Source organism: Rissa tridactyla, chromosome 1 (assembly GCF_028500815.1).
Source record: "Rissa tridactyla isolate bRisTri1 chromosome 1, bRisTri1.patW.cur.20221130, whole genome shotgun sequence".
Lineage (NCBI taxonomy): Eukaryota > Metazoa > Chordata > Aves > Charadriiformes > Laridae > Rissa > Rissa tridactyla.
Window position 1 is genome coordinate 31,478,503 of NC_071466.1, and position 128,589 is coordinate 31,607,091.

Here is a 128,589-nt window from a genome sequence, read left to right on the forward strand (position 1 = left end):
TGAAGGGCATGCTGTCTTCTGCATACACAGGCCTCTTGCTGCATAGGTCCAATAGGCATTAATGATCCCAGTGTTGACAACTATTTGCCATAGACCTAATCTGAAACAATAATTCTTACAATGCCCTTGAATAGTTTCAGCTGATTCACACCAGAGCTCATTCTTTCCTTTCAATTACTAATCTTTTTTTCCCCAGTTAATATTATGCTTTGCAGAAAGATGGTGTGCCTAATTTGTGTTATTACTACAAGTATTTTTGAAAATGGTGTTTTAATGAGATCAAGGCACAGTGGGTCAGGTCCCCATCTCCAAGGACAGGGCTGCAAAGCACAGTAATGTCTGTTTTACTAATCAAAATCCAAGCTAGCGAGATGAGCTGGCAGCATTGTACATGGGCATGAGATATTTTCTTCCTCTTATCTTGTCTTTTCCAAAAGAAAAGTAAACCCAGCAGGCTTTTCTAACTAGTTGAAAGAATACGGAAGTTGTTCTATAGAGGGGCACATCAATGGGCAGTATATTTCACTCAGGGACAGCAAAGTATTCGGCTTCATTACACCATGATCAGTGGAGAGGACTAAATCTTTTTATCTACTTGGAAGCACAGTTTTCATCTGTCTTAGCCAACAGATTAAATGGAAGCAAAGGAGCAGCACCTGCAGTGATTTACAGACTGCTGATGATATCAAACGCGATTGCTCAGAGCAAGAAGGTAACTGTGGCTGGGCTGCACTTTCCTGTTATGATACCTCCGGCAGAACCCTCCGGGTCTCGTTCCCTGGCCACCACCCTCTTACCCAGTCTATGGAGACTCCTCAGCCTACTAAGTGAGCATGTCCCTTGCTGCTCCAAGTGGAAAGTTTGCAAGCACAGTTCTCTTATCTGTGCTCTCTGGTAACATCTACCCTCACACAGGCATTGCCAACAGAGAGAGAGAGCCAACAGAGACCACACAAAGCTGTGTGGAATAGTGTGTACAGTTGCACGAACATCTTGTAGCCCAGCATTCCCATGCCTTCAGGCCTATGCAAAATACCTGTAGCATGGACAAGACACGATCATGGTGTAGCTACATCCTGAATACTGCAGCATATTTTTGCCCTTCCATCTCAAAAAGTATACAGCAGAATCGGAAAGGGTAGAGTGAATGTCTGATATACAGGCAAAAAAACCCAAGCAACTTCTGTATAAACAATAGCCAAGGAGACAAGAACACTTCAGTCCAGAAGAACAGGGATGGAGGGGGAATATGTCATCCTATATAATGACTTGTATCAAATCCTGAATGGTATGGAGAAAGCAGGGAACTTTTCTTCATTTTTCCTCTCGTATGCAAAGAACTATGGAGCATTTTATGGAATTAGCAGATGGCAGATTAAAAAAAAAAAAACACAAAGAGAAACACTACATATACACACAGAGTTCAGCTGTGCTCCTCACAACTCACTACTGTGGATGCTAAGCAGTTTAAAAAGCAACAGAACAAGTTCACAAAACTTGTGAAAACTTTGAGAGCTTAGGAAAAAGAAATGATCTATTGACAGCTACTAAGTACAAGGCGACTTCCTACCCTCCCAGCCGAGGAAGTGCCTCGGCAGATAGCTGTGGAAGTCGGGAAAACCTTCCCATCGAAGTGTGCACTTGTCCTTTGTATCCTCATCCTTAGGTGCCCACTCTGAGCCTGCTGGGGAGAACTGCCCGCCTTCCTTTGGTCTTACCCCTACAGACCCTTTTAGAGTGTTTCTCATGAGACACAACTGTCTGGTGTCAGACCCTTAGTCAGCTCCTCAGACCATGCCACGGCAGCCCATCATCTATGGGAGTCACATAGCCCTGCAAGAAATCCCATACCCTCTTCTTCATCTGGAAGAGATAAACATAGGATTGCAGTTTTGAGAAGGCCCTTTACAGCCACTGTGGGGTTGCAGAGAGGTTACCCATGTGTCACAGTGGGTACAGAGGGAAGAGGGAACTGTGCTAGATAAAAGGAAATGCTGAAGGGCACTTATTACGGGGCAAAAATCCACACAGCACACCACCACAGACAAGCAGGATCCCAGCCCCTGAGCTGCATCAGGAAATAACATATATATATATATTTATAAAATCTAATAGGAGGAATTACCCGTCACAAGCAGCATGATCCTACACCCACCCAGGTCCTCTGATGACTCAGCAGACATCACCAGAGCAGCTGCCATGGGGACTCAGAAGGTGTCTATCAGAGCCATCCACGCCAGGAGGGAGAGGAGAGAAGAGGCACTGGGGCAGCCTTTAGGAACACCTTAACCAGGGCAGTGCACATGTGGCCATTGTTTCTCTGATTACAGATCAAGCATGTTGACAGGCATGTTCTGAAGTTCCCCATTTATGTCCTAGTTGTCTTGATGTGTAAACCTTATATTTTACCTTACATATAAGACTTAGTTTGCGCCTGCTTGCAAAGCTTGTTTCCATTAGAGGTTGTTTCACCATAGCTAAGAATAAAGGACCTCAGAAGACAAGGTGCTGAGCTCCATCCACTTCAATTCACTTAGAAGGGGTTGAGCTGTGATTCACAATAAGCTGGAGGTGATGGCAAGTGCATAAACATCGGAAGAGTGTGTTTTCTTTCCAGCACAAATCACTTCACTTGACTAGGTCTCTGTCAGCCTCATTTACAGAGGTGAAAATATTTACCCTCTTTGGAAATCTACAAACACAAAAGTATGAGAAAAGTGCTAAGTATTAGCTGAGGGATTGTAACGCTTCACAGAGACATCGCCACCATGCTGGAACTTCCTTTAGCAATGAGGAAAAGACATTGCCGTCAGGAGAGGAGGAAAACATAACTCCTCCTCATTCACTCACTGAAAGCATAATTGTAAATTACCCTTGACCAGATGACATGAGAGGAAGAAATGCTGCTTCTAAAGTTATTTAGAAATCAGTGTCACAAGCACTAAATGCTCCAAACAGTTGTTTTTAAACTGGGGACAGTAAAATTACAGTCCTTGCCATGCACATCAGCAATGACAGATACTGTAACTAAACAGTTTCTATTACACTCCTGCAAATTAAATGCAAGTGTTCTCAAAGGGATGGGTTTGTATTCAATCAATGAACAGCCGCAGGGCAATTAATTACTGAACGTAGACAGTAGAAAAATTGCCTTTCTCTGCAGGCAGATGGTTTAAACTATAGACCCTGCACTGCTACTTGAAGGTGTACATCCTAAGACCTGTGGCGTTCTGTCAGTTTATGCCAATGGAAAGTCTATCCAATTATAATCAATGTGAATATCATTGTTCGAGTCTCTGTAAAACGCAAACACGCATACCACAGGTTGGAGGAAATTACAAGAGAGCCATTACAATGATTAAGTAACCGAGCAACCTTTTGATAAGTTCCAAGTAATTTAGTTTTCCCTGGAGCCACGCTGTTGAGTCCATACAGCGAGCAGCGGAGGCAAGGCAGCGAGGGGCTGGCTGGGAGGCCAGCCATCCTGCAGCTCTGCTCCTGCATGCAAACAGCGTTTCTGGAACATTCACCTCCTTAACCACACTTCCACTGAGCTCACTTTTTAAAGCTACAATTATGTTACACGGTCCTGCCAAAAAAGCAGCTGACACATGATGAAATCTTAAAGAATTCTATTTGCGCTCTGACTACAGCACTTGTCCTGCCCCATGTTACTTCTCTTGGCAACTCTATAGAAAGTCAATTTTTTTTTGGCTAGTTCCTGTAAATAGGGTTTTGGGGAGTGAGCACCTGGCTCAACCCCACGTCTGCCAAACTTTCTTCTTTTAAAGAGCTACTTTTCAAGAAACAGGGAGCATTCTGCTGAGATGAAGAGTGACATCAACTGCCTTCTTTCTATTGAGACTTCTTGGTCCTGTTTTGTAGATTAAGCAACCAAGCCTTAAAGATGGGCTGCAATTTAGCTAGGAGCAACCCTGCAGGAGAGGCACATGGAAATGAGCATCCGGAAAAACCTGAATTAGCATCTGGAAGTGCCTACACTGCCACGTTCCTCTGACACAAACCCCTAAAGTGCCAGTGCCCAAGCAGCACTACTCTGTGTGCACAGAAATAACAGCATAGGACATACGCACAGACCTATTAGACAATTTCAAATGTCTCTCACAACATAGAGAAGGACCAAAAAGGCTAGAAGGAAGAAAATGGGTATCCAAGCACAAGAGGTTTCCCTTCTCCATGAAATCACATCCCTGGAAACATCATCTCCAACACCCAAGTGCACCTTCAGGTGCTAGATACTTCCGCAACTCCAATCCAAAATGAACTTCAGTCCCTGGGGTTGACATCTTCACAAGTGCTGTCATCACCTTCAGCTGCAAAATAATCAAGTTCTACTCACCCTTTTTTAAGGGTCATGTGTTCTCCTTAAAAATGTCTCTTAACTTGCAGGAATATAGCAGCATCCCTGTAATTTGCCTCATATTACATGCAGACGTAGCAATGAGATAGCAAAGCCTTCTGGCTTTAACCACAGCCCGCCAATAAATGTTGCGTAGGCAAATGTAGTTCAGAAGCAAATGAAGTTTTAACCAAAGGTTATAAGTGCCACTGGGTCATTTTTCTAAATGGGAGAGAAGCAAACACCATAATTTGAATCTAATGTAGTTTTCCATGTTTTTCATGACAGAAACCAAATATTTGGCTATGAAAGTAGATCTGCTCTTTCCAAAAAGACCTGAGTGGCATTTTTTTTGCAAAATTAATGCTGGCCCATCACCACCAGCACCGAAGTCAAAGACATGGGGAGACTGCAGGTGATTTCAGTAGAGCGGGGTTAAGCTACCTGCCCAGCCCAGAAGGTCCTCCACATGCACAGGTTGTGCAAAATCAGGGCCCAAATAGCAGAACTTTGAAGTGGGAAGGAAGTAGGTGAAGAAGAGACAGCGGAGTCCTGACAAAAGGGGAAGTATCAGTCTGTATAGAAGCTACTAATAGAATTACTGAGGGATCCTTGGCCCCATCTTCTTTAATGTTTTTGCAAGTGATCTTGATATATAAAGCGAGTGGGCTGCTGATATTTCTCATACCATAAAGGAGACAGGTCCCATTTTTCTAGGGGAGGCTTGCAAAGCCAAGAGCTGGAGGAGCAAGGTAAATGGAGACACAAAAATGGGATGAAATTCAAAGCTACTTAACACAAGATCATATATTCATGGAGTAATAGTGAGAACTGCTACCATAAGCTGAGAGCTCATTAACTGGGGATGACTGAGAAGGAGAAGAAGCAGGGAGCATTAGTTAATTATAGGATGACTTAAGCTACCAAGTGATGCAACTATGAGAAAAAGCAAATGTGATCTTAGGATATGTCAGTCAAGGTATTTCCAGAGGAGACAGGTAATTGTTGTCATGGCATAAAGCAGTGGTGCAACATGGAATGGTAATAATGTACAAATGGCCATGCTAGCTCAGACCAGGGTCTTCCTAGCCCATTACCCTTTCTTCAGCTGTGGCCAGAGTAAGAACAGGAAGAATAAGAATAGGACAAGCACATGTAAGACTTCCCCCTGATACTCTCACAGCCTCGAAACATTTTCAGCTCAGGGGATTTCCTTTGCTAGCTGTGGTTTGACTATTAAGCAACCCACAATGGATTTTTCTTCCAAATGATTCTCAACCTGCCCTTGAGCCAGTGTAAATTCCTTGAATCCACTGTGTCCTTCAGCAAGCACTTCCTCACGTTTACTGCTTATCACATGAAGAATCACCCCCTTTTTTTTGTTTTGAATCTAGTTCCTAGTAATTTCATCGTGTGGCCCCTAATTCTTGTGCGGGATGAAACAAGGAACAGTCAATCCGCATCAATCCCTTCCCAAATTTTGTAAATGTCTATCATATCTTCCCAAGTGGCCTCTCTTCCAGGCTGAACAGGCCCCATGTATTCAGTCTGTCCATATCCCTGATCATCCCAGCTGCCCTATTCTCAGTTTCAATACATCCTTTTTAAGCTAAGGAGCAAGGGACTGCACTGAGCGTTCAAGGCATGGTCAAGTCACAGGTTTAAACAGTGGCATAAAGATGTTATCTTCTCTATTCCGCTCCTAGTAGTTCCTACATTTGATGTGGATGGGGATTTTTTTGTTTTCTGATGAGTATAAAACTGATGTTTGCACATCTAACACGGTCATCCGTGCCCAAGAAACATTAACTTGACCTCGAAGAGGTACTGAAGTACAAAATCAGGCTAAGATAATGGAAGACATGAAGAGTTGAATTTAGAAGAAAAGTTATTTTTCCTCTCTGTACATATCCCTGAAAGCACCATGCAAGGAACAGAGTTATTGAGGGTGAAAGGCATTGTTAGGACGAAGATGTAGATTGGGTTTCAGTGTAATTCAGGCTTGGATATATTCAAACTGGTGATTATAAGAAAGCCGGAGACTGGGAGACTCTGGAACAGCCTCTCAACAGAAAGGGGATAAAACATGAAATTAGTTCTAAGATGGGGCACAGTCAGTTTGTGAAAGGACAGTTGCCTGCAGTACCGGGAGATTCGTAACACAGGAAGGCCCCACCTAGGTATGCATTTAATAACATATGAGGTGCTTCACACCAGTTCCTTCGCGGCTCCATTTAGGCCTTCCCAAGGGCGATGCTGCTTGATTTCCTTTTAGGATGGAGTACGTTCCTTTGCACATAGACATCCAGAGACTTACTGAAAGCATCCACAAGGAAGTGAAGGCAGAGGAAGGCTGTAAAGCTTGCTGCTGGTTAAGGCTATGAGCCTTTACCAGGTGAAGAATTAGCTTGGGCACGTACATGGGAGTAAGAAACCTACATTAAACCTTCTACCACAGAGCAAAGCGGTGGGAGGAGCAGGTTACATAATCCCTAACCATTTAAATAATTCAATACTTATTAAATACTTAAATCATTTAAGCAATTATTTATGAATTGACTAATCCCCTCATTTATTGCTCCTTGTGTAGACAATCTCAGAGTAACCATTACTGCAAATACCTGAGCTTATAGTAGGACAGATAACAGGAGTGTGGAACTAGGCACTGGATGGACAAAGAAACTGTTTTGGTTTAGGAGAAGGGGCTTTTTGGTAGGGCTGTTTTTTTTCACCAGCCTCAGCATTTATAAAACCTCAGACTACCACCACGTTAAAAAGAAAAAAAAAAACAAACACAAAACCTCCGCAAGTCTTCAGGCTCACTGTTTTCCTTATCACTCAGTATATCACCAAAACACTAGAGGATACTTGTTGGTGAGTTAACTAATCAAAGGTATTACTGAATATACTGCCATAACGCAGGCACATTTCAGAGAAATGTAAGGTAAGTTTAAGGCATTTCTTTTCTCTTGGGAGGTCAGAAAACTGGGAGGAGACATTTCCGTGTGCTCAAAGAGATCCTGTCTTACAGGCAGGAACAGTTAAACTCTTCCTTACTAAATCGCCAGTAAAGATGCCAACTCTGATTCAAAAGAGACCAGTCCTGTAAATCTCTGCCTGTAAATCTCTCTTTACCTTGGATGTGAAACAGTCTCTTTAATGTCACTGACAATCTCAGAAGATTCAGCCTAGTGACACTGGTTAAAGCTGTGCTTTAGTGCCAAAGTCATCCAACCAATATCCAGTGTCCACAGGGGCAAAGATTTAGAGCTGACTAGAGGTAGATCTTGTTAAATAATCTTAAAACATGAAAATATGAAATATGAAAAAGTAATGTATTTTCTACAAGGTGCATGGAAAAAATGCATATCAAGATTTTTTAAAATTATTTATTCGATTACTTGGTGTATATGGGCAGTGCACAAATACATTCTTTTCTCAACAAAAATATATTTTGCCTGTCACAGAAACACACAAATGTATTTTTCTTTCAACAGTAGAGGGATGGCTCACAACAGCAGCTGCAGTACCACCCAGCTATAGACACCTCACAAAGAAGAACCAGCTTCCACATCAATGAAGAGAGATCAGCAGAGAGCAACGCAGCCTCCCCAAAACACAGTCGCAGTAAATTAAAATTCCTGAAATCTTGTTTGGGGGGAAAAAAAAAAAAAGAACAAAAAAACACTGATGATTTCTTTTCTATTTCCACTGGGACCGTGTCATCTCATCATCTAGAATAACAATAAAATCAATTCATTATGTTCCATTGAAAGCAGCCTCAGGAGAGAGATCAAAGAATGAGAGGAAATGAAAGCTGACCGACTTTATCACCTTTGGAGTCAGTCCCAAAGATCTCAAATTAATTTAGATTGGTGGGGCAGTCCATAAAAGCTGGCAAGCCCTTTACCAGTGCAGAGCCTCTACACAAACCAGTGAAGTGCTGTTGTCTCCGGGGTTTTTCAATAAGCCAAACATTTTTGCAAGCGCCAAGTACTCCTTCCTTTGGCCATTTGATGTTTATTATTGGAGGCGGGAGGGAATACTTTCACGTTTTCCTCTTGAATTCTGCAGGGAGCCATCTCTCTCTCCTGAAAGACCCAGCGGTGACATTTCTGTGTGAAAACTCTTCCCCCGTGGGAGGCTGCCGGCCATCGGCCCTTCCCGTTGCTGGCACCAGCCCTCACCGGCTAGCCGCTCCGGGACGGCATCCCGAGCCAGCAACGGCGCCCGCGGGAATCGGGGGCTGCCTGCAGTGAATCTTCCTCTCTGCTCAAGAGGGCAAAGCAATTCCCCAAAGCTGTGAGTCATGGAGGGTTTGCCAGGGTTGCTGGAGCACAGAAACTGTCTGGGAAGGGGCTGCGATCCAAGGGGGATGCTCACATGGGGAGAGGGGATGACTCCACAACTGGCTGCAGCGGGCAGCTCAAAACCTGACCCCAGCCTCCCTTCCCTCATCCACACCAGGGCCGCAACAGCTCTCATAGCTCCCTCACCCTGCTCTTTATTTTTGTCCCTTTCCTAGGAATTTGATTTCAGATATTTGAGAACAGTCCTCTGAGCTCTAGTTTCCCCTCCAGTCTTTCCTTGCAATGCCTTATCGTGTTTTGTTTTCAAACCAGATCACCATTTCCTTTCCAGTCTTTGTTTTAATACCCAAGCCCCGGACTGCCAGACACGAGACGGGCTCTGTGCAACTGCCCTGCCTTATCCCGGGCCAAATTCCACAGCATCTGCGGGGAGCTCGCGACAGACACCTTCCCTTCCCTCACCTCCTTGGTAAGTGGCTGCTTACTGGAAACACCCAATTAGTCAGTGGATCCCATTAGCCCTGGTGATTCAAAGCTGTGTCATCCGCAGCTGCAGACGGGCACTGCGTTTTTCCCCTCCGCTGCGTGCGACTGTCCAAATGGCGTGAAGCTATTAAGCATCTCTGGCCTGATTTCTTAGCAGCCAGCTAAGAAAGAGCCCAAAAGGTTTAGCAATATCCACCAAAATGAGACACGTTTGATACCTTAACACCTTCTCCATGAGCCACAGGTTGCTTTGAACTGTGTGTTTCAGAGAGGAGACAGGCTTTAAAGAGGCTGCCAGGTAGCCGGGCGATCCTCACCCTGTGATCAAGTCCCCGCCACCAAACCCAGGGCCCTATGAAAGGGCTCTCTTTTCAGCTACTTACTGAAAATCCAACAAAAAATGAATTCCCTCGTTCAGCCCCAGTTCTACATTCAGTAGGAGGCAAAAACCTCATGAAAAAATTATATTTTATGGAACAGTTCCTGATCTTCCAACTTAACTTACCACCCGAGGACTCCCACAGGGAGTCCCACAGAGACCGTACAAAGTACTGTATCAGCCAATTTTGAAGTCTGAGCTCTGAAAGAAAGCTGCTCTGAAGAACTAAGAAAAGACGCATTTATCGCCATCAAAAATCTGTACTCTTCACAAGCAGTTTGAAAACCACCACTTTTTTTCGCTAGCCCCCTCACTGTGTTGCCTCATTGGGAGGGCAGCTAATATTTGCGGAGGGTCTCCTTGCCTGCTATTCCCAAAGCACGGTGGAAATAGATTGTGAATAAACCTAGGCGTGAACTGTGTGCTCCAAAAAAAGCAGCTCTGTCCCCCAGTCCATCTCTTGATCCACAAGCGTTCAAATTTGAGTGCAAATAAAAAACAAGAGAAAAAGTTGTGATTTTTTTTTTCTTTTTAACCATCTGACAGCTGTTCCTGGACTTGAATGCGAGGAGTCGTTTGTCTCAGCGTAGCTCTTGATGGATAGATCCACGTGATCGAAACCGCTTTCAAAAGTAAAGTGTAGCCAGGCTGCTGGCAAGCTCAGAGGACAGAAGGGAAGAGAGACAGAAGGACTTTTCAGCTGCTTTTCCTGGTGGTCAGTTCAGCTGAGTGTCAAAGTACAGCGATAGCCTAAAGAAGAGATGCTGTCACTGGTGCACGCCAGCCTCGCCTGTAAATAAATAAAAGGCATCATTTTCCTCTGCTATGAATCTGGCACTTTTCACCAACACTAAATTGATTTAAAACCTTCCAAAGGAAAAGCCTCAATGTTTAATTTCTCTGGCTAGCCTTAGATTCTTGGCCCTACTTTTATTTTCCATAACATCCAGTTTATTTCTTTTGACGCTTGTTATCCTTCAAAAATGCTATTGTAATTAGATCGTGACACTCTACAACTATATCCAAACTTAAATATTCCCTTTCATTTAAGACAGTTTATGTGTAAATTTCATAAGATTTTGAACAATGTTATCTTGAAAGTACACAGTGTTCAGAGCCAGGGTAGAAGGAAAATAAACTCATAGAAAACAAAAAGTAATTCAAACTTCTGCCCAAAAACTTAAATTAAATTCTTTTGATCCTCCAGAAAAACTTGCTTGATTTTATTTATTTTCCCATTCTTCTGTGCTTCCACTGCTCAGACCAGGAGGGAAATACTGAAATACCGCGTGAAAAAAGTATTTTTTACCGTATTTTCAGCTCAGCAAGGACTGTAAAATTAAAAAGAAAGCAGTGTGACCTGAAAGTAATCTCAGTTCATTCACCTCAGGACAGTTGAAAGTTGTCTGATTAAGGACCGCTGTGTAATATATTATCTGAAATATGTATCTGTCCGTTTCAAACTGGTGCGATGCCACAGACTCGCCAAGGATCACCTGCTGGTATGGCCAAATTTGTTGCTCCCCAAATTCCTTTGATTTCAGCCTCAAATAGTTCACCATCAAATAGTTTGCTCTCCCCTATTTTTTTCCACAGTGGCTGTGGCCTAAAGGCAGAAGATTTTGCTTTCTTTTCCCAAATCAATTCATCTGCTGAGGAAACCTCTCCAAAAGCAAGCAAACTAAATAGCGGCCAGCTTTTAAAGGCAAAAGGTTCATGCTCAACCTCTGTTCATCCCCATGTACACGGGATTGCTTGGGAGTTTGGTTGGCACCTCTCTCTAACTGCTGGCTGCCAGCCTTGAGGGCCCCTTTCCCTACCAGCATCCAGGGATGCATCCATAAGCTTCCCCCGGAGCTTCTGTATGGGCCAGAGACAGGTCCTGGACTTTGCTAGGCAAAGCTGCATGACCAGTCACATAAACACACCTTCAAGACATTGGCTACAGGAGCAAATGATTGCAGAGGGACGCATCTCTGAGCTGCTCTCAAACAAAATCACAAGAAGTGGTGCCAGAAAAAAAGAAAAGAAAAAAAAAAACATGCAAGAAAATATATTGGAACCCATAATAAGGAACCAATAATAAGACATTGGAACCAATAAGGTCCAACAATGTTCCCACTACCTTTGCGTACTACAGGCACCAAACTTCTGCAAACCAGTGCCCCCTCCAAACCAGAGAACAATGTTATGGATAGGGTTATACAGAGGTCCCAAGGCAGCAAAACAAGCCACAAAGTCACACAGGTGGTTCCTTTTACTACAGACATGTTATGGGGTCCAACTACAATCACCTGCAGACTATCTGACCTACCCCATCCTGCTGCCACACAACAGCCCACTGAGCTGGACAGGACTCAGATTTTATGTCTGCATTCTGGGTATATAACCTCTACCTAATCTGCTCAAACTGCCGTCTACATCACAGGCTTGCAGTGTAGGCTTGGTTTCCCTGAAGTTCCAGACTTTCTCAGGCTCCCAGCTCTCCCATCCCCACATCTCAACAACCCCACCCCATAACAAGGCATCTGGAAGACAACATTGCTGGAGTCTAGAAGGACACCAAGGATGTTTCTTAACATGCTATGGAGCGAAGAGGCCTTTCTTTACCATTGGTGTGCCCAACTTTTAGGAGCCCAAACCAAGCTCCTGAGACTATTAAAACTGCAGAGAGTTTAAAGCACTTGACTTTAGACCAGCCGCCACAGAAATCTGTTGATTTGGTGATTTGTTCTGTGTTGATTGGTAGGTTTCAAAGCAGATAAAGAAAAGTCTCCTTTTTGGCACATTTTGTAGGTGAAAAGCAGCTTTCTTAGGCCTGCCTATGAAATTGTCCTTCCCCCTTCAAAGCAGACTGCCTTTAACAGCCGATGTCTGGGGCTCTTTCCCCAAACCGTGAGCTGTTCCCTTGAAATCATTTCCTTTGTCCAAGTCTCTGTATTCCCTCAGTCCAACAGGCATGTTCCGGAGAACAGTCCTGGAGGTAATGAAAGCCCAGGAAGATTCACATGATCAGCTTGACCTCACCTAACCTCCCTGCCGTCAAACACCTACAGTGTCCCAGTGCTCCATACAGTGGTCTCCAGTGGTTCTCACACAACAGCATGAAGAGCAACCAAGTCCATTCCTTGTTATCAGACACACTACATAACACTCATGTACTGCATTTCTTAAACTCATGGGAAATGTTGATTCAGCCTATACCTCATGTAAGAACTCCTTAGAGGGAAAAAAAATATTAATAAAATCCACAAACATTTTAATCTAGCATTAGGAAAAACCAGCAGCTCTCTTTCAGGCAACTTTGGAGCCCTTTTCTGTGAGATCTTGGTTGCCCCAGAACTAGCTGGCTTCAGAAATGATGGATCAGTTCAGGATTTTTAGGATAAAGGTGTCGCTGAAATACGCAGACATTTTACCCGAAGCGTCAAAAGGAGTGACCGTTACAAGGCTCTTCTGAAGGTCTCCCCCTCTAAGCCCTCTTTATCTTAGGCCAGCCTAGTCTCTGGGAGCAAACACATGGTAATAGCATTAATCCCATTCTCTGTTGAATGGGTTTGTTTCCTTCCTCCACTGATACCCAGTACAACTCCCAACACCAATGCACCACGAGTAGGAAAGGTTGTGAATGAGCAGTAGTGCCAGAGGCTTCATTTCTTCTCAGCTTTTGGGACAATGGAGTACTCCTCAAAATACTGGTCCTACACCTCCCAGGTTGAGTACCCATCAGAGGAAATTCTAGCGCCTCTCTTAGTTTTCCTTTTCTGGAAAACCAGTTCATACTGGGAGGAAACTCATCCAGGCTTAACTCTGCCAGTAGAAAACTTGGAAACACTTCTGGGTATTTTATGAGCAGGTCAGAGGGACTAAATAGGTGCCCTGTACAGTTCAACTAAGTACAATTCAAATTTTAAAAATGTGTAAAAACAACAGAAGTGCAAAGTTCCCAGGAATTAAACTGACCTCTTTCTTCTACTGTTAGAGGAGTTAAAGGGGATGCTCTTTTCAATTAACGATGGTATACACCCAGTATGTCCCAGGGTCAAAATGCTCCTTCAGTTCCCGCAAGAACAAGATGGAAAGAATTTCACAAGACATTATCAGAAAGAATTCACAGTGAGATAAACACTTACTTCTTCCATTTGTTTTCATTCAGACTTGACTTGTCACTAATAATTATGACAGAGGATGTGATAAATGTCCGCTCAACATTTGTAAGAACAATATGCTTTACCCAAACATAAGAACACACAGGAAAAAAGGCTAATCATAAACTAATTATTTCTTTCACTAATCATTACTGCTCTGAGTCACTGTTTCTATGAATTGCCTTACTTTTTTTCCTTCAGGAGTGAAGCAAGGGAATATTTCAACCTTGTTTTGTTTCTTACTGTGCATCTTTTTCTTTTCATGTTCTTATGTATTTTATTTCTCCTTGTCAAGAGTATGTTGATGTTCCAAAATCCTATGTTGAATTTTCCAGCCTTCATAAATTTATTTAATGGCTAAGAGCAGCTAAAATACCAAAATGCTAAACCTGACTGTGTTTTCATTCACACAAAATGTAGCTCCTTGGCAGTTATTTTCATGGAGTTGGATGAAGCTTGAACGACAACACAGACCCATGCTTTACTCCTCTTTTACCTGTGACTTTTCCAGGGGGTGGAAAAGCTCTTGTGCCACAGAGATAAGAACTGTTCTTATTTTGGGCCTCTGCTTTCCTTCGTACCTCAGCAATGGGTGAAACATCTTGAGCAGACCACCTTCTTACCATTCCCGAATGAAAAATAAGTATGATAGTTTCAAAGTCTTGACACTCCCTCCTGCCAGGAGAATGAAAGTCACATCAACAGCCCTGGAGAGCAGCCACCCCAGGTAGGAGAAAGGTGGTGAAGAAAACGACACAGGCTCTGTTGGAAGATTACAATTGTGGAACCAAATACAACGTTTCACTGAGTATAACATTTCCATCATGAACTGTCAAGATTCTTTCATCAACGGGACTGTGTAAAACAGCAAAACTGAACAAACACTTTGGACTGTTGTAATTACCAAGGGAGTTTCACAGACACAGGATACCTGTGCTTCTTCTGGGTATGTTCCGTAGAGCAACGTGGACTCTGAAATCCACCTCCATGCCATCCAGAAAAGGGACCGTGTATCATGCTGGACACCTTTGGGTTTTCAAGGTGGCAAGTAGGGTTTCTGCATATCTTAGGATTTCATGTTAAAAGACAAATTCTAGATCCTGCAACTAACTATGTAACTCCTATGGTATTGAGTGCTCTTACACGCTCTCGGCTTCTTAAAAAGAGTAGGATTCTCAGTGCTTTGCAGTAGCAACCTGCAAGATTTAGCCCTTGATAGGAATATACTGTTTCTTAGGTAGGAAACTCAGGTCTGTCATTTAGTTAACATTCAAGAGATGTGAGAAGTTCTGGGTATTGCACGATCTCCAAGGAAAAGAAAAAACCACTAACGACCAACAAATGAGCAGGAGCAAAATTAACAAATTGCTCTTTAGAAGCTGCACACTCTGACAGTTAGATAGCAATTTGGAGTTATTGTCAACAACCCTATCTCCTTGGAGACTGGCTGACACTGCAGAGAAATATTAGATGGGAAATTAAGGTTAACAAAGGGTTTCCTACTGTTGTTCCTAGTAATATAAGCACTTTACACATCAGTTCTAATTCTGTTGAACTGAGAAAGAGGAAATGGAAGAAGAAAATTTAAACAGGGACCCTCATTCTACAGCAAAATTAGCTAGCAGAAACCCCCCATTAAAATTAAAGGTACCCCATCCTCCCTAGACTCACGTTCCCACCAGCAAATCACTGGTGCAGCCTTACCTTGCCTTGGCTGGCTTGTTCAGAAGCAATCTTTTTATTCTAATTGCTTTCGAGTTCCATTGTTTTGCCATTAACCCAAGTACAATAGCTGTTTTTTCGGCAAGGTCTTGTTTCTGTTCAGGTAGAAACGTGACATGGTAATGCCCTCAAAGACAGGACAAATTGTTTATCCAAAAGCTGTCTCGAGGCAGTGGGCAAGCCTGACAAGCGGTACCACTAATGCAATGCTTGCTCAGCACTGCTCACCCCCATGTACGTCAAATGTTTCAAGTTAATATCAACTCAAGTCTCTTGATAACACCTGTGTTGTGTTCTGCTTTCCAGCCAGGCTCTGTCATGAATAAAAGTGAAAGACAAAAATCCACGTTTCTCTTATATAGATGTGTCAGCAGTAAAAGAAAATATGACAAGAGGTCTAGGAGTTCACTTCCATTCAGAGTCTGCCTTTTCCACTGTTTTCCCAAAGTACTGCACCATTGCCATCTTGCACTGAGAAACCCTCAGGTGTTCAGAGATCATAATGCCAAATCCACATTACCATGAGTGGTTATGGTTCTCCAGGTTCTCACATGCTTGGGAAAGAAGGTGGCTATTTTGAAGTAGAAGCAGCACAGTGTTCCTGCTTAGTGGATCTTTCACCAGGACCCTGAGAAGGAGCTAACATTTCCTTCCTATCTGAAGAGAAAAGGCTCTCGCCCTTCTCCTCGTTCACATAGAGAAGAACGCATCCAACCTTGGGCACTGAACATTTCTATCACACCTGGGACAAACGGACCTCCAACATCAAGTTTTACGTTCTGCTCCAACTTGAAGACTCATAGCCATCCTGTCAGTGCTCTTTGCTGCTTCCAGCTCTGCCTCACTGGCATAAACAGGTTCACAGAAACTCAGTAGGGAGAGAAAAAAATTTGGTTGTCTCTTTATGGGTAGAAAATAGACTTGGCCTGTGAAACCTCTGCCAACACCATGTGTGTAGCCAGTGCTGCTGTGTACTTTCCTGCTTCTTTTTCTTGCATTAGCCTCTCACTTCATCTTGGATTTGGACTGAAAAAAAAATCTGGAGATGGACCCATCTATCTGCACAGTATACTATATGCTGGGTAGAGAATTACACACCATAAGCTTTCAGATAACATCATTATCATTTAGAATTCAAGATTTAGGAAGTCTGAAATTTTGTAGAACTTTTTTTTCTTTTGAACAGTATAAGCCTGGTTTAAAAGAATGTTGATAGAGTAGAAACGATGCAGACTGGATAGCACAAAAATGACCTGCCAGTAGCAACACAGCTGATAAAAATCAGGAATTCTAGATTTGAAGGGAGTGTGACTATATTGGCCAATTTCCTCCAAGCCCCTCCAAAACGCTTCTGTCCCAGTCTCTCTTCCTTACCCCTTGGTCAAGCTACCTCATGCTCATCTACCCAGTTCATGCCAGTGGTCCTGGTCTATATTCCAGACTATCACCTCCCTCCCTTCACTGTTTCCTGTTCTCTTTGTTCAGTCAGTCCCAGTGTCTCCTTTTCTTTAGCCGCATATCTGCCCCCAGCTGCCTTTCCACCTACCTCCCACTTTGCTAGTTCCCATTTCCACCTAAACTGAATTTCCCTCCATTCAACCTCCCAACACTGTTTCTCTCCTGTCTTGTCACCTTTACCAACTGAGGTCCGTATTTTACCCCCCTATATTTGGCTAAGACAGCTTTCTCCTCCATACTACTGGGGCACCAGGAAAAGATGATGGACAGGACAGCTGTTCTGCATTCCATTCTCACTTCCAACAGCTGCTCCCAGCTCAGCCCACAGCAGTTCAAGACACAGCCACAGGAGATGCTTTCCAACCCGCCATAGACTTAAATGTTCTGCAGGGATGGAGCGTGCGTATGAGGACATCGCCACGGCTGGAAGATGGCCAGCGAGGAAGGTATCTTCAGGAGATTTGAACTCTAAGGAGACCTGCAAATTTCTACCTCAAATTTGTCCAAAATGCAGATTTCACATGGCTTATAACTTGATCAAGCCTGAAGAGATTTTCACAGGGATGAATAAGAGCCATCTTTGATAGAAAAGCAACAATTTCCTACTGTATTTTGAATCTCTGCCACAAAACGGAGGGAAGCATGGAAAGAAGAACATTAAAAAAAAATTAATAAAATGATAATAACATTTTAAAATTTTTTTACTTTATCTTGAATTCTCTTTTGGGGAAGAGAAGAAAAAAAAAAGGCCATTCTGGTCTCATTTGCCTATTATACTTACCTTATGGCAGCACACCGCGTTGAAAATTTCAGCCTACATAGTTGAGCCTTGAGAACGTGAGTAGTAATTAAAAACAGAGTACTGAACTGCCAGGTATCACATGACTTTAGTGATAATCAAAGCTACTAGCCCCACCTATAATCACATCTTTAAAAGAATAGAAATGAACCAGCCATTTCCAATCTCTTTATGTTCATTATTGCTACACCTTTTATTTTTTTTTCCCCATCGGCCACTCTTCCCCAGCTCCTCCCATCCCTGCCGGAGTACGTTGTGGAAAGACCAGTCACAGCCTGGGGGTTATGATTGTTTTCTAGGACATGTACACAGAAGATTTCACTACAGCTGGCAGTTTAATGCTACGACACGTTGTACAACAACAGAGTGATATTTTCAAGCAACTGTGTAATGCTCTATTCTTTCTGAATCAGCCAAGAGTTTCATTATCTAAATCCGTGTGAGAACACAGGAAGCTGTGTTTCCCCAACTCCTGAAATATCTGCCTCAGGAAGGAAGGTATATTGTCTTTTTGATGCCTCTGTTTTGCTTGTGAGGTGGTTCTGTGCGCCTGTTTTGCAACAGCGCTACAAAAGCAAACCAATTCAAATCTCCTATGGAAATGCCATGTTTGCTAGACACAGTTTGCATCCTTTTAACTCAAGGGTGACTGGATCTCGAGCATATCTTTAACATTATCAAAACCTCTATGTTCTGGGGAGCTCCAGAACGCGATCTGTTTGAGCTGCAGTGGGAAACGAACAATATGAAAATGATTCCTTGCATTTCAATCACCCCATGTTTTTGTTTTGGGAAAGGGAAATATACTTCCTGAAAGTCTTTCACTAAGTCCAAGACAAAAAAAGAAAACCTACTCTAATCTTTCCTTTTAGTGTGTGAAAAATAATATCTGCAGTGAGGGATGATTTTTATGACCTCTGAAGGCACGAAAGCAGAGCTGAAATAATAATGATTACCCAGACTTCAATCTTCCTTGTTCTTTGCCTACATAAATCCTACTCCAGGCACCAGGAATTTGATCTGACTAATAAAACCTAAAGATACAGAGATTCAGCACAGTTAGGAAAGGAATACTAAGCAAGTCACTGACATGATAAATCTCAATCCTCAAGTGTAAATCATCAAAATACCTCTGTGAAGTTTAACTTCTTGGATTTACAAGGTGGCTAGTTTTATAATGTGTCAAAATAGTTTCTTAAAATTATTTTATTATTATTATTTTTTCTACTCTCTGCTCTTCCTCCCCTACCAACAAAAGACAGTTCAGAGAAGCACTTACACGTGCATATACAATGACCACACCATCGAGTCCCATTGACATCAACTGGGAAGTGAATTTGAATTTGCACCGATCAAAACTACCCCTTGGACTGCTTCTCTTGCAGGGTCCCATCGTTACTGACTTCCAGGAACCTTCCTCTGATATGTCCATGTCCTGTCCCTGGGACCTGACCCATCATGCCCGTGCTTCAGTTTAGCTGCAGGAAAAGCCCCGCTGGCTCACAGGCTTGCTCCTGGCTGCAGTAGGCTTTGGGTTAAAGCTGGGAAGATTGCTACTATAAATTACCACAAATGCCAGCAGAGACAAGCAAGCTTTGAGAGAGCTGTCAGAAAAGGCTGGGCATTGATTCGGTCGCTAGGGGAACAGCAAGAGGGACAGACAAGTGCCCAAGGAGCAGGTAACTGAGTCCCCCAAGAAGACATCCCATGTGACTCTTTTCCAAAGAGGGATGTGATCAGAAAAAAGTCAATAGTCAGAAACAATCTTTATCGATGGAGAAGGAGCACTGGGTGTCCTGAGCCATGCTCCAGCCTGCCATGCAGACTGGCGTTTATTCCTGTGGTGAGAGCACAAGGCAGCTGTAAGCAACAGCTCAGCCTTGTGCTCATCAGTAATTCAGGAAATTTTACCCTCACCACATCTACTGTTCTCATATTTATTGGTCTGGGAGAGGTGGCATGTTCTAGCAAGGCTAGAGGGAAAGGATAATACCTGAAAAAGGTGACAAAGGGAGTTTTCTTCTTGAGCTCATAAATGAATGTTTTTAGAATGGCAAGATGTTCCTTAAGTTTACAGGATACCTTCTCCCCCTACTACTTTTTAGACTGGATAAACATTTCACAGCAACAAAATAAAGCCTAGAAATAGCCGTAGTGGGCTCTGGTAGTCCATACCGCTTGTTACTCTCTCTCTCAGCTTACAAAGGTAACTTGAATTTTTTTTAAATTTCACTTACCCATTTTTATACATAGTCAACGTTGGCCTACTGGTATAAAATAGAAAAAAATTCTGAAAGGTTAAACATAGTGCTTTTGGGCCATGTATATTATCAGCTCAGAAATCTTCCCCACAACAATCTATGCTAAGAAACGAAGAACAAAAAAAAATGCTCTTAGAAGGCTGCAGAATAAGGGAGATAGAACACTCGTTCAGGACTCCTTAATGTGTTTTTTATATTCTCCCCTGGATACATTTGTACTTTACAATTCAGTTTCTCCACTGTTCAATTATCTACAGACAATTTAGTCTTGGGTGGATTATAATAGGTTCTGCTTCAGTTCAGCCAAGGCAGAATCATAGATGGTTGGTACAAGGCCAGCAGCAAAGGAGTGGCAGATTGCTGAAGTATTTTCAGGGTCACTTCTTATTCCGAGCTTCCTACAGGGTGTTCAAGCATATTGTAATCTTAGCTTTTTGTGTTCAGCATATACCCCGGTCTGAGGTAGAAGCTTTTACTTCCATGCTTATTTCAAACATCTTTGAGATATGAACAATTACCAGCTCACCTCTTGCGTTAAGTCCAGAAATAGTCTACCTTCCTACTCTCTGTCCTCCTAACACCACTGTTTCTCTCATTTTTTCAAGACCAGCAGCTAAAAACAATGCTCTTTGCTGACCAACTTATCTGATGTGCAGTCAAGCATAAGAGCTTGGTTTTGATTGTTTTATTTTAACCTTTTCACTTAGGAGGACCGAAACTTGGGGGAAATTTCTCTTTAAGTGCTTTGTAAATGACAAGTCTACACTCCACAGTTCACCCAGTGTGATACTGCATGTGCCTGGGAATATACTGCAAGAGGGATAAACTGAATGTGTTGAGAGCTCAGTTATTACAGTGCATTAATACCACAGACCCTAACTTCTCTGTGATTCTCACATGCAGCTTCCTGTAATATTATAAAGTCCCTATTGTCTTGTACAGAACAGAGTCTGGTACTTTCCTCCTTTTTAAATGCACTTGACATTTATAATGCCATCAAAAGCTTTGAGGTTTTTTGACAAAAGCTCTCAAAACCTTGCTTCCTGTTCTGATCTACAGGCAGACATAAAATTCACAGCAGAGCAGCAAGTGCACCAGCAAGCCCTCCGCCTCTAAAGGGTTTGTGTGTTTTAGGGTTTTTTTCCCATTTTTCCTCTCCCAACATGCACTATTAGCTGCTACTCTGTTTGAAAATCAGCATCAAGGTGATCTTAAGCCCCACTTTGAGTGAAGGTAGGCTTTCAAAGTATTAGCTGCCAGACACCAACATGCTCTTCAAAGCAGATTTCTGGAACCCTTGAATGACCCTTTCTATTGTCTGGTTTGCTTTTTCCATCATCTCTCCATCAGAGCTGAAATCTGCTGCTTTGGGATGTCGATGTGGCAATCAACACTGTACATCGTGAGCTAGAAGTGATCCAGGTGGTGTGAGTCCTCATCCCAAACCAGTAGGCTCTCCCTGCTAGCCCTCGATCTTTCTGCGGAACTGTGGGAATGGTCCACTTGATTCACACACACAACACAGGTCCAACTTCAGTGGCTTTCCTCCAGACTTGGAGTCCCCAGCTGGCAAGAGCAGCCTGCTGCGTAGGTGTGCAGGGTGACATGAGCTTCGGATCCTGCCAGCAGAGACACGCCTGGAGCCTCCCACAGAGAGCACCCAAACTGTTCACAAACAACTATCCTGGAGAGCAAATATTCTGTTCCCTCTACAGGTTTCTCGACATTTCTGAACTTCCTATTGTTCCCAGAGAAACAGCTCCTGGATTATAACTCTGCTTGGTGGAGTACCTCTCCCTAAAGCTAGGAACATGTTGATTCTGTTAATAATGGAAGGACCTCGGCAATAGCTTCCACCGGATAATATCCATTTCCTCCCACTAAACAACTCCGTTTCCATCAAAAAATATCCTTAGAAGGATATTTTTCATTTAGATGTGCTGCCTCCAAGATCAACCAGTCAGACAGGTCTATAGGTTTATTCCTTTGTCTCAAATCTTTTTAGCCTGAGACACCCTTAGAACCCAAAGGCACAACTAAAAAGCCAATATTCACAACATCATTAAATCGTTTGCGAAGGATTTAACTTCAAGACAATAAACTAATGTAGTCAGTGGGCTAACATAAGCTAGGTTGGCTTTCACTATTTAGCCTCTGGTAGTGACTCTGCCAAGTTTATCGGGACTGTTTACATTGTAGATAGCCTCTTAATTACATCTCCAAAATCTAGCAGTATATCTTGGTCCACACCCTTTTTTTAGAGCAAACAGCAATGTCTTTCAGTGCGTTTAAGGGACTGCTCTATGATAATTAGGCCTGTTTTGCAGAAGTCTCTGGGCTGCAAACAGCTAAGGACACTCAACTGATTCCTCTCAAGAGCTCATCCCCAGGTCCTAGGACAACACACCTAGTTCCCGGGCTGGTTTTGCCCATGGACCATTTCAGAGCCATGAGGAGTGTAGTAGCAGAGCCCATCATATCTGGTGGTCTGAGAGGTACGTCAGAGAAGAAAGTAGTGTGCTGTGATCCCTTGCACAATGGGAGATTGTGCCACAGAGTGAAGGGTCAGCGTTCAAAGGGGCTGAACAAGGTGGGCTACTCCCAGCACGCACATCAGCATCATAGCAACTTCTTCCCCATAGAAGACAAAACATCACATTGCAGCTGGCAAATCTGATGTGCCAATGAAATACAAAGCGTACTTATCATGGCCTCATTACGATCATTAGGATCCACAAACTACAATTTCAGAACCACTAACTTAGGCTTTAATTATACAGGCAGTCCATACATGGCTTAAATTTTGGTCAAAGCTATTCACCTTTATGGATCTGCAGACAAACAACTTTTCTTGAAATCACTACTCCCATGCTAACGCCTAGTTTTCAAGCTTCCCACCAAACATTTTCATGTTACCAGAGGAAGAAAACGCTTAACACTACAACTCTTAAGCAACAATGGTGTTTGTGGAGTAAGATAATCAAAACAGTCTAAATGGTTATTTCTGACTCCTTCATGCCATAAGTTCTGAGACTCCACTCAGAATATTAGTGCTGTACTAGGCAAGTTGAAGACAGAGGTGCATCAGGACTTGGAACCCCCTCAACGCTCAAGGGTGGAAGAAAACTGGAAAAAGAGGAAGAGCATGGACAAATTGTAATGTCATATTAGTACCCCAGGCTAAAGGGTAAATAAATAGGTCAACCCCATTCTATCAGTCTGATACTGACCCTAGTAAAAGAACGAAGTGATTGACAAAAGGATTGAGAATGATGCAGAACTATATATAGTTAATGATAATCAACATGGATTTACGGAAAATAAATCCTATCAAATTAAATAAATGACAGAGGTTTTCATAGTGGTACTAGGGGTGGTAGAACTGCTTAACTTTATATAAAGTATTTTGATGGTCACTAACATTTGGACCAGGAAGACAGAAGATGAAGAAATCAATAAAATGCATGATAAGTTTAATCAAAACCAGTATTGTCAAAATGTCAATGGCAATAATCATCAAGCAACTGTCTTAAGGGATGCTCCATAAGCAGAGAATCCCCTCAGGCATCCATGACTCTTACAGATCATGGGTCATGATTTGATGTCAAACTTGCAGTGCTGCACTTTGACCAAAACACAAATGCAATCTTTGGATGCGTGAACAGACCTGTACTAAATCCATAGTGGGAATCATATGACTGCTGCTGGTTCAGTGTACCCAACTCTGATGTCAAGGGGAACACTGGAAATCAGAGGAACTTGAAGAATAACTAAAGGGTTTAAAAGATGTGCCTTATGAAGATTCCAGCCAATCACTCCAATTTGTTCCTCAAAGAAGATTAAGAGAGAAAAACCACAGCACTTTACGAGGGAACAGAAATTCATCCACTCTATCAGAAAATATGAGGACAAAATTCAAAGGCTGAAGGCAGAGGTTAGGCAACTGGTGCAGCATCTTCATCAGGGTTGGTTACTTCAGGCTCCCTTTATAGTCAAGAGACAAAAAAAGGATCTTAAAGGATGCAGTTCATCTACACCCACTTTAGATGTCTAACTTTGGATGAGATACATCATACCCCAAAAGCGCCTATATGTCTTCATTGACCAGAGTGAGAATCTGGGGTGAAGGGAAACAAGCTTGCGTCTAGATATCCCTTTTGTAGAGATCTGAAGTTGGGAGGGAGAGAACCCACCTAGCCTAACAGGGAGTCACATTCACTTTTGACAGTACTGGGACAATGTACCAAGAGGCAGAAGTAGATTTGCCTTCAGCAATGGCATCTAAATCAGTATCAGAAGGTGTATTGCTGTTGTGACAAGTCCCACGGCCTGCGTTACGCAGGTGGTCAGGCAGCACTGTTGCAGTGCTTCCTTCTGGCCTTCCATCATTCTACGCTTGGCTAAACTTCTTGCAAAGCAGCCTGAATTCTTCACATGAGCAATTTCATTTATTTACACCATCCGTCATTGGTCACTGCCTCTTGTCATGTAACAATGGCTATGCTATGCAGGCTTAAATATACGTTGTATATGTGCTTGTGTACACATATGCGTGTAACAGGTGTATGTGTATAACACGTGTGTGTACGTATACACACACACAGTTTTTACATTTATGCCTGGCTCTTGGTCAGCAATGAGCAAGATAGAGAGACCTGTATACTTGGATCTAGGTTGCTGGTGTCTTTCTTCACCAAGCAGCCCCTTGCTCTAGAACAGTAGCAGTTTCCACCTAGACACTTGCAGTGGTGAAGAGTCACCAACACACAGTATAAGAAAAAAAGGTAAGGTTTGTTGATACTGTTTTTGATCCCCTGTGAAGCAGCAAACTTTTCCCTCAACCCAGAGAGGCAGGAGCAAAAGCAGAAACATATCAAAAAAGACCATTAAAATTGTTTTGCAAGCACCAACAGTTTAAGCTCAGTAACTAGACATAAGGTCTTGCCAGCTTTTCTTCGTGGTTTGTCCACGCTCCTAGTAAAAAAATGAGATTTTTAAAGAAGATACCTACAAAGGCCAGCCTAGCATCTCTAATAACAACATTCGCACCAGTTGCTTGTTTTTCTGCTCTTCAGGTTCCGCCTTGGCGCGAAGCAGAGGCTGAATGAAAAGCAGGAGTTAGCTAGGGCAGTTCGAGTCTTGTGTTGCAACCTTGCGGGAGGGATTGCTTGCTCTCGCTATTGTAAATTAGGGAGAATAATTCCCTCATCTCTGGCTGGGGTGGAGCTGCCACAGAATTGCACACCTTTGCTTTCTGAAACCCAGCCAAGGGCTATTACAGTTCCATGTGTGACCAAGAAGCAAACAATCAGCTCAACCTGTCCATGCTAGCTCAGGTGTGGGACTCTCACTGTGCTGGCAGGCCTAGGAAAAAAAGATAATAAAGCGATGGGAAAAGAAATAGAAAGCGACGTGGCTATTTTCAAACGACCAAGTGAAATCTGTTCTTCAATACAGCACATAGCTCAGATTAGTTGGGTCACTGTTATACCAAATCAGAACAGCTGCCAAACAAGAATCCAATCCACTAACAAATGGACGAGCCACCACAGGGGGAGAGGGTAGTGTTACTAAGAAAAGTTGCTCAGAACAGAGGACGTCCGGTTGCTTTCTGTATTTTGCCAATAAAATACTGTATTGCAAGCTGAGGAGTGTTTCGGCCACTTTTTTTTTCCCCTTGTGTTTGCTCTGAGCCCAAAACTTGAAGTTAGCTCAAACACCTATTGCGTTTATCAACGCAGTTCCTTGGAAATATCAGGGAATGGCCAAAGGGCTCCTTCAGTTCTCCTGTGCAAGGTGCTTGTACACACAGACCTCCTCTCTACTGTGTGCACCAAGCTGGGAGGGAAGCTCTAGCTTAAGTGGCCTCTGTAGGAACAACATATAGGCATATATATGTGTTTTCATCTTGAGAACTCAAAGCATTCAGAAACTATCATTAACTAAGCTCTTAAAATCTCCTGTGAAATAGGTATGTACCCCCATGGCTTTGGGGACATGGTATAGAAGATCTGGAGTCATTTGTTTGGGTTTTTTTTCCCTTTTACCAGCCCATTTCAGTTTGAGAGTGAGCTGGCTGGAAGCTAAACAAACGCTGAAGCTGAGACATTAAAACTGGAACACATTTGTGGATTTAGCAGCTTAAATTTTCCAACAAATGCAGTTTTATAGCATGAAGTCTCCGAAGCCGAACATCTCAGCCCTAAAGACATTGGGCTTAACCTATGCTCAAAGGTCCCTCAGCACCTGATAGACTTCACAGCTGCTGAGTTTTATTGTTAGAACCAGACAGTTCAAACTGAGGACATCAGCCAGTTTAATAAAAGCACAGCAAAATATCCCAACAGTGACCTATTCCAAGTATCATGTGTTATGGGCATTCTCATGCCTTATCACAAAGTCATGTTTGGACAGGTCGTTAGACTGGAAACAGCAGCTTGCTACACCTGGTTGTGGAGTGCTTGACCATTGCAAGGAGAAGCTGAACTCTCTGAAAGTTAAATCCACTGCACACCGACCACAGGCTCCAAAAAAGTAACACTCCACAGTCAAAAGATTGGATGGAGAAGAAACAGGAGGAGGAAAAAGCCTGAGTCTTCTACTCCAAACAGATGTTTTTCTCCAAGATAATTGTGAGGAGCTGGGAGTAAATTTGAGGATCGGACTATGTACAGATAGTCTTGTTTTGCAAAGATCCATCCATGTCTAAAAGTAACAGACCTCCTAGAAACCCTTCTGTGCTGCAAAGTATGCATCTGTCGGTTTCTACTAATTTCTCTAGGGGCTTTAACTGTGGACTACACCCACCAGAAGGTGAGAGGGTGGGTGGAGAGGGCATGTCAATTGTCATGAATTTTCTCAAACAAATGGGAATGTGGTGGCTAGCACCATAATCGAGGTTAGACTTCTCAGACCAGTACTGGAAGAACAAGCACTGGGAAGTTTCCATGGCAGGAGTAAGTTTAGACCCCAAGTCAGGCAGGGCTGACTGCATTCACTAGAAAATTTAAGATGCTAAAGTCACAACTGTGTTCCAGTTTTAAGGTCTCAGCTTCAGCGTTTTTTTAGCTTCCAGCCAGCTCACTTTCAACTAAAATAGGTTGGTAAAAGGATAAAACAACAAATGACTCCAAAGCTTCTGCACCAGGAGCACTGTTTGGAGTTACCTTAATCAACTGGATCTGGCTTTGCAGAGGAAAAAAATGTAGCGGGCATGGGCGAAGTAATACTTAAAGCACGGTCCTTCTGGGTTCTCACAAAAGTGAAAGCTGCCTCGTTTGGCCAGTGCTTTCTCTCACTTGTGTTCACGAACGCAGACACTGGTGTAGGTCTCAGCACCTGCCTTTTAGGCTGGATGGTAATGCCTGGGTTTTCCTGTGCCTTGCTTTGGAGGAAGTGCTGACCCAGCACAGCTCCATCTCTCAGCCACAGCTGCTCTTCTCCAGCTCCTTAATGCCCAGGACCGCTTTTCTGGCAAGTTATTTTTTGGCTGAATCAGCTCCCTGAGCCGGTTCCCTGAGCAGCTGCCCTGCGTGGTCAGCAAAAGGGCCAGGACGAGTAGCCGGAGTCTCTCATGCTCTGCAGTCACTAACGCCGTGGAGCCACAGATGGCGTTGGGTTTGGCTGGAGCTGAAAGGTGTGTCTCAGCTGTTTGTTTCTGCAGGCGAGTGCCAGTTTGCACAGACCACTAATAGCCCCATCCCAAAGCTCAGCTATGCAAATCCCAGTTCCAGTTTCCATGAAGACTGGCAGAAGACCGGCAGAAGACCAGCCCCACACAGCCTTGACAACAGGTCTTTGAGGGTGCCGGCACCCACCATTTTCTTGAGACTGTCTCCCTAGATACCACAAACTCATCTGCTTCACTGATGTTGTGAACAAATAGGTGATAGATTAGATGCTGATATAGCAAGCAAAGATGTATTTAGCAAAATCTGAGAACAGATTTGATGTCTTGGATACAAAACCCAAGATTTATCCCCACTTGTAGCCCGAGGGATTTAGGCAACATTTTGTCTTTCAAACACTGCTTTCAGTTCTGACTAATCTCCATTTCCATTGCCATCTGCCTCATTTCGATTCCACTGGTACCACACTTGCACAGAGAATGGCTCTACCTGGTGTCAGACTCTTCCAGTAACTGACAATGTGTTCGTGTTCATGGTTCACACCTGATCAGCCACCCAGATATCGCTAAGGACTCCTCCAGGAACTGGGAGTCCATGGTTCCCAGCAGCCTGGTGGCCAAACGCTCTCCATACATAGTCTGGACTATTCATTTTATAGAGGACTGTTAACACACTCCATGATATTATACAGTTATTCATTCAGGTATGAAAACCTCCATTAAGCTCATTGTTTTGGCATAAAAAGCATACACTGCCACGTGGGACACAGCGGCCGAGAAGCTGCTTTGCCTGGAGGAGTCCTTAGCGATTTTTGCTGGCTCTCTGCGCCACGGTCACTCTCAGACCAGGGACGTCTTGCCCAGCCACTGGTTTGAATGCTTGGTAACTCTCCCCAGCTCTCTCTGTTCTGCACTGACCAGCAACTGAGTTTGCTTTTACACATTTCTTTCTCCACCTGGCCCTCATCTCTCCTCTCCAATCCCATCTCATTTACCTCCATTCCTTTCTGCAACTCATATCCTTTTGGTTTTCTTTCCCGTTAGCTTCTCTCTTGCTAAACACATCAAAATCAAGTATGAAAGAGTGAGACCATAACACTGGTTGGCCACATGCTACTCAATCCATTTCTTTGTTTTCCCTTTTCCCACCCTGCTTCCCTTTTCACAACAAAGACCATAAAGGCTGCAAATCAGAGATGACTTCCTAGAGTAGGTTTTTCCATCAACCAGCCCAGTGGGGCCCCATTCTGCCAAATACAATGTTGATAAGTAGCAGTATAAATCTCTTCCAAAAGGGAAGGACCGTAGGAACATGGATAAAAACAGGTACCCAGAAGCCTAGCACCCCTTGATTTCCATCATCTGCCAAGGACTGTGATCATATCCATGTTCCACATTATTGGATTTCTTTCAGACTGTGTCATACTAAAGGCAAGTTGACTATTTCTCTGTGCAAATCTAGTAACTAAGATGTGCCTCGTTCAAACACATAGCTAAAATGCGTCTCAGAATTGTCTGTACTCCAAAAGAGCATGCAGGTATACAGATATTTTTTTTTCATTTAAATTCACTGATCAGAGACATGTTTTTGTCTTGTCTTGAGAAAAATAAGTCAAAACTCCTCCCCCTCCTCATTAAACGCAGTCCTATCAATATATTAGAATCCATTCGCATCTGAGCAATAAGCAAAGAATTTTCAAACAGGGTTCATGCATCTTGACCTTAAAAATCACACTTTGAAAGTTTTAAAACAACACTCCCCTGAAAAAATGAGAGTCCCCTGGAGAAGTGGGTCATTTTTTTCAACAGGTAGAGCGCACCCTGAGTAAACACGGCTGCTGTCTTCCTGTGCCACTGAAGTTAGAGGCTGCTCTCGCAGTTGCTGAGCATGATTTATTATATCTGCACCACCAGAGTCCCTGAGAACCCGAACATGCAGAATCAGAGACCATCCTGCCTATTGCCTTTGGGAAGTGTTTTCCAACTGAGTGGACTAAATCCTTACAAAGAAAACAGAAAATCAACGCCATCGTGTGCCCTGCGAGGACCGTTCCCTTCGTGCAGCCATCAGCAGGGAGGGCTCGGGGATCTTGGTGGGCAGCTCACGAGCGCTTGCGTTGGAGGAGCAACCCACCTAAGCCTTCGGAGATGGGGGTGGCCAAGGCTTTGGCAGTGGGTTAGGCAAGCCTTCGTTTGCCAGGGTTCGTGCTCTTCCCCTGGCGCCGTGGGTAGGAGCCACGTTCCAGCAATTAGCAGCGCAGCACCAGAAACGCAGAGCGAGCAGGGCTGCCTGACTGGGACCCCGCGCCGGCAGATCTGCCAGCTGGATTTCATCCCCTTGGCTGCCAGAAACAGCTTTGTATCATCACTCAGTTAACTAATGCGCAAAAGGTAACTGTAACATTGGTATGCAATTGCCTCTTAAACGAGGGAATTATGAGGCCTTCCTCTGGATGCACAGAAATGCGGTGAATAAGGGAGCTGTCACCGCCAGCTGGGTTGTGGGTTCACTTTACGTGGCCAAAGGTGCAAGAAGTCGTAACTTCTGCTTCAATAGGAGTTACCACTTCTCCACAGAGCCGCAGTAACTGACTGTGTAAATACCACCAGACCATTGCACGTGAGGGGAAAAAAAAAAAAAAAAAGAAAAAAAAAAGACACAAACCACCTCCAAATTAAGTGTATTCAGAGGGAGTAGGCTCACATGTTTCCCGGTGTCCCTGCGCGTGGCAGGGGGGTTGGAACAAGATGATCTTTAAGGTCCCTACCAACCCAAACCATTCTATGATTCTATGTTTCCCTTTGCATTTGCAATAGCCTCAGAGTATTTTGCACAGCTTCCTGAAGCTCTCATAATGACCTCAACACATCTTGACGTTGCTAATGGGTAATGCAGCCAAAACAGGGTTCAGGACAAACTAAGAACTTTGAGGAGCGGCATAGCTGCCTTCAAAACCAGTCATACAAAACCATTGCTTACTACAAATGGTCAGTTGCAAGCTTTTTCAGAACAGGAATGTTTTCCTCATGTTTGGAAGCGTGCTTCACACCTTGCAAACGCTACTAATAAAAGCAAGCAAAAGAGAAGCTGCTAAATAATAACAGATGCCAATATAAACAGGAAGGAGCTCCAGATGCCCAGTCTCTGACATTGGACCCATGATTTGGGTGTCACTGAGCCATCGCCAAACCTATCGCCAAGGAGAAGGTGGGTGAGAAAAGACAGGGAAGAAGGAATGGATCTGCTTGACAATAAAAGCCCAACCAGTGCTTTATAAAACACACAGTTCTCTATTATTCAATTTGAAATACATTAAAAAGTCCAGGTTTCAGTCAGTTGAGGTGCCAAACATTAAGTTAATTTAAACAACTTACAAGTTGCATTTATGGAGGTTTAGATTTCTCCATTTTCTTTTAATGGTGGAAATTTAGAGAAAATAACCACTTGCTCTTGAAGGGCAACATACAGAGGTGACAGCTTTCTTCTTAAAAATTCTTTTTGAATGTTTTGAGAAGAGTCAGCATTGATGAGACTTCACATTTCAAAGCTTAGCAGGGGAAGCAGCTTTGGACACAGATCTAAGGAAAGAGAGCAACGTTTGCAATGCATATGGTAGTCCATTAGCATTATATTTTCAACACTTGAGTGAAGTCTGTGATTTCCTGCATGTTGACTGGTGAGCTGCAGCATAAATTCACTCTCACCCAGTATTTATAGCTGCTGGCATTCAAGGCTCAGTTGCGATGTCTACTCAGTGTCTCTTCACATGAAGGTCTATAATGGGCTGTCTCAGCTACAGGCAGGATAACAAGCCTTACCTTTCCTTGCATCTTTGGGTCAGCATTTCTTAATCAGTTACAGTCAGTTAACAAGCCTGCTGTCATTCTGTTAACACACAAAGGAAAGAGCTCAAACTATGGATCTGGCAAGAAAATGCTGTTCTGTCCTCCGCTAGAACTCCATTCTACATCATTAAAATATTTAGAAAGAGATAAAACTGCATATTTCACATACATTTCTCTTCTGGCTGACCTCAGCTGTCAGCACTGGAGAAGCTGCCACCATTACACAATGACACACCATTACTTCTAGACCGATTGTGCTAGGCTCACTGTCCAGTGTCCCTGTTGACTACCTTTGAAAAGCTTTCACACGGCCATACAAATGACTTTAACCCCTTACCTGCCCACAAAAGCAGAAAAAGAGTAGTGCTTCAGTCGTGGGTGTGGAAGGGAGGCTGCGGTTTGTAAGACACTGACTTATCCCTGCGCTGAGCACAGCCTCCATAGAGCTGCTAGGGAAGAATTGAGATTATGTTTTGCTCTGTCTTCCTTGTGCGCTTTTTTCTGCCCTAAAAGCTTACAAACCTAACCAAGTATTTTGCATGTTACATTGCAGCTTATTACAGTGAGAACATAACCTCAGTTGATATCTCCCAGTGAAAGGTACCAAGTAAGACTCTCAACACAGAGACAGCCAGTCCATGACCACTACCAGAGACCTGGAAAGGGACAGATGGATGTCTGAAACCTCCTCACAGAAGGGTGTTGGGCAGCTGATTCTGGCTGTACCTATTCCCAGCACAACTAAGAATTTGAAGATACCCTTGTTAAGGTCAGATCAAAGGTCCGCTTACGCCAGTGTCTGGTCCCTGATAGCGGCCGGCAGCGGATGCGTAGGAGAAAAAAGCATAAGGAACGGGTCACAGATTGAGTAATCCCTTCCCTGGTACATGCTCCAAGCTTCCAGCAACTGGCCACTTAGAGACTTCCTGAGCTAGAGGCTGCATCCGGACCATTGTATTTAATAGCCACTGATGGACCTATCTTCTATTAATTTTTATAATCCTTTTTTGAATCCATTTATATTTTTGGCCTCCACAACATCCCATGGCAATTATGTACTGTGTGAAAAAGTACTACTTCTTGTTTGTTTTAAACCTGCTGCCTGATCATTTCATTGGGTGCCCACAATTGTGTCATGAGAAATACTGATTAAGCATTTGCTATTCATCTTCTCCACAACATCCACAACTTCACAAACCTCTATCACCTCACTCATCTATACCCACCCTCACTCATCCCTTCTTCTATTTAGTGTGTGCTCCTGGCTCTTTGTAGCCCTGCAATACCCTCTTTGAAAGCCAAACAGCACACAATATTTTCTATATGGGTGTATTTTGCATGTAAGCAGTAACACAACAGAGGTTTTCCATTCTCTTCTCTTACTCTTATTTCTACTGTGTATTTTTGTCAGCTAATTGTGAGCTGAGACTTGCAAGAAATCCTTCCAATGACTGAAAGATCTTTCTCATGGTGGTAGCACCTCATGCAGGGTTCATTATGCATGCATATGCACTAGACTCACTTTTCCCTTCTCCCCTGCGCATTGTTCCACATTTATCAACACTTAATCATATCTGCTGGTTTATCAGCTAGTCACAAAATAGCCTGAAACCCTTCCGCAGCTCTTCGCACAGCCTGACATTTAACCATCCTGTATAATGACGCACTCAGCAATTTAGGTCATCAACCACTTCTGCTGACCATTGTTCAAACTCATCGAACAGCACAGGTCCTTGAGGGAAGGCAGTGGCAGCTTCCCTAGTTTGGAAACGCCAAGTACTACTCGCACTCGGATGGACAACCCTTTAAAGCAGCGTAGGCACTGAGAGGACCTCCATTACATCCCAGTTGTCTCAGGAACTTCAGTGAGGAAAATTTCTGAAGCCACTGAAAACCCAAACAGGTTACACTGGTCACTCGTGTCCCCACGCTTGCTGGCTTAGCCACATTGGTGAAGCACAGCTCCCTCCAGCAGACACTCTTTCCTCCCATCATTCCACGCGTTACACATTCTGTGAAGTTACCCCATGTGGAAGTTAAACCCAGCTCCTCTGATTGTGCTAGGACTTCTTGCAAAGACCAGCATCACCATTTCTTTAACTTAATTTATCTGCCAACAAGCGCTATTTAAGCAACGGGTCCCCTAGCAGTTATGTTGGAGTCCAGCATATTCAATATTCAGTGTTATTTTTGGAGTCAATACTAGCCCCATCTGCCTGGCATGCTGCTGTCACCAGCAGGCACTTGGCTGTCTACACCTACCACACCAGGACCACTGAGATGAAGCCAGCCAGCTGCTCAAGGAGTCTGTAGGAAGGAGGGCTGCACTTCTTATTTTATGCTGAAAATAAACTTCCAGACACGTGGGCTTACACCAGCAGAGTTTGCCTGCAGCAGAATGAGACATCTGGGCTGCAGAAAATGCAGAAACCCCTGAGGGCTGCACAGAAAACCCTCTTGTGAAAACCCTGCCTTGCTGAGCAACAAGGCTCAGTGCAAGGACACCAAGGCAGGGTGGGACACCAGGCCAGTGGTGGAGCAGTTGCATGTCCCTAAAACGCCCCTTCCCCAGGATTTCCCTTGCAGCCTCCAGGCTATTTTCAATTTAGAAGCCCCCCAGCAGGAAAACCAAAGGCCAATGAGACTTCCCACCTCAAAGGGCTCCCGGAGTCACCCATGATGTGAATCAGCTTTGGCTTTGGGGCTCATTTGGGCATTGAGAGGTCTGTTGTATGGGCTGAAGGAGGAGGAGGAGGCAAAGAACTTCCTTATCACAGCTCCACCATAGCTGCTGGGGCTGAAAGGACACAAGGCCTTGCCTAGCCCAACTCCTCTGAGCATGGTGGAAAGATTAAAAAAAACCACAACCCAAGCAGTAACAGTCCCCTCAAGTGCTGTAAATTGATGGGGTGAGGGGGGAAGAAAGGGAGGAGCAGGAAGTGGTTACTTATTTGGACTCCCGAAATGAGACTCCAGCTCTCTCAGAGTTTCACAGCTCATCACTTGTTTTCACCTGGTCAAAAAGTCCCACACAACAAATCAGCCCAAGATGTTGTGCCATCTGTGTCTGCTACTGGACACAACTTCGAAATCCAACAGAAACGAAGCCCTTTTCTTGCGACATTGAGCCCTTACCCCAGAGAAATCCAGCCTCCTTTGCCCTTTGAAGAAACCATCACCCTGCTTCATCATCCCAGAAAATGGCTCATTACACCTGCAGAATTTCTCTTCCCCCCTCCTATCCTATGCATATGCATGCACTTCTATAATGGTTTTTTCCATGAACTTCTCTGACTTCAGCAAAATTGGAGTTGATTGAATATTTCAGAAACAATTTATACATTCCTGCCAAACTCCACAGTTCCCTGGAAACCCAGCAAAGCTCTTGTGCAAGCTCTGTGCAGTTGCCTGCTCAGGTAGTGTCACTCCAGGGCACTGAGAAGGAAGCGCAACCACTTGGAAAGGCCTCTTCATTTAAGGATGGCATGAGCAACTGTAGATGAGCACACAGCAAGGATGTAAAGTGTTGAGGTTCCAAGTTACGAACAAGCTCCTTGTCAGATTCTTCACTCTACAGCCCTATTATACCCATCAGAAGCTCCTTGCACTGCTCCTCCAGTTGTACTGCACAAAGCCCTCAACCCTTTTCCCATCCTCTCAGTGATAAACACCCACGGAAGAAGTTTACTCGCAAAAAATACATGCAAAATTTCTGAATGCCCCAGGGTCCAACAGCAAGTAGAAAAACATAAAATAAAATAAGATGGGGCGCTGTCCCTGCCTCCTCATTTTAGCTATCATTTTGGCACATGCCAGAACATTACCCCAGGCAAAACATCACCAGGTAATGAACAGGGATTTGCATGCAATTCCAGCAGTGGGCATGACCACAGGCACTGATCAGTGCAAGCTCTTCCTTCTCATGGTCTCCACAAAACTCATCTTTGTACACCAGCTGCACAATAAATGGCCGCAATATTTAATGCTATTTGTATTTTCAATTGGATTATCAATTGACGTGACATAATAGCTGATGTTTCTGCACAAAAACATGTTATTAGATTGATGCAGAACTGACTCAGAGCACAAGGATGCTTTGAGGTTTCTGTGCTTGATCAGCAGATTCAAATCCCTTGTTGCCACGTTGGCATAAATTGCTAGCCGGTCCCTTCCCAGGAGACAAGATTTGACCGTCTCTCCCGACAGCGGTAACTAGTCATGTACCAATTAGATGCGCATCCTTTCCAACAACGGCTTCGCGAACACCCAGAGAAAGTATCTTTGAATCTTACAACCCTCCCATTCCAGAAGTCAGGCTTTTCCAAACGTCCGTGAAGATATCCTCAACTTCCCCTAACGTGCAAAAACCCTTCCAAAACATACACTGAAGAAAAAAAGGACAAAGCTAAAAAAAAGATGGAACTGAAAAGTACGAGGGAAAATTATTTCTCAAATGTCTTTAAATATTCTTGGGTTTATGTGCAAAGATACTCTTGCGTTCTTTCATGCTCTTTAGGTCTACCTCTGCTCACTTTAAGATCAAACTGGCATTTTTGCCAGCAATTCATTAAAAGCCTGCTCTCTGCCACCCCTCTCCCTCCCCACCTGCAGGCAAGCAGGGATCTGGGCCTCACAAGACTACTGTGGCGTGGGTGTTATTGGCTGTCTGTTTTGGCAGCCTCTCCTCCTTTCTTCCAGCTCTGTTTTGAAACACAATCTAAATTTAAAAAAAAAAAAAAAAATAAAAAAAAAAATCGGCATTCCTGCTCTCTCTACTCACATCGGCGCTCCTGCCGCCGCGGCGTAAAGCACGGCTGCGAAAGGAGCAGCACCGTGCAGGTTGGCCTATATATAGCCCAAATGTTCGGCAAAGAACGAACTCTTAACTCGAGAAAAGGGGCAGAGGACGGCAAGAGGCGAAAAACAAGGGGAAAGAGGGGCCAAGAGAAGGCTTTGTGAACCGTCTCGCTTTAACAGGGGGAGCGGAGGGAAGAGAAAAATGTCTCTCCAGAGCCGGCTCTCTCCCACATTTAATAGCATTAGGAGCTAACATGTAATTTGGACTAAAAGACTAACTCTTTCCTGCGGTTTGATGGATGTTAGCGTCCCTTTTTTTTTTTCCTTCTTTAACAATGTATTACATAACATTCTGATACACTAATTACCATCTCATGTCATAGCAATTTTATTAAGAGCTTATACTTACAAATACCCATTCTGAAAGGATTTCAGGACCTTTTTTTCCTGTAATTTACTCTGAGCTAGGCTTGTTGAAGCACTGGCAACACGGTCTGATGCTGCCTAATGCAGGTTCCAGTAACAAAGCGTCTCTACACAAAGATCTCTCGCAAGCCCCAAGCGTCAGGCATGGATTCTTCTTGCGTTTAGTCTCAAAGACTTGTAAACAAGTTACTTTTAGCACACTATGTTGTGATAAAACACTGGTAACACAGCCCTATTAGGTTCCTGTACCTGCTACAGTTCCAATTCCAGAAGCAACGCCAAGAGAGAGAAATTCCTTTATACCAAGTAATGGAAAATTTGTTAACTATTCTGCAGTTAGTGTTTGCGCGTTAATATGGTATCACCTTGCCAGGCAAGACGTGGTACCATGAGGTATTTTTCTGTATAAAATTGCTAATGCCATCAGGATTGTCCAAATGGGATCATCATCATTAAAAAGATTACGCGGTAAGGAAAGTGATTACGACAACGTCTGAGTAGAAGGATTACTAATCACAAGTAGAATCCTGGTACAAATCTCATTCTCCGTATACAAGAAAGGACACAAAACCTTTTAAACATAATTTATATACATTTATGGCTTTATACAACAAACTGTCAGGGATTGTTCTCGTGTGTCTGTAGAAGTACATCAGGCACTTTTTCTGAAAATATCCACGTACGAATTTTAATTCTGCAATGTGACTAAGTCAGAGCAGTGAAGCGTTGAAGAGCTGTCACACCACTCGCAAGTAGAACTAGCAGTATGTACATGCCAATCTCTCACGATATTGCTGGTTTGTGGAACACCCTCAAAAAGGAGGCCAGGTTTAATGCCGAGTAATTTGCCTTTTGCCTGCATAAACCATGCTGCATCTTACATTATGATTACCAAAATAATAACAATAATAATGAGAATACCTTATTTAAAATCAGTCATAAATTAAGGATCCTAGCAATTTCATCACGAAAATAGGAATTTCAAATCAGTAAAAAAATAAAAAAGTACTAACATACATCCAGTGGTTTAACAAGTGCAAATTTTATACTGTTTTATAATTGGTCCAATTTTAACTTCTCTTTTTAGGGATGCTCTGTTGACTTAAGCCAATAATAAGCAATATGACTTTTGCTTATAAGTGTAGGCAAATTGTCAGTTTATCAAAGCAGAGCTTTCCAATTAATGCATCTACTACCTAAACATATATCATATAGCTATATTATGGAAACAATACATCTTTATATTTAAAATATCTGAACAGCTCTATAATACAATAAACTTTTAATAACAGTACAAACCAGAGAAAAGTCAAAAACAAGGCTGCATAGGTAAGATCATCTGCACAATTCACAAACCAATCATTTACAACAATTCTGACAAACTAAGTTACTCCAGAAACTTGGTACTTTTACTGAAAAAGGATTTATTACTAGAGGTCACATAATGTTTGTTTTCAAGGCAGACAACATGCCCCTTCACCAGACTTCACAGTATTCCAGAACTACGATTGCAAAACACTAGGATGGCATCACAAAAAAAAAAAAAAAAAAAAAAAAAAAAATTTGACCACACAGCCCAAACCTCTGATTATCTACAACTGCTTTCTCACAATAATTAAAAGGGGTTTCCTACAGACTGTCATAATTAAGGAACGGCTACATTTATGTTATTCATAGTTATAACAGGAAATAAGGAAAATATCTGTATGCAGGAAGTTATACAGTAGCAGTAAATAATAAACAGGAGGTATATAGTTAAATGTAGCATGTTCAGCTGCAACCCCACGGAGCGTAGCACTAAGTACTGCTTTCTTTGCACGCAGAGGTGACTTTTACGACTACTTTGGCCTATGCATATCAGTGCCCGTTTGGGAGCAAACCTTTTTGCACACACAGCAGAAAGAAGGACTGTCAGAAACCCACACGTGAGCCCTCTGCTTGGCTCCACTGCCAGGATCTACCATCATGTTTCAGAGAGACCGTGAATGTGACGGTGAAGATGCTACTGGAGAGATTTGCCTGTAAAAGCAGGCGGCTTCATTGAGGCTTCGGCACTAAGAACGTTTCGTTTTGCTCAACAGAAGTTCAAAGACCGATTTCACGCTGGGGGAGAGACCCCGTATCACAGGACAGCTTAACATCAGCCTCTGGAACTGCTGACAACCATAACAGGATATCTAAAAAAGTAGGACCCGCTGTAATTAGTAGTGATTTAAGCCCAACAGGGAGCTAAATGCTAGCACATCAATAAATACATTGCAGAGCCTCAGGAAAGTCGTAACAGGATCGTTAAATGTATGTCTTGTTACTAAACTTCGTTTTCTTGGCACATCCCATTTCTTTCTCCACCACACGCCATCACTACAGGGAAGACAGGTTTCAATTAGAACATTTTCCAGTTGTGGGCTATGCAGATAAAACAAAAATCGGGGGAAAAATATTTATTTCTCCCCTTCTTCACAACAACCAGCCCTAGCACAAAACCTGTTCATCCTGCCAGCGCATAAAAAAGCTCCGAGGATTTCTATAGCACAAACGATGCGTAGCAACCAGTGAAAAGACAGGTAAGGCCCGTTATCCACACATCCATGAAAACTGCATCGTGCGATTACAAAAAAAGCAGGAATTATTTATCCAAGACCCAATCCTGAAAACGCTCAGGTAGTTGTCAGTGTGCCTACTCCAACAAGAGCAGGTTTTTCCACAGGAACAAGGCCTCTATCATTAAAGCTCTCCCCTACCCTAAAGCTCATGTATTTGTATAACTTTGACACTTACTTTATCTTTCTTATTTAAAAAAAAAAAAAAAAAAAGTAATGTTTTGCCCTGTAATAGGGGGTCGCAAAAGTTCTAGCCTCCCACTGGAAAGTAGCACTTTCACCTCTTCAAACACACTGAATTACAACAGAAACACTGACAGACCCTAAACCTAGTGCTAATTAAGACGAATGACAGTTTTGTCATTAATTTTTTCTAAAATGATGGATTTTCTGCAAAAGGTCCTGCTCTTGACTGCACAAACATTATGAGACCTCCATGAAATAAATATAAATGTGAAGCATTGTACAAGCGTCTAACAATGAATACTTAACACTTTGTGGTAGTCAGAGTTAAAATGATAGGAGAAGCAGATGACATTTCTAAAAATGCATATATAAAACTGATTAAATATCTCCTAAACATAAAGTTGTCTATATTTATACATCACACAACAAAAAAAGGGACAGAAATGTTTTGTATTCAAGCTACTTATTAAGCTTTTCCTTTATTAGCACTCCCAAGTGCTAGGGAAATTTATAAAAACATGTACTTAATCCAGTTAAAATACTGTACAAAATGAAGAGGTTATGAATGCTGCCAGATCTCAGATTTATTTTTTTTTTTTTTTAAAGTTGCCTATGTAACAAAAGTAGACTTTAATTATAAGAAAAATAGCTTGGAAAGTATTCCAAAAATTATCTTAAGTCCAACAATAAAGTCATTAGTCTGACAATGAAATCCAGATATATTCTTGCATAAATTTACATGAATACAGGTAACTTATCAAATGGCATTTAACCTACTGTTTACTCTGAATAGTCAATGAGTTTAGTAGGATCATATTTAACAGGCTATTCTGTTCCCATATGAAATGTGTGGCAAATTTGAGTAAAATAATGCAGTTCATACTGCTGCAAGGCAAGTCCACATTTATCTCAATTCATCAGAACACAGGTAACACCAACGAAGGTTAAACTTACTTAGGGCATGAGATCATCACAGTATTCTTACAAAAGTTTATAAACTTTTCTTGGACCAAAACAGATAGTCTTAAAAAACAATTCTTCTTCTACAGATCATACTGTACAAAACCGAAAGCACAACATGATGTAAGTGAGAGTCTTTGCTGTGATTATATGGTGTAGTGAATTTGGCACTTCAGAGTAATGAAACTTCCAATGGCACAGTTCTTATCTACAGCAGCACATAACCTGCAAACCTTGGGCAAACATCCTGTACAGGAAAATACTCTGTCTGCTGCCAACTCTGACGAAAGGAAGAAAAAGAGAAAAAAAAAAGACCCAAAAAAAAAGCTAGTGCATGCGCACAGCTTTGTCAAGAAAATTAAAAAGGAAGGTGAAGGACATCTTTGTACTGCTTTTCTCAGTTCCTGCTGTCAGACAAGTCTGGAGAATTTAACCGTAGCCTATGAAGAAAAAAAAACAACAAAAAGAACAAATTAACATCACACCAAAATATTAAATCTATTAAAATATGCTCAAATTAGCTTTAAATTAACTTAAATAGGAAAAAAAAATAATTCCTTAATTTCTAGTTACCAGCAAGCTTTTTGTGTAAAATATTAATGGCAAAAACATTAATGCTCCACATGAAGTAACAGAAGTTGGTACACGGCAATCCTAATGCACCGGTGCAAACTTGATTTGCAAACAAATAAAGCCCTGGAAAGTGACTGAGTGTAACAGAGGCACTTCACATGCTAACACAGAAGACCACCCAAATTTTAAGCATTTTGAGATCCCTTTTTCCCTTTAGTTGTTTTTCAGATTTATTATAAAAAGCACAGCTTACCTCCTACTACATCCTAGCCTGACACCCAACTGTGTGTGGTTGTCTTTACGCTGTGCTGAAAACTTTGGTTAGGCAATACACTGTCAAAGTTAAAATCTAACGTTTCTCCATCCATAAGGTCATTACGGATAATTGACTCCATGTCACAGTCCAACCGTTCAATTAACATGTCATCTAAGTCACTGGGAAGCTTCTCCTGGTGGAGGGAAACAATTCCCACCCTTCCGTAGCCATTGCAACTGTTAACAGGGGCGTACGGGTTCATAGCATTCATCTGCATCGGGTGACTCATAGGCACTTGTAACGAAGTCTTCACTGTCGACAAGCGATTTAGACCTGAAGTATGGGACATGGTGTTCACTGTGTGTGACAAGGCACGACCATTAACTGCAGGTGTTGGCTGGTTATGTCCTTGGTGAGGGCGGGCGTTAGGGTTCATCATTTTGTTGTGGGGTGGCTGACTGCCATAAGTTGGCATCACCGAGTTAGCGACCATCAGCACACTTTGGCCCAGTGCCCTGCCACCAGCCTGGGAAACACCAGTGTCCACTGATGCCAAGATATCATTGTGCGGCGGAGAATCAGAAGTCAGTAACTCCTTCAGAAGTCCTGCAGGACAGTTATATTGGCTCATCGATCCAAAGCTTGATTTACTGTCTTGGAGAGTCTGCATAGGAATCTGGGGCAAAGAGTTCATGCTAGCTTGAGCATACGTAAATTTCCTGTAGTCTGGATTTGGTGAACCTATACTCGTGGTCGAGGATGCAAACGAGTAACCTGGTGTTTGCTGCATCAGGGTAGCCGATGAAGACTGGGTTGACACAGTCATTGACGTATTGGGTGACAAAAGATTAAGGTTATCCAAAAGATTTTCCATGTTCTCAGAATTACTCATCTCTGAAAGGCTGGGTAGAGTAGAAGTCATTTTGGTGGCTGATGATGGGTATACCATGGAGTGCACATCCCCATCTCCAAGATCATCTTGCTCTGGCAAAATAGGAGAAAGCCTTCCACTAATCGTACTAGCATTAGAGCTAGTTCTAGGTCGAAATGTACTCCAGTTATCAAAGTCATCATTACTGTGAGAGCTGGGGCTTGCAGGCCACTTCGAGAACTGCGATCCGGGGCTGTCACCATTTCCCTCTTGACCAGACTGAAGGGACGCTTTTTTCTTGGCAGCTCTGCCTCTGCTTTTGGCAAACTTGCTGTTGTTATCCATGGACGCTGCTCGCCTCCTAGGAGATTTGCCACTCTTTCCTCCCTCCGGATTGAGCATCCACCAGGAACTCTTCCCTGTTCCCTCATTCTGCACTCTGATGAACTTGCTGTGCAGAGACAGGTTATGACGGATTGAATTCTGAAAAACAAAATAAGGTGTAAGAAATGGAGAAAACATGCTTGTTTCATGGTGTACTAATATTTGTCTTTGCAAATGTACTCTCTTTTTGTTAGAAAACATGGGGTAATCAAGAAATGGGAAAACATGCCAGTCTGGAAACATCTGTTATCAGCTCACCACTCAAAACTGGCTGAAATGAGCTTGCAGAGAGTTGCCATGTCAATTTATCTGTCATATGGCCCAATCACATCTGACGTTATAAAAAGTTAAATTAAATACCAAAGGAGCTGTTCTGAAATACACATTCCTCATAAAGGAGACAAAATATACCAGAAGACCAAGAAGACAACTGAAGATCTTATTACCAGCTTCACTCTAATGAGTTGAACCTGATTGCAATTAGGAATTATTTTTATTATTATTATTATTATTATTATTTTACACAAAGTTCAGGAATGATAGATCCTGTTCTATGGTCCTTATAATGGCATCTCATCATGCACAGCCCTAAACCCTGCAAACGTGCCAGCCTGTGAGTATTGCCACTGAATATCAGTGAGGTTTATATTACTTGCATTACGTGAGAAAACACATATACAAAACCAGTTGAAGACTAAGTTCTAGTCTTTATAAATAAACATCACAAATTGCCTAAGAAAACATAAGAGAGAAAGGAATGCAAATAGCATAGACAAAATTGCATTTAAAGCCTCAGTCTTAAAACCATCTTTCTCTTTCAAAATCAACATTTTAATATGCAAAACTGACTCTTCTAATACCAGAGGGCACAAGATTATCTTGTGCCAAGACTGACCAGAGGTACTGAAGCTTTTCGTTATTCGTCAGTCACAAATAACGTTTCACGTTTTGTTCTTAAATAAGAAAAAAATATCCCAAAATCCAAAATCCAAGCATAATTGCTAACAAAATGCCACAAGTTCAGAGTGCTGAAATAAGCAGCCTACATGGGGACCTCCAGCCTGCACTAGGACTGCAATTCATGCCGAACAAGTAGGAGGGAACCGCAAAACATCATATGAAATGGGTAAACCTGAAATTAGACCTCAATGGCAGAGAAATCAATGATGCAGTAGCTGCCTTCCATTCATAGCCACTTTTCATAGGTTGTCTAAAGAAAAATTTGGGTAAGCAAATATGGAAAGACTGTTTCTAGAAAGCAGTAGTAAGGCTAATCTTGACCAGCAGGCCACTAGGCCAATTATCTCAAAACACTAAATAGATGCCAGAACTACAAAAACCCTGTTTTGTCTTTCCTGTTTTCCGACCTTTTTCCTCCCACCTACCTTCTCTTAAGTTGTTATACTGACCCACCAAGACCCACTACAGCACCAAACCAAGAGGACGATACAGCTCATGGACCTTTGCGTGCCTTGTGAGGCAAACCAGAGGATGAGAGACACAGCCACTGCTCTCGTCTCTGGCCGCTTCTGCTGTATTTCCCGGCCCAGAGTGCTGCCTGTGACAGCAGCATCTCCAGACGTGTCTTCCTTCACCTTCTTAACTGTCCCGTACATCTGTTTTCTCAAAGATGCTGCCAACACATGCATCTTGACTCATTGCCTACACATCCAGCTGACAGAAGAAAAGGAGCAAAGACCATGAGGAGGCATGCCAAGTGAAAACAGCCATCTCGTGAGGCCTGGCTCAAATCAGAGACAACACGCTCAAATTCCCTGCAAGGGTCATGACATGTTGTGGACCACCAAAAGCCAACTGGCCAAAGCAGACCTAGCCACCTGCAGAGCCCAACAGGAATGGTTACTCTGGGATCGAAGAGGAGACCTTCAGCAGATGAAGGCAGCAAGGAGGTGTTCAAGTCCCGTAACACCTTATAGGCAGCAGTGTCCTGAGACTATCCTCACAGGAGTGCAGCTTCACCCCAAAGAGGGGCACAAGGTGCTCTTTGACAGCAGAAGATGGCAGAACGTGGCCTCGTGGCAGCTCGCTGTTCAACCAGCGCAGCAAGGAGTCAAACCACGTGCCTAACCTCAGAAGTCTTTCCAGCCTCTCCTTCCCTTCCAAAGAAGCATCTTTAACAAATCATTCCAGTTAAATAAACACGAATGACAATTTGAGCGTTTCCTCATTCAATTTTGAAAGCAAGCCAATCTTTCTCGTATTAACGAATTAACGTAGGACTGCATCTCTTCACTGCAGGTAACCCTGCAATCAAAACCTCATTCTCCATCCAGCTACAGGGTGTTAGGGAAGGCCTTGAAATTCTATTTTCACCAGCTGCAGCTAACATGTCGGGAGGGTAAGCCTGAAAAATCCCTCTTTGGACTTGCCCCTGGCCCCAAAGGCCGACCGAGAAGCCTCATGAGGCCGCACGCCGCAGCCCGTTGTTTTCACTCAAAGGCCAGAGCTGAATCCCCGGCTGACACAAGTCCAGCTCTAGAAATGTCGCAAGAAAGTGGTTCTGCACGTCTGTTGATTAAAAAACCTCCTGCGCTAGTCCATTTTTTTTTTATTAGTATTATTATTATTGTATTTTGTAAACATACCCAGTTGGCTCAGGCTTACTGTTTACTATCAAAATAGGCATATCAAACACACAAAACATCAGGCAGAGAAAATACCGTGCTAAGGCTCAGTTCCCTCTTCTCTGCACCAGAAGTGTTAAATATTTAAGAAATCACTGCTATTCCTTAGTCATCAAAAATGTTATAATCTGGTATTATTGTACTGAGGACATCTGAGGTCGCTCTTTGAGTAACAGAGCTGTCTCCTAACTCTGCCAGCAAGGAAAAAAAAATTTTCCTAACAGGAAAAGGTTTGCGGCCCAGAGCTTGTTACATAAATTCCTGTTTTTCAGGCAGCCAGCAGGACATTAAAGAAGCTATGATTTACTAACTTGGAAAAAAGTGTTGAAGAGGTAAATCTTGTGAAAATATGCACTGCTGTTAATGATGTTGTGTCTACAAATCTTTGCCAGACGCAAACATGACCTGATAAAAAAGTATAGTTTCGGCAGTGGATCTTGGCAGGCGGAGGGAGAAGCGACGGGGCTGTCAGCGGCCCGGGCGCTCGGTGGCACCGCCGGCCCCAGCACGGTGTGAGATGCCTCCAGCTGTGGCTTTCGGCAGGGCTCGGAAGAAATGCCACCCAAAATGGCCTGAATGACGAGAAAAGCAAGCAGCCACAGTTCCAGGCGGGTTTCCACACAGCGGCGACGCACGTGCCAGATCGCCCAGCGAGCATCCGCGCTGGAATTTTATCAAAACCTTGTCAGGACGGCAGCAGGGCTGCTGGCACCTGTGGGGTGTTTCCTGGGATTGAGTTTCCGTCTTTTGAGATAAAGCGCCGAGAGCCTCCGCTCCTGATCAGTCTGCAAACCAACTTCATGCCATACTTCGGCATACGGACCAGGAACTGTGGATACGCTTATCGCTACTCGCCAATTTAAGAGCCAAAATAGGCAAAACCAGTATCTGCGAAATGCAATGTGATGAGCACTTGCCAGCCAATAAAACTCGTGAAACCAAGCAAGCGATTCCTTTGAATCTACACGTTTATATCGTTCAGCTGTATTTCCAATCTCTCCGACAGCGGAACCGCACTGCTGCGAGGACACCCGCCTTGCTGCTTTTCTAAGCAACCAAAAAAACCCCAAGCTGCTTTACGTTTTAGAAGAAGTAAAGAAATAAATATTTCAGCCATTTAATCCCTGGGTGCAAGTAGCTCTGCTGATATCTAATACTGCATTTAAACCCAAGAGATAATCTTAATTTAAGTTTAACCTGACTAACTGCTGAAAAAAAATCACATCCCTATTACAATTAAAGTTGAGGTATTTACTTATTTTTTCAGTAAATTGTTTTGGTGTTTTACAAAAGAGAAAAACCTGTAAACACAGTTGATTTGTTAAACCTGACAATACTGTAGGCCTGTACTTTCTGGAGAGAGACCACACGGTCACGTCGGCCATCTTTCCTCCACCCCGGTTCTTGGAGCAGGCAAGGCAGAGGGAAGCAGAGAAGACCTCCTGCTGCAGACCCCCTGCTTAACCCTATTGGAAACCTCTCCAAGCAGGATCTAACTGTGGATCTATGAGTGTCCACGGAGCTGCAAGACCCAAAAGACCTTGTAAAAGCCCCTACGAGTGCCCATGGTCTCTCCCACCCTCATACCCTCACACACGGGCACAGGCAGCACCCATTCAGCTACAGTACTGCGCCAGCCACCAACAGGGAGAGCGGGGAATGGATGCGACATGTGAATGTCGATACATTTCACAAAAGTTCTTGGAGCTCTCAAAAAACTATCTAGAATGGCTTTGGAAGCAGGAGAGAAATTTTCAGGGACTACAACACTCAAGCCTGCTTCTGCCGCGACCCTCACAATTCAAAAAAAAAAAAAAAAAAAGAGAGAGAAAAAAAAGAGAAGGGGAAGATTGTTTGTTTATTTATTTATTTTGACTGATAGTAGTGAGAACGTTGCAGTAGGAATACGCTTAGCAAGAAGGTCAGGTTGAGGACCGGTAGGAGAGAAGTTCAGAGTAACATCATCACCGTTAAGCGGTGTCTGCTGTGGGCAGTGGTGGCTGGCACATGAGCCCGCTGTATTAGCACGTCCTATTACTGACAGCTTAGAGCAGGATTCGGAACCAGTAGAGTCCCTCCGTGGAGACAACACCAAAGCAAAAGCTTTTCAGCAGAGAAGGGAAGACCCTAGGATTTCCATATGCTGTTACAGAGGACATCAGACCTGTCTGTCAAGGTCTGTGTATGGGGACTTTACAGCAGGTCCAGATGTTCAAATCACCTTCCTTGGAGCCTCAGTGGTAAGCACCACGCTAAAAAGAAGTTATAAAAAAACCTCTTAGGAAAGTATGCAAAAGACAGGAAGTTCACCATCACACACGCTCAGGGTTCCTTCAGCATCAACAACCAGACAGCAGCAGCAGGAGCTAACCATGGCGAGTGGCACCACATAACATCTATCCAAGGCTAGACTTGTTGAAACAGGCAGGTCTGCTTGGAATAGTTACACTGCCTGCACCCGCTTTGCTGTGGTTTCCAACCATCCTGCCAAGTTTGCAGGGGCAGGGTGAGGAGGCTAAGGAGGAAAGAGAACACTGATAACTCCAGAGGTACCAGAATTTCCTGGTACAACAGTCTGGTGTAAGGCAATCCTGTTTGTCTTATGACTATGAGATAATGAAAAGTTCAGATACAGATGCTGCACATGGAGCTTGGGTTTGCCTCAGAGCTAGTGTTGGACACCCAAAAACATTCACTCAACAGATAGCACACTTGTTCATAAAAGAGCCTTAGCCGCATTTCTCTCTCAAAAGCGTTCCTGATACTACAATGTTCACCAACACAACCGCACATGTGGCTGCATTGTCAGAGGCTTCAAATGCTAATGAAATAGCTATCTTTGCCACCCAACTGCAGCATTCTTTGATTACAGCTCAGAAACCTTCCCTGTCGTCAGATAAGAGCATGGACAGAAAGCATGCCACTTAGCCTCAGGTCAAAGAGTCGTATTTAGAAGATGCTGGCAATTTGCCACCTGCAGCTGCATGAAGGTGGAAGGGCAGGATTTCCTCCTAAAGAAGTCATGCTTTTTTGGGTCCTTTGTTCTTGTGGGGGGGTGTGCTTTTGTTTGACTTCATTTTTGTCCTGCGCTGTTATACGGTTAAGAAGCATCAGCTGGAAAAAGTGCAGAAACACTTCAATCCTACTAGAGGGACTTTGCACTATTTCTCTGGATTTTTCATTAGAGATGGTGGCATAGCGGGAGTCTTTCCCAGACCACACGGAGAAGTGGTCGGGGACTCCATGTGAAATACCACATGGAGATACTTTCATAGACTGTTTCATTTGATAGGATTTCAGCAATGCATCCCTTGTTCCCTGCATGAATGTACAAAAATGGGAAAGACTCTGTGTTATTACTATATGGTCGCTATAGATGACTCTCCTGTACAGAGGGGGCTCTCCTGTGAGCATTATCTGTGGTAATTATCCAAACTGCACATTCTGCAGTCAAGTCCACATATTTATATTCTCCTATGCTTCGTTCTCATAGCTGTAGAAGACTCAAAAACTTTGGACACCAAAAGGACTGGAGGACACCCTCCAGGTTGCACACCACTGCCACACACGGCAGGAGGGACTGGATGGGATTTCGCATCCTCTGGAACACAGTATGTGGTAACAGAAAATCCATGCACAACTCCAGACATTGATGTTTAAGGGACTTGGCTATGCATACTTATGTGTCAGAACTGGCAACTCTACTGTGTTAGAGTAATTCCCAACTGCTAACCCCAGATACCCTCCTCTTCATTCTAGGCAGACTCCTTTGAAATACTTTTCCATAATGGCAGTTGGGACATTTCTAATGAGATGATAACACCTGCCTACTTCCTCTTCATGGGCATTTAGAAAGAATAAGCATAAAACCCATTAAAAACGTAAACCATGAAACAGAAGTATACACACAAAGGGCAAGTACGCTTCTGGACACTGTTCAGATGTGATGACCCCAAATCAAAGCTCCTTATGACCAGCCTTATGTTTTCTGTACCTCCAAGAGAGAGACAGAGCCACAGCTACGTTGCTGATCACCTATACCAGTGCCAATACTCTGCTTTATAACTACATTTATTTCTATAACCAAAATACAGGCATGATATAACAGCGACAGAGCATACACCAAATATATAAACATTTGCTAGCATTTCGAAGACGAGGAAACTAAGTGACACTGATTAGGAAAAACAACAGACGAAGATGCATATGAAAATGGTGAGATTTTTAAAAGGGATTTGTCAAATGGAACTTCCTCCCTCTCTGGTAAAAGCATCTGGGAAGCCAAGACAGCCAACAGGTTTGTCTAAAAAAGGGGCAAATAGCCATCAGGATAAAACAGAAGTTGTGAAGTTTAGAAAATTAGGAAAGAAATAAATATCATGTGAAAAAATTTAAAAGCTAGTAGGGATAACTACGCATTTGGTGATCTAGAAAAATCCTAATACTGCCTTTACAAAACTGATGCTGTAAGCTTTCTATTCCAACAGACAGAAAACAAAATAAGGGTTCCATATTTGTAAATAAACATTTCTATTTTCCACAAATACGGAACATATATATATATATACACACACACATGCATATGTACATATATAGCATATGAAGCATTTCCCAAGTTCACTAGTGACACAGGAGGCCAAGACTCCTCCTGAAGGGAAACATTTCAAAGTCAGGATGCCCTGATTTTGGGGCCTCTTCTCCTCCCTCTTTCATCACTCTCAGACCTCGGGCCGTCGCACGCAGCCTGTGCTGCAATTACACCAGTAACACAAAAACAGCAAAGCAGGAGGACGCATGCATAACCTGGACACCCCGACATCAGTCCCAGCTGATATCATAGAAAAGATGATAAAGGATGCAATTAATAAACCATCATCAGAGGTCAGGGATATAATTAATGTCTTTCAAAACAGTGCCACAGAATATAGGCCATCGCACGTACAAGAAAAACACCTTTTGTTCAAGAAAGGTAAGATAGAGAAGACTTGCAGATACGCCGGTGCCACACCGGTCGACACTGCAGCCAAGATTAGCACCACACACCACCACTAATGCACACTCATCAAAGGCATTAAAACCCTTAAAATTATCTGCGGCGCAGTAAGCCGTGAGGAAGGCTGCCGCGATTCGTGACGGGCGGGTGGCCCTCGTGCAGTTATTCACTGCAGGCTCCAAGGCTGCAACCACAGAGGGGACGCATGCACCACAGCGGTGGCAACGGCAGAGCTGTCCTTGAATGCAGAGCACACAGGCAGGTTATCGCCAGGAAAGCACGAATCACGGTTATAAGCAAAGTTTATTAAAATAAATAAATAAAAACATTTGGAGTAATGAAGTAGCAGTTCATCCGTACAACGCCAGAATGACTAATAGCTTAAAATTTTATCCCGCGACTATAGCAAAGAGAGACTAAGGGGTGTTTATTTTTTTTCAGCCAGTGGGAATAATTATGATCAGTAGGACAAAAAAATGTTAATCACTCGTTTCCTGTTTAACAGACAGCCTGTTTCACCTCTGCCACTCTCCACGGTTACACCCAATTCATCACAAAGACTACAGCACTGTTTATAGAAAGCTTTCCCCCCTTTTTTTTTTCTTTCTAAAACTAAGCTGCCTTTTATTGACATTCGTTAGCTCTAAAGAAGAGGTACAAATGTGTATACATGCTAAATATATCAATACTAATTACACCAGCAGATAATCTTAAAAGAAGCACTAGAAACACGTTCTCAGCAATAAGAAGCAGTAAGGTGAGACACAGGCCAAAGTCTCAGCGTAAACCACAGAGGTAAGAAAACATCATAGTCCGAAAATAGGGCTTATTTTGTGCATTGGCCTTTGTGGACACGCAGAGAACTTCCAAGAATAATAGAAAAAAAAAAAAAAGAAAATTTAAAAAAAAAAAGAAAAACAGACATGATTACTCCAAAGGCTTTAACAGGGTAAGTGAAGCAATTGGAAAGGTCCCTGCTTGAGAAATCGCATATGCTTTACGTGCTTCAAGCTCTGCATAATGACCAAAGCAGTCATTTGCCATTTGCCATTTGCCTATGTAAAGGCACACACAGGCCTAACCCTAAATGTTTGGTTTCAGTTGGATGTTTCACTAGGGAGCCACATATCTTCTCTTCATTTTCATGGATCAAGACTATTTGCTTTCACAAAATCACTGATAACCTAAAGGGTTGTAATCATTGCCATGACCTGATGGATTTCCAAGCAATGGGCTACCCCACAACAGTGGAAAATAAGTTAAAATTGAAGCTGGTAAAGCAAAGCCGGATGCACTGGAGACATGGGCTACATCCACGACACTTGCCCCATTCGCTGTGATGGCTGGAGAGGCTCGAGGACTTATTTCACCTGCAACAACACCCACTGTCTAGACCTCTCCTGAGGGACACAGAGAAGGAGCAGCTGCCAGTTTACAGCCACAAATCCACGGAGGGAGCCAAGCACACCTGCAGCGCTGCGCCCACGACTCCTACAACGCACAAACTCATCTGACAAGGGCAGCAGAGGGATGTTTGCTTGCTTTTTTGCAGGAAAGCCACCAAATCTGTCTCTATTTCTTACTTTGAGGAGCGATATACCAAGGGGATGTACAGATGCAATAATGTAAAAAGTTGGGTTGACTGAATCTTTGTGCAGATTTAACAAAAAAAAAAGAAAGAAATACATCTACTTACTACACTTGTACCAGCATAGCAGAGGGAGCCTTTTCCTTTAGCAAGGAAAGGACTCAAATTCTCCAGACATGGGTGTCACTGAATACTAGTTTTTCAGAAACAAAGAGTCAATGAAAGCAGCAAGCTTCCTTTGCAGCAGGGTTAGCTGTGCCCCACAGGAAATCCCTGGCTGAAGGAAACTGCAAGTCTTGTAAAAAGAAGGGCAAAACCTTCCATTTACAGGCTGAACAATATCTTACGCTACATCTCACTATGCATTTGATCTTTATTTTGACTACAGCAAGTGCAAGGATAGGCTAGCAAAATTTGGTATGCTCCCCAAAACTACAAAAAGGAAAATAAAACAGAGTTGAGCAGGTTGGTTGGGGTTTTTTTTATTATTTAGTGTATCTTCAGAGTTTCCTTACTGCATCTAGTGGCAAAGATACTGAAGGTTCCACATTTGTAAGGGGACAGTGTCAGCCTAAAAATAACAACAGTCCTCTGGATTTCACCTAATATTGTATATATCTGATGTTGCTGTAGTAACCAAGAGAAACTGAGGAAAGAAGACAGGAACATTTCTCTTTCCTTTAGTTTCTTTTGTACGTTTAGTGCAGTCTAGTGTATAAAGCCACTGTTTTTACTAGTTATTTTTCCTCTAGCCAGTTCTCCCTTTATCTGTCTCACATATTAAAAAAAAAAAAAAATCATTTTCTTGTTAACAAAATATTAGCAGAAAAAAAATCGATTTCTTAAGTTTTTGTTAAAATAGCTTAAATAGGATCAGATTCAAGTTCTCTTTAAACTACTGCATCATCTGCAAATACGTAGATAAAGGATATTGCCTTATGCAGTCAATATTTGTTCATTTTTCTTTGTGTTCTGCTTTTCATACTTGTTCTTTTTTCCAAAGTTACAAGAAGCAAGTACCGATTTCCAATTTCTCCTTTTTGTACCTCCTCAAGAGGCAGCACATATACTAGGTATTGTGTTTCTACTCAACTTCTTTGAACACAGTTTGCCTTGGTACTTTTTTTTCCCCCACCACAGAAGCGTGCCAGACCACCAGCGCACTCTCTTTGGGAGAGCTCTTTCCAATTCAAGCTTTCTCCCATAGCCTAGTAGATTTTATATAACATGATTTACTACTACAATGCCCAGAAAAAGCCTTCATCCAAATTTTATTATAGCCTTGAGCTATATTCCAGTGTGCACTGCATCTCCACTGTCTGGCCAGCCACCCCTCTTTCACGTAAGGTGTGGTTTATACTTAAAAGGCTTTTAGTTTATTTTCTCGCAAGAGGGTCTCGGCACTCGGAGGACTCCTGATAGGTGGTTGCACTGTTCATGCCAACGTCTTCCTCTCGAACGCTGCTTTCCATGACGTTCTCCAGGCTGCAGTTTCAAGAAACACTGGTGCTCATCACTGGGTTTTATGACATCTGTTCAGCATTATAAAGCCACAGTCGTCCAGCCTTGCAAAGCGTGTAGCACCAACTCTGAACCAAGTTACCCCCAGACAAGCACACAACGTTCAGTAGGCTATGGGAGGCAGAGTACAATTTCTCAGAGCAAGCTGGGCACACAGAGGAGGGAAATCTAAAGGGTAATTTCTTCCCTCACACCAGTTTTGGAAGCATTCCTATTCCCTCACTACCGTAGGCTGTGCTCTGTACTTCACAGACCCTTATTAAATCAAAGGACTATTTACAATCTACATACTGGCAAGTCCACATTCCCATAGAATGTCATCTGGCAACACTGACTTAAACCATCAGCTCTGTATTTACTTGCTTTTCTCTTTCCCAAACAAGAAGAGTAAAAAGGACAAGAGAAAAAACATTTTTCTAATGACAAGAATGCAATTCATACAGCAAGCCCATGAGCTCTGGAACATCAGCATTCATCATAATAGCCAAATGTCCAAATTTCTTTTAAAAACAGTAAAACATTATAATAAGGATGATAAAAAGGAAGATAAGCCACACCCTTGTCGTTTAGGACCTTTTCCATCCGCAACCGGTGATAGAGAGGGTGCAGAACCATGCTGGACACAAACTAAGACAGCTCCCGGAGTGGGATGCTGTTATGCAAAAATGAGCTTTGTTAGGTATTTTAAGTGCTATTTTTCTTCTGCTAACTAGGTCTAATTAATCTCCCCTCATGATTATTTCTCTCCATTTGATATACGCAAGGAGATCAGCCTCACCGCTTGGAGCAGACCTCACTCATTCTGCCATTCCCCCGGACACAGCCTGACACAAGGAGCCTCTGGGCACACTGGGGACTACCAGGTACAACAGGAGGTGTCCCAGGAAGGACATTGCCATCATCCTCATCAGTTCAGAGAAGAAAACACTGCTTTAAAAGCCTCCCATCCCCTTTCACTAATTCCACAAACTCAAAAAGCTCTTACCAACTTCTGGATTAGGCTCCCTCCTCTCAGAGGTCACCGTCTTTGCTTGGTGCAAAATTCACCATCATTGCTCCCGTCCTCCCTCAATGAAAAGCCCGTGGGTAACTGGGCAGCCTGAGCCTGCCTGGCTAGTTATTCAGATTTAAGGACTGCAGCATCCAACTTCTCAATCACAAAGGCTACCATGGGCCTCCCATCCCTCCTGTGCCTTCGCCCAAAGACGGGGAAGGCAGAGGAGATCTCCTCCAGCTTTCCCCAAAAGCGCACTTAAAGCACTGTGGTGAAAGCACAGCCGACACAGCGAGCTAAAATGCCTTAATCAATTCAAAGGGCTGCAATGAGAAAGCCTTAAGTCACTCTACAGGGATTTGCTCAGTATTTGTCTCCTGACAGCTTTTGCTCCTTTTAAATACCGCAGTTTAGCTTTCCCCCTCACAGATGTTCAGAGAGAGAGGCAACGCAGCCCCACACACAGCTCTGAAGATGCGCAAGCTCTTTTCTTGAGAGAATTGGCTTCCTCGGTCAGAATGGGGCACTCGTTTCAAAAAATAAAATTTAAAAAAAATAATAGTAATAGTAATTCACCGGACACAAACTTACATCAGATTAAAAATAGCAGGAATGTCAGCAGTCGGAGCTGTCATTTGCAATAGTTATCAAGACGCAGGAAGTTATTTATTCCGTGGATCACATAAAGGCCTCTTTAAAAACAAAGATGAAACAGAAAAAAGCAAGCATGTTTACTGAGGATCGCTTTCCAGTATTATTTATCTGGCCAAGTTTGTTTATGAAGTTTTATAATAATTTGTCATGGATACATCTATGGGTTTGCGTCCACGGATCTGTTAAACAGCTGGCAAACTCCAGCAGACACTGCAGCCCTTGCTGCTCTTGCTTAATTTTTGGATTATTTTCAGTTTTGAAGCTATTACAGAGAATGTTTCCACATTTTCATTTTGTTTTAAAAAGAAATTAAAGTCTTCCCCCGGAAAGTCAGGTGTTTTCAAGTATTTTGTTTGTTGATTATTCATGTAGTCATAAATTACGCACAGTATTTGGCAAGCCATGCTTTTCTCTGTTAAAACGTTTGTTTTTACTTTTTCAGTTATTGTTTAGATCCTGGTCATAACATGCTTCAGGTTGTTTTGAACAGCAAAGAGGAAATAAGCAATATTTTAACTTATATCACACTGTAACTACATTAAGTGCCTACGCAGCAATACGCTGTCTATTCAGTATTTTCGACTTTCTTCCTGTCGGCTGCTGACTTACAACAGCAAGAAGATAATTCATAATTTCACACAGCTTTGCAACCTATAAACACAGCTATGATTTGGCTCACAAGCATGGTCAGAAAAAAAAAAAACACCACACACACAAAAAAAAAAGCAGCAAGGTACAGGATGTAAAAAAGAAGCAGAATATAAAGTAATTGTATTTGCTGAAGGTTGGTTTTCAAATCATAGAAAAAACAGCAACGCTCTTCTGGAATCGGCTCACACACCCCCAGGCATCGCAAGTAACACAGCTGGAAGAGGCAGAGCCCCAGCAAGGCACTGTTTGCCTACGTTCACCCTGACACTAAGGCAAAGAGTCGGAAAAGAGACTTTGAACTATATGCCATCCCCGCTGCTCGTCAGGATCATGGTCTGCTCTGGACATGATTACTAACCCGTTGTGACGCCTAAGAACATGCCCTCTGGATTAGCAAAAAGAGAGACATCATCCCAAAAGTCACACAATTCATACAAAACAGTCTCTGTGCCAAAGTAGAAATTACGGAACTACATTTCAGGAATTTCTCACAGATTTTTTTTTTCCCATAGGGTTAAGTTGGACATTATCTTTCAAGCATTCAATTCTCATGCAGCAGGATTTACGCCTCTCCTCCATTAGAGACATCTTAGGAATCCCAATAAATAACAGAGAAGAAACATGACTGTTTCACTACGTGTTTTCCTTTAGCCACCTTTGTGAAAAACGTATCTTCAAAATTTAAGAGTTCAAGCTTTGCCATAACATCACATTCATGCCTCAAGTCCTCCAAGCACACAGGCTCAAAAAACCAACTCTTTTTGTTCTCAAAAGGCAGAGTAAATGGCCTCACCTAAAAATACCTTATTTTGGATCTCCCTAACATGAACTTTGAAAGATCTCATTTTCTAGGAAAATAGACTTTTGATTCAAAAATAAAGGTGCTTGGCAAGATAACTCCCTCTCCCCACGGACATCTACAGTCTACACAAGCAAGCCTCAGTGCGCTACAGCCATCCAAAAATATCCTTCTTTTGGAGCTGGAACACATTTGCCAACTTACCTGCAGAACATTTCTGGCAGACCAGCAACAAGAGAACTCCTTTCCCCATCCCCAAATTTCAAGTGTGTAGCTAAATAAAAGCACAAGGAAACGTGCAAGAAAAAGCAGATCAGCATGTCTGTAAATCAGAAGAGCTCATGGACCTTTTCTACCTGTAAAGTTCCAAAGTTGCTATGTCAGCCCCCAAAACATAGAAACTGGGGACTGGGCTGAGCCAAATTATTGCCAACCGAGCCATACTTGTTGGGGCACAGACAGTTTTCCTAAAGATAAGACATTGTGCATCAATCAATTCATTTTTCTTCCCTTTCTTTCCCACCACCAGTTGTATATGTGCCAGGCTTGACACCAGGCATCACCATTCTCTATTTTCAATTTTACCTAAATTTTATTTTCAATTAAATTTAGGTATGCCAGCTTGACAAAGCTACATCAAAGGAGCCTGTCCAATACAGCAATATCGTATTGGAGCCTCTGTGACAAAGTTGGGAACTGAAGCTTCGGAAACATTGTGGCAGAAGTTGCGACTAAACATAAATAATTGCAGTTTATCTGCTTTAACACTTGAGCAATATTAAACATACCCACTTCACACTGCTTGGCCTTAAATAATAATAGTAAAGCTCATCTACCCTGCCCCTTCTCCATTCTTTCCTCTTCCCTTACTCCCTCCTTCCCTCCTCGAATAAAAGTAATAAAATCAGAGAAGGTAACAGAATAATTATGTGCTCGCAGGGCAGAGTCTGGACCTCAACATTTACAAGCTAGTTGTTGTTTGCTGCAAGATTTTGTATCTCTCAAAGAGACTACAGTTAACAACTGCTCTGATTTAACTACATGTTCCTCATTTACCTAAGAAGGAAAGGCAGCTGAAGGAAAGAAGAACGTTTCTTCCAAGACCGGCTCTGTAAAAAAGGTACTTCCAAAACTCAGTATTGGAGCAGTGAGTGACGGATCTGGACCTAATACCTTGAAGATACCTAGACACCAATTATTATTTTACCAGAGTCTAGTATCCCCTTACACACTCCTTTTAATAAAATTCTTCAGGCATCAGCTGAGTTCAGGACCTACCACTTAAAAACACATTGCATGCGTCAGGCTCAAATAATGGAAACTGGCAAAACGGACATGGGCTCAATCCTCCTTTTTCCTCCTCCGTCAATTATTCAAGGACCCCTCATTCACTCCTCCACTGCTGCCTACTTCCTTCAACGCCAGGCATGGCTGGGGCATCTGATAGGGAAGCTCAGAGTTATCTTTCTCAAAGTTTGCCTAACAAAAACAGCCAGCCCCCCCCCCCACGCACACACAAACACACACACATACATACATACACATTCAACGCATTTGACTGATTTTCCGAGAAGACTAGTATCTGTGTAATTTTGACAACAAAAATACAAATTTCCTTGCTCTACAAATCTTTTAAAACAAGCAAGTGATATTTTAAAAGAAAGGATGTTTTTTTAGCATTTCTCATCTATTTCCCTCTATTTTTGTGTTACGTATTCAAACGTGAAAACATTCAAGATTGAGCATGATCAACCAAAGCATTAAGATACGCATTCACCCCTAAGGGAGAGTCGTAGAAAAGTCTGTGACTCATACAAATCCCCCAGCTGCAGTGATTTCTAGCCAGTATGGCTGGCTAATAAAAGCCACAGAAACACATTTAAAACACGCTTAAGGGCCTTTTACCCCTAAGAAAGAACTTGCCAGAGAGCAGCAGTGACAAGGCGATTGCTCCCTGGCACAGCTAAGGGCACTCCACAACCTTTGCATCAGCTTCCAATGACTCCTCTGCATTGCCACAGAGGCTGCCCACCTTTGTCACCTCTCAAATAGCCTTAACTGTACAGATTTTCAATTTTTTAATCAAGTCTATTGGAAAACTCATGTCCTTTCTAGGGTAGTTGTTTTCAGCTTGAAGCCTACAGACTTTTAGGGCCTCTGAAATACTTTTAAAAGCCTTTAGAAGGCAGCTGGCTTAAATACACCTGCACCACAGGAAGAAAATAGACAATTTTAAATTGCTGACTCTACAAAAAAGAGCAAGAACTGCCTAAGATTAAGCCCAGCCCCCAGACTTTGTTGAAAGGCCGATTTAAAGGATAGGGCCAAAGGAGATTAACACAAGTACGATGTCAAAGTACACTCAAACAGCAACAGCTTCTTGACAAACACTGAGGGGTCATAAAAAACAGGACATGTAAGAAACCAATACCGCAGCAGAGAACTCATGCGGTCTGTGCATGAAGGAAAGCTCTCCCAGACCAGGGTCTGGCACCTGGTAAACTGCAGCAAACAGTTTTGGTTGTAGTGACGCAGCACAACTCACCAATCCCATAACCAGAAATGCAGCCAGCACAGATGATTTCAAAGTAAAAAAATCCTCTGAGAGACATATTGTCCAACAGAGAAGGCAACATTCCCATTCTTCCAAGCACTTTGGGACCTGGTGGTTCTCCTTTCAGCTGCCAGGAACCAGGGAGAGATGCAGTAGCGAAGTAGCGCACAATTTAGAAGGGGACATCCACAAACCCATCTGCAACGTTAGCAAGGGACAGGGAAAGACGAGGACTTGTAAGCTGCCTCCTCTCATTCCCGCCGTGAGGGGCAAGAGGCTTTTGGGATTGTTTCCTACAGAGAGACCTGTTGGCCCCTCACATGCAGGGAACAAACAAGAGCAGGCCCCAGGTTAGGAAGCTCTGCCAGTTTGTGGTCTTCTTCACCTAACAGTGAAAAGACATTGGGAGAATAACCCCCCACTAACAGCATTAACAGAGAAGGATTTAAAGACTATGACACATCTTTCTACAGCTGTTTCATTATAGCTGCTCAACGAGCCACAGTAGATACCAGTCACTTGGTGACACCGAGGGAAGGAGTGTTGGCCACTGAACCAGGCAATGCTTCCTTGAACACTTCGGGTCATCCACCTCCTCCGAGGCAGTCATGGGCTTACAGGGTGGTAGGAGCAGAGGCTGCCACTCAAGTTAAGCCATCTTTAAGCTGTTTCTGCTTCAAATGAATCAGGAACCTGCAGCCACAGCAGCAGCTTATCATAGAATCATAGAATGGTTTGGGTTGGAAGGGACCTTAAAGATCATCTAGTTCCAACCCCCCTGCCATGGGCAGGGACACCTCCCACTAGACCAGGCTGCTCAAAGCCCCATCCAGCCTGGCCTTGACGTCTCCAGGGATGGGGCATCCACAGCTTCCTGGGTAACCTGTTCCAGTGCCTCACCACTCTCACAGTGAAAAATTTCTTCCTAATATCTAATCTAAATCTACCCTCTTCCTTTTGAAGCCATTATCCCTCATCCTATCACTACATGCCCTTGTAAAAAGTCCCTCTCCAGCTTTCTTGTAGATTCTCTTTAGGTACTGGAAAGCTGCTATAAGGTCTCTCCAGAGCCTTCTCTTCTCCAGGCTGAACAACCCCAACTCTCTCAGCCTGTCTTTATGGGAGAGGTGCTCCAGCCCTCTGATCAAAATAGAGTAGCTTCAAAATAGAAAGGCTGCTTCTTCAAAATAGACACCCAGAGAGCATCCCTACAAGAGCTTCAGCCGAACTTGGTTCCTTGGTTCCTATTTCTCACGGAGAAACGTGGCCCATGACACACGAGTTTCCCCATGCAGAAGATACTCCTCCACACCTCAGTTGCCATCCCCTGAATCTGCATGTTACCGAACTCAAGCCCGTCACTGATCAAAATTTTCCTTCTCCTCTTTCCCCTCCTGCCCACACCAAGTTTACTTTATTTCTACCGGAATGACGATGTGTCCAGCAGCGGGACTGAACACTGGCGCTTTCCCCAGTGAAGAAACCAATCCCCCCACACACCAATTCCCAGTGGCAAAAGTTGCCAGTAAACACATTTCAACAATTCAATATATTCATTATGGACAAAATTTATGCTACTCAAGCCAACAGAAACTCTACTATTTATTTCTCTATATTCAACGCTCATTTTCTATTAAGCGGATTAAAACACTACAATTAATATTGCTAGTTCTACTGTATGAAGATCTGCTCTGCTTTGGTGCTATTTTACCTTTGTCTACATTTTGATACAACATGCTTGAATCTTTTTGTTTCCTTTTTTTTGGGAGATGAGTTTATTACCCATCCCACGAGCCCCAAAATAAGAGAAAAGTCTGTAAAGGCGGTATAAAGAGTACTTGTGAAGATTAAACACTGTAATGATGCTCGGGGGTCACACAGGAGGCTGACATCCTCACTGGTATTTTGGTTGTTGACTCTCTAACCACTTTGCAAAAGTCTAACAGAGCAATAAAAAACAGCCACGAAAAATAACTTGCTCTCTCAGATGCAGCCCTCCCAGATGAGTCGAGACACACAGACCTGCAACACGCAGTAAGTTGCCCTCCCTTATCTACAGCACCGCTGCTAACAGGCGCTCCCATCAGCCTGGTGCCTACTTGCATGTGGAAAGGTGGAGGGAGAAGAGGATGGAGGTGAGAAGATGCCTGGAGCCTCTGTCAGATGTTCGGAAAACAGCATTTTCTCTAGCACAGTGATGGAAGCGAACAGCAAGCGCCGTCCCTCAGCCATGGCAGCTCGCACACACATGCACACGCATTTCCTCCGGCTTCACGAAAACAATGAAGAGTGGGGAGGCTGGCTTTTATATAAAGTACCTACCAGCTATGTATAAAATTAGGAAAGCAGCTGCTTCAAAAGCTCAGTCACCCTTTTATCATCAACAGGGCTTTAATTAGTACCCATCTGCTTCCTGTTTTATACTACAGGACTAACTTTCACCTGTTTCAGCAAAACATCCCTTCCCCCCAATGCAAGCGTGTGCACACACACAAATACACACAAAAAGTTAGCAAACACCGTTACGCTTAAGTAATTAGCATCAGAAATCCTTGGTCTGATATCTGAGCTATTTATTTGCTTTTTTAAAAAGCTAGGCTTTGACAGGGTATCAGATTTCACAGCCTACACCTTTAATTCACACACGTTATATGCTTCACCATTAATATTAATTCCTTGGCACACAGGGACCAAAGGAGGACTGGAGCGCCGCTGTCCTGGCACTCTACCACGGAGATCCTGCCCAGAGGACTCACAATGGAAGTGTGGGTTTTTCCTGAGGTCCGTCACACACATGAAAGGATTTATGAATAAACAATGGCAAGGCTGATAGTTAAGAATGGATTCAAACTCACCCCATTGTTTGAGGAGAAGAAACAACATGCAGAAGAAAAATATTACTGAGGGAGGAAATAGCTTCACCTTTGAATTTCCTGACATTTTTCCTCCCACGCTTTTCCCCTTCACACGTCAATTATTTATTTATTTTGCAGGGAGAAGACAAGTGAAAGTTAAGAATGCCAGCAAAGCTACGTGCTGTCAGACCTGCCCACCTCTCCCGCACGGAGGAGCTGCCAGAGCTTGAACGCTTGCCAGGAGCATGGTACCCAAAGAGCCAAACAAGTGAAGCACCAGGAGAAAGAATCGCTTGGCAATGGCCGAGCAAGGAGCACCGCTTGCCTGCTCAGCTATAGGAATGGGAAGAGGGGCGAGTGCTGCAAGGAACAGGCTTCCTATGGACTCTACATGAATTTTGTGAGTATGCAAAGCTTTCTCGAACTTAAAGCTGCTCACTGTAGAAAGTTCTGAGCACACCTTTAGCATCAGCCACCACCTCCAATGATGCTTCTGCCAAAATAAGCCTGGCAACCGCTCAACTCATGCTCCAGTTCTGGAGTGGGAGGAGATCATTCTCTCTGTACAGTTAGAAACCTCATCTGCCAACAGCTTTCCCAGGTGCACAAAGCTGACCTAACTATTAGAATCATAGAATAGTTTGTGTTGAAAGGGACCTTTAAAGGTCACATAGTCCAACCTCCCCTGCAATGAGCAGATTTTCCCCCATAGCAACTTGAAGCTGCTTCCTGAGGCTTTTGGACCTGCCTGGCTGCAGGTTCCATGAGATTCACCTCCAGAAGGCTATTTTGGAAGACTCAGAATTTTTTCCATTCATTTGAAATCTTAAAGCATTTGCTAGGTTGGGGATTTAACTCCTCAGAGACTGGCAATTAAGTAGGAGAGCCATGAGAACAGGAAAACTTATACGCTCCAGTATCAACCATGGCAAGTACATTTATTCCCCTTTCTCTCCCACTCGGTGAAAAAAGAGCAATTCTTCTGACATCTTCTTTATTAGGGTACTTTTCCATTTCATTCTTCGGAGTTGGAAGAAAAAGATAAGGATAGTACAAACACTGAAAAGTTAAAAAAAAATAAATTAAAAATCTCAGTAAACAGAATTTCAGCAGTTAACCTTCGATGTAGCTACTCATGGTGTGTTACCATGAGCAACCAGCCTACAATATCTTCCTATGCCCCCTACACGATCACCCAAGGGGAGATGACATTGTTGGCAACACCAGAAGGGTCAACACTAACAACCCAACTCTGAGTATTCAGACTAGGTGCCCCAAGAAATTTATTTGTAGCACACTGTCATTTGTTATTAAAACAGCACACCAAAGTACCATCTACCTCTGTACATATATACAGAGGGGGGAAATGGAGAGATTTGTCCAGCATCACACAAGTCCGATAAAGAATAAGAACTGTCATTCAAAAGTAAAGATTGAGCCTTGGTTTTAAACCTCCAACTTCTGAAAGTTCTCACCAACTCTTCTCCCATATCATTAGCAAAGGCAACATTTAGTACGTACACTAAGGGAAGTACTAGTGAAGGCAACGAGCTGTCTCTAGAGGAAAAAAATCGAATGAAAACAAAGGGGCTTCCAGGCACAATGCTCTGAGCAAATGAAATCTGTGAGAAAGGATGGAGCAAAATGAGCACCAAATGTGAGAACTCCAGATATTCATTGGAAAAGAAAAGGTGGCTCACTTCTAACTCAACTGCTGCAATCAGATATGGAAAGAATAAGTGTGCTAGAGTCTTGGGCTTTTTTTAAAAAACATTTTATAGATTTTGTTTATTGATAAAACCGAATAATCAATTTTCTACTTAAAAAAAAATTATAACCTTGTGTTTTCACCTAGAAGATTACACCACCACTTAGATATTTTTCCATGATATCTCAAGCAACATATTACAAAACTTCATCCAGGACTGAAACAACAGATTGTCTCAAGAGCAAATGACAAAATATTTGTACCAGAAATCCTGGCAACGTTGTGTGCAGATGGGTTTCTGAAAAACGGGGTTCCAAGAATAAGTCACCCGTGGTTCCAAAAATAAGAGTTAAATTCAAACAAAAACTGGATGTTCACTTAGCAGGGCACTGCAGTCCCTCCCCAGGGTCCCACCCTCACCACACACACGAGACACTTGCTAACCACAAGCGTCTGAAGTCTGAATTTCAGCTAAACAAGCGAGACTGGGGGAATGCAACCAAGTTCAATGTCCTGGCCGCGTAACCCAGAAAATAGCACGCTACAGGGTGGCCAGCCATTTTACTGCCGATGGACTCCAACCTAAGCATCGGGGCAGCCCCAAAATCGCATGGCCACCATCTACAGGGGCTCTGAGCTGCAGCACGAGAGGGACCATCCTATCAAGCCGGGCCAGGAAGATGCCTGCCTGTGGTCAGGGATGCGGGGATGCTGGTCAAGTCTCAAAACCTGCCTGGGCACAGCTGGGACCCCCTCCAAAACACTTGCCCTCCCCAAAGCACCAGGGCAGGCGCCGTGTGAACTGAGGCACAGAGACATGTCACGCTTCGGCGGGGGGGGGGAGCACTGGAGCATGACTGCACCACTGCAGAAACAGATGCCTGAGACTACCCTTATAAACAGGGACGGAGAAATTTAAAATCCACAGGTTATTTCTCCTCCTCCTCTTTTTTAAGGGGAATCAGAAGCAAAGTTCATAGGACAGTACTGACCTTTTTTTAAACAATTCTGGGTTTTGGGACGCACTGCTTTCAAGGCTCTGTTTGGTTTTGAGAACCTTACTCAGCCAGCCGACCATGTTTACTGTATGTTTTTTGTTTTTACTGTCAATAGCTACTGACCTGATAGGGAATTCAACGGTATTTTGAAACAAGAGGAAGAAAATGGATCCTTGTTTTAAAAGACATATTTAGTCAATATATTCAATCCCTAGGATCTAGAGCATTCAACAAACTTTTCACAAGTACCTTGTCTTCCTTGGCAATGGCCAACTTCATATATATAAGTACTTTTCATAAAGGCTATGCAAAGCTAGTGATGTTTGTTAGGAGACAGGCACACATTAACAGTTCTAGCCTGAGATGAAAAAGCTAACACAAATTTTTTTGAAATTCGGCACTCAACCGAGACCAAACTTTTCCGTTAAGATGATTAAATATCTGGCTTGACATATTTTGCATAAAAGACTTAAAAACATAATATGGATATGGGGGAAGGAGAAGTGAAACAAGAATGGGATAATGACATTTCATGGTAACAGAGAGCATTACAGTCTGGTGCACACAAGCTAACAGTACCCTCCCTTTCCTTTCTTCCCCTCCGTATTTCCCTCTAAATATGAAGTTTATAATTAAACTTTTTTTTTTTTTTAAGTTTACAAGATGACATAAAAATCAAGGCTTAAAGTAAAAGCTTGGTCATACTCAATAGAGCCCAAAGGAATGTGATAAGAGGAATAAAAACAAACTCAGCACCTCATAACATCAGCAGATACAGTACGCACCTATATTTTTGGTTATAATAATTACAAAGCCACACACTGATGTTTATTCATTCTCTGACGTAGTGTAAGCTTCCAACTTAGGATCCCGAGTGTTCAAGAAAACCCAAAGCTGTTGGTGTTACCACAGCAGCCGTCTAAAGTATACACTATTCTCAGCATATAATTAGTTCAAATGACAATTAGACCAAAACTTAATTTCTGCCCCCTGAAGAGTCAACAATAATGCACCAAGCTGATGACTTTAGAAACTCAACCACTTTCCAGAAGTTTACTGCCTCTCCATCGTATTCATCTTACTTTGACCAAATACATTTATTTGCATTGGATAGTCATGTGCAATTTTTGTTGCTTCAACTCATTTAAGGCTTACTTAAGCTGCACTGCAAATTTCTCTTAAAAAAGACACACGTGCATACATAAGAAGGCTTGAATTAATGCTCATCCAACATAACTTTGTTTTGAGTAGGTTGATCACTGGACAGAACCTGCAGATGTCCATACAGGTTACTGCTGCCAAGAGATACACCTGAATTCGAAGGCTCTCTGCCACAAGTACTTACTGCATCTAAATAAGCATTCATTGGATCTATTAAACAACCTGCTTACTCAGGACGAGAAGTATTACATGCTAATTCAAAGTTTTGTCAAACAAAAGTAGTCAAAACGTTCTACCACAGTTAAAAAAAATACTTCTTCTTTAAAGATCTCTTTTCTTCCTTGAAATATTAGGCTAAATGAGAAAAGCAAAACATGCAGCTCTGAGCAGTTCAAATAAGGAATAAGGGAAACACCTACGGGAGCACAATAAGACCTGCAGGGGCTCAAAGGCCAGTGAAAAACAAACAGCCCAACTCCACCTGATATTTTTTTCTTTAGAAGAGAATCATGGGAAGGGCCATTCAGTGACAAACCAAAATCAAACGACAATGGACCTAATGGACCCCACGGAAACACAAACTCTGCTTCAGAAGCTCTGGACTTCAAGAGAAGCGGGAAGAGGGTTCCCTGCTAAAGAGGAGAAACAGCAACGTGACCAAGTAAGACCTTATTGCATCCTGCCCCCTTCCTATCTCACCTGGGGGCAAAGTTCAGCAAAACTGGATGAGCTTATAAACTGCTAAACTGCAGATGACTTCCTTTGGTATGGGGAAAGGCAGAAGACATGGCCCTGAAGCACAGACGTGCATGCAAATACCAGCTGTAGGAGGACACCAGCAGCTTCACGCTCATCCTGAAACCTCCTGCAGCTGAAGACAAGCAAGGGCTCCCCTATATGCTTAACTTCTAACAGCAAAAGAATCACCTTCTAACACCTTTCTTAATTTTGCAGCTGGGCATTGTAATAAGAACATAAAACAATAAGAACTAATACATTTCTTAGAAATTTCAATCTTTTAGAAATACTAAGTACGTTAAAACTAGCATTTTTGAGCCATCGGCGTAACAGTAATCTTAACTGATATAGCACTACTGACCCCCGGTTCAGTCAGAAATTACTTATTAAGGGCTGCTCTCCATTATGAAAGAGCTCAGATTTTCAAAGCCAACATTTACCTGTAGCTGTGTCTGACTACTAACATATCCTCAAGTCGGATGTACTGCTAGCAAAACTCGTAAGCACAGCTGTGATGAGGCATCTTTCTGCATCCAACTAGAAAGGTCACTTTACTTTTAAATTGATTCATTTAACTTCAGTGTCATTTACTCCTGTAGTATCTCAATCACAGCAAGAACGCACTTCTTTAGGCCACAGATTGATGATACATTATAAGAAGGAAGGAAGAAAAATTCGTTTTCTATACTAGTGCAACAAGACCACTCACTTTCCCTGTAAAGTGATGTTACCTATATTACACTTCTCGAAAAGGGAGAAAATCATCTTCTAGAAACTTTATTACAGCCAGCAGTCATTGGACTCACAGCCACCTAATCTTGCCAACTGGTGGGTGCTTTGTATTACAAACATAACCACAGACAAGACAAGGTAGAACCAAAGGTCCCCAAATTCAGCTGGTCATGACACCAAGGCCAACAGGACTACAACAACCCGACAGCAACTTCATTACTTTTCCCTGCCTCCAGCCCAACCACAGGCAGCTTCTTGCCACCACAAGCACAACGGTGACGTGAGCAGAGTGTTGCCCAAAAGCCAGGGATGCAGCACACTGGAGTACAGACACATGGAGTTATGCCAAAATCCCCAGAAAACAACCTTGCTCTATTTTATTTTCCGTGGGTTTCGTCTGGCCGATCTTCCCCGATAATCCTGCCCAAATTGGTTCAGAGCAGCTTTGTGGAGATGAAATCACCCCTCAACTGTTCCCCATCCAACCCAAACCAAGGCCAGGCTGCAGCATTTTTAGGAGATCAAACCTCTTCATCTGACAGAGGTCACCCTACAAGGCTAGTTCAGTTTTTCTGTTGCCGTATTTTACACATTTTCACTTTAATCCTTGAACTTGGCTGTACCCTTTGGATCGCAGGGCTCACAACACAAGGGAGCTGTTCATGCAGGTTCACTTTGATAAAAAAATTAGGTGTTAACATCGTATTTTACTATTACTTTCTTGTGTTATGGATTATCCCATCAACACAGGGATTGCATCCCATCCTACTAGGCCTTCTACAGAGGGAGAGACACGGTGGCCTCTCATGCAAGGGGTTACAATCTGAGATAGGAGAATATAGCAACAGACAACTGGTGATAGGGAAGCAGCCCAAGGAATCAGCACGGGAACATGCATCTGCCAGGAAGTAGTAGGAGCATACCAGCAACCCAGCCGGTCACCAAGGTCTTTAAAACACTACAAAAACTTGAAATGGGCGGATAATGAAGCAGTTTCATGGCAGGTTTCTCTCCAACAAGAGAGACCACCAAAATAGGTTTTGTACAGGTGCATCAAGTAGGCAAAGTAGATACCGCAGGCAAACTAGAAGCTCGTGTGAACATCACAGGAGTGAGTAAAAGTGGAAGGGAAAAATAACAGTAGGTTAAATGAGGCCCTGAAAGTGAAGATGAGACACTCAGACAGAGGGGAGGAGGTGGTTAGGCAGGATGCAGCATGGCCCAGGAAGGGATATGGGGTGCCGTCTTTGCAACCACACTGTGAATGGACACGAGCATGGTAAAGGTGCTTTTCGCATGGTTAGAAATAGAGTGGAAACACAGAGCAGCTTCTGGCTTGTCAACAGTGATCTCCAATTTGTTTCAAATTTGCTTCAGATCTTTTAGCAAAATTGAAAGTGATCACTTGTTTTCATAACACCACCTCATCAGGTCCCTGACACTATCTCCGCTTTTCCCTAGGAGACCACCATTTCCCTGTTTTAAGAAAAAACACCTTTACTGTGACAGTAATTAAACAGTGGCAAAAGTTGCCCAGAGAGGCTGTGGAGTCTCCACCCTTGGAGACACTCAAAACCCAGTCGGACCTGGTCCTGAGCACAGCCCTAGCAGATCAAGCTGTGAGCAAGGGGCCGGACCGGAAGATCTCCCAGAGATGTCTTCCTGCCTCAATTCCCATGTGATTCTGTGACTTCTCCCTTAGCCTATCTCCACTGATAGTCATCTTGGAGGCTCTAGCACTGCCACGGGAGGGATGGCTGCATACCCTGTCTCAAACAGCACTTTGAGCCATTCTGCCTCTGACCTCTTTTGACAACTTGGGCCATGGCAATTCCAAAGGAATTCCACTCTCTGTATTTTATGAAAAGTATGAAAGACTTTCAAATACTGAAATGGAAAATTACAAGGGGCATCATGTTCCCAAACCATCTTGGACACTGACTCATCAGTGTCCGAGCTTTCCAAACCCATGTCAACGCAGCTCCAATGTACTCTTATCCACCCCTTGAAACAGAGCTGGCCCAGCACAGCTTTGGTTTACCCTGCTCTGGAGCAGGTTTCAGTGAGACGATGGGCTTTCCCTGAACACTATAGTAGTCAAATAATGACTTCTCCATAGAGCACAGGATGGATTGAAGAGCAGACAGGTTGAGGAGATGTTACTGTCTCTTTACTTAGGAAACCGGTGTTCAGACACAGTCACTGTATTTCAGCTACTATACGGATAAAGTTTAAATCACCGTTAATTAAAAGGCCCAGACAGCTATGAGCGTGCGTCTGAGGAGTTCTGCACAAACCAGTAGCGAGCCTCGCCTCACTCCCTCTACACCCCAGGGACATCCATCAGCCTCAAGGCCCCTCTGAGAGGATCAGGGGTGCGTTGTCAGTGGGGGTGTCCAGCTCTTCTTGCTTCAACCTGCAAGGAAGGCATCAGAAGGCAACTGTGGTCTGGGTGTTGTTCCCAGTACTTTCGAGCGGCAGGACAACTTTATGGTCACAGGCTCTCATTTCAGCAACAGTAAGGCTGCGGAGAAAGTAATACATGGGTCAGAAAAATAATGAAGACACTGGCAAAGCAACTGGTGCTTTGGGTAAGGGAAGTTCACCCAAAACAGCGTCAAAGATTGCAAGTATTAATGTTCTTGATGTTTATACTTATAAACTTTTTTTGGCATGTGAACTTCTCCCAAAGAAATTATTCTCCCGAAGAAAATACTTAGGTAGAAAAAGCAGAACTATTACAAAGTGATATCCATCAATAAAGACAGATCAGCAACTTCCTTCAAATTCATTTGCATTAAGCATTCTAAAAAGCATTTCTTTTTCTGAAGAAAATGTTCAGTATAAATTCTAATGCATTTTCAGCTCATTACCTCCTGATGCATTCAAATGCCATCAACAAATAAAGACAAGAAAGAAGAAATATCTCTCTCTTCTCTCATTTATCATTAAGGAAGTTTGGTATGAAGTCTACCCTAAAAAAAAAAAAAAAAAAAAAAAAAGGAGGAATCAAATCCCACAAGCTGTAGCACACCCCCAGAAGAGAATACAATTCTTAATGAAAGGAATGCAAATAGCTGTCATAGTAGATAGCTTTCACAATGGACTAACTTATTAATTTATTTTTAAAGCAAGATCATAGGAGAGAAAAAAAAAATCTTCCACACCAAAGTGAATCAAAACACCATTTTGATTAACCACAGCTAAGACTGTGCAGTATTACTACAGATTTCTGAAAGAAAATTCCAAGCATGTTCACAAAAATCAGACTATTTTGATTTTTTGCCAGACAGGCTACCTTCCAAGAATAAAAGTGTGGGAAAAAATGCTAGTACAGTGACAGAACAACATCCCCACTTCTCACTCCTAAAAAAGAGACAAACTGAAGACAAAATGAAAGAGTTGACAATTACTTGGTGGATCTTAAAGCGCATGTATTCCAAGAACCAAGGTGCGATAATATGTGATGTCATCTGGAAAAGCAGATGAAAAGATGGAACAGAGTGTCTAAAAAAGCACCAAGATTCTCCTGAGCATTTATCAATGGCAGATACTAGAAGTAATGAAATTTATGGATGAAGGCATTTTTCTATTAATTACTCTGAAAGGAAAAATATTATTAAACTTCAAATTATACTTTCATTGCCAAGGGTGGGTTTGGCTTGTTGGTTTTTTTTTTGTGGGGAGGGTCTGATAAATTTACTTCTCTCATTTCTTTTTCACGGTCAATGCAGAGATGTCTTTAACACACAAACTATGTAGGTTCCACCAACCTACACTTAACATTTTAAGTGTAATCAAATTAGCATTGTCTCAGGCGTATCGAGCCCATAAATTTTTAAGCTGCTGTAAAGCAAGAGTCACTTAATGCAACTTTTTGTTTGTAAGGAACCGGGCAGTACTTGATGGTGTAAACATGGCCACCTGTCTCTCTCCGAGTCTTCACGTATTGCGCGAGAGCCAGCGTGAACATTTGTTCGCCTGAAATGCTCGGCATATGGTTGAACTGACAATTTAATAATATCTCGATAAGGATGTTGCCAGATTTTTGGCGGGAGATAAGCATGTTTTATCATTAAATATTTGTACTGCAGTAGCACCCAGAGACCCTGAGCAGAAAAGGGGCCTCGTCGTGCCAGGCACAGAGGCTTACGGAGTCAGTGACCCAGAAAGCTGACAGCCCAGGATAACCAGGCTACAAAAAGAGACTGAGGAGGGCATGTACTACGTGTAACACGCTGGAAACAAGCCTTCCTCCCAAATATACCTACACCTACCCATTAAGGCTTCTCCTACAAGTCATAATTGATCTGGAGGCAGAAATTGGAAGGAACTACCCTGCACCGACCTCCCCACCGTGCTGAGAAACCACAATGAATTTCATGGGGGAGGGGAATGGTTTATCTTCAATACTTTCTTCTTCGTGCATCAGAAAACCACATTTGAAAGGCAAAATCAAAGTGGGCATTCCTTTTCTGGATATAACAATTAGCGGCTACATTAACAGCACAACACACAGAAGCTTTGTTTCCGACAAAGTTTCCTTTAAAACGCTGCACGTGAACATTGCTCTGGCATTGCAGATCATTCTACCTGCAAGATTTACAGCGTACTCTTATTTACAGCCCACGATCCAGTGAAAATCCCTCTTCCTCTCTCCAGTTCCATGAGTACGATTTTTTGTTCCCAGGATATCTTCTATCCTCAACAACCAAGTGAAAAGTGAATAGAGGAAAAGGATAAAGCATGAAATTGGGTCTTGGGATACCTTCGTTCCATTCACACTGCTAAAGCCAAGTTATTTTTGTAGACATACTAAAAATAGTTCTCCTAGGCTGTGCATTAAACCCAGTGGCAACCCCATAAGAATGGAAAACAACCCCCTGTATAGCAAAGATGTCCAAGTTTTACCCTTCAAACAGTATTTCCTACTCAGTGATTTCTTATGAAAATGGGCTTTAAATCAAACCACGTGCCAGGAGACTGAAAATAACTATGGCCCATGGTACAGAAAAAAGATGAGAGCAACAAAAGTTTCTATTCAAAAAGAAACTGTATGCATGGAAACTTAGCAGCAAGACTAAAAAAAAAAAATTAAAGACCTCATCACCAGTAGAAACGTCTCAAGTCTGATTGATTCACCTTAATCTTTAGACAATGACACAATGCATTTTCTCCACTTTTACATCCACGACATGAGAATAACTGCTGCAGAAACAGGATTTTAGCACATAGATGTTACATGTCTCCTAAAGGCTGCAGGCAATTAAAGCATCTGCCTTCGCAGCAGCACTGTTATTTGTGTATTGGCCATTCTACATGGGTTTGGGTTGGTTTTTTTTTTTTAATATAAACACATCATACACAAATTAGCAACAAAACACTAATATTTATATACATATATACATACATACATATATACGCATATACCATCACATGTGTGTGTATATATCCTTAGATGAGGAGACTTACATTGCAGAACAGCTGGCAACACCTCCTTTTCCCCTTCTCCCCCCCCAAAGGAATAAGCAGGGGCAGGCCCAGATAACTTACTTTCATCTCAGTTTCATACCAACACACAAATTCTAGAATATTTTTGCCTGGCATGCATTTTCAATTGCTTTTTGTGTACCACATTTGCTCCGACTCCATATTTAACCAAAGGTTTATATAAAGTAAGCCATAGCATTTTAACCTGCCTTCACAAGCCCCGTTCACCGCTGACAAGTGAGCTCTGTCCTTATTGCTGCTTGCAGACGTGTCTGCACACCCAAGTCAGCTTTATTCTGCCTTCCTGCTTCTAGGACTTGAGGTAGTATAAACGAGATACCATTTCTAAGAAAGTTAAAATGGTTTTGGTGAAAGGTATTCTAAAAGACCAGAGACCCTTACTACCTTTTTTTCCAAAATAGCCAACAGGATTAATTTATTTAATATTTTTGCGATTTCTTCCTCTTAACAAGAAATATGACTGCAAGCTTCAACAGCAGCAAGTACCTTCTTGATGAAGACTGCCAGCTTGTAAAATTTAACAAGCATGTTATGCGCACCAATGACAGTAATACTACCTCGTATTTTAGGAGCCCAATGTGACACCATTAGCATTACTTGCTATTCATTTAATCTAACGTGACAAATGAAGAAAATGAAAATATAGTATTTATGAAGATAACGTACATAACTTGAAAATTCAGTGTGTTCCAGCTATCCATCTACTTTAAGTTATAATTACATGCTTTCCACAAAATTCAAAGCCCTTGCTTGAATGTGAAGGTGTTTCACTGGACAGATGCATGCCTTGATCTTGAACTCTAAATACAATAGGTCCCAGGCAGAGAAAAGACTGGAGTAGAAGGATCTTAGGCCTAATTCACTAAAGGAAATTTTTACAGTCTGAAATTCACTTTTAAAATATCACTTGGCTGCAGTCAGATAGCAAACGGAGCCTTGCAGTGATAAGCGCACTCAGATGAATTGTTTTTAATCCCGACATTAGGTCTGACGGCTCAAATGTCTCGCGTTCCCACCAGCTCCACCTCACAGACCCCCTGCCATGGGTACTGCCTGCTTCCCCCCCCCCCCCGCCCATCAGTCCTTTCCCCCGCGTTTGAGAAACCCAGGCACAGCTTCCCCCGGACAGACAGGGATACTAGGGGGGAGAAATCCTTTTACAGCTGGAGCTCCTCCCCGCTCCTTCCTCCCTGCGTTCGCTATCATTATGCTGTAAAACAAACTGGAGGGGAGATGTCGGGATAACAATCACAGGAAGAGAGCTTGTGACAGCCTGGCCGCAGAGTTACGGTGCCCCGAGATGGGAGGGCAGAGGTCCACGCAGGAAACGATGCCGAGACCAGGACCCTGCCCCGGCTGGCAATGGGCCTCTCAGGGCGATAAGTTTCAGGGGGCGGAGGGAAGAGGAGGAGGAAATGTTATTTTGCTCTTTATGGTTTTAAAGGAATCGAAGTACAGGGTGGTGTAGAGCCGCTGCAGAGCACAGGCTGCAGGGCTTTTGCATTTAGGAAGGATCCCAAGGATTCGCCGTTAGAAAAGCTCGCTTTGCTGGGCTCTGCGCTGCTGCGAAGCTCGCAGCGGGCTCCGCTCCGCAGCCATTTAGCACCACACGAGGAATTCGGGCGTCTCTCTCGCTCCAGTCGGGAAAAATTTCAGCACCACCTCCCATAGAGGAAGGACTTCTCTGGCTCCCAAGATGACTTCCAACAGCGGCAATAAGATAGTCCTTTAAAGAAATGCCTCTGCCAAACCAAAAACACGGCTTCCAAGGGACTAGGGTGCAGTTGTCTGCTGTGTCTCCAACATCATTAAACATTGACTACAACCGAAACCATACAATAAGGAATGAACTAATATTTTCTTTTAAAATAAATACATGTATTCTAGATGATTCAGAGTAATGTGTGCTCTAAATTAAAAAAATTCTTGTGAAAGGATTTCAGATTATGCTAAACCAAGTTATGCCCAGTCCTTTCTGGTGACCGCGCACTCTCTCCCCTCACCTTCTGCTGGAGGAGAAACAACAACATCACATGCTGCACTGCAGGTCTGGGACGGGACAGATGTTCAGAAACACTCGGTCACGTGTTCTATCCTGTTTTCCACATTTCTAACTTCATGCCATTTATTTATACATTTTGAAATTCCAATATAAACATGAGTTTATATTAAAAGCTGCCCATTCTGGCAATAGCGGAGCTTGGCATTTTGTTTACTTATACATACTGGAATAGAAATACGACTTTTTGTGTTTCTCTACCCCATTTCAGTCAAAACTGCTGTTTGCCCACGCCATTCACAGCAGAAACAGTGGACTTTGGCTGTGCATATTCTCATACTTCTGGTAACAGCTTCCCTTATATTTTACAGCCCTTCTAGCGTGTTACTGACTCCAAGGGTGGTTTTGAATTCGGCCTCCCCGCATAAACGCCTCTTTGAGAAGCTCTAGCCTGGCACCACTTTCATGCTGATGCATGTGATAGAGGCCAAAGTCTCAAAGCTATAAAACCCAGCAAGTTCAATCACCCACGGGAGCAGGAGGCACAGCAATTCTGCCCACACATTGCTGCAGAAAAAAAAAAAAAAAAAAAGCATACCCAGACTTCCTGATCCGATTAGCAATTCTGGCATCAAACCCTCACCCAGACAGAAGTACGTGTGACTGATACTTGCCTAGGACCAGCTCGAGGTTTCTCAACAGCATAGGCAAAATTTAATGTGGTGGCATTACCAGGTTGGTAAGTGGGAAGCTGAGAACAGCTCCAAAAAGGTGTTTTCCATTCCCTGCAGCATGACATCCTCCATCCATCTACGTCATGCTCATTCCCACTGCAACATGCCCATCCCCTATCTTCTCAAACTCAGACTCATTCCTTCTACAAAAGCTGTTCATTCTCCACCTTGCCCTGCTGCAAAATCCTTAATCATGGTCAGGCAACTCTCAGGCTACTGCGGCAGGGAATGACACACCAGACTAGGATTTTCTTTGCCTTGGGGAAAGGAGGTGGTGGGATGGGACAAAAGCAGCAGGACTGAGTCGGGCTTTCTTCTTTTACTGCTGTCTTACAAAGCTGCAGTGATGACTGATGCTGCTGAAGAGGGCCTTCCTCCCACAAAAATGCGGGCTGCTCCTCCCGGTGTGGCAGAGGGCTGTGTGGAGGAGAAGTAAAATAAGCCATCTGGGCACTAGGTCAGTCCCCACAGCCTCTGGTTCAAACAACGCCAGCAGCCATCACCCTGCCAGCTTGACCCATGCCATAGCATGCCCCGACATCCCCACATGACTTGCACAAGGGCTGGTGTTCAAGGATGCAGGAAGGTGTCTGCACCCCAGCTGTGTAGAAACCATCATCAGAAGGTCCATTTCCTGACAGGTGTAAAGAAAGAGCCACTAGCTGCAATGCAGAACCTCCTTCTTAGAGCAGCTTTTTAGGGTGCATATTTTGTAACAGAGGGGAGGTAACAGGAATGCTGTAGTGAGGAAGAATAAGGCATTTTTAATTTTTATTTTTTTTTAAAAAGGGATGGGGCACAGTTGCACAAAGCAATGGAGTTCTCCATCCCAAGAAAAGCACATTGTGCAGACAATGCACTCAAAGAAAAGCATCGTTTCCATGTCCCAGAAAGACAGACGACTCAAAACTGCACCTAAATACTTCCTACAATGCAACTGCATAAGACTTCTTTGCTGCCTTCTACGATTTTCCATGGATGTCACCTTGTGGGGTAGAGGCTTCTTAGCTGGATATTCAGTGGTGGGTTCACAGAGCAAGCAATGGCTCAAAGAAAGGGGGTGAGTGGAGATCCAGCGGCAATAAAGATCACACCATGGTTTCTGACACATTATGGTTTGGGTTTTCTCTGCACTGTGAGCTCAGTGCTCTCTCACTGTCGTCTTTTTAATGAAATAATACACTTCCTAGAAAGACCCTTCCTATTAAATATTTGGGATCACTACCACAAATAGGGTCTAGCAAAATACTGCTCACAGAATTTTTTTTCAGTCTCCATGTAGGACAAATCCAGAAGTGGTCCAATTATAAATACTTGTTCTTAGAGGAAAAATTCAAATTTTTATTAGTGAATGCTCCCAAGTTTTCCCCAGAAATATATGGAAAAATATACATATATATTCAGCTACAGTTTCTCAACAAAAATTCTTATCGTAAAACAAATGGCTTGAGAGAGGCCCACATACTTAAGCTTAATACAAATCTAGCTTGATATATTGATGGGAATATGAGGTTGGTAGGATTTAATTCATTCTTAGCCTTAAACCAGTCTTTCATAGTAAGTGTGAAGCTAATAATATCAAACAACTGTAGTAGAAAGATGTTTAGCATGTGTAAATTAGAGTTAATCATCAGTACATTCCTACCTTACGATTCTAAAGCTGCCCATTATCCAGCACTGTGCATCCAAGGGAAGACGTAACCCCTATATGTTTCTTTACTAACCTGGATTTAAGTACCTAGAATTTAGTCCTGCAATTCGCATTTTTATCTCAACGCTTTTTCTCTCAGAACATGCGCAATGACGTCTTTGCTATTTCATAAATTATTTGCGTCAGTCTTTTGAAGTTTTAAGGAAAGCATCAGGCAGAAACTGTCTTAGCTGGATACATGGCTTGCCTAGAAAAGGACTTGTAGTAACAAACATGCAATGCAGTGCTACAGCCAGACTAAGTAACAATAGCAGAGAAAATACAAAGTGTTTTGACAACACAACAATCTTAAAAAAAAAACACACTTTATAATCCCAAGGAACACCTACGTTTACCTCCTTTGTTGATACACATACAAGGGTAATTTTAGGGCTACCAAGATGATTAGGGGACTGGAGCACCTCTCTTATGAAGAAAGGCTGAGGGATTTGGGTTTCTTCAGGCTGGAAAAAAGACGACTGAGGGGGGACCTTATCAACACGCATAAATACTTAAAGGGTGGGTGTCAGCAGAATGGGGCCAGGCTCTTTTCAGTGGTGCCCGGGGACAGGACAAGAGGTAATGGGCACAAACTTGAACATAGGAAGTTCCATCTCAACATGAGGAGGAACTTCTTTACCCTGAGGGTGGCAGAGCACTGGAACAGGCTGCCCAGAGAGGTGGTGGAGTCTCCGTCTCTGGAGACATTCAAAACCCGCCTGGACGCGTTCCTGTGCAGTCTGCTCTGGGTGATCCTGCTCTGGCAGGGGGGTTGGACTAGATGATCTCCAGAGGTCCCTTCCAACCCCTACCAGTCTGTGAATCGGTGATTTACGGAGAACTATACTAGTTGCATACTTAAGTTTCTTCTGCATGCAAATATGCAGAGATTATGCATTTATGAAGAAGCATCTTAAAAGACAGACTTCATACACAGAGCTGCCCTGCCTCCAAAAAAAAAAAAAAAAAAAAAGAAAAGAAGGACAACAAGAAGACCAGTAACTTTGCTTGCCTCTTCTATCATACAATAAGTTAGAAAGTCTATGCCTTCAGCTATCATACATTCTTGCACACACTAGAGCTTCAACACAGCTAGTGAAAGTTCCTGGGCGATTATGATGAACTGCTTGTACCTCCGATTTTGCCATTTCCAAGGAGCCTGAAGCTACCAGACTATCTCTGCTAAGTTTTAATCCGTATGCTTTCTTGTATCCTGATTTTGACAACATGAAGTACCACATACCACCTCCCTAAAGATGATTTAAAAACAAACCACCAAGTAGAATTTGCAATGGAAACCTACTAAGCAGTCTTTCTGATGCCTTACTCAAATTAACCTGCACACTTAAGTGGGCAACCTACATTGGTTAAACAACCAATTATTTTGACTCCCATCAAACATCTGGTATTGCGTATATCCAATATTGTGAGACAGAAATGCTACAACGCTGGTGTACCTTCTGAGCACCCAGGGAGGGAAGAGACAAAATAGTAAAATATGTGTTGAATCTAGAGAATGCTGTTAAGTAACGGCTTCAAGAAGACATGAGTAGTGTCCTCATCAAGAAGAGAGAGGATGAAGCAATTAAAGGGCAGTTTAGGAGTGGATCATGCAAAGCCTAGCTTCTTCGGGAGAAGAATAGCAAAAAGGCAGCTCTTATATGCATAGGAGGTCTCATTGAATCTTGACTTCCTATTTGTACTCAAACACGTACTCAATACCTGGCAAGCAAAAGATTATTGTGTTTGTCAGATGAGCTCAACAGCAATTGTCACCATAAGCTTAACTCTGAGGTTAACTTCGACATCTTCCTCGTAAGAAACCAATCCAATTCAAGCTCTTGTGCACATGAGCTCCAACAAAAAATCAAGGGCCAAGATCTTCAGCCACGCCAACCAGCTCTTCTACCTGCAGTTTGTATCTTGCAAGCAACTTTTGCATGTGTTAAATGGGTAAGGGCACATTTGAATCACACTCCATTTGTCACCCACTGACAAAAATCAAGTCGACACGAGAATCTTTCAACTACACAGCTCGGGGAACACATTAACAAGACACCAGATTAAACCAACTCACCAGCAAAACCCCATCTATTAGATCGCTTGCCACCTCCTCCCCAAGAAGCAAGTTACAGGAAAGAGCAATGAAATACTGTCAAAGCCCCCATACATGGAAGGGAGTGCAGCACCTGCCTCAGCAAGTCAGCATGGGAAGGTAACCGAAAGAGGGCAGATTTAGATTAGATATTAGGAAGAAATTCTTTACTGTGAGGGTGGTGAGACACTGGAATGGGTTGCCCAGAGAAGCTGTGGATGCCCCATCCCTGGAGGTGTTCAAGGCCAGGCTGGATGGGGCTTTGAGCAGCCTGGTCTAGTGGGAGGTGTCCCTGCCCATGGCAGGGGGTTGGGAACTAGATGATCTTTAAGGTCCCTTCCAACCTAAACCATTTTATGATTCTATGGTAGGATGAGGTTGTCTGAACAGCAATGCCCAGGAGCAGAGCACTGGCTACACTCTTATATTTGAAGACATTCTCAAAGTAGACATGACTTTCTGACCTACCTTTCTATTTCTCTGATTCACTATATACATGTAGCTCTGGGTTTGAGTAGACTAGAGACATCCAGTCACAAGTTGCCCACTGTGATGCTTATCGAAGAGCAATAGACCACCTACTATGCTTAAATAGCTATGTGGGAAGAGTCCTCTTAGCTCATCCTCTAATGAGGATCTCAGTATCCCTTTCCCAGTCATCTTTCAACACTTAGCTATTAACAGGCCATGAATTTCACAGATGCCCTCATTTATACGTAAAAGCAATAGTATTGACAGACTGTTACTGAAAAAGTAGAATACAAGATGATCTGTCACACATTTCATAGTAAAAGAAGCATTTTTGGAGTTGGTTCGGCCAGTCAAACGCTCAAACTCTGGTTATTTTTATTCCCAGGCCATATATTTTGAAGTTATTTATACAAGTGCCAAACATGATGGGACAGATGATTTCACGAATGCAGAGAATGAAACCCAGGACTTATCATCCAAAAATGCGCCAGAGCATTTCTCGGGCTATCCGCAAGTGCGGGGCTAAAGTCACTCACCCGACATCAAAACACAGTTACCTCCAAGGTGCGATGAAGCAGCCGCTCCGCTTGAACACTAAGGGATTGTTTATAAAAAGGGAAACGAAGCTCAACTTCTCCAGCTGAAGCTGCAGAGGAATTCGAGGCAGGCAGAAAGTAATTATTCAGCTGGAGTTTGGCCAGGATGCTGGAGTTAGCACTGCTGTTCTTGCAGACTGTGTCGGGGGACTATGCAATGACCACCAGCGCTGTCTACTGAGTCATCAGCGCCACTTCCCGCAGAACTCGGGTTCTCCTTGGAAATCTCCCATTTCTGGATTGAGCAAGCCCAGCCCCGGTCGGTTTGGGAACAACGCAGGACAAGGAGGAAGGGCGAGAAGTATAACTATTAGTGTCACTTTCAAGAGCAGTAAAATTTACATGGATTAAAGGGATGAAATCTTTATATATAGTAAAAAGGATAATTACAATGAAGGCATCTGTCTAGCTGGCACCACCTACAGCAAGACCTGCAAGCAGTAATTGTACAATAACAACGTGGTGTTTAGTGTGAGGTTTAGGACATTCTGCCAGAAAACCTAAAGCATCCAGGTTGTAAAACACTGTAATAAGTAGGTAATCCCCAGCCTGGCGTCCAAGTTACTGCCCTAACCTGTTCCTTATGATTATAAAATGTCTCAGTGTCAGCAGGTTCACTGTGAGTCAGAGCTGAAATAATAAATGGCTTATTTTCCATCCTGATGGAGGAAATACATCACGGCTCATTGTGGCTCACTGAGGCTTTTTTTTTTTTTTTAAACAGGAAAATGTAAAAATAACCAAGTAATTCTGTCTTATTGCACTTATTTTTGATTAACAAAGCCCTTATTACAATCAAATTAGCAAAGAAAAGAAGCATGTTTTCAATATGGTCTGCAAAAACAATACCTTAGGAAAAAATACAGAAGGAAAAATACTGGACAACCAGCCAAAGAATAAGAAATTTGTGACAAATAGCCTCTTTGCCAAAGTGATTCCACCGTTTCGCTCCTGTAAACAACGGGTTGCCTGAGCTGAGGTAAAGTCTAGGCTTTAACCTCGCCTGTACTTTCGCCGCTGAGAAGCTGTCTTTAATCAGATTCCAGCGCTCACAACACGCTCACAGCTGCTCAGTCGTGCATTTGCACACCCCGGACCTCTGGCTGTAAACTCCAGAGGGAAGTTATCTCTTGCTATCTCTTGCTTCATGCATCGGTAGCAAGCGAATAGTGCCCGACTGCTGGCAGGTCTGCCCAAACACTACATACAAACCACACAAATTGTCCCCTGGAAAAGTATTAAGAGACAGGTGAAACACCAGCATCCCCAAAACACTCATCCTTTACCTGACACAGAAACACGTAATAGCGGGAGCATTGCAAGCAAGGTGCAATCAGTCCTTACACCATTTGCAAGATAAAAGAACTGTAATGAGTAGAAGAAAATAAGCGTCATTATTTTGTGGACTTGGACAAAAAGCACAGACATATTAAGATGGCTATTTCAAGCTCAGATTTGGAGCACATATATTTGTATACGCGTATACAGAGTGGCCTATATGCATAGAACATGTAAAACAACGGAATAATATAGAAAAAATAATAGAAAAATATAGAAAAATCTATAAGCAAATTATGTATGAAAGCCTTAAGTAGCATCCCTTTTTCAAAAAGAAAGAAAAATACCTTAAAATAGTTGAAAACACAAACAGACCAGTATTTGCACAAACTGTAAAGGGAAAAAAATCTGGGGTGAATATCACAAAGACAGCCCTGATTTTTTGCAGGGGAAATACCTGTCTCAAAGGATTGCAAGCTCTATGACTCTGCATATTTGAAATATACAGTAATTGACATTAGACATACAAAGAATGCAAAATTATTTGAATTAAAATAACATGTATTGAGAATATAGAATTTCTCCAATAGTGCACTGTAGGAAAAAATTGACATTTTTCTGCATTATATGTAGAATAACAAATTGTAAACTAAAGCTTTAGACTGGAGTATGAAAAGCAAATGTTAATTTCCAGAGTACTACTGCTAATAAGCTGGTAATCAATAACTACTAAGTTATCTATGACCAAAAGTCTAACAGCGTACGAAAACGCAGATAAAAGTACAAAGTTGCTTTTCAAGTGGTGTCTCTTGATTGCAAGTTTTTTTAAACGTACGCTTTAAATGTACAAATGAACAATTTCCATTCTTTTTTTCATATCCTTTCTGCAGCTTCTTATGCATGCTTCGGTAACTCAGATTTATCACGACCTTTAAAACCTCAAGATCTTTTGGGTAACGGTGGTCAGAACTCAGAGCTGCAATTGCAGCAGGCCAGACCTTTTCTTCCCATGCACGTTTTACCGTGCCAGAGTTTGTCTGTGAGACACACTGCAGTGTCGGTTTCCACCCCATGCTGCTTTCTAGCTGAAAACCCCGAATAATTCAAGTTCTGTTCTGGTGCTATCCATCAGCCTTAATTCTTGGCAGCCCTTAAGGCAGCTACTTAAAAGGACTAATGGTCTTGCAACGGAGTCATGGGACTTTGACTCACGGTCCCAGATTCAGCTCCAGGTTCCACCACCAGCCCCCACGCAGCTCCAGCCCTCTCCTTTGACCCATCTCCTCCTCAGCTGCCCCACCACCGCCAGCGAGGACACCAAAAACCCTCTTCTCTTGGGCCTCCCTCGGCTTTGGATTATTTGGTGGAGGTTTCTGATACATTCAGGGTTGCCTTTGCTTGCAATTGCTCCTCTCAGCTGTCCTCAATACAAATACATGTCAAAATAAGTAAAAATATTGGCATGTGAAAGGCTGATACACTAAAGCTATGCCAGCACAACAAGCCACGCCATGGTCTCCTGCAAGCCTACCTCCCCCCCCCAAGCCACGTCCCACACAGCTTCCCATGGGCATAACGTCAACCCCACGATCTGCACCTCCTTTCAACGTTAGCTACTTTCAGTCCTTTATCTTTTAGCAGCCCCCAAATACTGCAAGCCCCCAGTACCCCAAACTCCACAGCAACCTTCAGCCCCTCCTAAACAACATCCCTTGGGGCTTCACCAGGTCCACAACAGAGCATGGACTGGCCAGCAAGTTGCTACCCACCAGGAGTCAAACAGGAGATCACAAGGAAGGCTATTTAACTCTTGAACTGAACATTTTTTTTTTTTTTTTTTTTTTAGTTTGGTGATGTTTTCTGACAGTTACCCATAATAATGAATATTACAGTGATGAGCACAGAAGCTGGATTCATTACTGCCTTGTGACTCATTAAAGGTTTTTGCTGAACTGAGTAAAGTTTCCATGATTTTTGGGCCACGTTTCACATCAGAGCTACACTTCAAAAAGTGTTATGAATCAAAACAATTTTGATGACAACACTACAGGGAAGCACAAGCACCCAGCATTTGTAATGGCAGGAAATTAGGATTTATAAATAACCCACAGATACATTTAGAATTTTTTAATCCCTTTCACACTTTGGATCTCAACCCTTAAAAATGCAGGAAGAGTGGTTCATTTTAGGCTTCTGGATTTTTTTTTGTAAATTTATTTCCGTTTTGGCTTGTGATGCGAACAGATCCTTTCAATGACATTACACAGCGCTGCTTCTGAAAGCAGAAGTCTGCTCTTTTCTATCCTACACCAGTAAGAGCAAAAAAATCTCTTCTGACCCAAAGATCATGGAAAGAATACATGTGTCTAAAGACAAGACTTGCAGACAGATGTCATACCTTCTACTGGACAACAAAGTTGGAAAAAGCAAGCAAGCTTTGAATTACACAAGCTCTTCCTTTAACTCTTTTTATTATTTTCTGCATGGGAAACAGCCATTTTTCTTAAATACAATTCATAGCAAGTTACCTTCCTTATTAATTGCAGCTTGTTTGTAACATTCATTTAATTCTGCATCTTTTTCTTTTATTCTCATCTGCATTAACAATGTTATTGAAGAGTTCACACTTCCAAGTAAAGATAGTTTTTTTGAACTAATAGGAAATCCTGTAAGGTGGTCTCACTGTTGCAGTTTTCCTCTATAACAAACCCTTCCGTTACGTAGCAGATCACATACCTTTAAGATACTCCTTTTCTTTGTGACACACATTGTCTTCTCTTTAGAAAGTAAAACTTTCCTTAGTAAGCCTCAGCAAGAGAAAGTGGGATTTTGCAAAGCAAAAAAAAAAAAAAAAAAACCAAAAAACAAAAAACAAGAAAAACACAACAAGTCATGGCACTCACGATTTAACTCACATTTCAAAGCCTGCTCATTTCCTCTCTCGCCTTTTCTTATAAACACCGCAACCAAAACACATTTGTTTGCTTTGATTTTCAAAGCTCTACTACTCCCAAATATGAGGAAATTTCTAGTTCTCTGCAACCCACTGAGGTTACCGGCATGTTATAGCCCTTTGTCCCCGTATCGAAACCATCCAGCCTTCGCAGACTTTCTAGGAAGCACAAAACAACTTGTAGTTCAGATATTTCTTACGTCTGTCCTGGGAGTGGGCAAGCCTGAGACTGACGGGCGTCGTGGCCATCTCTGGCTCAAGGAGCACGTTTCATCATACGCAACCGGGATGCACAGCGTTCCGCTCTGTATCCCTGGCCTTGTTTTCAATTTGGAAAAGGGGGAGAACCCTCTTGGACTGCAAATGCACGGAAGATACGCTGTTTATCTGAAAAAACACACCTACGCTATGTGTGAATAGTGTGGTGCTGCTCGGTCTTTAGGAAACCAGAGTCAAGACTTCCCAGGGCTCGCAAGCAGGGAGTCAGGCGCTGGTTAAACCCCATGGAAGACTGTCACCTTTCCACCTCCTTGGAGGAGCAGACTCTTGCTACTGCATGTGACACCCGTGACTTCTCTACATACTAGGAGATTCTCGTTTTCTTAATCCTTCTTAGAGAACCTTCTTCCCAGTCCTTTAGTGGCCACTGTGGTATGGACAAGAAGATGCCCAGAGCTTGGTTTCCAAATCAGTTTGCCAAAATATGGCCTGTACAGAGAGAAACACAGAGGCTCCTAAACTCTCAACATCTGCACAACAGGGCAAACTGGGCCAAACCCTCAAGGACCCAAAATACAAAGTCCTCACATGAGCCAGAAACAACATGGTCTGAGATACCATCTCAGTCCCACTCACTGAGGACTACAAGCTTGAATTTGATGAGGATATTTTGTCAACACTTGAAACTGTCCCTTGGGCTTTTCCTGAAATGGATGGTGTCTCATCATTTGAGCCTAAAAGGACATCTGGGGATGTTCACAAGGGCTGCCTCCTTTCTCGGGAGCTATTCACCATGCCTGATGAAGCTTCTCCTTGTGAACAGTTAGAGCAGGAACCTATTCTCCTCCACTGACTACCAATCCCAAATAGACAAGCCTCCTAAGCTAAAAGCAGACTACATAACCCTCTTCATATCTAGCTGTTTTCTTGCCCTTCTCCTGTTACCCAAGGGCTTGCCTTGCAACACCAAGAGGTACTTTGAATCACAAAAGTGAACACATGGAAAGGAACCACTAGGCTTAACTAAAGGCAACTATTAGGCTTTCTAACTTCAGGCAACCTCACACGGAGTTCAGAAGAGGACTGTGGTCTACACACCAGCTAACCGGGCAAAGGGACAAAGAAGAAACCTCTGTTTCTTTCTTTGAAGCTTCAGTGCCGCAGAGGAACCTTAGAACCTCATCAGGCTCTCACACAACCGGTTCCCATCAGCAGTTACACACGTGATCTTTAGGTTGACAGTACAAGATGAAAAGTCAAATCTTAAATGGTAAGTGAGTTCTACTTTTCTTACCGGCACTACCGATGTGAACATTAATGCGAGATTTACATGGCAAGGGATAAAAGATGTTAACGGGGAGAGGGAACATTCAGGTCAGTACAGATATGTTTTCCTACTCTACTTCTATTCCTCATGTAATAAAACTCAGTATAAGAGGTAATTTAGCAACTCAGCAGCACAAGCAATAAACCTGGTCAGAATTTTCTGACAATGAAAGCATATTCTGCTCTCTCTTTTTTTTTTCCCCCCGCTTAATTTTGTAAGGAAGTTTCATGTTTCAGTATAATTCAGACCATGTTAAAGACATTTCTAGGAAAAGGCACATTTCCTACAGCAAAGCTCATTTAACAGTCGCTTAACAGCAACAAACTTAAAGCCTTGGTTGGCAATTTCAATTTCTTCTCTGCATGATTCATTTATCCCTGGGATAGGCCTGAGCAAGGGATTCTCCCAGCAAAAGACAGACAAATCAAATTATTTCAAGTCAGTCAGGTATTCGCTTTATGCCAGCCAGCCCCGATGGCAAAATCTCTTGTAATAGCAGCTCTCCCAATGTTAAAAAAAAAAAAAATATTCATGGGCTAAACACTGGCTTAATCAGAGCCGAGAGGCAAAGCTCCTTCAGTCAGAAAAGACATAAATGGTATCACTGTCTCATTCTCATTCCTAATCTTTCACGCTGTGTTGGAAAGCCGCTTATAGGGTACATATGTGTGTGTATATATATATATATGTATGTATGTATGTATATGCACCCCATTTCAGACACACACTTGACAGAGCACAAAATTGCCCCCACATGCAAGGCAGCATTGCTACGTCGCATCCCAGGGGCTGGCACAGAGACGACAGATTTTCACAAGATGCTGAAAGATCCCAGCACAGTGGCCAGGACTAAGCAACAAACCTGAAAAGGCTTGAGGCTCTCCACCCCTCTTTCCCAGCAGATGGGCCATCCACGTGTATCCAAACATACCTAGTTCAGAAGAGCAAAATTCTCCTTTCCAGTTTCCTTGAGCTCCACCAAGGAAGGGAGAAAGGACTCACGTCAGTCACCCCAAAAGTTTACAGAGGGCAGCACAGCAAAGTCCCCCATCATGCCCGCAGCCCCAGCTTTGCGTACTGCCGTCGGGTGGGGACACCAGCCACAGGGACACCAGCCACAGGGATGCCACCCCGAGAGCTCGCTCGTGAAAACGAAACACCAGCCTGGGCCACAGCTGCAAATTCAGCTGGTGTGTTACTAAACCCTGCCGTTCAGCGGAACAACTGGAGCAGTTTGGAAGTGTCTATCTCAGAAGAAATCTGTTCAGCCACAGCACTGCCCTGGGTCACAGACGGGCTAATGTAAAAGGCCTGAAGACCTTGGCGCGAGTTGTGTTTTATGCACGCATCATTTGCTGCTACTTTTACACAACGCATCTAACTAAAGACACCTAACCTGCTAAGTGATTTTTGGTGTCAATATTTCTTACCTCTGTCTCAACTCTTATTATAACTTGAAATTAAGATGTTTGGTGCACTTTTGCTTTAGCCTGGTTTCCAAAGGACAGGCTGCAGCATCAGTTCATCTGCTGGGTATCTGCGCTGCATGGCACAGCAGCTGGCTGGCGGTGAAAAAACACAGCAAATACCAGCTCTTGCCCCAGGAGTAGATAGGAAACATAGGGAAAAGATCAAGCAATGATGCTGGTAACTACAGTAAGTTATTCTCTTTCTCCCCTCCCACCAACATCTCCAAGTTCCAACAGCTTCCCTCTCTCCCTGCCTTGGGAGCGCCACTCAGCCCTCCACCTCCCCTGGTGCCCCTTCTCTGCACCTGCCAACGATGCTCTTGCTCTGATCATCTTTGAAAATGAAAATATTTCTTCTCAGCTATATAGTTTTGAAGTTGATCGCTTTTATTTCACATACCTCCTGCACACCTGAAAGCTTGCCAGCCTTTCCCCCACGGTACCGTTGGGCTCTAAGAAAAGGCACTGCCTCCTTTAAGAGCATCATGACGCCGCCACCGCTATTTCCTACGTTCTCAAACCCAATGCAGAGGGCAGTCACATGCTCCTGTTCATACATCCCATAATACAAGGCCCCTATTTATCAATAAATGCCTTGAGGTGCAGAGCAAAGCCCAAGCTAATAAAAACCTGCCAGGATTATCTGCGGGCGTTTCACATCGGCAACAGCAGTGGCCAGGGAAAAGTGGAGGGAAACGAGGACGCAGCAGTGAGAGTCCAAAGAGTAAAAAGCAAAAGGAAGGGGTTGCTACAGGTATTTGAAGAGTTGGGGAATGAAGAGGGAGGAGAAGGCAAGAGAAGTAGAGGCCCAACTTTTTCTTTTTTTTTTTTTAACTCTAATCCAAGGTATTAAAGAATGACTTAAAAAAATACACAGACAAATGCTATGTTTTGTTCATTAAATAACTAACCATTGGAACCCATGGCTGCAGGATAACTACTGGAAAATAACTTGCAGTGATTAAAAAGGGATTAAATGGGTTTTATAAACAACAGTATCTGTTGTTAAACATGCTAAAATAAAATTACAAGAGTTAATAACCCATTTGCTTCAGGGCATAAACTAATCCTCATCTAAGGGTAGCAGAGATCTGCCTGCATGTCAGCTCGATATCTGGTGCAACAACTCCTCTCCATAGGCAAGCAATCTCTGCTTTTAATTCCTGGCGTTTAAAAATTGTCTTTCTTGCCTGAAAAAGAGATCATGCTATTGTTCAGGCCTTCAACTGACCTCATATAATTAATTCTGGAGTTTACCAGACATATCATTCCCTTGAGGGACGGGGGTGAAATGCATGAAAAGGGAGGAAAACAGTTTAATTGCTCTGCACTTCACTATTTTGTTCTCAGTTTCTTCAAATACGGTTTGTCAGGGCACTAAAATGAAGCACATGAGATAAAATTCTCATAAAAAGCTTGAAGACATGAACAAAGCACAAAATCTATTAGTACTTTTTGGTGTAACAGTACACCAGCCAAATCAGTTTATGAGAAAATGAGATCTTTAGGACAGGCAGCAAGGGAAGATTTTTAATATATTAGAACAGAAGAATTTACTCTGCCTGGTAATAATTAAAGCATTATCTAATATCATAGCCTGTTCTCAAAGATGGGATAGGGTTGAAGTACAAACTTCTCGAGATTACGATTCCAGCCCTCTCCAAACCCAAATCCAAACCCATGAGCCTTATTAACAGATTGGCCAGTCTCCCAAATAATTGCTTCTGGACAAAACACAAGATGGGACACAACATGTCCAATGTTCCACTGTGGTTATGAATTTTTGGTTTCAAATGCCAGCTCACTCTTTCCCACAGGTAAAATAGCTGGGTGCTGGGGACGCTCCTCCCCTGGTTCAGGAGAACTCCTGGAAGAACAAGTCTTGAACATCAGCCCTATGGAACTCATTTCACAAGTGACCCTTCCCTCTACACTGCCAGGCTACCTGCTCCAGTTTCATTTGTCTACCACTTTTTTACCACTATTTTTTATTTTTAGTGGGGTGCAAATTCAAATTTCAGCTGGCTCAGTTTGGCAATCCCAAGGGTCAACATTTGAACAGTGTTTTCAAAAAAGGACTTTGCAACGCTCCACTCCAACTGACTAGCAGGCCAGATGAAGCGTGCCCTGCAACTTGTGAGTCTCTGCAAAGTTTGGCACTGACCACCCAACAGAGCAATACCGGCGCTGGAGCCACGTGTTAAACTGATAACCAAAGCAAGAAATATAAAATGCCTGCTAGAAATTTAAAAAAAAAAAAAAAAGCTCTGAAACGTAAATTAATTTTCTAGTGAATGCAAACATACTGTTTCAGACCAGGGTATGTATATATTCCCTCTCCTCCCCTACTGCTGAAACAGCAAAGCATGCATGGCAGATGGCATGATTCATCTGAAAATTACTCTAGCAGCACTCTATTAGCCTCTAAGGAGTAAATTAGGATAAAAATATTCTGAATGTTAACTTAAACTAGGCAGTTGTCATGAGAAGTCGTCGGGTCAGTCTACTTGCTTAGTTTGCAGAATTTTTCTTTCAATCAGCAGTAAGCATTACGTATGAAGATATCACCATTTATTTGTTCTACCTACCAGGAATTAATACAGAAGCAAGAAGGGAAGCAACTGAGGGACAAAAAAAGGTTTATTTTCTGACACATCAGTAAAAAAGTACCAGCCGAAGTCAGGCCAAGAGCCACTGAACATCACGTTAATGACAGCACCAGCCATTGCATAGAATCATAGGGTTGGAAGGGGCCTCTGGAGATCATCTAGCCCAGCCCCCCTGCCAGAGCAGGGTCACCCAGAGCAGGTTGCACAGGAACGCGTCCAGGCGGGTTTTGAATGTCTCCAGAGATGGAGACTCCACCACCTCTCTGGGCAGCCTGTTCCAGTGCTCTGCCACCCTCAGAGTAAAGAAGTTCCTCCTCATGTTTAGGTGGAACTTCCTGTGTTCAAGTTTGTGCCCATTACGTCTGGCAAGAAGGGATAGATTCAGTTTCTAGAAACTGCACATCTTAGCTGGGAGAACAAATTCCCACTGGCCCAGTCACTGGACGTGAATCTGCTCAGTTGCAGACATGGAAGGGACCTCAGGAAGTCTATCCTCTGCCCCAAGGCATCAGCAATTATCTCCAAGACATTTGCAAGAAGCTGCGTGGGAATAACATCCACCGAGGGAGCCACCCCCAGCCCCAGTCGCGGCCCCCCCCAGCTCACTCACAGGTCCACAGAGGACAGAGGTGGCCAGCAGACACCTCCAGGGAGGTGAGTGAAGGCCTTTGCTCAGCTGCCATCCCGCTCCAGGCTCTCAGGGCAGCACTGGCCGCCAGCCCGTGTGCCACACAGGGTAACTCGCCAGGGGAGTGACAAAACAAATGCCGTGTCACATTCAGTGTCAAAGCAGGCTTACCAATCAGCCTGCCCCAAAAATGCAGTTAGAGCATCGTGCCATCAGCCCCCCTCCTTCACACAAAAGACAGGGGTCAGAGGTGCTGCATGTCTTCTTCCAGAGAAATTAAAAACCATAGGAAGTAAGGAATTGGGTTCCCAGCTGCAAGGCACACCGAGCACTCGCTCCCGGACCTGTTGGACTAGCACACGATGCCTCCAACTGAAACTCCGTCACTCGTTTGAAAAAAAGAAACAAAACACACACTTAGATGGTTCAGACTATGCTGACAGTACAAAAACTCCCTGCGGTGCAGGACACTGCCCCAGGGCCGACTACCGTAACGTTAATTGCCTGGCCTCTGGGCCTCAAGCTAAAAAAGTCCTTCCCAAATAAACAGTCCACAAGAACTAATTTATTTTTTTGCTCCATCAGCGATAATCCTCAGTCAACAGAGGCTGAATAGTTGGTGTGCTTTAATACGCAGGTTAACCAACCAGGGGGTGAAGCCAGTAATGCAGTTGCCCTCAACTTTGGGGAGAAGGTGGGGAAACTGTGCTTAGTGTCATCTCTTCAAAAAGGCGTTTTCTACATATGTATACGCTACCACATCAGCCTCGTTGCATAACCGGGTTGTGCAATCGTTGCAAATTCATTTACATCTTCATTTTTGTTCCAGAGCTCCAGAAGGGGGAAGGAGAGATCACTGTCAAAGGACGGGGTGAGCTTTGCAGAACTGGTCTCCTCAGCCACAGGAGGATGGTCTGAAGAAGGGTGGGAGGTGGTGGGAGGGCACCAGGACTCCCCCACTAATGCCACTACCTCTCACCCGGAGCAGATGTTTGGAGCAAAGTCTTAGCTGGAAACCTCAAAGCAAAGGATGACTTCATAGCATCAGGGAATGACTAGCGTTGGCTTGGACTGCAAGCAGAGAAGATTATGGTTTCTCCTTTTAATACTTATTACTATGTCATTGCCACAGGACTGTAAAGAAGAAATATGCAAGAGTGCAGGATCAGGTTTTCATAGACTGAACAAACTGGATTATTCAAGAGCGCCTCAAGTTTCCTAACAAGCATGGAAAAGTGTGCATTAAGATAGCACCTCTTTATTTTCCCAAAATCAATTGCAACAGGCTGTGTTTTAAAATACTGCTTTAAATGGCCATCCTCATTTTTTATTTCTAGAATTACTACATTTGTGGATGAGGGCACAACACACCAGCAGCAGCAGGGACCGGACCCTAGACCAGCATTAATACTCCACCGGCTAGAATATACACTCACACAACGTTAAGAGAGATGCTCAGCTCTTGCATCTTGAGGTTTGCCTTCAACCATAAACCCTCAACCATAAAGATCTGAGACCACGGTTTTATTTAGAGACTGTGTGTATATTCATCAAGGAAAAAGAGGAAATAAGGCCAAAAAAAATTAATCCCCCAACTCGAGCCCAAAGAGAAAGCTCCTGGTTCAGCCTTCTCCATCCCTCTCTGAGGTTTCTCAGCACCGTGCCACCTGCGTTTAAAACACACAAGTGCCTTCCAGCTCTGCCTTAAAGCCACCCCAAGGATGGCAAGGCCAAGATACTGTGACTACTACAGAAAAGTGAAGCTATTAAGCATGCAGTCACACTCTGCATTTTCATGTCTAAAAAAAAAATAAATTTCACCTTTCTTTTTTTGGTATTGCTTCCTGCGCTATAGATTTCTAGATACTAATCAAGATCTAAATATATCTAGCTAGATAAAAATACATAGTGCATTTTTATTTATGTTTGAATTATATAACGCAATTTGATCAGATCACACGTGAGGCTGCATCCTCACCCTGAATTTCAAAGAGCTTCTGGTTTGAGCTGCAGATCCGCCAGCCAAGCAGAGCTCAGCTCAGAGCGGCAGGGCTGAAGTAGGACAAGGGCGGCAGCGGCGAGAAGCAAACAGCAACGGCAAATACCTGAGCCAGATCCAGCTCCGGCAACTCAACCTTCCTTAACATCACCACAGAGCTCATTAAAAAAAAAAAAAAAAATTTACACACCATTCATTTACATCTTCAATTTTGTTCCAGAGCTCCAGAAGGGGGAAGGAGGGATCACTGTCAAAGGACGGGGTGAGCTTTGCAGAACTGGTCTCCTCAACCACAGGAGGATGGTCTGAAGAAGGGTGGGAGGTGGTGGGAGGGCACCAGGACTCCCCCACTAATGCCACTACCGCTCACCCAGAGCAGACGTTTGGAGCAAAGTCTTAGCTAGAAACCTCAAAGCAAAGGATGAAGGTAATACTAATGAATCTAATCAGCAAACGTTTATCTTGGAACAACACTTCCATCATGAATTTTTCACTTTAGCATTGCTTTCCTCACCTGAACCTCCAGCGACACTGGACCAGAGGATTCGGAAAAACCTTACTGAGGAATAAAGGCGGCAGCAGCAGTAGTATGAGGATAGGAGAGGCCAAGGGATGTGCCTGAGCTGCTCTATGTCATGAGGAACCTATAGGGTGAATCACTACAAACTTCTCCCAGCTAAGAGGAAATGGGATTCCTTTCCCTGACCTCCCCCTCACATCTGAGCAGCAAAGGGCGAAGCGCCCACAAACGTGCCTGATGGACACCAGCGTTTCAGCAGGATCCCACCAGCTCCAAGCATGGAACAACCACCGGATCATGACTGCAACACCCAGAGACACCTGCGCAGCATCACCCTGCCAGCGCCTGGGCAGGAGCCAGGCTCCAGATGTCCCCGAAAGGCCTTCTGCTCACACCTCCCCCCCTTTTCGATGCCTTCCAACCCTTGCCTCCAAGAGGAATGCTGCTAAGGGCAGCGGGGAGCAGCCCTGGGAGCCGGCCCTGCAGCACTCCGATGCTGGACCCCATGGGGCAGCGCTGCAGGGGAAGGGGGCAAAAAGGGAAAGGAAAGAAGAAGGGGACTAACCAAACAGTTACAAATTACACCTGCTAATTACGCAGAGGGGAGACAACAGCGAGAATAATCCCTCTTCCCTCAGCGCGCCGCCTTCAGAGCCAGGTTTTCTGGGAGAAGGGGTTGTGGGGGTTGCAAACAATTACATTAAATTTGAAGGTTCGCACTTGAAGAGAATATTTTTGGAAAGAGAAATCAACACGTTAACAGCGAGCGGGAGCACAGAGCACATAATCCTTTCACATCCTGACAGGGGAGAACTGCGGAGGCCTGTTATGAAGCATCTCTGAATAACAGCATCTTCATTTTTTGAATATCTAATTAGGAGTTTCTATATATTGCAAAGCATTGCTATAAGATATAATTTAGTTGGCAAACACTAAAGATCTCTCAGTCTGTAAGTATGCTTTTGGCAATCAAAATTTAAATCTGGATATATATCCAAGATATGTACGGCACAGGTACCTTTTTTTTTTATTCTAACAATTACATTCAAATTAGCAGATTAACTCGAATCAGTTCTAAGCAAATGCAAGCTAAAGGCAAATCACCCTCCACCACCACCACAACGGTGTATTTTTTGGATCGTTGGTATCCTTACTCCCGTTAGCAGTTTCAAATACATTTAACGTATATTAAAGGGCAGCAGACAAAGTGAAACAAGTTTTGCCTAAATCTGAAAAGGCTACAGATGCCAGAACTTAGCACCGACTCGGACTTGAAACTCACACATGCCAAAAACACATTTGCAATTGTGCTAATTCCCACTGTGGGAACTGAAAGGCGGATTCATATAACACAACGGGCAACAAATGCATTCCTTTAATTTCAGTCGCCAAATTTTAATTAATTTCCATCCCAGGCAAACATTAAGCGTTTCTGCTGATCTTGCAGGATGTAAGCTCATTTGCACAATAAATGCGGTCTAACAAGTCACCACATTTATAGCAAGTTGCTTCAGCCTTATCTAACTGCGTAGTTTGAGAAGTCAGTGATGGGTAAGTGAAACTCCACCCACGGCACAGTTTCTGGAGTTAAGCGTAAGAAAACTGAAGAAGTTGCTACCTTCTCATTGCGAGACTGACAACGGTATTTGGACAATCGGAGTCCATATGCTGACCTACGCGTATAACTCCTGTTTAGGAAGGGGAGGAAAAGCAAGCAATTTTCACTTCGGTTTTCTTCCACAAAATCAATGTCCGTATTCCACGCGCTCCAGAGTTCCCCTTCCCAAAAAAAAAAGCAAAAGTCAAAGACCCTCTGCTGCCCGCTCGCGGTAACTGCCAAAAAATGGAAAAAAAAAAAAAAAAAAAGAAAAAAAAAGGAAAACAAACCAAACAAATTAAATTGTATAAATTTAAATAGGTCAGCACATAAACAAACAAGTGGCAAGTTCTGCCTGTGCCAAGAGGCACCTATCGCCACAGCATTAAAGTGGAGACCATCAGCAAGAACAGGGTTCCCCAGGAGGTGGACGTGCCAGCAGAAAGGACAGCCGGGGAACCAGCCAGCACGTAGTGGCTACTGCCCATCCACGCACGGCCAGCAGTTTTAAGACCAGCTCCAGGAGAACAGCAGCAGTGTAGGGCCCTCCCAGCTGTGTCACTTCTGCTCACTTGCTGCCCTCCTCCTCTGAAACACCAAAAGGGAGCAGGAGAGCGGGGCCCCGGCTGCTCAGCTCCCGAGCGGGGGGCTCAGCCTCACCTCTGCATCTCCCGTCTTTATGAGCCTTCAACTTTCCCCAAAACTACAGTTTCCATGGAGAGCAAAAAGGCTGCTTACACATATAACTCCTTCATGCGTGCACACCGCTCATTTCATTTTTTTTTTTTTAAATAAAAAAAAGAAAAAAAGTGTTTAATTTCCTGATTTCTGCGCATGATGAAAATTTCATTCTGGTACTAACTAAATTAAAGAGGGGGTGTCTGTAATCTTTTTGGAGGGAGACGCCAATATCCAAGCAGCAGAGAGCAGCCCACTTCATCATTTCACATCCTGGCACAGAAGCACGGAGGCCTGGCACGAAGTAGCGTCTGAACAGATATTTAAAAAAAAAAAAAAGAAGCTGCTAATTAAATAAGAGTTCTTAGATATTACAAAGCATAGCTAGGAGACATAACTTAGTCGGCAAATACTATGGGTTAAGGACACCTCTGCTTGCAAGCACTTTTTTTGGCAATCAATCCAAATTTAAATCTGAATATGTACTATTTTAGAGACCGTGTCCCACACATACACAGTACGTTCTCTCAAGTACGCACATGCCAGGCCCCAGAACTTACACACCCCTCAGACCTATGCAACAAAAACAGCCTTGACGAGACAAAAAAGGAGCCCCACGTGCCCCCACCAACGTGAGCCCGGGCTGCAGTTCACACACCAGCAAAGCACCCGGGGAAACACAGGCTGCTCAGAAATGCAATCACAGCCATCCCTGGCACGCTGGCTTGGAGCAGCAACGGGACCCAATGCACTTCCAGCTGCATGGATTCCTAGCATTCCCAAAAATTAGGTTTCTAAGGCTAGAACAAGAGAAGACTTGTACCTTTAAGCTTAATTAACTCTGGAATAAGACGTGTTTTCAGACGGAACTATGCCGTCATTGATACTGTGCGGTGATGCAAGATGCCTTTAACATCAGTAAGTTGGCTGAGCAAATTGAGCGCTGCCCTCCGCTCCTCCAGCAAATTTCTAATCTCTGCCTGATGCTGCTGCTGTCAGAGTCCAGGGAGGTTGCCAGTGACTACATTTTTAAACACTTCTGGACCCACATACCACAAAGCAAAGCATTGCTAGACCTTTACCATTTACTGCAGAAGTGCTTCAAAACTAAATACATTTCCCTCCCTGAGTATTATTTTAAGTGATCCGGTAAAGATCAGTATCGACTATTGAAATCTAGCACAAGCACGAGGCCTAATGAAGTTCTCAGCAGATAATCATCAATCCAGTAAAAGCAGCTGACTTTGTTCTTTTTATTCCTCCACCTCCTCCGTTAGGAATGGAGACCTACCAAGAAACCTCATGATACAGCTGCTCCACTGCTAACTTAAGACATCTATCTGCATATCACAAACTACACTACAGGAATGTGAAGCACCTTTGTTTGATGAACACACATGAACAACATTTACTATTTAGAAATAATACTTAAATGTGAATAGCACTTGCCCTCAGAGATCAATTTAATTCATGCTGAAGCTCTCTATGAAGCAGCAGAGATGCTGTTCTACAAAAACTGTGACTCTTCCCAGGGCACTTCATTTCTGAAGAGCAGTGTTTCCCCAATATTTAAAACCCATTTTGGCAACCAGACTTACAAACAAAATGCTACAAAATTCATTAAAATATTAGTATGCACTACCATATGCTTAACTATGAATAGCGGCAGCCAGCATCAGTGAATTTGAAGTTCCTACTTCACAGGAGTTGACAATATAATAAATATACCCATCTTTTATGTATTTCTGAACGAGGAAAACAATGAACTATTTACCTGGTGTCTTCACTATTTCTAACTTCTCTATTCATTACTCAAGGTCATAAAATCATCTCCACTACAAATCCTTGTTTCATGTACAAACTTCCTCCCAAAACAGAAAGGGCTGAAAGTTGAATCTCTGTAGCCACAGCCCTACATATTTCACAAATCTGTGGCTGCAAAATGTATCAGCATTTTTCTTCCAAAAGGCAAGCGCTCATTTTTACAAAATATTCACCAGTTGTGTAAACAGAGGAGCATGTATTTAGGTAGTATTACGCTTTGGAAACTGAAAAAAGTCTGAACAGACATCTCAAGAGTACATCATTTCTGGAGTCTTATAAAAAACCTAACATAACAAAAATATTGCCTATTTTACTGTCAATAATTGTATTTAAAAAAAAAAAAAAACAAAAACAAAAACTCACGTACCTCACCTAAACATCTTTATCCCCTTGTACTACACTGCTTCCCTTTTCCATCCCAGGCAGAAAAAAGCCCCAATTCCCTAAATCACCAGCTTCGCTGATAACTTGTGAAACAGTGCAAGCGGTACAAAAATAATGATACTAAGGAAGCAGCTGAGCATGTCATTAGGAATACAGCAGCCAAGAGAGCAGTTACCTCGTTTCTGTATCAAAGTTAGTTAAAAGTCAGGCACTTCACGAAAATTTACTGCATCATGTCAGTATACAAAGCCACTCAGGCAGTTTTTTTTGGTGTTTAATCTTACCTATAAACATACAAGTAACTGAACAGAAAGCATAGCAAATAGAAAATGGGCCAAGAGAATGAAGAGTATTTCCAAAACACAATTCAAGGCTCTGGTGGGAAGCTCTAAACCACCCATGAACGCTGGGACACATCACACAAGACAGCACAAGCCCTTGGCAATGGACGCATCTTGGGCATCCCGGCTGCTGAGAGGCTGCGTGGTCCCTCCCAGCCGCAGCCGGGATGGGGTCAGGGAAGCCCACACACCACCCCAAAAACTGGGCAGCAACATGAGCTTTGAGGTCAGAATGGGCTTTTTCCTTCAAGCAAGGCCTGAGGTCAAAAGGGCAAACATAAAGGGAGAAACAAAATTAAGTTTAAAAGGAATAAACAGTTAAGGGCTGGCACTGCGATACAGCTTTGCTGTGAGTTATTCGGGCGCAGGCGAGGAGAGCACCTTGCTGTGCTGAACCTTCCTACCTGAAAGCTTCTCACTTACTAAGCGAAACACAAGCTGGTGACTCACAGATAGAGAAGGAAGGCTGCTACGAAGGACTTTTTAGCAGCAGTGAGCAGGTATGCCAGCCACTAAAGGTCTGGCCATTTCTCGGAGCGTTCCCCAGCCGAGATCAGGCACCACGGCAAAGCAGATGCACCTACAGCTTCCAGCTGTTGAGGGTATTACTAGTGGCACATGTAAAAGAGTATCACTGTAACCGCATTTAACTTGGCAGAATCCAGAAATAGAAAACCAAATGTAAATACTTATATATGCATATGCATGTGTGTGTGCTCTAATGTACATCTAATACAGTGCATGATCCAAGGGGGTCCACAAATCATCCAGGGAAGCATCTAAAGGGACAGAGGTAAATCTCTACAGGTATGTAACCAGCATTGAGGGAATACACGGCAATTCTTCAAGGCAATCTTCAGCTGTGATATTTCCACATAGAAGAAGACGTGTAATAGAAACCTCACAAAGGCGTACTCATTTACACACCTCAGGAGGTGCACTCATTTATACAATTTAAATAAATTGTATAAATTTCCATGATTTAAATTGTTCGTTGATCTGGAATCAAAAGCTTTGGACAACTTCTGTGAGGACTATTCTTAATTTCTCGACGTCTTTCAAACACGTCATACTACGTGAGGCTTTCGAATCAAATACACCACAACCCAGAATTTATTTTGCATAGAGACCGATTCACTACTGAATAAAATCATGACCACACTCCTATGGTAAGGCCACCCAAAGCACCCATCCCACACCTGTTTCGTCCTCAGGCTTTCAGGCTTACATCCATTCATCCTTCTGCAGCCAGATATCATCTATTCTCATTCCTTCAGCAATGTCAACAAATAAATTTAGGTGATCAAGTTTCCTCGGGACAAGAAGTCGAGGAGGTGTAAATACCCATGGGACCTTAACACCTGCCACTGTGAAAAATAAACAACCCATCCACCTCCAGACAAGTGCCACCAAAACCCCGTGTTTTCTGTTTAAGAAAAATTACAGGATTTGATTTGAACCCATTTTCCAAAGCAGGTTAAAAGGATGAGACCATTCAAGGAAGCTTAACTCTGACAGCTCCTTCATGATAAATCTCAACAACCTTGCCATAAAGCAAAGACATCATGAAATACGCACATCACAGAGATGTTTTATATACGATGATTAGCCAAAAAGCTATCAGATTTGAGTAAATGAAGAGTTATCTACAGCTGCAGTGATGTTCTTGGAGGACCATAGACTGTCTTAAGCTCCGTGTTTCCCACTAGCACAGGTAAGAGCAAACGTTGCTTTCACTTGAACTACTACCAGGAGAAAAGTTTCATTCTTCCATGCAACTTTCACAACAATGTCTTTGCTATCTCTGAAGCAGATCTTGCTCTTGCTTCAGCTTTCTCCAAGCAACACCGGTCGCTGCTGGCGCTGGTTCACGTTCAACAATACAGCAGGTCTGGCACAGCCCGTCCCAAGTGCTTCACTCAAGGTAGCCGCCAAGCAGGGGTTAATGCGGACTTTGCTCTCAAGAAGGTGTTTTTATTTATAAAGCATATATTTATATGTGCTTTAGGCAATCCTGCTGTAGCAGGGGAGGACCAGATGATCTCTAGAGGTGCCTTCCAACTCTGAAGATTCCGTGATTCTGTGATAGCAGAGTTTGTGCTAAGAAAGTCTGGAATAAAATACTTTGTATGTACAACTGAGAACAACTTTACCTCCTTTAATAGGTTACTATTAATATTATGTTACCACCTTTAGCTTCTGTTCTTATTTAAAAAGCCATTTTTATTTGAATGTTTTTATTCAGAACTCGGATGCTATTTTGAGCTCCCAGCAGATAATGTTGGCACCGTTGAACTTTTTTATTCAGTGAAAAAAAAAAAAAAAAATGAAAAAGCAGCTCAGCATCAGACATTAAATCAGGGCAGTACACATTCACAATCATGAGAGCCGGGAGCCCTTGTCTTCTTGGTGAGAAACACAGCCTTGCCACTACACAGAAAGCGCACATTCTTTTTAATTTCTTGTGTATTCCATAGGTTTTGTGTATAGTTTGAAAGGTGCCTTGTTGCACTTGCAACTATGCAAACTCCAACAAGATGAAGTGGAAGGGAGGGATAAAAAAAAATAAAAACAAACTAAAAAAAACCCACCAAACACCCTCTCTCATTCTGCTAAACACCCACGCAGTATGTACTGCCGGCCCTAAGTCAGTGCCAGGCTCTAAGGCGAACCCGCGCTCCCTCTGTCAGCAGAAAAATCCACCGCCGATCCCTGCTCATGGCCGGAGTGACGCTCCTCCTCTGCCGGGGCCCTGGCCTGACTCCGGCTTCGCTCCCAGCCCCCCGCGCCCGCAGCGACAGCAGGTCCCCGGCCCCCAGAGCACGAGCGAAACCAACGGCCCCCCAACTGAAAAATAAAAATACTCCTTCCTCAAGCTGAGCCCTGGATAAATGGTGATAAACGAGGCAAACGGGCCGCACGCCTCCAGCAGATCAGTTACAGCGCTGTCACCCAGCGGCTGCCACTACCTGCACTTGAAAATATGTTTTAGAAACGTTGCACTTATCTGGCTAAAGGGGCAAAACCGGCAAGCCTATGACTTTCTGAGCAGCCCGGCAGTGAGGCAGCCAGAGGAAGGGACTAGGGCAACATGTGTCCAACGCAGAACACAGTAACTATTTAATTATGCTAGCAGAGTACATGTGGATTTCCCCACCAGCAGTGGCGGGGTACCTGCTGCGCCCTACCGGGGGGTACCACAGCCAAAAAACAGACCAGTAACGGCTCTCCCCGTCACAGCGGAGGTATGAGAGCGTAGGAAGAGCTCAAGCAGTTGGACGGAGGTTGTGCGAGGCTTCTTATTTGCTGAAGCACCACAGGAAGAGCAGCAATAAAATAGGAAGCACCTAATAAGTAGCACAGTTAGCAGAGTTTCTTACTTGCTCGCTTGAATTTGGGAGTTCTTTGATTTTATTTTGGTTTGTTTGGTTTTTAGTTCTCTTCTCGTTCTGAAGAGGCACCTGATGTATCTTGCCTTCTCCCCCCCCCCCCCCCCCGAGAGTGAAATACCACTGGAAGAAAAAAAAAACAGCGTTTTCAAGTGACAGGTTGCCTTATTTAAAAGTTGTCAGCTATCAATCATTTCACTCCTATTAAGGGTTTTCATGAAAGATGTCTTCAGACAATTATCCTTTAAATTTTTTAGTCAAACACATCGACAGAAGCTAACAAATTAGTTTTAAAAGCCTTAAAAGCCCTCAGCTAAGGAGTTTGAGATTAATCTGCATTTCCTTAGAAGGACGTTGCTTACCTCTAAAAAAATAATAAATTTATAAAAATCTGATATAACAAACATTCCTAGCCATGCAATTAAAAAATACATAAATACAGGATTAGAATTGACACTTTGGTGTTTTTTTTTAAAAGGCAAATATTACAGATACTGGAAAGTGAAGCAAAAGTAGAAAATGGACAGTTCTGCTACAGCACTGCAGAGCTTGGCTGGCCCGAACTGGACCAAAGTCACCAACGCACCAGGACGCGCTGATGCCATGCAAGGTGCGTGCACCTCGCACATTTATTGCCATCATTTAATCCCTCGCAGGGTGGAGGAGGCTCTGCCTTTACGCAGACGGCTAAAGCTCATTCTGACAATGCCGTCACGCAACAGTGCCACGAAACTACGCGCTCTGCCTCCGCCACGGGCCGGGGCACAGGTGGGTGACACAAGCCGGGGCACAGACGGGTGACACCTTCTCCACAGAGGCCTCGGAGGAAGATGATTTGTTCACAGCAGCGTTAAGCGCTCACCACCGGGAGGGATGCAGAGCCGGTGGGCGAGGGTCAGCGTGGCCACAAAGCCCCTCGCAAAGCGACGCCAGGCTCAGGGCCACCTGCGCGGGAAGGCGGCTGGTCCCCACAGAGCCCCCCGGGGACCTGTGGGCGAGGCGGGGCTCCGGCAGCTGGCCTTACGGCAGCACCAGCCCCTCGGCTCCAGCCTGCGCAGGGCTGAGCGCAAACCCCCGTCGCCAACAGGTTGCTGCCGCCAGCCCGCTACGGCTACCGAGGCTGCGCTGCGGCAGGAAACTCCGTCCCACTATTTAACAGCAGAAAGACGGTCCCGCAACCCAAGTTTAACAAAGCCATCAAGACAAATACAGCGGCTTACTCATTAAACACACGGTATTTCTGCAACCCTTGTCCTGCCTCCGGCTCTTTCCCCATCCCTGTTTGCTTCTGCCCCCTCTCCGCCGCCCGACGGCAAACCCCGCCGCGCCGGGACGGCTGCCGGCACGGCCCCCCCGGGGCCGGGCAGTCCCCCGCAGCGCCCGACGGCCAGCCCCCCCACCGCCCGGGTGTTGAACCCCGGCCCCGGCCGGTCGCCACGAGGGAGCGGGAGGCGGCGGCGGTCCCGCCGGGTTTGCCCGGGGACGGCGCCGTGACACGGCGTGAACTTTTGCTTTCGGCGGGGCAGGGCGGGGGGAGTGCAGGGGGGGGAGGGAGGCGGAGAGAGGCGAACCGGGGGGGGGCGGCCGGCCCCGGCCCCTCCTGCGCTGCACCGGGGGGGAGGGCAGAAACGCTTTTTTTTTTTTTCCCCCCTTCGGAAGGGTGAAAAATAAGTAAAATTTTAAGGGGGGGAACCAAAAAAAACCCCTGAATCCGGAGCGCTGCGAACTGCGCGGCGGGCAGCGAACAGCCCGGGGGAGGGCACCGTGCCCAGCCGCTCGCAGCCCCGCGGCGGAGCCTCCCGGGATCCCCCTCCGACACGGGGGTCCCCCGCCACCCGGTCCTCACCTTCCAGCCGGCCGAGCTGTTGCTGTCGCCCTTATCCTTGAAGTAGGGAACGCTCTTGACCATCCACTCGTAGATCTGGGAGAGGGTGAGACGCTTCTCGGGGGAGCTCTCGATGGCCTTGGTGATGAGGTCCGCGTAGGACAGGTTGCCCCAGGCGTTGCGGCGCGACGAGCTGCTCTTGCGGGGCTGCCCGGCCACAGGACCCGGCGACAGACCGGCCACGGGCTGCGGCACCGGGGGCACCGGCGGCGGTCCCGGCGGGTGGAGGCGGCAGCCGGCCTCGGGCGCCGGGAAGTCCCCGCAGCGGCAGGCGGCCGCCTCCGGGGGGGCGGCGGCGGGGGGCAGCGGCGCGAAGTCCTCGCTCTCCTCTAGCAAACTGAGGTTGCTGATGAAGTCGGCGCTGAGCCCTCCCGAGGCGGCGGCACCGGCACCGGCGGCGGCCCCGGCCGCCCCCTCGGGCTGTCCGCCGCAGGACGGCGCCGGGCTGGAGGTGGCCGAGCTGGGGGGGTTGAACTCCGGCCGCGGCAGGGGCCAGGTGCAGGAGCGGGGCCGCGGCAGCGGCTCGAAGTCGGGGTCGATGTCCACCAGCTGCGGTGCCTCGGCCATGGTGGGGCCGGGGCGGGAGCGCGGCGGCAGCAGCGGGGCGGCTGGGCTCAGCGCCGCCGCCCCATGCAGGCTCCGGGCGCGGACCGGCGGCGGCCCCGACGGCGCGGCCGCCAACTCCCCTCGCAGCTCTGGCCCCGCCGCCCTGCCCCTGCCCGGCTCCCTGTCCTCCGCGGCGGCAGCAAACAGCAGCAGCGACCCGGCCGCCCGGCGCGCACCGACTGGAGCGACCGCCCCGCGCGGGCCCGCCTCCAGCCTTCCTCCTCCTCCTCCTCCTCCCGGCGGGGAGGGACGGCCCGCCCCGCGCCAATGGCAGCGCCGCGCCGCCCGCCCGCCTCCCGCCGCGGGGCCGGTTTGGCAGGAGGGTGCCGGTGCCCCCGTGCTGTTTCTGGGTGGTTTTTTTGTTTTCCGGCGGCGAAGGAGTTGGGGGGGGCGGCGAGAAGCGGCGGTACCCACCGCAGCCCCGGGCTGGGCGGGCGGAGCCGGAGCTGCCTTGCCCCCCCCCCCCCGAGGGAGTGAGAGCCCTTCGGCCGCGGGGTGCGAGGGAAGTAACTCTGCTCGCACGGCGAGCTGCGGGGGCGGGAGGGGTGGCCACGGAAAATGCCCCCGTGAGAGCGTGTCTGCCGTGGTCGCTGCCGGCGGGGTCCTGCCGCCCGCACCGACGGCCCCCGTGCCTGCCGACCCCGGGGACCGGCGGGGGGCCTGGGGACATCCCCCGCCTGCAGCGGGGCGGCTGGGGGGGAGACACCGGGGGGGGCCAGGCGGCTCCCCGCTCCCACCAGCAACCCGGCCGGGCGCCGCTGCCGCCCGCTCCGTGGGGGCTGCCGCCGGGGGACGGGACCGGGGGCTGCGACAGCTGCCTTCCGTCCCTCCTTCCCTCCCTCCTTCCCTCCCAGGCCGGCTCCTCGCCAGAAAGCGTCTGCGCCTCCCGAAGTAATAGACCTCCCCTTCGGCTGAGCGTGTTTTCATACCGTGAGCTGGTGTTTCACTCCGTGGGTAGGCACGGGAGCTCGGGCTCATTTCATTTTAAGTCAACTATTAAACAGGCTTTATATTTTTCCCGGCAAAACCCAAGGCCACACAATTTAGTAAGGCTCGTATTCCCCCTTCCAAAGAGGCAGCAGTTACAGGACATGCCACCTCCGCCTTCCGAGCCCATAAACATACAAAGAGATATATGTTTGAGGCAACACAGAAGTGTTATTCTGCTTAAAATTAAATGGAAGACGTTGGCTTAAGCTAGGGAAACGATCCCAGGGACGGGGAACGACTCAATGCCTTGTTCAAACTGGCAACTTTTGTAGAAAATCCGTTTTGTTTCCAGTAAGGACTGCTTTTAAAAAACGTACTTCAGACATGGCTTAGTAAGTCACGAAATTCACAACCAGCCCTGGCATTTGATGTCGCCTGTCAAAGAACCACCGGAGCAGGGTAACTGTCACCTTTGAGACCGCGAACCTGTTACTCTTCCCTCCTCTCTGCATTGAGGCAGAGCGCGCTAATGTTATTTAAATGCGGTTCATTGTTCCTATAAAAATATTTTCCGAAAATGAGTAACAATAATGAAGGAGAGAGAGTACAAGACTGGATTTAGGCCCACAGCATATAATTTAGTGACAGATCATACATCTACATACACATGCTGTCTATTATGAAAACACTTTTTAAGACATGTGATGACACCTAACTATATAGTTAGGGCAACATATGCATAAATGCATAGTAACTGATCAAATTTTAAAGGACTGTTTTTGTCATGTTTATTTTCCCAAATGCCAAAGGTGATTATACCTTATTATAGGTTGGCTGCTTGTCAAATTTCAGAGTTGCTTTGCCTTTAAGTTATTTCTATGTTTTCCGAATCTTGCAAAGGATTCAACCCACAAATTTATATTGCTTAGCCCACGGATTTTAGAAAGCCCCCCCCCCCCTTTTTTTTTTCCAGTTTAAAAAAAAAAAAGGAAGGCAAAATAGTCCCAGTTCAACCTAATAACTTGCATGCCACGTTTTCAGCTTGGAACAGCTTTATCCGGCAGCGTTACACAACTCGGCTACAGTAGTTGCCCTGCAGTAAGGGAGAGCACCCTGCCTTGGAGAAGCGGAGATTATATAAAGGGGAGAAGCAGCCAGGGACGCGCGGCGAATGGACGTGTTTAAATGGGAGCCGAAACAAAAGAAGTGCCCGAGAACACTGAAACATTTTCTTTTTCTTTCCTTAGAGTCTGAAAAAAAAAACCAAAACCCTAAGAGCCAGACTGGCACCCATCCTGCTCAAGGAAAAGGATTTATTACCCAGGCTTTCTTTAAGGATTTTTTTAAAAAAACTTGCACTCCTTGCTCTTTTATTTTGTTGAAAGTAGAGATGTTATTCCCTGACCTCTATTGGTATACGCAGATGTTGAAAAAATAGCTTTCCTTTGTCAGATGCCAACTGTGAATACTGGGAAGAAAGCTACTGCTGGGGATTTTAGGAAGCCCTGGTGTGTTCCTAGTTCAGCCCGGCTCGTTTTGCAGGATAAGGGTTGTATGGCCCTTTCTTGGCCCCACACGGCGTTGCCATCGCTCATCTCCCCTTCTTGGCGGGGTTCTGCCACACTTGTGCCCCTTGTTGCTGCTTCCAGCTCAAACCTTCGCAGCGAATACAGTGGGAGAGCAGTTTGCAGTGGAGGGTGAGGGACATGGAGGTACAGATAAATAAAACCAGTGCCATCAGAATGCTGCGTTTGCTGGGTGAGTGGGGCCCTGTGACTCACAACGCGACACCCAGGGCTTCTCTGTGTTCCGCGGGGATTTCGACTATCGCATGCTGTCGGCTGGGCCAGGGTCTGCCGAGGGTGGGAGGAAGGATGAAGGCCGACGAGACGATGCTGTGCACTTTCCTGGGATGAGTAATCCAGGCAGTCTGCTCTGATTTCGGCAGAACCGCCTGGGTGGGTGAGTCCTTCTGTAAGGCCACCCAGTCCGCACGTACGTGATCGTCTGCTTTCCTCGTAGGATTTCTTCTCTCCATCAAAGCTTCAGTAAGTGCTTGGGGGTTGAATCCTTTCACGTCAACCAATTTTAGAGTGAAAGCAATGAAGTGACACACGTGCCATGCATAATATGAGGGTCATGCGAGCGGGATGCTGTAACCCCGACCTGCAGCACTCCCCCGGTGCACCCCGACAGCATTGACCACCCTTAGGACACGCTGCCATGAACGAAACCACACGTTCAGCTGCTGAAATGGAGGGGGGGGGGTATCCTCCTCCCAAAACAGCTCAGCACAGCGATGGCTCAGTACAAGAAATTTTACCGCATCTACAAATGACAGCGTTAAGTTTATCTCATCTCCCACAATGCCGAAATGCTGATGGATGCACCACAATTCATTTTCTACTCCCACGGTCCTCCTCCCACACTCCACCTTTTCATTTCTCTACTCCTACTCCTGCTCCCGCTTTCCACTCCTCTACAATACAATATCTCCTATCATCCTTAGCATCAACTTGTATTTTCTTTCAAATTAAAGACCTGAAGATTGCCTTTTATCATCACTGGAATAAAGCGGAGCCTTTTATTCATATTCTGGGTTCGAGGCAGCCAAAATAAAGGATCTGTACTCTCTTTTTACTACCGTCTGCATAATTCACTTTCTGAGGTTTTGATCAAATTCAGCAGGAGATTACATGAAGTTGAAAGCACTCGTGCTCTATGTACAGCTCTTTTTTCTACACGTGTGTGCGCGGTGAGAGAGTACAAACGTTTTAACAGAACAAAAAGCAACGATGAAATACCAGTTTGCGCCTGGTATCATAAGAGCTGGGAGAAAGCTTATTTTCCAAGGAAGGATGGGGGAGTTCAGCACCTCCAGTTTCCTCCCACGTCTCTCAGAAGGGATCAACTTTGGTTTGCAGTCTGCGTTTCCCAGGAGCCTGGGTATCGGAAGGGTGCTGTGGCACTTCAGTCACATCCCCTCCCAGCTCAGGGTGACCGAGGGTGTCCCCACACAACAGGGTTTGGACGTGTCCCGGGTGGATGCGGCATCCACGCTGCTCAGCTGAGGCAGTTCAAGGTGCCTGAAGCTCTCCCAACCCACTCAAGGCTTCTTACACAGCCGCTGGAGAAAGGCAGTCCCTCTGCAGGGCATTTTGGAACAGGATCTTAACTTCCTGCTGTGAGCTACCTCCCAGGAGTGCTCATGTCTCCCCACCAACCAACAAACCACAGAGAGAACTGAAGGATCTGCTAATCCCTTGCCATGATTTGATGGTGTTAATGTCTCCACCCCCTTTCCATAGAATTATAGAATCATTGAATGGTTCAGGTTGGAAGGGACCTTAAAGATCACCTAGTTCCAACCCCCTGCCATGGGCAGGGACACCTCCCACTAGACCAGGCTGCTCAAAGCCCGATCCAGCCTGGTCTTGAACACCTCCAGGGATGGGGCATCCACAGCTTCCCTGGGCAACCTGTTCCAGTGCCTCACCACCCTCACAGGAAAGAATTTCTTCCTAATATCTAATCTAAATCTCCCCTCTTTCAGTTTAAAACCGTTATGCCTCATCCTATCGCTCCACTCCCTGATAAAGAGTCCCTCCCCATCCCTCCTGTAGGCCCCCTTTAGGTACTGGAAAGCTGCTATAAGGTCTCCTCGGAGCCTTCTCTTCTCCAGACTGAACAACCCCAATGCTCTGAGCCCGTCTTCATAGGTGAGGTGCTCCAGCTCTCTGATCATCTTCGTGGCCCTCCGCTGGACCCATTCCAACAAGTCCATGTCCTTCTTATGTTGGGGACTCCATCCTGCCCTTTGCCTCCTGCCTCGCACAGCAGCACCCACAGGTGGGTCCAACTGGCCCGGGGAGAGGTGGGTGTCGCATTTAGGTTCCCTCCGCAGTCAAGGGAGGGAAACACGTCCCCCCATGGGTGATTCACCGTCCCGGATGACAGAGTTTACCAGCCACGGGGATACCAGGCTCTTGCTCCGAGTAGTTCACACTCATTTTCAGCCAGTTGCCTTCAGGCCAGTGAATCCCACCCATGGCATTTTATAGCACATGGAAAACACATAATCACTGCTTCCCCTGCCGTCGCATCCCTGGGATTTTCAGGGCTCCAGAAGTGTCTGGTGGCTCAGTGCAAGCCAAAAGTGATGGGCAGGAGGATGCTGATCTCAAGGCATGACTTGCTGAAGCAAAAAAAGTGACGCTCAGCCTTGCCTGGCACAAACTTTTACATTATTTCTTGGTATCCAATGTACGCTAGCACCTATACACCCCAGAAGGGCTGCAGCCCTCCTGAGCTCAACGGTAAGAAAGAGGCCAATGCCACCCAGCGTTGGGCTAACAGGCTAACTGGGCACTGCGGAGCGATGGCAAAAGAAAGGCATAACGATTAGTTCTACTTTGCAGGGGGGGAAACTGGGCCACCATGAACTCGCATAACATGCAGAGGACATCACAGAGGACGCATGGGCAGAGACAGACTTTGAAGCCAAGTCTACCAAGTCCCAGTCTTTAGACAAAAAAAATTCATGTCACCAAATAGCTGTCAGAATACTTGCTAGTGTGGGAGTTGACATTACCTTCTCTCAGCTCCACCTCCTGCTATACACGGGTGGAAATCCTGAATGCTCCCGCTAGAGGCAGCGAGGCCCTTCTGGATTTACATCTGTATGGACAAAATTAGGGCCAGGAGCTGGTTCCACTGCCTGCTCACCTCACTGGACATATTTCAGAGTTGAGAACTGTCAGTTCCTTGCACAGCGTGGTGCAGATCCAGCCCCCAGAAAGACTCTAGGCAGCCCACCCCCTCTTCTCAGAGGAGATGTGGAACCATGGTTGGAGATGTGAAAGCTGCCCAACAGCCAAATGCCATCTCCTTCACCTCCTCATCGCCTGACAGGGGAAGCTGGACTGCTGCAACCAAGGGTCTTGCAGCAGCTGCTGCATCCTCCTCATTCTCATCCTCCTCCTCTTCTTCCTCCTCCACCTCCTCTTCTTCACCAACAGCAATCACCAGCAAGTCTCCAAACCAGACAGCAACAACCCACAGCCAGTCCCTTTCCCCTTCCCCAATTTTTTCCATAGGAGATTCGGTGGCAGGGAGCGGCTGAAGGGCTCAATGGGTGCTGCTGCCAGGAGGAAGGGCGAAAGGGAGCCATCAAGAGGGGTGAAGGCGGGGTTGCACTCCCCAGACTGGGAGATGGAGCTGCTGGGGGTTGGGCCACCAAAATCTCGGTGCAGACCTAGTGGCTGCTGAGGTCAGACCACCCTGGCTTAAAAGAAATGCTGCAATAAATATTTAGTTAAATAAATTTTAAAAGGGATTTAGGGGGAAAAAAAAGTAATTTTTAAATTAAAAATAGCTAGCAAAAATATTTACTGTATGTTTTTGGACAATTTCCTTTGATGTTGTTCATACCTCATTCGTCTTCAGTATCTGCAAAAATGTAAACAATTAAGATTTGAGGGCAAGGTTTCATGGAGACCACTTCTAAGTTGCACTATTTGAAGGATTCAGAATTTACATTTTCTTGTGCAAGAATTCATGTCAGAAGCACTAATATGTTTTTTCCAGTCGAAGAAAAGAAATAATAATACAGCCTTACTGGTTGGTGCTATTAATGCAGCTCAAGTTCCTACTAAGTGTGGTTCGTTCTTAGCATTTGGACAAAACCGTATCCACTGAACGAGCTCAAACGAGGCGCACATTTCTGGGAACCACAGTCTGCTGCCACATTTCATAAACAGAAGAAGGTAAACTACAGAAAATATTTCATACAAACCCATCTCTCAGCTCCCTCACAATCTAGGCTGAAGACCTGCCATTTAAACATATATCCTCTCACACCCACATATACACATCCAGAAGCGAAAGACTGAAGCACAATGTGCCCGAGAAATGATCCTTACCAGGATCAATATGATAAATACCAAAGGTAGCGTCTACGTAGCGCTATCTGTTTTTAATGTGTCATGTGCAATCACTGGCTGTGATGTAAAAACAGAAGGCAAGAGTTTATCAGGTTTCAGATTCAGCTGAATCACCCGGCCCACCCCTATGCAGAGGCCAATGTGCCTGGAAGTAAACACAGTTCAAGTGGTGTGTATGTTTTCCAGGGTATTGGGTTTCTGTTTTGTCGTAAATACGATTTATTACAATATTCTCCCACATCCTACGGTCAATGTTTCAACATTTTCAGGTGCGTTTCTCATTTCTCGTTTTCCTTGATATATTGCTGGAGGAAAAACTGACTGGCTTCGCATGATAGCTTTTGTATATTAAATAATTTTATTGTGTTTGAGCAACAAACTAAAAACAGGACTCTTCACAGCTACGGTATAATTCAGTGGTTTCTCTTCAGCCTGTAGGAAGGAAAATTCATGGCATGCTACAATGCAATGCTTGACAACTATTTCATCTTCTTTCTCTTTGTTTCACTGGAAAACCGATAGCTACCTGTCACCAACCAGAAAAATAATGTACAGCCAGAATCAACACGGAGGCTGTGGCATGATAAAGGCTTACTTTTTTAAAAAAATATTTTTTTTTCCATTGTTGAATTCGTGCTTGAAAAGCATATTTATATATGTATACAACTGTATTTGCATACAAATGAGTGCATTATGTGTACTCTACACAAATGCATATGCATGGTATCTTTATATACATTTTACGCTAGATTTATATAGATGCAAACGTGGTTAGACAATAACAGTGAGACGGTATTTTGACATATGTGCATATATTCCTGTGCTGCTCGTGACTAACACATTACAGGAGGCAGTGCTTGGGCAGGATGCTCAATAGGTAAGGTTTATAGCGCACAAATATTGTCCACCATGTAAATGTCCACAGCGGAAGGACGACGACCCCGGGCAGCTACACTCTCTTTCTTCTTGTGAAACGCAGTTACTCCGCGCTTTTTTTTCTCTCTCGGTAAAATGGGTATAAAAAATGTCTGCCCATTGCAACCCCGTTAGTCAACAGTTGAAGCGCTTTGAGATCTGGTGCTGCAAATGCAAACCTTGCTGAGGCCGGGCCTGCGAGGAGAACGTGCTGATGAAACTGAAACTAGCAAGGTCCCAGCAGCAGGTTCTGCCTAAAGGCAGAGGCACACCACGTACCGGCCTGAAAACAGATAAGAAGAGCAACCACTGGTTTCAATTTTACATTTGCATCTGCCAAGCCCCGAATAGTGAACCTGGACCAGGGTCAGATGAGCTGGTGCCACGTGATCAGTGATAGGAAGGCACATGGCGAGCGGCAGCTTGGTGGCTTCTCTTTTTATCCGAGAAAGAGATGGGGATCTCCAGTGAGATTTAGGAGGGGGCTTCAGGCAGAGAAAAGCATCAGGTGAGAAGGGGTAAATGGTGGGGCTGTTCAGCTGCCTCCACCCACACGTTACAGAAACGCTGCTGCAGCTGCAAAGAAGTCAGCAGTGGCTCCCTGCAAGCCACCCACTTTCACTCTTTGCTCCAGTTGTGGCTACCAACCTCGTTGGCTGATGAAGCAGCTTGCAACAAGAAAGATGCAAAACCCAAAAAAAACCCCAAGCAAACAAAACCGAAGTAGAGTCTCAGACAGCAACTGGACTCCCTGGTACCCCCTCTTTGCCGGGGCAGGGGTCGGTTCATTGAGACACAGACTCACAAGGACACCTTGTCCTCTCCAACGGGTGCCAGAGCCGCTGGAGAATGGGAAACGCAATGAAGGGGCAGAAGGGAAAGTGAGCTGAGAGAAAAATGGGAAGAAAAGGGTGGAGGGAGATAAGGAAATCACAAAAAGAAGTCACAACAAGGGCAAAGTCATGAAGAAAGGAAAGGAAAAAAATAAAAAGGAGGAAAACGAGCACAAAACAAGGAGAGAAAAGAGTCTCGGCCGCTGTATGAAGAAAGAGGACGTATATTAAAGCGCCCCAAATTGGAGCTTTTGCAAAACAGAGAACCCACAAGAATACTTAAAAGGCACTGAAGGACCGTTATCCCAAAGCTATGCCTCCAAGGGACAATGGGCGACCTCCATAGGCGTCCAGGGCAGGTCTGCATGGGTTACTCCCAGAGGGCTCACCCTGGCCACATTCACGTCCACACCACAGTGTGCCTTGCAGAGATTTAATGGCCGAACGTATCCAGAGCTCCTGCCCCTGGCTCAGTCAGAAGTAATTTTGCATTTCCAGAGTTTATGCAGCAGTGAAGTCCACCTGGTCGAGAGTGGGCTGCAAAGCTGGTCCCGCGCCTCGCTTTCTGCCGTGCATCAGCCCGTCAGAATCTCCTGTCCCTTTATCCTGGGGCACAGCTGATGTTGCCCTGCAGCACACCCAAGTCTAGATTAAGCACCCCTGGGCTGCTCTTCCCTGCGATGTCTCCAGCAAAGCCAGGTGCTGCTGCAAAAAGACACAAGATTTGGAGTTGGCAAAGGAGCCCTGGCCTGGTGGTGCTCCGTCCCAAAAAGCCAGGCACAACATATTGGCTGGTGGGCTCAGGGATGCCAGGGACTGACAGCTCTTGATGAAGTGGTAAATCAGGCAGCCAGCTGCTCTCTCCTTGACCCACCTGAATAAATGCCAAGGCACCCTCAGTGTTTCTTGCTAATGTTCTGCCCAGGAGGACCCAGCAGTGATGGCCGCTGCATGTTTGGATACACACTTGAAGGAGGACTCAGGAGTCAAAATAAAATGCACAAGGGACAGAAATGAATTTAAAAAAATTCCTTAACATATGTTGGTTTGTTAAAAAACTCAGCCTTGTATAGTTTGGTTGCAAAATTGCATTTTTACACTACAGGAAATTTCGTGCAGAAAAGCAGGACTGCCTGTTACTCTTCCAGATCTGACGGATGTGTCTTCCTTTCAACTGATATCTTCCTAAAATTTTTTTTTAGTGAAACCTTTTCTTACAGCCTTTTTTTTTTTTTTATTTCTTCTACATATACACCTGATCTTACTCTTTGTAAAATCGCCGTGGTGTGGTTGAAAAGTCCCTTTGCAAACAAGTAAGGAGCACACTTTTCTCACAAGACTCAAAAAGCATTACCTTCTCTGCACAGGAAACTTTCTGCAAAATAAGACATCTATCACGGAAGACAAGAAGTGCAATTCTGGATACTGAAAGTGTTACGTTAGGGCTTTAACATGGCCAGGCAGAGCTGCCGTCTCCGTTGTTCCTGAACAAGCCTTTCCAGCCACTCGTGATGTCAGGAGGCACCATTCAGACAAATAACAGCAACCCACATCTCTGTGGATTCTCCTCAGCCTCCATAAATAGGCACTTTCTTTGCTGCTCCATCATGTGAATCTAATGGGGGTTTTTTTAAATATTGGAAGTAAATCAGGAGTGCAAATACAGGCACCCGTCTGACCCCGTCTAGACCCTTCCTCCTCAACCCCCTGTTAGCAGAGGGGCACTCAGGGTGTGAAGCAGATGTACAGCCTCCTCCGGAGCAACTCGGAATCCAGCTCAAAGTTGGTTCTCCAAACCAGGCAGGCTCCATGCCTCAGCCTGCCAAAAAACCACAGAGGCGAGGAAATGACTTACCCTCCCCAGAGTCCCGAGGCTGTGGAGATGACTTGGTTAGTCACCAACTGCCTCCAGCTTCGTCACCTCGGAGACTGACCAATGGACAATAATTTCTTATCTTGCAGTGTTGGCATCTACATCATTCAGACCCCTCCAGGGCACCAACTTTAACCAGTGCTGAGCATTTGGCAGCTTGAAGAGAGGGAGAAAGAGTGAAGAAGGTGATGTTTGGTCACCTTATGGAGGTCTCTGTGAAGGGTGGAAAGGTAGCTCAAGAATGGGCCTAACTGCTGAGATAAGAAAAGAAGAAGAAAACAAAGACAGAGAACAAAAGCAAAGAAGCTCAAAAAGATGTCATCATGTTCCTAAAAAGCTATCAGTATCTGGTAGCTGCGAGGGGAGATGGTTGTAAAACTCCCCATTGAGTACCTTGAATTTCTCAGTAGCTGACTGGTTATCAAAGGTTGTAGTTTGCTGACAGTGACGGGCAAATATTTCTGACTCACCAGAGCAGCTCTCATCTCTGCTTTTCTGACAGATCTTCAGGAATATGTCTTTGCCCTGATGCAGTTTTGCAGCATTATGGGTTTGCGTTATAATCTTTCCCCTCGATTCGTGTTTCTCCAAGGACAAGATAGCAGTTGGTGGCCTAACACAGCCCAGAGGAAAGTCCCTGCAGAAGCAGTCGCCCAGATGACCTTCGTGCACTCCTTGGTTTTCAGCTTGATCCGGCTGCAGGTGAGAAAGGAGACTCGGTGGTTGCTGGTGCTGTGAAATCAGCAGCCAGAGGAGTTCAGCAGCCAGATGGGTGGTTTGCAAAACATGAGCTGTGGAGTACTGGCACATCGATTACACAACTCTTCATCCCAAGCACCGTTGTTACGGTATGGGTAGCGACTCCTCCTCCATCGTCAAACCCAAGATTTTCTTATGATGATCAGAAAAACCATCTATTTGGGTAACGTCTGTGAAGTCGTGCAAACGGGTCTTCAAAAACACCCACGTCAATGGATTCTTTCTTTGATATGTTAATCAAATTCATGTGCCAATGTCAGAGGAAATCAGCACATCTCTTCCTCAGTGGGTTTACCGTCTAGCTGACAGATTGCTGCATGTGCAGCGATGTCTGAGCCAGCCAACGAGATCTGCAGCTGAGCAAGGAAGTGGCTACGTGCCATGGAGGTAAAAGCAAGGTCAAGAAAATGGCTATGGTGAGACCAAAGGTAAATGCTAAGCAGAGCGGTGACAAGGATCCAGAAGGGATTTTTGACAAGCATGCTGGCATGCTGCCTTGCACAGCTTGCTCTACTCCCGCAGATTTCGAGCAAAAGCAGTCTGTGACAAATATTTTGAGAGTGCTTCACAGGAATCGAAGCTGCAAGATGTTGAATCTGCACTGGCAGAGCCAAGCGCAAAAAGCAGCGAGTGAACTTTTTCCCTACACTGACTACGCCGCAGAGTAAGTTTCCTGATTTGCAGGGGCTTTTTACGCTTCTTGTCACAGGCAACCTGGCTATGGAGAAAAAATATCTGGAAACCTCTTTTGCGACAACCCTGGTGGCATATCTTGTTTGAATCAACCTGGGCAGGGGGGTGGGGGTGGAAAAAGGCCAAAAAAGTTGAAAGTCGTGTGCAGGACCCAGGAAAGCTGTTGAATGCTCATGTTGGGCATCGTCTTGCAGCAGACGAGGCGAGCAGCCTGGCAGCTGCTGCGCTCAGCGCGGTAGCGGCGCCGTGTTGTTGCTTCGTGGATGATTCACGTGGGCTTGGGTGAGGGAAGCAGGCAATTCGCAACAGGGATTTCTTCTGAGGCGGCGAGTTTGGTTAGAAACCAAAAGAGCAACCCAGGCCGTTGGAAACAATTCAGAAGGATGCTTTTTTTTCTTCTGGGAGGACAACAGCTTCTGTTAGCCATATCACTGCAGGCACAGCAAGAACGTGGGAGAAAAGCCCTGTTTCTCAATATAGTGCATGTGGCTTGCACAAAACCTTTGCTCGGCTCAGTTGGGGGAAAATGGAGTTAATTAACTTGTTATGGCAGTAAAACGGGCCTCTGCTGCCTTCTAGCAATATCTCCAGGCAAAGGGGAAAGTACCTGCAATCTTCCCAGTCATAAGGTGGAAGAGCAGCTTTCAAGTCGCTTTTGTGCTGGCCAAGGCTTCTGGGGAGATAGGCATTTAAGAGGCTGCGTGCAGCTTCATTTAGTAGCTCAACGTGTGGGTAAGATTCACCTGCCGTGACTCAGGCATCTAAAACTTAACGTTTAGGTCCTTGCCAACCATCTTCAGCTCCATTTGTAGCTGAGGAGAAAAACAGGCAGAGAAAATTCATTTATCCAAAGCCTGGCCTGAAAGCCAGGGGAGCCGAGCGAAAGAGTCGGTGGAAAGGGAGAGAAGACCGGCAAGGACTTTAAAGACTGATCCCCCTACATGGGTTACAGTCAATATTACCAGTGGCCTTTAGAAAACCAGAATATTCTTGTTTGGAAGAGCTGCAGATGGAGTCATCTGCCCCTACCATCTCTACAGGGTAAGGTAGATTGCTCCCTTCACCTGTTAACCTGTTATTACAACAAAACCTCATCTTCATTGGCCGCTCTGCCGCCAGGCTCACCTTATCTACCAGCAGAGAACGCTGATTTCATATCAGAAGCGAAGGCAGGGCAAAGAGCGATGGGGAGGCAGGGTGACCAGCAAAGTGGGAACCTCGAGGCAGCAACCAGGGATTCCAGGGCACTGAAGAATCCGGGGAATGCACTGACCTCGACGAGAGGATTTTTTGTCTTTTCATGAAGGTAGCAAGAACTACTTTAAAGCGATGTGCGCTGAAAGGGGATACAAACTGGGAGTCCAGGGAGACACCTGGAAGAAGCACCAAAAATGAACTTAGAGGAAACAGTGCGAAAGATTGTCTAAAGCATCGAAAGAAACACGCACACTAGCTTGGGCTCTCCAAAGAGCTGTTCTGCTTAAAAGAAGCAAAACGTTTTTGCAAGACTCTTCAGACAAGTGTTTCTAGTACCTACTGAGAAGCAGAGCATGCACAATCCGCTCAGTTAAAAAGGGAAAGATTAAATAGGAGAAGGAAAGACTTTTGAGAAGACATCTATGTTCAGTGCCAGAAACATCGTCTTGACTCTGAATGGGACTCTTCGCCATGAGAAGTGAGACACTGATTCACAAAGCGACGCTGCACCAAGAGGCAGCAGGAAGGGTCTTGAAGAGCGGACCTGCTTTTGTCGAACACAGCATCCCGTGGTCAGCTCGGAGTTAGAGGATCATTTCAGCAGTGAGTATTTGTGAACTAGGCAGAACACACCCTTGAATATGCAAATCATAAAACTGTTCACAGGAATGGAGGGGCAACACTAGGGTCAGACGCTAGGTTTCTCCGAGAGAAGCTATAGCACAGGACAAGGGCTCACGAAGGCAGGAACAAACATGTACATGGAGTCTCTCAGATGGCTCTCCAGGTCACCTGGGACGAATGCCAGGGATGAATATCCTCTGCAAGTGCATGCCTCTAACTGCAGAAGTAACAGCTGAGGGTAAAAATACGAATTCTTACAAATACTATGAAAAAAATGAAGCAGAAAATGCTCTGTGATACCCCATGAGCTGAAACTCTTGCACACACGGAACCGTTTGTAGGGATGAACTGTGGGCTCACAGAAGCATTAAGTGCTTGTGGAGGCACCCCTGATTCCTTTCAGGTGAGTATTAAATCCAGGCAGGCCTACGGGGGAGACAGCCCTTCAACTTTTACAAAAGGAGGAAGATGATCAGGTTCCAAGACCAGCCGTCCCTTTTGCCACGTTAAAACACTCTGGCTTGACACAGCCCCAGCTCACATCAGCCTGTTAGCCAAGCACTGGTATCCTGATACCGGGAGAAATACAGGTTCTTCTTCTCCCCTCACCAGTTTCTTCCTCCTCAATTGTTTGCTTATCTGTTGTTCCACAGAAGACACAACTATCAGTCCAGCCCATCGCCTCCTTCACCAACACCGGCACCACCAGCAAGGAGAGACTTCAGGTGACTTCTGGCCAGAGCCGGAGGGGTGATCGCGCAGTGCCTGGGGCCAGCGACACTGCGGAGGAGTGGGGTGAACCCACCCGCAGCGCTGACCCACAGCAGAGCAGTCCTCCCACACGGGGACTCGCGGTGAAGCTGAAGCCACTCTTCATTAAAACACACCTACCTCATTCCTGGCACTAAGAAGCAATTGCGTCAAGAAGCACCGCTTTGCAGCAACACCCTTTGGGGAGATATGATGCACTGGATCTGGGTCACCTCTCCCAGCCTTTGAGGGACATCCGTGCTGTGCTGAGATATGGGAGCATCCTAAAGCGGGTGTTGACATCTCTTCCCAGCAGTGCCTCTTCCGGAGGCTGCGACACCCCCCTGAGCTGACGGTGGTCTCAGCGCTGCAGACGCAGCGCGGACACTGTTTATTGCTGCGCAGCGGCTGGATGAGATGGCTTCAAAAAGTCACTCAGCAGCAGAACAGCCCCGAGGACAGGTCCTGTGGTGCACAGGTTTCCTGATGTTGGGCATCCTCACCATCACCTCTGCCACACAGCGGAGAGCTGCACAAAGCTATCTCGCTACAGGGGTGTTTATGGGCTGAGATAATCTCCCCTCTAAACAGGAAAGAAGCAGATAAAGTGGGTGTACGTGGGGAAGGATCCCAGAACATGATACAGTGGTATTCGCCACTCAGCAATTACTCCGCGGCTCTCCAAGATGCATGCGCTGATGTCTGTAGGCACGTCTTCTGCCTCCCGGCTAGAGCGGGCTCTTCACATCTGTCTCCCAGGGGGCACAGGCAGGTGGGCACTAGGTAATCTGGGACTTGTTTATTTTTGTTTTGCATGGTTTGGGTAAGGATAAAACACAGGGACATTACAAAAGGACCTGTTGTGCAGGCCATGTTCACACCAGCGCAATAGGCATGGAAGAACTATCGTCCTCTTCTGTCTTCAAAGGGCTCAAATACATCCATATCCCACCAACTATGTCACCCTTCCTGAGCTCCCGAGGAGACCGATTATGGATTATGCTTTATGGGGCCTTCCTCAGATGCTCTTAGCCATGAACATACCTGGGGCCATCCATCACCCCTTGCTCCCGGTCAGCATTGGTGACAGTGTGCTTCTGGTACAGCCGCATCTTGTCACCCAGCTCTGCAGTCCCAGGAGAGCGGGCTCCATCCTCCATCCGGGAAGCATCCTCTGGGGCTCGATTCCTCATTTTCTCTCAGCAAAGAGAGCAAGCGGCCTCTGGAAACGATGTATTTCAGTGCCATGGTTTTACGGCCCTTATAATCAGCATGAAGCAAACGTTGAGTTGGAGGAACGAGTAAATCATCGCAGACCAGAAAGAAGAATAATCCTTTGCAAGCACTTTCACAGGAGGTTACTGAAACACTGAACAAAAGTAATCTGAGAGACTCCTTAACCTTCAAAATATTTCTGTGAAGTACGCAAACAAAAGATGAATATAGGCTGGAGCTCTCTGTTCATGTCATGTCAGGGGTGGGAAAGCGTAGCTTCTTGGCCATGTATAGCAACCATAGCACCAGCAGTTAGGCACAGGAAGTTAAGAAGAATACCACAGACATTTTACATGTGAAAAGATAAGTTAGCTAGCACGAAAATATTTTACCTGAGTAAGGGTGTGACTAGTCTATAGGGGTTAACATCTTCCTAGGGCGTAACAAGCTGCAGCATTTGTTTTTTCTCTGGGATAAATGTCGCCTGTCCTCCTGTGGAAATTTTACCCAGGATGGAAAAGCCATTTATTGGGACATCAGCTCAAGGGAAAACCTTCCAGCGCGCTGGGCAAGAGAGGGGACGAGTGGCACAAGGTCTGGCTGGGTCGGAGAACAGCAGTGCCATTCGTATGCAATTTCTCATTCACTAACGCAACGTCAGGAGAGATTTCGGAGCTTTAATCATTCCCATTGATTGTGATTAGTAATGATTTGTTGCAGCAGTTTGCAGCGCTTTTCCCTATAAGCCAGTTTAAGTATAAATCTGCCTTGGCAGTTTCTGGATAATTCAGATAGCCTGTAAGAATTGTTCCTGTGGGAGCAAAAGCCTGGATCTTGTAACACCGATTTCTATCACAAAATGCTTTTTAAATCAAAACAATTGTTTTCACTCAGGTCTTCTCACTGAAGTGGGAACTGTTTCTTGTCCAGCTGCTGCAAGACTCTGACCCCATTTTTTAGAAAGCCTATTGTGACAATAAAATTGCTACATAAGCTTTAAAGGAATGAGTGTCGACGAGCTTGTCATACCACAACATTCATAACACCTTCAGGGAGCAGAACAAACGGTTAAAAGGAAAGTTAGCTGACTCATTTTGTGAGTAGCTGGTGTTAGTTGTAGCAGCTTGGAAGTTAACAGATAAAAATGTTATCACAGCCAGCAGCAATATAGTCCTAACGACGGCAGGCAGAGTTATGTATAAAATAAGCCAAATTAACTGTCTTAAACATGGGTGAAATTTGGATTTGGTATTAATATTCCAGCAGTATACTGGAGACCGGCTGACTGCTGTAGTATGCTTTAGAGGAAAAGTCTTGAATTTCTGCATCTTCCGCTGGAGAATAATTTTATTTAAAGACATACAGAGACTTCAAAGTGCTGCTCCTTTTGGGTAACTAGGCCAAATTTTGTATTCAGTCACACTGGTATAACTTGAGTTTACAGTAACTCCATTGACTTCATCAGCATAATTAACCGCTGGAACAACTTACCCAGCAATGCTGTGGATTCTCCATCGCTGGAAATTATTAAGTCCCAAATGTTTGGCTTGTTTGGTTGGGTTTTCTGGAAAAAAAGATGCTCTAGTTGAAATTAATAAGCCACCCGGCTTGTGCTGCACATGATACCGGATTAGAGGGTTGTGTTGCCTTGCTTGGACTTCACAATCTATGAACGTTGGCTCTTGCTCGCATGGGGGATTCAGGAGCTCTAGGGTGGCATGGGATGGGGTGAACAGCCTCACCCGCCAGCAAGAGCAGCTCGGCGCAGCGTAGCCGTCTCCGTACAGGACTCTTTTAATGAGGAGTGAAGCACATTCCTCCCAGAGACAAGGTCCCTGACAAGGGACCTTTGAACTGACTTAGCCCTAGATGTCCTGGACTCAAATCTTTATCGCCATTCCTGCAAAAAGCCAAAGCAGGCAATCATCTGATGCACACAGTTCATTTGTCACTGTGAAAAAAAAAAAACACTACCAGCATTCGAGTGTCTTCCTGTAAGTTTCTAGGCAATTATTCACCTACGTCACCTGGATTATCAGATACCATGAGTTATTTGTTGATTTGTTATGTTTGGCTTCTGTGCAGTAAAATCATGTGTCACCATTTGTGGGGGTGAGCAGGTCTAGCAAATGGTTCGGAAAAGGGTAATGTCTTTCCATAGCCCAATTAAAATCCGGGACTGCTGCTGCAAAGGCTGTCTGAGGGGAGCCACAGAAACTATTCAAATGAGTAGCTGCTCTATCTGGCCTAATTATGAGAATCGGAGGGAGGAGAGGTGTGTTAACAGCAGCACTTAATTTTTATTGTAGTTACTTGACAGCCGCTGCAGTCATTTACTCCTGTGCAGGGTCACACTGCCAGGGCAGAGGCGGCACTGCTCGTCCCACACGACACTGTTACACCAGACCACAGCAAAGGAGGGACTTCATGCTCAAAACAAGGTAGGCTGGGAGCCAACTGCCCAAGGGGAATGCTTGTGGAAGGTCCCAAGCCCCTCAGCTCCTCTTTTCTTAAGAATAGGGAGAGCAACAGAAAGTAGGAGAAACTTACCATGGGATTTTAATTTCTTCCCGTGTTTCACATTTTATGCCTGATTTTGCCTTCTCTTGCAGCAGTAACAACTTCTCCCGACTCAGGTACATGATGCCGGCCATGTGTGAACCTCAGGCCACACACAAGTCAGATGCTTGGGGTGCTCTTTCGGTGCCCGTGACTGCTCCTGCACACCGCAGAGGCAAGCCACAGCCATAACCCCAGAGCTTCTTCCAGATCTGCTGCCACAAGTGACCTTCTCCAGGACCAGCATGTCCCGTCTGGTGCCCAGACCCATCCCATCTGGGAAGAAGGGCTGGTTTTCCCTCTCCGAGAGGCTCTCACCCAGCTCCAGGCATCACACAGAAACAGGCAGGGGCAGGCAGGGGCTGAGGACCCTCTGCTGGCTTCACCCCTCGCCCGGCTGCCTGCCCCATCCCACAGCCCCAGCGCCCACCAGCTGCCACATACCCCTGCTGCTTGTCGCCAAGAAATTGTTTTAATTTTTTTTCTTTTATTTTGCAAGGAGTAACCCAGACTCACCTCCATATCTCGGTACCGCGCCACCCTTCCTCATCTTTTTAACGGCCAGGCCCAGCTCTCGTTCCGGCCAGGTGTGTAGGAAATCTCAGCACCCACCAAAGTGAGAATGGCAAAATTATGAGAAGAAAAAAAAAGCAACACAAAAAACCCACAGGAGTTTCACTTTTTTTTACCAGCCTAACACCATTTTCTTTCCTGAGCAATGGCTTGAGTGACCTTCTCTGTCTGGGAAGAACTGGGACAAGTAAAAATAATAATAATTAAATGTTATAAATAACATGCAGCAACACCCCTGACACAACCACAGATGGGACAGATTTTTCTCTGGGTCGCCTTCCCAGTTTTCCCTGTACTGTTACCGTACGGCTCTGGAAACATTTTCTCTACGAGCAGGGGTGCCACACCACAGGCTGCTCGCCTCGTCTGCCCATTTCAGGTTTCGGTGAACCCCAGTGTGGTCACCAATAGGGATCCCCATGCCCTGAATCTCTCCTTTCTCCTCTTCCACATCCTTATTTTTCCTCCTCCTTCCAGCTACGAGGCAGCAGAAAGTAAATACAGCTTCTCTTTCCCTTCCCGGACAGGAGAGGAGGGGTGCAGGTTTTTCCTTCCCTGCTTCTGCATGGTGGGAGGAGGGAGAAGATCTGATTAACAGTTCTCAGCGCTTTTCCCAGGGCTGGGCAAGAGGGAAAACTGCAGCGCTCACCCCTTGGTGCTGGCTGATGGCCAGAGGTGACGCTGCTGGGTCTCAAAGTGCTGGAGATCCTGGAGAGGAGCAGGGACATCACCCATAGGCCCCTGACCAGGCACTAGCTCCAGCTTTGGCCTCCTTGGCCATGCCCAAGGCTGCTCCTCTTACCTACACGGCACTTTGGCAACTGAGGAGACCTGGGGATGGCTCAGGGAGGGATGCAGAATTCCCCCCCATCGAAGTATGGTTGAAATACTCCAGGGGTGGTGATAAGGCAGGTGAAAGCTGTCTGCTTCCTACACTGGCATCTGACTAAAGGCCCATTTGGGGGATGTGCTGCAGAACAAGAGACAAAAAACAAGTTATTGCCAATGGCCGTGGAGGACTGGGAACGAGCCTTGCGCAGCCCCTTCACACCACTACCAAGGCATAAACCCAGGTTTCTTCTAAAATTTTGTGAAAGCCAGGACTTGAGGCGCTGCAGGAGCTACAGCCCTGAGACGGTGGCGTGCAGCCAGGTACACCGTGGCTCTGGGACCAGGGGGATACAGGACAGGCACCAGCCCACCCAAGTCCACCTCGCTTGCTGCCTGGTGCCGAACTAAAACGCGTCCCTTCAAGGCCCGCTCCCCTCCCCTCTTTACCATCACTTTTCCATGCAGAAAATGAACCACCGTGTAACCCAGCGCAGGATGACGCTTCGGAAAGGCGGCCATTCCCAGCCCCTCAGTTCTCAGCAGCAAAATGTCAGGGCTGGCTGTTTTAGCTACAGTTTCGGTCAGTCCTATTATCATCACGCTGCAGGAAAACTGCCTCGGGTGGCGGTTATGCTCAAACCAAACCTACATATTACACAGTACGCACGTAGCCGGGGAGTCGATGCAGCCTGGAAGAAGGCGCGTCCCCTCCAACATCGCTCCTTGGCAGATGCGCAGCCACAAAGTCTCCTCCAGCAGGAAGCCCACAGCTCCAGCCTGACATCCCAAACAAGGGTACCAGTCTCGTCTCGCACAGGGATTAATGTTGGGAGCAATAACGTTAATGGCAAAGCTCCTGTGGAAATCAACGCACGGGGTCAGGCCTCCACTCACTCCTGTGAGTGACAACCACAGCTCTGGGCAAGCAGGAGAGGCACAGCAGGCACCTGGGAAGCCCGCCAAGCTCGCTTCACCAAAGCTTTAAAAATTATTAGATCGGGAAAGGAGCCTTAACTTCATTCCACTTGCAAATGCCCCTCAGATTAGGGTCTTTTCTCCATGAAGGGAGCGGACAGAAGCTGAGCAGCCCCCGCAGCACAGAATCTTCTAAAACATCTGCAGAAGGCGCTTACAAAGGAGCAGGCGATGTTTTGAGTGTGGGAGAGAGGGAAGTGGAAAATTAACAGCGGGTGGGACAGCTTGCCTCCACGGAGCACCGGGAAACCCCGCTCCTCCCCGCTCCATCCTGGCAAGACCCGCGGCAGCCCCACCAGCCACGGAGGTGCCTTGAATGGCTTCAGGCAGCCTTCCTCCCTCTCTGCTGCTCTGGTTAGTAAATCAGGCGGCTCGCAAAGACAGAGGAACCAATTTGACTGCAGCCTTGAATTCAGGCAACCAACCTTTCACACGCCTGGCAGCTGCTTCTGATTTCGGAGCAATTGGAAACTTGAATTTACACCCTCATGACACCGGCACGATCCGGGTCTGGATATTGCCGCTCAGCATCGCTGCCAATCTGATATAGCACTGCCACACTCAGGCCTGTATATCTTGTGACTGTCCTCAAACAACCCTTTTCAAAAAACTGCAATATTAAGTTGCTTTCAGGAGAGAAGATGCGGCGGGGGGAAGTGTCTTCCAATAATTTCACTAGAGCAATGTTTCCCAGGGTTTTTAACTCAATGATCACAGGGCCTTTTTGAGCAAAACACAGTTGCCGATCACATTGAGAGCAACACTGCTGAAATGCTCGTTTGCAGCTTAAAATTGGGGTAAACTTGAAGTATTCCTTATATTTTATTTTATTTTCCCCTTTTTCCTTTTATTTCCCCCTTTTTAGTCTTACAGCTTGTGGGTTTATAAAATCCAGTTTCACAAAACAATTTTGCATTTGCTGCTATGTTATGGCAATCACACCTAAAATATATAGAATCATAAAATCATTTAGGTTGGAAAAGACCCTTGGGATCATCAAGTCCAACCATATATAATGGAATAAACCCCGGTCTAAGGGACTGGGAGGTTTTTTAGGAGCAGCTGTTGGTATGTGCCTCCAGTTCCATTTTTCCCCTCGGAAAGCACTAAGCAAACATCCCCTCACCAGGGAGGCTTAGGGCGAGTTCACAGTAAAGTCTTCTTATATCCAAAATGGCAATTTGCTTGAGCAATCCCATTGATTTCAGGAGGTAATCGCTAACCTGAGGAACAAGCTCACAGCTTTGCCCTTAAATCCGGGCGGCTGTTTTGTTTGCACCTTTTCCCTTATCCAACGTGGCCGCATTGCGCTGAGCATCAGGATTCATTCTATTTAAAAACCAGCTCTAAAGATAAGATTATCCTTTACCTTTGAAAACTGCCTGGCTTTGCAGAGCATCTCCTGTCCTGAGCAGCCTGGGAGCACATCCCTCACCAGTGGCAAACATGTGGGCAGAGTCTACCTCTTGAATGGGCACAACCCCTTTGCCAGCAGAAAATTAAGAATAACTCTCCAGTGTGGCCGCCAGTCAAGTGGAATCCAGGGGCTGCTGTGCCATGGAAGACAGGAAAACATGAGTGCCTCCTCAGGAGCCCCTTGACCCCAGAAAGTCATCTCGGCTGTCCCCAGAGTGAGCTGGTACATAACACACCGAAGGGAGTGGGAGTTTGCATGGAATCGTAGAATGGTTCGGGTTGGAAGGGACCTTAAAGGTCACCTAGTTACAACCCCCTGCCGTGGGCAGGGACACCTCCCACTAGACCAGGCTGCTCAAAGCCCCATCCAGCCTGGCCTTGAACACTTCCAGGGATGGGGCAGCGACAACTGCCCTGGGCAACCTGTTCCAGTGCCTCACCACCCTCACAGTAAAGAATTTCTTCCTAATCTCTAGCTGATCTGGACAATGCAAATGCTGGGGAGCAGCTGGGATCCTCTCAGGCAAATTTAGGTGGACAAATGCTTGCCCATAAGGAAAACAGGGTGCTCCTTCCCTGCGTGGCAGGCCTGGGAACGGGGCTGAGCACCGCATTGGGCTTGATCTCCCTCCCTGCCTCCCCACTTCCCCAGTGAAATCTGAAACGTGGCTATTTCTGCCACCGCTGACAAATACCGTCACCTTTCGCTCCCCTCCCCTCCCCGGCGGGTGACAGGGTGCAGCGCCCGGGGACCATAAATGAATCATCGCTCGGCGGCTCCCGCGGCTTTCGAGCACGGCGGTGGGAGCGGGGCCACCCACGCCAGGCCAGCGCCGCGGGGCAGGGGGACCACAGCCCCAGCTGCAAGGAGAGGTGCGTGGGGGGGTCTGCATCGCATTTCGCTTTTATTGGGAAAATGGAAAGGAATGCCAGGGTCTGCAATGGAGAAGAAAGGGAAGCTGGCTCGCTGCTGGCTGCTGGCCATGCTGCCTCTTTTCCTTGCCGTGGCAGCCAGGAGCTGGTGGCCCAGGGGAACTTCAGCTGGCCCAGTAATGCCCAGAGCAGGGTAGTCCCAGGAGAGGCTGGGCAGTGCAGGGGCACAGAGAAGCCCAGACTGTCTGGGGAAGCTCCCTCCAGCACGGGGGCCAGACCTGGGTTTGGATCAGCATCTCCTCCACCACTGCCCACTGCCAGCGCTTCAGAGAATCTTCTCCCATGGAAAAACTCCTCTGTTGCCAACATCCATCTGAATTCACCTCGCCAGGCATTAAAAAGTTTCTCTGACAGGCAGGGACCACTACGCAAAAAAAAGCTAAAAGGTGAAGGGGAAGTCCCTTGGGTTGGATGCTATGTCCCGGTTTCTTCGCAGGGTCACAGCTCACCGCTCAACGCTGCAAGACCACTTTTTGTACATAAAGAAACAAAGCAAGCTTTAGGTACCACATGCCAAGAGTTAAGCTTTCTCCAATACATGACTTGATCCAATCGCCCTTAGATCCTTCCTGCCGCCCGGGCTGGCCCTTCTAGTTTTTCTTCAGGCTTCCAGCTTTTCTTTGAGTAAAATATAGAACGCTTCATTGCACAAGTGCAAAATTGCATATTACACATATGCTACTTGTCCCCAAGGGCGTAAGGGCACCTTGATATGAGCAACACGTTGCCCTTTTATTGCCAGGAGCTCTGCTCCTGTTTCGGGGTGTCACTCGCCCCCCTCCCCAGACGCCAGCGCTGGCCGCGTTGCTCCTCCACGGGGCGACACATTCCAGAGCACAATCAAACCTATTGTGCAGCTCTAAAACAGTTTTTGCTTTAATCTGCCGGGGTGGGGGGGAGGGTGGGGGGAACAGCACAAGGATTTTATATCTAATCCAATAAATCTACACTGACATCTTGTGGAGATCATGGGACCGGAATGCCGCAGCCACTCGGCACGGTGGATTTTCCACCCTCGCTGTGTCCTGCTGGACACCATTGCAGCGGCTGCCGGATTTCCCAACGCACCCGCAGGTGTGTCCGCAGGGAAAACCAGGCCCTGCAGTCTCGGAAGTCATCGTTCTCTGTCCACAAATATCGCTTTGCTAAGTGATCCTCGCAAACCCAACTAAAATGACTCTACTTATTTTTAAATTCTCAGTGAAAGCAATACCACGGCCCCTCTTGCATAAATGCCGTGATGCTTCAGGCTTCTCATCAAAGCACAAGCTTCCATTGAGGAGCTATTTTCATTCTGGAGTTTTATTATCTCCGTAAGTGCTGGAAGAAAATGGACCTGAGTAGCACTCCAGGACTCCTTTAATGCTCCTCTTCATCTAAAAATACATGGTTTAAAACTGCCTGCAGTTTGGGAACATGTGCAAGGTTTTCCTCCCTATTCACCCCATTCATTTTAGCTCCTCTGTTGGATCAGAAGAGTTAAATTACACCAGTTTCAGTACTCGGCTAAGCGTTCGAGGAGCACAACTCCCTTTTTAGGCACAGGCCACATCAATGCTGCGGCGTAATTGCTTGGTAGGGGTTAATGCCAAGAGCTGAAATCCCAGCACAGATAATCTTGCAACCAAACCATACAATAGTTCCTCCAGCTTCTTCCCAATACCACGCTGGGCAGCAAACCCTCACGCTTGCTCCATAGCGGGGGAAAAAGCACTTCATCAAGTCTGAT

The 128,589-nt window shown here is 44.8% G+C and overlaps 1 protein-coding gene across 1 annotated transcript; it reads right to left on the minus strand.

Annotated features, from left to right (window-relative positions):
* Positions 1-37,191: 37,191 nt before the first annotated feature.
* On the minus strand, positions 37,192-104,017 carry FOXO1 (forkhead box O1). Its single transcript, XM_054201538.1, has 3 exons — positions 103,198-104,017; positions 41,192-42,548; positions 37,192-40,805 (listed from the first exon to the last, which is right to left on the minus strand). Exons 1-2 carry the CDS (start codon positions 103,801-103,803, stop codon positions 41,205-41,207), a joined length of 1,950 nt encoding a protein of 649 aa, XP_054057513.1. The 5' UTR covers positions 103,804-104,017; the 3' UTR covers positions 37,192-40,805; positions 41,192-41,204.
* Between the last annotated feature and the right edge of the window lie 24,572 nt (positions 104,018-128,589).

What these genes read in the sequence shown, in the direction of transcription:
- FOXO1 (XM_054201538.1), bottom strand. Translation starts at nt 103,803, where the DNA reads ATGGCCGAGGCACCGCAGCTGGTGGACATCGACCCCGACTTCGAGCCG. An exon ending in ACAGCTCGGCCGGCTGGAAG is followed by an intron (nt 42,549 to 103,197) that starts GTGAGGACCGGG and finishes TTTGTTTTTCAG; the next exon opens with AATTCAATCCGTCATAACCT.